Source organism: Polypterus senegalus, chromosome 3 (genome assembly GCF_016835505.1).
Source record: "Polypterus senegalus isolate Bchr_013 chromosome 3, ASM1683550v1, whole genome shotgun sequence".
NCBI classification, from domain to species: domain Eukaryota; kingdom Metazoa; phylum Chordata; class Cladistia; order Polypteriformes; family Polypteridae; genus Polypterus; species Polypterus senegalus.
This window is the reverse complement of record NC_053156.1, coordinates 55,927,947-56,053,919: the sequence shown is the minus strand read 5'-3', so window position 1 is coordinate 56,053,919 and position 125,973 is coordinate 55,927,947. Positions and strand designations below refer to the sequence as shown.

The following is a 125,973-nucleotide window of genomic DNA, read 5'->3' as shown; positions in this document are numbered from 1 at the left end:
GTTGTTTGCCTGCCTATGGTAAAGTCATCCCTGATGGAGGATCACAGGAATCATGGGAAAGAGGGTCCTTTCATGGATTGCAGCACTGTTTCAGCCGTGGAATGGCAAAATGGGGGAGGCAGCTTGATGGATGAGGTCTCCAGGACTCTAAAAATATCCAAATCTTATTATGTGATATCATCTACTGTTAAATTCTGCTACTTCTAAAATTTTTATTTTATGCTGTATTGAGGATTTGTTCTGTTCTGTGTATTGTATTGTATTGACCTCCTTCTTTTGACAACCACTGCACGCCCAACCTACCTGGAAAGGGGTCTCTCTTTGAACTGCCTTTCCGAGGTTTCTTCCATTTTCCCTACGAGGTTTTTTGGGAGTTTTTCCTTGTCTTCTCAGAGAGTCAAGGCTGGGGGGCTGTTAAGAGGCAGGGCCTGTTAAAGCCCATTGCGGCACTTCCTGTGTGATTTTGGGATATACAAAAATTGTATTGTATTGTATTGTACTTCCGGGTCAGGGACTATAAAAGACTGTATGGAACACCAGAGCGTTTAGCTGAGCTGGGTGCAACGCGTCTGGGAGTGTGGAGGATTGTATTGTTATTGATTATTATAGTGTTTATGAGTATTGTGGAGAGTAGGGTGCTTTGTGGACTTTTGGACTTTTACCTGGTGTCTGGAGTCAAGTCTGAGGGTTCAAGGGAGCGACAGCACCCCCATCTGTCACTATATATATATCTATACTAATAAAAGGCAAAGCCCTCACTGACTGACTGACTCACTGACTCACTCACTGACTCATCACTAATTCTCCAAGTTCCTGTGTAGGTAGAAGGCTGAAATTTGGCAGGCTCATTCCTTACAGCTTCCTTACAAAAGTTGGGCAGGTTTCATTTCGAAATTCTATGCGTAATGGTCATAACTGGAAGGTATTTTTCTCCATTAACTGTAATGGAGTAGAGCTGCAAAGACGTAGGGGGCGGAGTTTCGTGTGACATCATCACGCTTCCCACGTAATCACGTGAACTGACTGTCAACGCAGTACATAGAAAACCAGGAAGAGCTCCAAAAAGCGCTGAAGAAAACATGCATTATATAATTGAGAAAGCAGCGAAACAATAAAAAGTGAGCGAGTGAAATATACAACCATATTCATGAGTGCTGCTACTTCAGAAACAAAGCATGGTATAAACCTAAAGTTTAAATTAAGTTCATTGACAGGCTGCCGCTGGCATTTTTCATGTCCACGGGTAATGCGGGATACAAATTTAATGAGAGGACGCAGGATATAAACGAGAGTTTTGATCACTTTGTAACTAAGTTAAAATTGCAGGTGAGGGGCTGTGCTTATGCAAATTCGAGACTGTGTTTGTGGGGATTGACAGTTAAGGCGGGTGGCGGAGTCACGTCATCATCTCCCCTCCCATTCACCTCATTTCGCTCTGAGCTGAGCTCCGCAGCTAACACAGTGTAATACGGAAGCGAGTTTGTGATGCTGCCACCAAATACTCACAGAAAAATCCACAAGTTAATACACACGCTGTCTCTACAGTTTCTCAATACTGAATCCTCCAGGCACTATTTACAAAAGGTTACACTGACAATCGTGTTACGTTATTTTTAAAATGTTTCCTTTTCTTAGCACAAGCACAGCTGAGAAGCTTCGATGTATGTGCTCCATGACGCGTTAAAAAATCACGCATTCAATCACACTTTGCATTACAAACAAAGGGGAACTTCTGTCAATGCATGATTTTTTGGTACACCGATTACATTGATCAGCGCTTCCCGATTTATTTTACCCTTGCACCCCCTTGGTTTGAGAAGAAGTATGAAAAAATATGAGGTTAACACAGAAAAACAGATCACCAATTGAAGCTTTATGAATAATCGATTCGCCATCAATAATTGTTTTGGTAAAGCCATACTCAGTGTAATCCTCCTTCCATTTTAAAATTTTTCCGCCACTAGCCATGATTAAATGACTGGTAAAAAAGTAAGAGCGAAGCGAGGGTGACTTATTCAGGTAGGCAGGCGACAGCTTAATAGCTCAAATTTGGATATAAGTGGGTTCTGTTTAGTCGCCAGAAATATCTTTGTTAGGAATGGAAGTTGAATTTAGTCTTTAAATTTCTATGGTAAAGAAAAAGTTATGCAATGTTGACTAAATTTAACTATATAAAGTCAAAACCTTTATATATAAAGTCATTCCCGAATATATAAAGTCAAAACTTGAATATATAAAGTCAAAACTTGTTTCGGAATATATAAAGTCAGAGCTGGAATATATAAAGTGAGCGCTGCAATATATAAAGTCAAAACTTCAATATATAAAGTCAGCGTCGGAATATACAAAGTCAGCGCTGGAATATCCATCCATTTCCCAACCCATTGAATCCAACCACAGGGTCACGAGGATCTACTGGAGCCATTCCCAACCAACACTGGGCGCAAGGCAGGAACCAATCCTGGGCAGGGCACATGCATCATTTTCAAAACATTAACCGAACAGTGTTTTTTTAATTTATTTTTCTGAATACGTTTTTGTTAACTTAGTTCAGTTCAGAGTCGTTTCAATCAATAGATTTTGACTTTCACTTTATATATTCAGGAGTGAGTTTATATACTCCGATGTTGACTTTATATAATCAGGAATGACTTTATAAATTCCGACGCTGACTTTATATATTCAGATTTTGACTTTATATATTCCAGCGCTGACTTTATATATTCCAGCGATGACTTTATATATTCAACTTTTGACTTTATATATTCAGAAACAAGTTTGACTTTATATATACCGACGCTGACTTTAAATATTCAAGTTTTGACTTTACATATTCGGGAATGACTTTATATATTCAAGTTTTGACTTTATATATATACGCCACACTCATGACAATGACAAAACAATTACATTGTCAATCATGTTACGTTATTATTAAAATGTTTCCTTTTCTTTTTACTTCTCCGCTGCCAAGCGCGGGTATTTTGCTATATATATATTGTCACGCATGCGCGAATAGGAGGCAGCGGATGGACCTTAAAACACATCGAAAGACGTTCGCCGGCAGGGAGTGGCGGGTACTAACCTTTCTCCTTTGTTTTCCAGAACTAAAGACGCTCCGCCATAGGACCTTTCCCGCAGTACGTCCACTTCCGCCCTTCCTCCGCCATCTTCCCTGATGTCAGCAGTCCCGTCATCTCTCACGCCTCCTTTCCAGCATTCCTCCACTTCCGGCTCCTCCCCTATAAAATGGCCGCCGACGCCTAGAATGGCGTCGCGCGTATGAACTGTTTGTTTATACTTTTGACCTGATTTTTTGAGTTTCTGAATTGTGGATTGTAGACAATATACGGGGCCGGAAAACCCCAAACCTTTTTGCTGCCTCATATTGAGTCTTTTACATTGGCGTAGTCGACAGGATAATTGTCCGAAAGAGATGACTGAAGGACAGGACTTGAACACAGTACTTCAGGGGATGATTGCACAGATCGTCGCCCTACAACAGGCTCAAGCCGCTACCAACAGGGAGTTGGAGCAAATGAGGACCCAGTTGGCCAAGGCCCGGAGAGTAAGACCTGATCCACCTCGTCCAGACAGAGGCCGACGATGTAGAGTCGTACATCGGCATTTTTGAACGGACAGCCACCCGGAACGAGTGGCAGCGGTCCGAGTGGGTGTCTATTATCGCGCCCTACCTGAAGGGACCCGCGCAGCGCGCCTATTACGATCTCCCTGAGGAGGAGGCCGCGAATTATGACCTCCTGAAACAGGAGATCCTGGCACGCTACGGCATAACGCCGGGCCAGCAGAAGGCTGAATGGAGGTCCTGGCAGTTTGACCCAGAGAAGCCAGCCCAAGCGCAGGCCTTCGACTTTTGGGGAAAATGGGGCGGTGGCTACGGCCCGAAGGTCCCCAAGCCAGGAAGGTAGTGGAGCAGGTGGCCTGTGAGGGCCTAGTTAACGCCCTACCTAGCTCCCTCGCCCAGCAGGTCCGGCGCCACCCATACAAGGACCCACCCCGAGCCCTCTCGACGCTCTGCGGAAGCGCCACTGAAACCCAAGAGAAACCGGCCTCTCCGCGCTGTTACAAGTGCGGGGAGACCGGTTACCTACTGCCGACCTGTCCCCTCAACACAGCAACGGAGCTGATGGACTGCACTTGGGCCTCCAAAGAAAGGTACTGTACTCCGTCGCACCCGCTGGCAACTCCAAACACGGGAGTGGTGTTGTTGAATGGGCACTCGGTGGTGGCTTTGTTTGAGTCCGGCAGCAACATTACCATTGTTGCTCGCCATTACGTATTACCGCGACAGTGGCTTACGCAGCATTTGCAAGTCACATTTGTGCATGGGGAGACCAAGTCTTACCGTTCCGCCCGGTGCTTCATTACATGGAAGGGGCAGGTTTCCAATTTGATGGTCGCGGTATTGCCCGAACTCCCCTATCCAGTAATCTTGGGACAAGACTGGTCGCAAACAACCTGCGGTAAGATGAACACCACTCCCAAAGCCCCCCTAGGTCTAGCTATGAGGGGACGAGGCACCCTTCCCGCGGTCTCCACGCCATGCTCGGTGGCAAGCCAAGATGGCGCAGGCACGTCGGGGGAAGTTTCTCGGGCAACAGACTCTGACCCGGAAGTATCCGCCGGGGAAGGGACAAGCCAGGGAACGCTCCCGCAGAACCGCTCACAAGACCCACTGAGCAATTTGGACCATCAATTTCAGTCCACGCCTACCTCATTTAAAAGGGAGCAGTGGAATGACAATTCCCTGTGGTTTGCCCGGAATGTGGTTGTTCTTCCAGGCAGCTCACAAGCTGACGGTTCCATGCCACGCGAGCCCTTCTTTGTACTGGAGAATGATCTGTTGTATCGGGTAGCAACCCACGAGGGTGAGGTACGGAAATTGCTGCTAGTGCTGCATACCTTCCGGCAGGAGGTGTGTGAATTAGCACACGCTCACCTCCTAGGCGCCCATCTCGGGCTCGAGAAGACACTGGAGAGAATCAAACTCTGCTTTTACTGGCCCGGGATTAATGAGGAGGTCCGGCGCTTCTGTCAGTCCTGCCCATAGTATCAGATTCGCCAGATTCCCAGGAGGGACGGGGTTCTCTCGTCCCTATTCCCCTTATAGACATTCCATTTGACAGAATAGGGGTCGACCTAGTAGGACCCCTCGAACCCTCAAACTGTGGCTACAAGTACATATTGGTCATGGTTGATTATGCAACCTAATACCCAGAGGCGGTTCCCCTGCGCTCCGCTAACACAAAAAATATCGCATGGGAATTAGTCAACTTATTTTCAACAGTGGGTATCCCCAAAGAAGTCCTCACGGACCAGGGTACTCCCTTCACCTCGGATACGTTCAGGGAGGTTGCCAAATTACTCCAGATAAAGCACCTAAAGACGTCTGTCTACCACCCTCAAACAGACGGGCTGGTAGAACGTTTTAACCAGGCGCTTAAACAGATGCTTCGCAAGGTAGTCAGTGCCGATGGCAGGAATTGGGACCAGCTCCTACCGCTCGTGCTTTTTGCCTACCGGGAGGTGCCCCAGGCCTCTACGGGTTTCTCCCCCTTTGAATTATTGTATGGGCGACAACCCCGGGGACTTTTAGACATACTAAAAGAGGGCTGGGAGGCAGAGGCCCTTCCCTCCTCCAATATACTGGAGTATGTCGCGCAACTGCGTGACAGGCTCGCTAAAATCAGGCCTATCCTAAAAGACCATGTGACTCGTGTGCAGGCAGCGCAGGCCCGGTGTTACAACCGCAACTCCGTCCTCTGAGAGTTCCGCCCGGGGGATCGAGTGATGGTGCTCGTTCCCACCTCCCAGTCTAAGCTGCTAGCTCATTGGCTGGGGCCATACGAGGTTAAGGAAAGAAAGGGGCTCGTCGACTATTTGGTTCTCCAGCCTAATCGTCGACCAAGCGAGAGGATCTACCATGTCAACTTGCTAAAACTGTGGAAGGACAGGGAAGAGTCTCCCGACACCCGTAGGTCCCTCTCCCTATTCGCCGGCACATCTGCCTTTAACCTCGGGGACGAGCTGACACCCTTACAGCGACGTGAGATGACCCAGGCCATCCACGCCATCCCTGAAGTGGTGAGTGAGTCACCAGGCTGGACCGCCCTGATTGCGCATGATATAGTAACGGACCCCGGAGTAATCGCCCGGGAGAGGCCCTATAGACTCCCGGAGGCGAAATGCGCCGAAGTGGAACTGGAGGTGCAACGAATGTTGGATATGGACATCATTGAGGAAAGTCATAGCCCCTGGTCCAGCCCTATCGTCCTAGTTTCCAAGCCGGACGGCTCCTGGAGGTTTTGCAATGACTTTAGACGTCTAAACCAGGTCTCCAAGTTCGATGCCTACCTGATGCCCTGCATTGACGACTTACTCGAGCGGCTGGGTGCAGCCCAATACTTGACTACCCTTGACATGAAGAAAGGGTATTGGCAAATTCCTTTAATGGCATCCGCGAAAGAGAAAACGGCCTTTAGCACCCCTAGCGGACATTGGCAGTACAAGGTCCTCCCATTTGGGCTGCATGGGGCCCCAGCGACCTTTCAACGTCTGGTGAATAGAGTGTTGAAGCCCCACCAGTCCTATAGTGCTGCCTACCTGGATGACGTTGTCATCTATTCCGGCACCTGGGAGGAACATCTATTGCAGGTCTCGGCTGTCCTTGCGACACTGGCTAAGGCCGGCCTCCGTATCAACCCCCGTAAGTGTTTCTTTGGCTTAAAGGAGGCCAAGTATTTAGGCTACCTTGTGGGACGACGACAGGTGAGACCCCAATGTTCCAATGTTAAAGACATCCTGGAATGCCCCCGTCCCAGTACCAAGAGACAGGTGCAGGCTTTCTTGGGGCTGGCCGAGTACTACCGCCGGTTCGTACCCCGTTTCTCCGAGAAGGCAGCACCCTTGACTGACTTAACAAAGAAAGGCGCTTCCCTGCATGTGGTATGGAACGACAAGGCGGAACACGCATTCAATGACTTAAAAAAGGCCCTAACGTCGGCACCTGTATTAAGGACCCCTGACTTTGGGTTACCATTTATTCTCCAGACCGATGCTTCGGACACAGGCCTGGGCGCCGTGTTGAGCCAAAGCAGTGATGGTGTCGAACACCCCGTGATGTACCTGAGCCGGAAACTGCTGGACCGGGAGACCCGGTACGCGGCGGTGGAGAAGGAAGCCGTGGCCATTAAGTGGGCCGTGACTTATCTCCGGTACTACCTGTTGGGACGCGAATTCACTCTAGTGACTGACCACGCTGCGCTGCAGTGGATGTCCCTTCATAAAGAGTCGAACCCGCGGGTCACAAGGTGGTTTCTGGATTTACCACCCTATAAGTTCACGGTCACTTATCGCCGCGGTGGCCTTCAGGCCAACGCTGATGCCCTCTCTCGTATTCATGATCTCTCGGTTCGGTCTGCCCATCCTGACGGTCTCGGACTAAGGGGGGGGGGTCGTGTCACGCATGCGCGAATAGGAGGCCGCGGATGGACCTTAAAACACATTGAAATACGTTCGCTGGCAGGGTGTGGCGGGGTACTAACCTTTCTCCTTTGTTTTCCAGAACTAAAGACGCTCCGCCATAGGTTCTTTCCCGCAGTACGTCCACTTCCGCCCTTCCTCCGCCATCTTCTCTGACGTCAGCAGTCCCTTCATCCCTCACGCCTCCTTCCAAGCATACCTCCACTTCCGGCTCCTCCCCTATAAAATGGCCGCCGACGCTTATGAACTGTTTGTTTATACTTTTGACCTGATTTTTTGAGTTTCTGAATTCTGGATTGTAGACAATACACGGGGCCGGAAAACCCCAAACCTTTTTTGCTGCCTCATATTGAGCCTTTTACAATATATATATATATATATATATATATATATATATATGAGAACAACACTCATATCAATGACAAAACAATTACATTAACAATCATGTTACGTTATTTTTTAAATTTTTCCCTTTCTTTTTCATAACTTCTTTAACATACTACTTCTCCGCTGCGAAGCGCGGGTATTCTGCTAGTATATATATAAATTTGAAATCTTCGGTTCATCATGCAGGGTGTTTGTACGCTTTCAAATTGGTAAAAGGATGGTTCCTCAGTGTAGAGGAGAGTTGGTGACTTGCACAGAGTGACTGGCATTCTGAATCAAAAGGATTATCACAGTTTGGCTATTATAGCAGCAAAATGTAGCTACTCTGATGAATCAAAAATTTGAATTAAATTCTGGAAATATAATGATTCATTGACTTTATCTTTTATTTGCCACTGTTTATTTGATTTATGTCTTGATTTCAATAAACATTAAGACATTAAACTGTGTGCATTTCCATAAAATTGAAAAAAACTGAGGTGTTCTAAAACTTTTGACCAGTAGTAAATATATATACACTGTACGGTTCAATGCAAAAATTTGAACACCCTTAACTAAATTGCATATTTTGTTGATATTTGAATCAAAAAAATAGTAAACACAACTTCAAAGGCAAACAAACTAAAGCAATGGCATTTTTATGAAAATGCAAATGTGTTATTTGCAAATGTTTGGGTATCTTTTCACTTTTAAGGTATCAGAACCTTTTAGGTGTTAGTCTGATCAAGAATTATCATGAGGAATTGTCAGCTGATGACAGTTTCAGAGCCTAGGAAATTCTTTGACTCCTCAAACATTGTGCACCACTCTTCTAAGCAAGTGACTGCCTACAAAGCAGACTATACAAAGATATGAAAGAACTTCCAGGAAGCAATTTCCACAGAATGAAAAGTCATTAAGGAACGGCAGTTATGGGGAGCCATGGAGGTCAAGACAAGATCTGGAAGACCAAGGAAAATGACAGACATAAGAGCTTCTAAACTGTTAAATAAAGTAAAGCAAAACCCCTACATGTCTGCAAGAGATCAGCAGGGAGGTTTAGCTAAGAAAATAAGTGGTGGTGCTCTGCTTTACTGTGCCCCATTGTTTACACGATCAGGGCCTTCATGGAAGAGGCATTTTAGAAGTTCTGTGAACAGATGAAGTTAAAATCAAACTCATTGGCCACAATCACAGAAAGTTTTTTCCCCTACAGTGTGCATTTAATTCTAAAAGCATGCACTTTGGATGTTGTCACAATCACAGAATGTTGTGCAGTTCTGGCCACCATGCTACAAAAAAGACATAGCAGCACTGGAAACTGTGCAGAGGAGAGCAACCAAGTACATCCTAGGAGTCAAGGACGAACATGTCCTACATTGACAGTTTCAGAGAGTTAAACCTGTTTAGTCTGAAGCAGAGGAGACTGTGTGGGGACCTAATCCAGGTCTTCAAAATTCCATAAAACAAAACCAGGAAGCACTTCTTTACTCAGAGAGTTGTGGAATTCTAGAACAAACTACTGCATGAAAACATGTCAAAGCAGAGACCGTGATAACTTTTAAGAAATATCTGTGTGAGATATTGGGGCAGCTTAACCATTAGCTAAACAAACATGCTTGATGGGCCAATTGGTCTCCTCTTATTTGTCAGATTTCTTATGTTCTATTAAACATACCAGTCCTCCAAAGCTGCGCATGTTAGGTTACCTGGCAATTCTAAATTGGCCTTGTGTGAATATGAATGTGAAATGTGCTCTGTGAGGTGTCACACATGTGCAATTAGGAGGAAGCTCCTAATTACCGCCAGGCCATCGGTTGGCAGGGTGTGCTAAACCTACTTCTGTTGTTTCTGCAGGCCAAATACGGGAAAACATATCTGATTTAACATTGATGATGTCACTTCTGGCGCCAAGACTGATGTCACTTCTGGTTCTGGCGCCTAGAACAACGTCACTTCCGGTTCCGGCCATAGATGACATCACTTCTGGTTTTTGCTTTTAAAGCTACCATCTTTTCACCAATCAAGTCAGTTCAGTTTTGGAACCGCACCAGTACACTTCAGTGCTTTATTCAGTACCCTTTTGCAGCCAGGGACAATATACGGGAGGCTGCCCTAAACCTTTTTCGTGTGTTGAGACTGATTCTTTTATAAAGGGGATTGTTCCTTTCTTGGGCCTGATGCTATCAGGATAGGCTCTAGCTGTTGTAACCCTGCTTTCAGTGTCAAGTTATGTCAAACATCAAAAGAAAAGGCTATTTGCATTAAATCTGTTAACAGGAGTCTTGTACTGTTATCACCAAGGGGTTTACAACTTATGTTCTGTAAAAGCAAAGGGAAAATCATCATTATACTGTTTTAAATAGGATGGGTGAGCGGAAAGAGCACCTACATGAGCTCAGTGTTTTCAGGTTCTAAATTCTGCCCTTTTTTGCTGTTACAATTCAAGATAGTCGGTGTCCTTCTTGTTTTCCGTCTTAAACCAGTGTCACATTACATGACTTCTACTCAGAGTGGATGTCAATTTCCATGACAGACTTGCTGATCTTGTTGCCTGAGGATGTCAAATTATACGACTAAGAATTGCAAGGGATGACAAATTACAAGAGTCCTTGATGACTTTTTTTCCAGCATAGCTTAAAACCTTAAAATATTGCGAGGTCCCCTCTTTTTTTCTGACATACAATGTTGGTGCTATACAAATGCTTTCTGTGTACAACGAGTTCAGCTGTAATCTCAGCCCTGTTCGGTCATACTAAATAAAACAGGGACATCAGATAGGCGAGCCTCTCTTGGGTTTGAGAGGTCCAAAACATGCACTTCCCTTTTCCTTGTGGCAGCATTACATACATTGCACTTCTAGCTAAGTACTTATTTGTTGACAGCTTTTGCATACACACAAAGCCCAACCATAAAGTAGCAGATTGGCCACACTGACTTGCTGGGGATATCAGAATACACAACTTCCTGACTTGGTTAGATTTTTATAAATGAAGTTTGTGACTGAAAATCAGTGGAAAAATCATGTAGTGTGACATGTCCTTTAGTCATGACCCTCTCCAAACAGCCAGGCAGAACTGACTCTATATATAACTTTTATGGTGGCTCTCTGCTCTGCATTAAACGGTGTACATTCCTGCTAGGCACATTCTTGGTAGTGTTAAAAAATCTAATGACAAATGGTCTAAAAACATTGCTTGTGTGGAGTATTTCTCTCGTCGAACACTGCATCCTATTTATATGTTCAGAAATACACTGCATGACAGTGTAGTGGCTGGCTATAGAAAACTGGGTTCAAATCATAACCTGCATGTAATTTGTACAGTCCCCCTGTGTTTCTGGCTAAATTTCAAAGTATTATGTGAACTGGTGATGTGTGAGCACCCATGTGTGTGTGGGAGTGTGACCCAAGATTGGTGGGCAGTGCACCCTTTTTCAGTACTGATATCTGCTTTTGTTCTAATAGCTGCTGGGTGTGGCAGACAGCCAGGATCCTTATCTGGATGAGATGCCTGTGTTCTGGAAGGACAGGGGGAGAGGACTTGTACAGGCATTATCTCCCTTGGAGCACTAGATCGCAGCTCTCCATGGGTTCCTGTGGTGCCCTGGATTCCAACAGGGCTTCATAGAAGTTGGAGTTTGGCACAGCCCTGTTAGGTTCTGTAGGTGCCATTGGGGGTACTGCAGGGAATGTGGAGCCCTACTTTGTCAGGTTTCTGCCTCACCCGGAAGTGCTTCCATTCCATGCTAAAGGGCCACCTGAAGTACCGCTGGGTGCTAGATAAAAGAAGCCAACTGCCACTGCTCCAGGAGCCAGAGTTGCAAGGAAGAGGTACAAAGCTTGCTGGTGAAGGGGTGGAGACGGAAGGACAGAGATGGAGGAAGAGAGAGAAAGACTGAGAAAGAAAATGCGTGTGCTTTATTATTGCTGGTGCTGTGGGAAACAAGACAGAAAGCGTTTTCCACAACAAAATAAAAGCCTTGTGTGTTACAGAGACTTCTGCCTGTGTCTGTTAGGTTTTTGGAGCTGGTGCACCCCCTGCAGCCCTCATGTGATAGGCTCCAGCTTCCCATGCCCTTAGAAATGGACTTAGCAAGTTTGGTAGATGGATGAGCCAATGGATACAAAGCGTGGCACAAACATTTCAAATGCTAGGGAAAGAAAACTTGCATGTAGTGCATGTTACCATAATTGGGCAGTTTTTATTGCCATATATGGATTACAGTTTGCTGCTGGCTGTCTTAAAATGTAGTTATTCTAATGCTATGCTGTTGTTTTGTTTGTAACCAGGCAATGAAACGTTTTGTTCTCAGCTCCACTCAGCACTTCTGCTTTTGCTTCCTGCAAATCTTGTCATCTTAATGCTTTTTTTTCAAGCTTTGCAGAATTTGCTTAGGTTTCTGTTTTTTCTATGTACGCTTTTGCTTTATGGCTGTGCATTTTTCACTGATTTTACTGCTTTGTACTGTGATTGGTGCTTTACGCCACATATAACAATACACAATAAATCATGCCGTTAGGGCATCAACTATTGCACAATATAAAAAAAAAATATTCATGTAGTGTGGAATAATGCTGGGTAACTACTATTTTATCTAAAGACAATTATTAAATATCATACAGTTATTAAAATAACACTATTACCAAAGGGACCTGCAAACTAAATGCAACTGGAGTAAATGACCACCAGCTACAAGTTTAAAATACTACTAAGAACACGGAGATGAGCTTTAAGATGTTTATCTGGTAGCAGTTTCTTCTGGCATATTAGGAAGAGTTGAAGCTACCTTGGCAGCACTTTTGCAAGGGAAAAATTAACCTCACATGGGAGGCCAATCTATATGAGCAAATGTTCATGCGCCCATACACCATCACTCCAGCTGGGCGCAATTTAGGGTGGTCATTGAATACAGCATTCACGTCTTTTAGTGATGGGATGAAACAACAACAACCACATGTGCAAAAAGAGTACATTCCATACTTGAAGTGCAGGTAATAGAATAATTAAAACATATTTCTTGTCTCTTACGCTACATGTTCCTTCACCACCTTTCCTTTGTATTTGTGTGCTTCCGAACATCTCTTCCCTGGCACTCCATTTCTCCAGCGCATTCCTGTAAAGCTTGTTTCTCAGACACTGTCATTATTTTTATGGCAGCTTTCTAACCTCCTGTCCGGTTTTATACTTGTTGTCTTTGAAGGCGACTCTCTCAGCGTGCTTCATGTGCCTTTCCTCCTCCTTATGCGTCTTGTACTCTCACTTCCTTTGCATTGTGTCACTAAAGCCAAACTGACTAATCATACCAAAGCCAAACGGACCAATCAGACTGCTCAGAGGGACTGGACACACAGACCTTAATGTTTTATTATATAGTTGATTCCTGCTAAGAATAATAAATGATAATCTATAGTTTAGTCAGTTGTAACAATTATAGGTCTGTTAAAAAAAAAAAATGAATTACTGAATGAAGTACATAATAGATTGTTAAATATAAAAGAAACTCAGTATAACTCAAATACCACTACAGGTGGAATCAATTAAGTTTAAAAAATATAAGAAAATATATATATAACTGTATCCAATTAGTTATGTAAAAATATTCTTATTAAAGAAACAGTAAATACAATTACACATTTATGTGCAATTCGATGTCCCAATACCTCTCTTTTTAACTGTGTTTATTACACCCTTATTAAAGGTCAACTAAAATGTGCCACCATACTATTTATAAATTCAATTAAATTTTACCAGTTAACACGCATGAGTCTGCACTCCATCTTATATACAGTCCACAAATCGCTGCAGGCCTTAGTCAGAGCTTGTGAACGGAAAGACCCAAAACTGTAGTGGCTGATTCACCTGCCTACTGCAAGCAGTACAACAAAATATGCACATTCAGTTTCGATAGTACTCAAAGAGCAATGAGTATTCCTTTAGATTAGATTAGATTAGATTAGATTAGGATAGGATAGGACAGGACAAATAGATAGATCTTTTCTTGTCCCAATAGGAAAACCAATCAAGATTTTCATCAACAGCAAACAAGTTCGAAGCTGAGCTTTGAGTGAATGGCAGATAGACAGCTTCAATTGTCTCCAGCTATATTGAAAACTGCATTAGGCAGGATTGGACAGCATGAGGAAAAACCACACTCCATAGTGGTCCTAGACAGTTTCCTGACCAACTTATGAGTTATTAGGCACTGAAATCCATCTCAACAAAATGGTAAAACTCTTCATCGATCAAATCTTCTACTGCTGAAATTAAACTGATGTTCTTGAAAATGTTGCTCTTATATCCCTTGGTTCATATAGTATTTCACTCTACTTATGCCCTACTTTTTACCAGAATGAGTGACTATCTTATGATGTACTGATTTACCAGTGGAAATAATGGATGGACAGCTACGGACATGCTAAGGACACTAAGGTTAGGCTTTGTGCTACACATTGACTGAAGTGCATCTCAGGCAAATGTTTAAAGTAAACCTAGTAAAAATGCTGAAATAAGTAAACATGTTGTTTGTTGAAGATTATATTTAAACTACTTTATTTACATTATTTTAACTATGATTGGACAGAGGGTCTGGAGGCTTATGTGAATGAGAAACATAAGATATGAGCACATTACAATTAAAGCTGACACATGTGACCCAGACTTTGAAATGCTGATTGAATGTGTCCACTTTACTGATTATGAGGGGTTTGCATCCTCTAGAAATGATTCACTCTGATGGCAAGATTCTAACGATAAGTCATTCTGAACAAACGTCTAACAGCTTTCTCCTTTCACATTCAAAAGTTAATGCCTTCAAATGTGCATCGACCATCTTATTGTCACATAAAAATCTGTTATTGACAGCAGCAATTCTTCACTATCCAAACCAGAAGTTCTTACCTATTTGATTGTGCATTGCTTTATGTATGTTACTGCAGAGGTTGTTACACATTTAAGCAGGGCAGACAATCAATCTCACATGAAAAAAAAAAAAAACAGCTGCAGAGGAAGCATTCCCACCATCGCAATATATTTAATGATATACTGTACTGAACCTGATATGATTTGCTGCTCTGAACATGCAAAGTGATCTCCTATTTTGCATTGTAAGATGTTTGTGTGAGTAATATATAATATTCAAGTAATTCAATTGGTTTCCGAATCGTATTTGGAAATCATGTAAGTCACATTATCGCAAAAAAAAAAAAAAAAACAAACTATAGAGTTACGCAACATTTGACCTTGAGTGTCACATTTTTCAAAACCAGTTTCCTGCACTTTACTGACTTCTCTTGAAGTCAAGTACAGCCATGGCAAATAAGCAAACTGTTTTTTTTTCTAGACACAATTCCCCACTTCTTTACAAATGCTAAAACAGGAGAAAGCTTTTACAAGCAGAACACAGAGATACAATGTATTTATGTGGTGTAGAACTACTGTATCAAATGTACATTTTCTTTTACTTTGATTAAAAAGTAAAATAGAATATATTGAATTTTCTAACATTTATACACAGTTTTAAGTTCAAATTTACTAAAACAAATGCTTAACTATGATGCAAATCACTTTCAGCTTTATCTACCCTAAGCTGCACGAGCATCTGCAGTTGTCCGAGTTCAATGTAAGGCTTGGCCATGGGGTGCTCACAAGATTTTGGAGGCATTCAGCTCAAGGACATGCCAACAACCTGACCTAGCAATGCTATATTGCTAAGGTGTAAATGTATGGTGATTGCACTCTCCTTGTCTACAAATATGCTGGTCAAATCAGGAAATGTTGAGTGCCAGGGACCCCACGCCAAATCTAGAATTCATCAACCACCCATAAGGGCTTTTATGGATGACCTGATTATCACAACAACTTTGTTTCTGGCCATGAAAGTCTCACTTCTTGGATCCACATGAAATTCAAGCCAATTAAATCAAGGTACTTGTTCATGAGGAGGGAGAAGTGACTTAAGTTCCATTTCGGAGGCATCCAGATTCCCTCTATAATAGAGGATGGACAAGGTCTTTGATTGCTCATTAAACGATTCATCTGCATGACAGGCAACCAGCAATGATGTAGAGCAGGGGTTCTCAACATCAGTCCTGGGGACCCCCTATCGCTGCAGGTTTTTGTTCCAACCAGCTTCTGTTTTTAATTGAACTCCTGGGCTAATTAAGTGAACTGATATTTCCCAAGTTCTGTGTTTAAGGAACAATATATTAATTAGAAAACTAAGTTTGCTAAAAAAAAAAAAAAAATGTACCAAGCAGTTATATAACAATAATGTATTTTTTTTTCTTTTTAAAAGTATTTTCATCTTAATTTTCATTCTACTTTTCAAGGTGTTCTAATTGTTTAATTAATCCATTATTTACTAATTAGTGGGTCTGACTCTAAAGTAGTTGCAGCCTTTGATTATTCAGTGTTGTTTGCCTGAGTGTCCGATATGTTCGTTTTAAATTGCCATTATTAAGATACAATGAAGGGGGGAAAACTGCAAAGAGAAAGGGTAAAGTATAATGAAATCAACAAAAGAAAGTTAAGCGTTTAAATCTAGAGCAAAAGCAGAAATATTTATAAATGTTTTATAAATGTAAAAATAATGCTGCTATGCTTTTCTGAATGTTGAATAAAAGAAAAAAAAAAAAGCAGCTAATTAAATGAGATCAGTGCTATAAGGTGTTGTCACTGATTAGGAATCTGGTTGGAACAAAAACCTGCAGCCACAGGGGGTCCCCAGGACCGATGTTAAGAACCCCTGATTTAGAGGGATGTTTGACCAGAGCAGACAAATCTTGGGAGCCAAGAAAAGTTAATGGGTTGGATATACTGTATGTATCATGGAATCCCACCTTGACTACTATGACCAATGTTAGTCTACTAAGATTCCAGTAACTAAAGTCAAGAGCCTTCAGAAAATTATCAAACTCTTTCTTTGCAGGGGGTTAGGTTACCATGGAGCTACTGTACACGGGAACAGGCATTGGATCCGCAGATTTTGTGGGCAGATCTTTGGATAGCCAAACAATAGCAAATACGACTACTGGTTCAGTAGGTCTATAATGTTCTCCCCAGCCCATGTAACATCTACTGCTGGGGAATGCCAGAAACACCAGCCTGCCTGTCCTTTATGCCATAAAAGAGGAACCCTAGAGCACACCCAAACTGCTGCCTGAAGGCCCTGGCAGAAGGGCATTACCACTAGTATTTGGACCAGGTGCTGAAGCTCATTGGGGATGCCATATGTATAGGAATTGTCAAAAAAAAAAAAAAAAAAGTTCCACCCAAAAAAACATGTCAGCATGTTTGTGAAGGGTGTGGAGAGGCTACAACTACAGAAAAAAAACCTGGTGAGATATCACAGCTCAAGATTGGAAGTTCTTGGTCAACTGGGGTAGGCTGTTCAGGTTCCTAGTTGCCATAATAGTAGTCACCCTTGGTCAGATATTGCCCTGATGTCTGCAACAAAGCGAGTGGGCATGCTGGAACTGACTGTCCACTGTGAGGAACAAATGGAGGAGGTAAATGAAAGGAAGAGGACAACCAATGAGGATTGGACAGTGAATGCAAAATAAATGATTGGCTTGCTCAATGTAGAAGGGCTGTAGAGGCTTTGCTATATTGGACCCTCAAGCACCTTGGCATCAAAAGCCTGCACATGATGAAGGCCATTAACAGCATTGCGGAGACAGTAGAAAAGGGTTCTAGATAGCTCTGGATCAGAAGAGGCAATCCATGGACCACAAAGCTTCTTGGACAAAGGATAGGGATTGATCACCCTGGTCGGTTTACCTAGGTGAGAGTGTATAATGGTTAAAGAACTGAAACACCCAATGACTCTAGGTTTCATCACTGAGGATATGTCCAAAGTGCATCAAGAGAAGTAAGTGATATGCTATGCCTTGGACAGACAGCAGTTCACGTCATTTAGGCATATGCTCCTCAAGTGGGCAGTGAAGGAAGAGAAGATGATTTCTGGTCACAAATGGATGAAGAGCTTAGAACATTACATGAGGGTGAGAAAGGTGATTGTTGGTGGTGATCTAAATGGGCCCAGGGGAAAGAGTAGAGAGATGATAGAGAGGGTACACGAAGGGTGGTGAGTAGAAGTGAAAAATGGGGAAGGGGAGAGGATGGTAGATTTTGCCATGGCACCTGATTTGGTAATTGTTAACACATTTTTTGAAAATAAAGTAAATTAGCTTGTGACTTACAGTACTGGAGAAAGGGAAAGATGCACAGACTTGCTAATGTGAAGAACTGTAAGGTCATAAATGGGGAAAGTCTGACAGTGTAGCATAAAGCTGTGGTGACTGACTGGGAGATCAGAGTCAGCAAGATAATAAAACCAAAACCAGCAGCTCCAAGGAAGGGCTTTAAAACATGTTTGGAGAGAAGTTTTAAAATGCAGTGCAGGCATATTAGTTTGGAGGAATGGTGGGAGAAGAACAATAAAGTATTGATAGGAGGTGAAGAGGTGATAGGTAGGTCTACAGGAAGGAGACCACCTGGGGACAAAGAGACATGGTAGTGGAACAGAATGGTGCAAGATGTGAAGGAAGGCTAAAAGGAGGCAAAGAAGAAATGATACCAATCAGGGAGGGATGGAAGATAAATAAACGTATAGGTAGACAAAGAAGGAGGCAAATATGGTAGTGGCAAAACTAAGGCACAAGCTTTGGAAGAGGTGTGTAAAAACTGGAAACAAAAGAGGAATAAGGAATGATTTTTAAAATAGTGAAGGCTAGGAAACAAGGCTGGCCAGAATTTTAGTCAGATAAAGCAGATGAAAGATAAGCAAGGTGTGGTCTTGAGTGAGCACGATAGGGGCAAGAATAGATGGAGGAAGTAAAGGAGGCACTGAAAAGGATGGAAAAGCAACAGGACCAGATGGTGTGAAAGAGTTTAGGAGAAGGAGTAGATGTGTTGTGGGATCTAATGCAGAAGATATATGAACAGGAGATAATACCTGAAGATTGGAGGAACAGTGTGAACATACCCATTTATAAAGAGAAGGGAGATATTCAGGATTGTTGAAAATACGGCGAGATAAAGTTGATGTCACACACAATGGATTTGGGAAGGGGGTTATAGAGAAAAGGTTTACTGAAGAGACCACCATAGAGAAGGAACAGTTTAGTTTTATGCCAGGGAGAGAAACAACGTGTGCAGTCTTTATACTTTGAGAAAGCTCATAGAGAAGCATTGAGAAAAACAAAGGTTTGCTTATGGTGTTTATTGGTTTGGGGAAGGCTTATGATGGATTGAAGTGTCAAGAGGTGTGCAGGTGTATGACAGAGAAAGGAGTACCAGGGAAGTCTGTAAGGACTATCCAGAATATGTATGAGGGAGTGAGGACTGGGTTAAAAGCAGTGTTGGGCTAGCAGACAAGATCCAAGTTAGAGTAGGTCTGTACAAAGCATCTTCTTTAAGCCCTTACGTCTTTCATCTGGTTATGGATGTGTTGAGCCATGGGATAACAGACTAATCTCCCCATTGCATGTTCTGTGTAGCACCAGAAAAGCTGTGTGAATGGAACAATTTGAAGAAGGTATCAAGAGTATTGTGTGATTGAGGAATTAAGGTTAAAGGTAAGGAAGGAGAAGAAGTTAGAAGTAGGAGACACAAGAATGTTGAGATGGATGTGTGGAGTTACAAAAAAATGACAGCAAAAGTGCAGCAAAAGTGGGAGATACGTCTAAGAAAGTACAGGAATGTAGATTGGTACAGATGGTAGTGTGATGAGGACAGACAATAAATAAGTGGGCAAAAGAGTGATAGGAATGGAAATACAAGGGAAGGAAAGAGTGACAGAGGCCAAAATAGATCTGGGTGGACAAAGTAAAAAAATCTGAAGGAAAAGGGCATAACTGGGAAGGAGATGCAGGACTGAACTGTTTGGTAAAGGTTGATCAAGTATGTCAACCCCACGTAAAAAGTGGGAAAAGATGAAGAGGAAGAAGAACCAGCATCAAGAAATGTATGTTAGTACTGGAGTATATCGTCATACTATCAAGGACAGCTTGAAGGAAAATATGGTTCCAGCACCTTTGCGTCTACAAATGTGAGGCAGTTTGGTCTTTGGAAAAAGAATGCATTGAATGACACTTTTCAATAAGTTTTAACTTACAGCAGTAGAAACAGTATTGTCACACGTACAGAGGACAGTGAAATTCTTACTTGCATACCCAATGAAGAACATGCAACATCAGAAATCCACAGTATATAAAAAAAGTCTACACACCTTCATAGAAATTTAAGCTTTTATTGATGTTAAGGCTGGTATTAACATAAATACTGCCACACTTTTTCACTTTTTAGTAATACCTTGTAACCAAGATAGCTTAAATAATAGCTAATGTGTCACTTTAGGAGAAAAAAAATATATGAATATCTTAAATCTAAATGTAGGATTACTGGATGAGCTTCCATTGCATCACAGGGCACCCTTAAGCACTTCAAATCCAGCAAGACAACAGCACTAACTAGTGTATTATCATGCCCTACTGAAAGACATTTTTGTTAATATCTTGCTATGATTAAAAAGTTTCACTTATCTTCAACAGCATGCTGACCAATGTTTTGAAAAAAGTAACCACTGAAGATCTAAGTATTAGCCACATAATGAAAGTTTATTTGAAATTTTGTATGGTAAAATGTAGGCAGTAGTGGTACTGGCATTAATATAATCATTACTTTGTGTGAGAGATGAATTAAAGCAAGTGAACAGATGCCAGATGCTTTGCTGCTTGATAACTGGATTGGTGCTGGTAACAAGGATGTCAAATGTATGACACACTATATTAAAGAAACTCAAAAAGTATCGACCCTGCATGAACCTGTGATTAAATTCAGCTCCTACAGAATTTTCCTGACATGTATTTTTTTAATACTGCATAATGAACAAATGAAACTGACTATGTAAAAGCTTGTGATTAGGAAGCATTCACACTTGGAGCTTGCAGCAAATTCTTTACTGAAGGCAACAAAACTGACAGCAATTTGAGAACTACACATTTTTTCAATGTTCAGCCAAAGTTACATTTCCTGTAAATGCCACCAAGAGTTTACACTTGAGAACTTTTTATATCTGTTGCCATCTCCTGGTCCAAGTTCAGCATCCACAGGACAATGACACCATAAAGCACTCTTGTTATTTTCTCATAAGTATTAAGAGGTTGAACAGGAGCTTTCAGGAAACAGAATGTACACTTGAGCCAAACAGAAGGGTTAATACAGAAAACAAGTTTAATCTGTACTCAATCAAGGTTTACAGTAACATAATATTGTGTGCATTCTGTCACACCGGTGGTGTGATGCTTGAGGTTATACAGAGAAGGTCTATCCATCAAAACTGACCCAAACACTATACTACCAAAAGAACAGCACTCAAAGAGAACACAGAATCCAGGTCTTAATAAATAAACAAATAAATTACAAATCAACAAATCACATTAAAAGAACATTCAAATCATGATGATAAGCATTGATCCCAAATGATTCACGCAAATAAAGTGCAGAATGGAAATAAAGTGTGATGGATAAGGCCACATAAAATAAATTGCTGAATGACACTGCTGTGAATTTTGTGTGGATGAATGAGGCCAGTCCGAAAGAGGAGCAACAAAATAGCATCTTTTCGGAGGCTAATGTTCCTTGTTTTGCCTCACTGCTCCTTACAACTGATTTCAGGGGTAATCCTAACCATCCACATTTGCCCTATAAAGTAATCTGTGACATCTCAAACCCTGGTTTAATGCACAGTTACAAACATCCTTGTTAATTCTAGTATTAAAGAAGAACAACTGTTTCCAGGATATACTACATTGCAACCCAATTTTTTTTAATTGAAAAATCTTCTTCACCCATAACATGGTTTAACTGTTAGGTTTGGTAAGTTCTCTTTGTTGTTAATAGTGCAAGTCCAGAGAACAGTACTATATTTTTCCAGTTGTTAAGCTGTTATCACGATCAGTAAATGTAAAAATCTGGCATTTACCAATTAACAAGTTAACAGTATTTATTTGATCCCTAATATGTGAAGTGCCTGCCCATCACAAAATATGAAATAAAGCCAGTTTGTGAAAAGATTCAACCAAGTTAATCTAGTACAAATAATCAATGGCCTAGCAGGTATAGGGCAGAACACAGTTAAATAATACAGTAATAAATTTAAATATGCTGATCAGCAAATGTCTTCATTAGTATAAAAACAAAAGTAAAAGAAAAAAAAAAAAACACCTCTCAAACTCATAAGACCGTTGAACTTTCAGAAATGCCCAGATATAAATGCCGCAAGTTTTGGTCTCAGTAATAGGATGTTTTATGGTGTTTTGCAAACAAGATTTGATTTTTCTAGGAATGACTGTTCACAAAAACTCTCTGGGACTGCATTATGAAAGGCAGTGGGGTTCTAAAAACCTTCAGACTAACTATTCTTCATGGCTTGTTCCCAAAGAGATGGCTAATATTAAGAAAACAATGGTGATAAAAATAAAAATGACACATTTTGGTTCCTGTGTTGTTTTACAATATTGTCCTAAATTGACAGCAACGGAAAATACATAAAAATGTCAACTGTTACTATTTCTACCAAATCTTACACTACATTCGTATTCATAAAGCATCACGACTATATCATAGGAATATTACACAAGAAATTGCCATTTTTGTACACGCCGTTGAAGGCCATTTGCATGACATATGAATTTTAAAAACAAGCCTCCTATAGTGCATTGCCAAATCCAAGTAAGCAGCAGAACTGTAAGCAATGCAGATAGACATTTGAGCTTTGCTTAATATCAACTCACAGGTAGTTGTATTATTTTAAATATTAACAATTTACTTAATTGTTAGGTCATACAATCATTGATTGAAATCTGATAATCTCATTTCATATTAGATATAACCTTGAGATTTTAATAAATCTACTAATTACCAAACATATCAGGATCTGATTAAGAACTTGTCTAAATAGAATGGTCTACGTGCTTATTTACTTAACATTATACAATTGTGACCTAATCTTTAACTGAAGGCTTTTATGGTTTTGGGGTGGGATGGGGAGGTTTATACCAAAAGAATAACCTAAAAATATTTACCAGTGAGAATACAGAAGTGCAACATGTCTTCAGTATCTTAACTCTTCTAGCTGCTGTTGTTTGTAACAGGACGGTCTTTGATGGCTCCTGCAGCATACAGCATATCAGCACCACATTGTGGAAAGTAAAACCTGTTAAGAAGTCATGATTATGGTGGGTCACATATCTGCCTGTGAAAACTGCTGTTGGATGTTTTCTTTAAATTAAAACCTTATCAAAAAGCAAAAGAAAAAAGTTTTACTGGGAATGTCTGCCATTACCTAACTTTCCTAAATCATCCCACTTTTGTATTAATGCCACTTTCAGCATATATTTAATGTGCATATATATTTATATCTTCCACTTGGGAATTATTAAGGAAAGCAAACAATGGTACTGTAGCATAGAGATAAGAAAAGACTGGTTTCATTCACCTTACACAAAAGGGAAAAAAAATCTGTGCCTAGCAGGCTTAGAGATCTGAAAACAAAGGAGCTTTTAGAAAGAAGCAAGGGTATAGCCCAAGAAAGACCCAATCAGGTGCAGATCAATATAGAGCCAGGGATTCACTGGAAGCAAGAAATTCAACCAAGCTGCGAGCAGGGCAGGAACACAAGTCACACTGCTGGCAATGTTAAACATCTTTAAAATACTGTGCCAAGAGATTAGTCAAAAATAGTATCCTATTAAAAAAGGACAGACGTCTGGGACATTTTAAACAGAAATGGATTAAGAATCTGCTCCAAAACAACCCAATGAATGAGACAATGAACCGGTGGAGACATACACAGGTAAACAATGGGGTAGAAAAAGGAATAATTCGCATAATTTTCACTGAAAAGGGGAGGCTGACTGCCATTGTCATGTTGTCACCCCACAATATCCCTGCTGGCTTTCACTTCTTATTCTTTAACTGGTTGGCAAGCCAATCTAGGCCTTCATAAAGACCATCTCCGCTTGTGGCACATGTGGCTTGAATGTACCAGTTCCGGTGGCGCAGGGAGTGCAAACCTAACTTGTCTGTAATTTCTGCAGCATTCATAGCATTAGGGAGGTCCTGGAAAACAGAAAAGGGTAGTTGTGTCAAAGACATTTGAAAAGTATAACAACAATAAATGACAATACTATCTATAAGGTATTAGTTTTCCTATGTGCATCTATTCTACAGATGATAACTGTACAGTTTCTTTTTTATGGTTTTGAATACCACCTGTAATAAACTACTTAAAAGGAGAGTATTTTTCAACGGCCATGTTATATGTCTTTAAACGGTTATGCTGGTGGTTCACACACTAGAACTGACAATCTAAGAACTTTGAACATGGCCTCAATTATAGAACATAAGAAAACTGTACCATTTTTATTTTAAGTCATACTGGAGAACACCTGTCAGTAAAATAAAATGTACCCATTAATAAACGTCATACTAATATTATTGTACAGTTCACAATCTGAGTGAAACTGATTCTTATTTTGTTTTAATAGTATGACATACATTTCAAATATTAGTGAATAATGCATTGGATTTCTAACAGCACCAAGAAAAACATCTTTCTAATAGCACATTTACTGTAAACAAAGTAAACAGGAGATGGATAATAGCTGCATTCAATGCTGTATTGTAAAGCACCTTGTGATGGTAGACTCTACTGAAGGATAGATTTGACATTTTTCAAGAATAAGCTGTTTTTTATAATCACCCCATACATTCATTTGTCATTGGAAATTGCTTTCTTTTTTTGTCTTTTGTTTGTTTATTAAAAGAGTAAAACAACAATGCACAAATACGTAAATTAAAATGAAGTAACCCAAGCCCCTTTGGGTAAGTTTTCACAGAGTTTTGACAGATAAGCAGTCATTTTAAGTTTACACACACACACACAAACAACCTGGAATCGTCAATTCATCTAACCTGCATTAGGGATAAGGGAATTGATAAACTGACAACTCATACACACGAGTACAACAAAAAAAGGCATGATATTTAAATCTAGGATGCTGACCTGTGAAGCAGCATCATTTCCATACTGATCTACATAAGAGCCACTCATGTACAGTTGTCAAGTTGCTGGTACACAACATTTCAGAGCTAAATTTATACAGCTTTATTTTTCACCACATTAAAACTTTAGACACATGCTTGATTTTGTGATATTTTATTTTAATTGTTTGAAAACTCCCCTCATAATGTCACTGCTAACATAAAAGGAAATATTAACATATCCTTAACTTGGGATTGGGGAAGTGCCAAGAATCAATCATCATTGTCGTCAATTTAGTTTTACAGCTAGTTTTCAAATTAACTTGGGCTGGCCAATTTACCCCAAAATTATTCTTCTCCACTGACTTCTATCATGCGTATCAGCAACTTTACACTGTATTTTCTTCTCATTTCAAATATCAAACTTTTTTTGGCCTTGCTCTAAGCCTGTTACCATCCACTGATAGGTCAAAGATTTCACTTCACCCAATTGACAGCATCCTTTCAGTTAACATAACCATATCACATAAGGCAGCACTCTGCAAGATGACACTCAAAGTTTTCAGATTCATTCTGCCCTGTAGATCTACATTCTTCAATCTATCAGTAACACATCACACATCCATCTTGTCATGCACATCTTAGTTCTCTCTAACTTGTTCAGGAGTTAAGATTTTAAAGAATTAGTGACCAAATATATTACTTAAAATTCTCTTATACCTCAGTAATATGAAAGGGATGTTTTCTGAAATAAAAACCTTTTGCTTCCTCCAAATGAAAATAAGTAAGTTTTAAAGATTTTTCCATGTTTGGACTGGTGCCCCTTAGAACTCACAAGAACGTGCTAATTTTTTTTTTTTTTTATTTATAAAATGTTTCACTTAAGAATATATTTTTCCTTGGCAAATTAATGTATACCATGAAAGTGGAAAAATAACTCTGACTTAAAGATACCAAACTTACCTTTAATTAGCAGTATTACCTTAAAAGGTTGGGCTTCAGTTATAGTGCTGTGAATCAGATGTATCTGAAGTATAATGTAACTACATATCTGTATACAGTATTTTTTTAACATGGGGTTAATAATATTAGTTCGTTGGAGTTCCTTAATCTTAAATATGCTACATATTGATACATGGCAACATGGTAGCCATACATACATACATATATACATACATACATGGCAGCAAACTCTGTACCATAGGTCCCCAACCTTGGTCCTGGAGCACCCCCAGTGGCTGCAGGTTTTCATTCTAACCCTTTTCTTAATTAGTGAACTGTTTTTGCTTCTAATTAACTTCCTTTGAATTAATTTAATTGACTTGCTCTTGAAGACTCAGACCCAGTAATTGTTTCTTTTTCCTTAATTAGCAGCCAAACAATAATGAGATACGAAATGAACCAAAACATGACCAACATTGTCAATCATACAATATCTGAAAATAAAGAAAGCTGAGGTTTTGGGAATGCTCATCTGCTCAGGTTCCCAAAACATTTTAACACTGCTCTTAGAAAAGAGAAAATCAACAATTTTGGAAATATATGCCATTGAACAATGAGAGCAAAAACAAGCCATGGAATTAAAGAACAGGTTTAATTAACAACAAGAATCAGAGCCTAATTAAGCCACTGGTTGGAGTGAAATTGGTTGGAGTTTTAAGCCTTGACTTAGATGGTCTTCTGTTGGCTCACTCACTTCACATTTCATTTCTTTTTGAGTTCTATTTAAGGAATGAAATGAAGCAATTCAGAGGGACAATGAAGACATTCAGGGGAAGAAATCTTAAAAAACAAGTCAATTGAAATTAATTCAAAAGAAGTTAATTAGCAGCAAAAAAAGTGAACTAATTGAGAAAAAAGAGTGTGTGAACCTTCAACCATCGCTGATAAAATAACAAGTCCATTGAAGAGCAAAGCAAGGTGTAGTCACTGGTATGCTAAGAAATGCTGAAGGTGCAAGTAGAACATAAAATAGGTTACAATACCAGTTTACTAAAAAACAATGCAACATCAACATACTTTTTATTCCATCTGCGGGTGGCACTTGTACTGAGTGAGCATTTAAACTTACCCAGAGATGCCATCTCCCCAGCTTGTGTTGCGCACCCAGGGCTTGCAGTGGGTCAGTACATTGTACTGGCACTTCTTTGTTTTTGCTTTGTGAACTAGAGCATATCTGTACATCACAGTCTAACTTCCAAGGGGACATCACAGTTTTTCACAATATGGTATGCATTTCACCATCAAAAACTGCCCCTCTATCCCCGACCCACTCTGTTCGCCAAACTATTTGTATATATGCACTCTCAACAATCTGAGGACACCACTGGCATACTTCATTGAAATTTGATGTATTTTAAACATCATTGCATTGAGTAAGAAGAAGCAGAAAGAATTGAGAGTACTGCCTGTGTCCAAGGACAAAACTTGCTGACCATGTCTTTGAACTTTGGTCCTTTCCAGTTCACTTATGGTAGTGGCCTCCATTAACATAAAGCAGCAGCTCTATGTTTCTGTGCAATTCCTTTTCAGCATTAAGCAAAATAAAAGGATGCCATCCCTAAGAACAGCCTAGTCACTACTGTATTATTATCAGCAAATATCGACAAATAAACAAAAACGGGTCGGCTAATATTCTTTTTCTATAATATCAATCAAATCAGTCATTTTTAATATTTTGGGTAACTTAAAAATTTTTAACCTGTAAATATTGATATTGGGGCGGCACGGTGGCGCAGTGGTAGCACTGCTGCCTCGCAGTTAGGAGACCCGGGTTCGCTTCTTGGGTCCTCCCTGCGTGGAGTTTACATGTTCTCCCTGTGTCTGCGTGGGTTTCCTCTGGGCACTCCGGTTTCCTCCCACAGTCCGAAGACATGCAGGTTAGGTGGATTGGAAATTCTAAATTGGCCTTGGTGTTTGTGTGTGTCATGAGGTGGGTTGGCACCCTGCCCAGGATTGGTTGCTGCCTTGTGCCCTGTGTTGGCTGGGATTTTTTCCAGCAGACCCCCATGACCCTGTATTCAGATTTAGCGGGTTGGAAAATGGATGGATGGATATTGATATTGAAATGTCCTTTCTTAGCAGATATCTATGTATCATCCTGCCAAATCTCAGCTTTTTAACTAACTAGGAAATAGTGTTTTTGTTGGCGAGTGAGTAAGTCAGTCTACTTTGCATTACCTATGCATAAATGGTACCATATCAAAAAAAATTAGTTGATAGTTATTCACTACCTCTTTCACTAAAAGACAGTTGTGTAGCTACCAGGGTTACAATATATATGTTTATGTTTATCTATTGACCATATCAGAGTAAATGTCATTTTTACAGGGTACTTCTTTAATTACAGTATTGACTACAGCTGAGCACCTCTGACTGTACAGAACACTATAGTACCTGTTTATTAGCGAAAACAAGCAGGACTGCATCTCTTAGCTCATCTTCTGCCAACATCCTCATCAGCTCTTCTCTGGCTTCATTGACTCGTTCCCGATCATTGCTGTCCACGACAAATATCAGTCCTAACACAAGAGACATGCTTATTAACACAAAAACAGGAGGCTGAATACTTTTTCTCCCTACACACAATGACTAGCATAAACTAAAACACACACATATTGAACCTGCTTCAACAACATAATCTGTGTTATGATCTGAAGGCTTGCAATCTTGTGTATGAAACAGTGCTTCCTACCTTCTACCTTTAATAATACCCTTTTCTGTTCTTGAGTATATGGTTCACTGCTTAGCTGAAAGACTTCTCTTAAGTCAATGATGAAAATTCTGGAGAATGTAGATAAGGACTCCAACCAGAACCAATGACTGGAATTTAAAAAGAAGGAATCTTATACTGACAAGAGGCTTTGATTACTACTAGTAAACCCTAGGTTTGTTTTCACAATTTGAAGGTTTTTGTACCATATCATATTCAGATAACCTGTACTATATGGCAATAAGGATCAAAATTTATATATATCTCCTAGTTTGTGATACTGAAAATAGTGAAAGCTGGGTAGGATGGAAAAGAAAGAGGCATTGTTTTACCAATTTTCCATAAATAGTGAGGAAATGCCCATTAAAGAAAGAAAGTAGCAATTTACTGTTAACTTAATCCAAAATTCAGCATGTGTAGCAGTGAGGTCTATGTGCTTAACCATCCAAATAGCAAACCCACATGCAAAACTGTTTATGTGAGGCCCACTATACCATAGCAAAGCCTATGTGCATATTACCCATGCTTCAGGTGTTCATATTCTTAGTTATTCATGCAATATGTACTTACAGTATATATTTTGGGATATATGGATAGAACTGGTTATGGAAGCAGCTGATTACAGCTTACTTGTATTTGAAAAAGAAAACTAAAGTTGATGATACAGATTAAAATATTAAAAAGCAATGGTTCAATAAATTAAATGTTTATAAATTTTGCACTTTTTCTTAAAATTTGACTACAGCAACAATTCAAAAGTAAAATGTCATACTTCTTAGAAAATCCTACTGTTACCCTTACGATGTGGAACAACATGCATTAGTACTACATGACCTATGATTGGATCCAACAGCAGATCTTCTTGCATGGTAATGGTGTAATAAACAAATTAAAGGCTACCTGAGTGTTGCATTCTTGGCTGGTGATCAATCTCCCAAAACATACAGATGTTTAGCACTGCAAGTTTTATTGGAGATATTGTTGTCACCATCACCAACCAAAATATACACTGGGCAAACATAAAAATCACACTATCATTTGTTCAGAAAATCTACAGGGGACCCTCATTGCCCAACCCATCCTCCATTTGTTACATATATTATCTTGTAACATATATTAAAACATATATAAAAATGTCCAATGTGAAGAAAGGTGGATTAAAGGAAGGAAATCTTTGTCTACCTCTCCACTGCACCACATCTTGAAATGATATAGCTTTCACATCTATATAGTTGTTCGAAATTAAGTTATTAAAAGAAATGAAAGGAAATTACTTCTATTTGATTGTCTTTTTTAGAAAGACTAAGTATCTAAATGTTGCAGAAATTAAGCAAACTGTGTGACAGACACTCGAGACTTTTCATTAGTCACACCATGCCACTATTGTAATGTCTCTCTCAATATCTACTGTATATCCCAGTGTTTATGTAAAATAAAATGTTTTATCGAACCTGAGGGTTGCAGTGAAGTGTGTATGCCTGATGAGCCCAAATAAGGGCGAAACACGTGTCGCATACTTTTTGCATTATTTGATAGTAAACTACGTAACATTCTATGATCTGCTTCTCACAACTGGGAGGGCCCGTGGTGGATGTTTGCAGACTGGAAGACCAACCAGATGCGTTACCTGGTAGAGAACCAACCATACAATTAGACTCAGACTACAAATGCTATGATAGTTAGTTAGTTAGTTAGTTAGATAGATAAGATAGATAAGATAGAATAATTGTAAGGGTAAACCACTAAAAATATTCATCACATGTTTAGTTTTTAGTTATTGTAACACCCTTAGGCCTTAAATCATCCTTCACATTACCTTGAGTGTTTTGGAAATAGTGTCTCCACAATGGGCGAATTTTGTCCTGGCCACCAACATCCCATACTGTAAAGCTGATATTCTTGTATTCAACAGTTTCCACATTAAAGCCTGTAGAACAAACACAGATAGATATCATACTGTTGAACTTTCAGAAATATTAGAAATGTCACTTCAAGTGGCTCATCTAGCCTACTCATCTATTTATCATTAGCCTTTAATTTTATCCTACAATCACCATTTTAAACTAAACATTACTATTTTCATAATTCTGCAGAAATAATTGTCTGTGTCTGCTAACTATGGATAAAAAAACTTTTCATTTTGTTATACACAAGAAATATTTAGCGTGCTAGAGCCAACACATATATCAGTGTAGAACTACACACTAGTTCTTGTCTTCCAATGGTGGTAACCATAGTTGAGTGTCTCCTATTCTTCTGCTTTTAAAAAAAGTCATCAAGTACAAGAAAAATATTTGCCTTTTCTGTTTTCTCTCCATTACTGCAAAGTTTTCCAAGTAAAAATTTTCAGCTCTAATTTAATATTAGTTAGAGAACAGCTGAGTGTACAGCACATTATTACTACTTTCACTTTATTGAATGGACAAAGTTAAGTAATACCAAACTGGCATTGTGTATACTGTATGCTGAATATAGGAAGCAGGTATACATGTTTTTTTAATCAAATGATTGTTAATTATGTGTACCATAATTTGTTTGTTACAATGGGAGTGGATTTGTTCACTTCCATTTCATCCTCTATTGCTCATACCTGGCATTCTAAACTACATGGATGGGCAGAGTAGCTTACAGAATACTAAGCCACAACAGTGTGTAGGGGAATTCGATGCCATTCCACTTACATGTTCTAATCCACAGTATCAACAAGTAAATTTACTCCTGAGCCGAAAGAGAAGAGTAGGAATTTCAGCTGGAGGTGCTTGAACTATTTAATAATTTGTTGCTACTTTAGCACTGCTTTAACAATCTAAAGACTTTAATAATATAAAAAAGTGTATAATCAACATTGTGAAGGATGGCCCTTGTTTAAGTACTTGTTCCAGTTTACTTCTAATTTCAAAACAACTGTGGAAGTGCAGATATATTTGACTACTACTTGCAAATTCATACTGATGTTCCTACATCAGCACACAATTTTTGTTTTGAACATTAGCTGCTACTTTTTGTCAATGTAGAAAGATTCAGGATTCATTTTCCTCCTACTCTTACAAAAAGGTGTGCAGGTTAGGGTAACAAAACTCTAAATTGGCCCCGGTATGAATGACAGAGATGGGGTTTGTGGCCGTGTTTTAGCAGATCCTGTGAGGGAGTGGCATGCTATCCACTGGAGTAAGCAGACTGAAAATGTTACATTAAAACTACAATACACAAATACACCTTGAGGTAAGCAACAGTTCTAAAAAAACCTTATGTAACTAGAATTTCATGTTAAGCAGAAAGTGAACCACCCTTTATATATTCATCACACCCTACAAGCTTTGCCTACGCGAGTTAAATACTGTACAGTACATTATTATATCAGAGAAGATGTTTTAAGATGTTATTTCTGTTACTTATTGAAAAACCTGAAAAGTATTAAATAAATCCTCAATGGCGTAGTTACCTGGAGTGTTAAAATCCAGAAGTCTGTTTGACCATCAACATTAAGTGACTCCATGAGAACCCTAACTACAAAGAGGACTATTTCATTTATGTTAGGTAGAATGTCCAGAGGGGACTGGGCGGTCCCGTGGCCTAGAACCCTTGCAGACTTTATTTTTTTTCTCCAGCCGTCTGGAGTTTTTCTTTCTGTTTTTTCTGTCCACCCTGGCCATCCGACCTTACTCCTTTTCAATGTTAACTAATGTTATCTTATTTTAATTTCTTATTTTGTCTTTTATTTTTCTTTTCTTCAGTATGTAAAGCACTTTGAGCTACTTTTTGTGTGAAAATGTGCTATATAAATAAATGTTGTTGTTTTAGTAGTGGTTGACAATGGGCTTAGATGCTAGATGAAGCAAGAGATATTGCAAGAAGCAATATCTCATACAGTACAGGCCAAAAGTTTGGACACACCACCTCATTCAATGTGTTTTCTTTATTTTAATGACCATTTACAGCACTCCATCACTCTCCTTTTTGGTCAAATAGCCCTTACACAGCCTGGAGGTGTGTTTGGGGTCATTGTCCTGTTGAAAAATAAATGATCGTCCAACTAACCTGACTTTTGCACAACACAACTGCTGGTCCCAATCCCATTGATAAAGCAAGAAATTCCACTAAATAACCCTGATAAGGCACACCTGTGAAGTGAAAACCATTTCAGGTGACTACCTGTTGAAGCTCATCGAGAGAATGCCAAGAGTGTGCAAAGCAGTAATCAGAGCAAAGGGTGGCTATTTTGAAGAAACTAGAATATAAAACATGTTTTCAGTTATATTACCTTTTTTTGTTAAGTACATAACTCCACATGTGTTCATTCATAGTTTTGATGCCTTTAGTGAGAATCTACCAATGTAAATGGTCATGAAAATAAAGAAAACACATTGAATGAGGAGGTGTGTCCAAACTTTTGGCCTGTACTGTATATATTTCTCTTCTGGTTCATCCTGCTTCCTCTTCAAACCCAGTCCCCCCCACACACAGCCCACATGGCATTTCTCGATTCCTGTTCCTCCTCTTCCAAACCCTTCTCCACGCAGCCTGCAGCCTCCCATACACCCCCACGCCGCTTTTCTCGATTCCTATTCCTCCTTCAGACTATCACGTTCCCCGTTCTCTCTCATGACCCCATTGGTGTCACATCACCGCCCTATATCTAGCCTGACCGCTTAACCTTTCACTCCGGCCATGTGTGTGCCTGGAAGTCTTTTCCGTAGCCTGTTACAGGAAATTACTCTCTCAGCCATTGGCATTGGTTTCGCTCCTTGCTATTTTCGTTATACTGCGATGGGTGTTTCCTAAGCCTTTGTTAATAAATGAACAACAGTATCCTTTCTGTTGACGGGTTTTTGTACAACGTCATCTGTATTCTGGGATCCGGCAACTTCCTGTTCCTATCAGTGAGTTATTTCTTGACAAAAACGGTTGACGAAGGCAATGCACTCTCACTACGACATAGGGCAAACTGATCGCCATCCAAAATTCTGAAACAATCTTCATTCCCAGAATCTCTATCCTCCCTTCCGACACCAATCTCCCTTTTAAATTTAAATGCACACAATTCCCACTTAGACTCGCCTTCTCCCTGACTATCAACAAGTCCCAAGGACAAACGTTTGCAAAGATTTACGTTAATCTACAACAGCCAGTCTTCATCCACGGTCAGTTGTACGTGGCTTTTTCTAGGGTTAGATCCTTCGACTTCTCCAGCAAAACACCTTTTCAGAATTGCAAATTTTTACTTATAATCTCATACTTATTTGCACAAGTATGAGATTATACAAGTCACATATTACACATGCGGAGGTGAACCTGTAAGTTTTACTGATTTCAAGTAGATTAAAAATACATTATGTATATATATTTTAAACATGTAAAACAATGTCAACACGATTTACAATTTCTCTACTAATAACATAAGTTCAAAAAGAATGAAAATAACAAATATGTCATTGGGAAAAGAATAAAAAAGATTTAACTTCAACCACAACATCCTTATGAACACTTTCCAAAACAGTAAAACCTGTAATTTCATACTTTAATTACAGGTGATTTTGTACAACATAACTATTTGCAAAACTATTTAAATTTTAACGAGACTTTTGACCAGCTCTATGAACTGTGAATCTATTCAGAGTAGTTACTGCCCATCTGAAGACACAATAATATTCTGCAGTTAGTGTACTGCAAAATCTTTTTGATGCCCTCCAAATTAACAGTTCACAGATGGTACATAAACTGATGGAGAATCCAGGCACACTGCATCTAAAGGGTTTGGGGTTAAATTTCCTTGTGATAAGTAGGTATGTGGGAGTTAAACAAGATTTAGTTGCAAAACGGAAAACTTGTTGAAATGAGTTGTTTACTGTTGATATATTCACCATTTTGATTCACAAAACAAGAATCTGAATCTGTGACAGGTGGAGAAAGAATTGTAATCCCACACATTAAAAAAACACACTTGATTGCATCAAAAAGCAAAAAAAAATCCTCTTCTCAATAGATTAAAACTAAGTCCCAAACTCTATCAGTAACTAACTGTATTTAATAGCGTTGTTTTTATAATCAGCTTTAATATTCAGAGTTCAGGCTTGTCAAATGCAACATGAAATGGAGCAGAGTTTAGAGGGCTAAGCTTAATTTTAAGTGAAAGAAAAGAAAAATAAGGGGCAAGGGTGGATGCACACAAAAATATTTGAATGGAATACATCTTTTTCAACAATACAATTTGGGGAAGGAGCCTGTTGCATAGATGGGACAATCTGTACATCAGACAGCACTGTTGCCACACATAGCTTGAAGTTCAGTTTACTCCTAGCTTTGAATAGCAAAGAGGAGTTTTAATCTGTGAATGTGTGCTGTTACTGAGGAGTTACCAAGTTCTTCCTCTTTTATACTGGGCTTTAACTATTCCTTGTAATTGTAATCAACAATTCAAAAATGTGTGTATTGTCACAAAGTCAATCTATCCTGCTTCTTAATGCACTCAAAACAATTTTGGCTTAAGAATTCATTCAAACATCTTCAGTAACCAATAAATTGTTGTTAACAAATACAAGTACATGATTTAAGAAATCAATCAACCAGTTTTCTTCCTGAAGTCTAAATTAAGCTGTACAGTGAAAACTACACTGTCACGACCATGTGGTGGGACACCCCCTGCTACTGGTTACAGATATGTCATGGCAGCCTAAAAGCAAAATAGCTCTAACCTCCTTCTTGTAACAGTGAGTACTTGGACAATGTCACTGTGCAGAAAACTAGAAAGACCCTATTATGTTTGTTCTTTTAGACAAGCTAGATGCTGCTTCAAATTGTTTCAGAAAACGGCATTTTATAAAAAAATATTTGCAGATCCTAAAGAAAAACATGCTGCCTTGATTTACTTGGATCAAAGAAATTCATTTTCCTTTGCTGTGTAAAGATTAGAAATGAAAGCATATATCTACAGTCATTTCTCCTCCCTGTCTGAGTAAATCATTGGAAGTGTGCTAGAAGGGTGAAATTTATCTATGCTGGAGGAGAAGTATTTACAGGTACACTGAATTGTCTTTTTCACCAGACCAGACTAAACCTTGTAAAGCATATTAAAGCATTCCTTAAGAAGGTGGGCCACTGTTTGTTAACAAACATAAGACTGTATCATGTACAATCTGTTTTTCAAAATGTTAATGCTGATGTCCATCTAAGTCCAGTCATAAACAATTTGAAATCTTTATTTTTTAATGTCTGTAACAAAGATGACCAAATAGTACTTCTATAAAATTTCCAAAAATCAAAAACCAAACACATTAACAATTTAATTTTGCTTTTTAAGTTTTAGTCCCTTCAAAATCATAGTCTTCACAGAATATGTAATACAAAAAAGAAAAGTCTATGTAAATGAGGGAAGTGAAACTGAAATTAAACTACAGTAGTGCATAAGAGAATATTTCCAACTTATAGACCGAGTGTCAGTAAAAGCCAGCATTCCAACTAAAACACAGAGAGACATGGCCTCAACATACAGCTTAATCTATTACAGCTTATTGTGTTTATTTTGTATTTTTGGTATTTGTTACACTGTTTATATTGAGTAACTATTTTTTTTTTTTTTACTTTTGCATTAACCATTTCCTTATAGAATTACATAGATTGTGGATATTAATTCCTTTATTTAGAAAAGTATGGTCTGTCTTGCTTTAAACAAGAATTTCATTGGAAAAACAGAATAAATTTGCTAAATTTTAAAATAAAACTGTGTATTTGTAAGTACACACTAAATGTTATTTTGTGTTTTAAAAAAATGTAAGTTTGTAAAACATTTCTTTGTGATAAAATTTGAAACATGAGGAGTGAATAAATAAATGGATTCACTGAAAAAAAGAAAAGGAGGTAAATCCTAATCATCTCAAAAGTATTTCAGTATATCTGTCTGACTGATGTGGCTTGTTCAATGATCCATATTAAAAACTGAATGAGTTGGGCACCTGTTTTAGCATTCTACCATTCTGAGACAAAACATTGTGTGTAAAATGAACAGGCACCCCATCTCTGACTGGCAGAAAGGGAACATGGTTCATTAAAAAAAAAACTCAGGGCACAGACAGTATTTGATCAAACAGAAAGCATGTGGTATAGTGGGTCTGCGGCTCAAAAAGAGTGACCATTTTAATTAATACATAAATAATGAATGTGCTCGCGTTGGGGAGTGGAGCAGGTGCGAGTGATCTGCCGGGAAGACACCCCGTCTCCAGGTTGGTGTGAGGCGGTCAGCCGTCTGTCCGTTGCCTTGCCGGCATGTGCGGGCAGTCTGCCTGCCTTATTATTAGTCCAGGGCGGCAATCAGGCGATCACACCTGCAACCACTCCCCCAGCCTATAAAGAGTAATCTGAGTCAAAAAAAGGAAAAATGAAACAAAGGAATAATGATCGGAGAGAAAGGCAGGAGCAGTGATGAGCCGGAGCTTAGGAAAGAAGCAGGCGGACGGAAATTGTGCTTCCGGAGGTAGCGCGTAGCCGGCGCTCAGAAGGGGGCACGAGGGTCACTCTTGCTGTTTAAACAAAGAAGTCTGCTTTGTACATTGCAATTCAAGATTGCATCAAGTGATTTTTGATTAAAGTCACTCATATACATGTAGAACTATTTTGGCATATACCTGCTTGGCATGATAAAAAACTTAAGTGTATAGCAATGTGCCATGTTGCCTGAAAATGTCTAAAAACAATATAAGCAGAGAATCCAGAGTAATAGCACAAACAAGGATTTTTGCTACAAATGCCTTTCTAGCACATGAGCTGGCTCTCTTTTTTACTCAAAAAATCTTGCCAGTTTTTGAATTATCACTATTTCTACTACCTGGTATTTCAGATATTCTAAAATCAGTATTGATTCTCCAATCAATCAACTGCTGATCTCAATCAGCTGATATTCACTAGAAAAGACTTGAACAGTAAATTCTCATTCACAAGAAACTTTTTTCAGCATCGGCATCTGGAAGCTTTACAGTAATTTAGTTGCAGTGCTCCTTAGGTCGAGCTATTGTGGTAGTTGAGCTAGTGCATGTATAGTGGAACTTCAGTTCACGAACATCTCAGAACATGTACAAATCGGTTTACGACCAAGAAGTTCGCCAAACTTTTACATCTGTTCACGACCACAGACTCGGTATACAAACAAGCCAGTTTCCCTTTTGGTTTGTGCGTGCCGATGATTTCCGCACGTGTTCACTCTCTCCCTGTGCATTCTCTGTGCAGAGAGAGAGAGAGAGAGAGAGAGAGAGAGAGAGAGAGAGAGAGAGAGAGAGAGAGAGAGAGAGAGAGAGAGAGAGAGAGAGAGAGAGAGCGCGCTGGACGGATAAGGCTTGTTTTTAAAGAGACAGATCCGAGCATTGTTTTAACCTTGTTGTATTTAATGAAGACCTTTTTTCTACTGGAATTTAACCTCCACTTCTGTTTACAGCGATCGGTTCGTAGCGTGCATTGTTGCAGTGTTACTTTTCTTGGTGATTGATTAAATTAAGGATTTTTCAATAGTTAATTTTTCCCCCCCTGTGCTTAAATCTCATTTAAAAAAAGGTGGTTTTAGCGAGCGGTTCGCAGCACTGAAGCGCAAACTCTTGCAGTGTTATAGTTTTCTCTGTTGTTCAAGGTTTTTTCAGTGTTATTCAATGTTTTTACATTTAGTTTACTATTACGCTGTGCATTCTATGGTATAATTAACTATATTTGTGCTTAAAAATCTTAAAAAAAATATATTTACATACAGTTCTTACGGTCTGGAATGGATTAATTGTATTTACATACAATCCTATGGGGGAAATTACTTCGGTTCACGATCAAATCGGTTTACGACCAGAGTTTTGGAACAAATTATGGTCGTGAACCGAGGTTCCACTGTATATCTCTTTTTGCTGCAAACTTCATGTAAAGAAAATATAGCAAGTCAGACTTTAATAGAGAGAAAGAAGACCGGAATATCAGCTTTTACAGTAAAATAACTGGAGTAATAATCTGAGAACAACAAATTGGAGGAGTCAACCTGTTCAAACAGACAAAAGAAAGAAATCTACATTAATTAATCCAGAACTTTTTTATTCTGTCCTTGTATTAAAACGGACACTGCTTGACAAAGTTTGGACAAGTGAATGAGCTATAGTTAAGGACAGCAGTTCACATTTTCAATGAAAAAAAGAAAACATAAGGAAGAATTTGAAATTATGCCTTAGTAAACAATACAGAAATTTAAATGTGTTGTTGATAAACATTTTATGAACATTTGCCCTAAAATGACCCATTTCATGAAATTAATCCAGTTTTCAGTTCATACACGGATGTGTTAAATAGTGGAAAGGAACACAAGAGATTAGAGTTAGATTTGTGGCTGATTTTGAAGGACTGTACTGTGGTGTTCACTATTTGTTCACATGTGTCATACAGTGTAAGTTTTGGTAAGAAACAAGAATTGCATAATAAAATGGTAGTTCATATTTATAATTACACCTCAAGAATTATGAATGTCTAGCTAGTACACTGTTGAAAAAAACCCTAATATTGTAAATGTATATGTTAACAGCAAAAAATCTGTACTGCAATTAATGATTAAAATCTACATGTACATGTATATTAATTTTAACGCAGAGTTTAACTGCCAATATTAATTAACTGAATCTGTGTGTCAGAATATGTATATATTTTTGCTAGACAACTAGTAAAAACTACTTTTTTTAAAATAAGCTTTGTTTCACAAAAGTACTTCAGAGAAGAAATAAAACAATGTGCCAGTTTGTAATTATGAGATGCATTTCATTTCCTTTTTTGCCATATTATAGATAAATATTTTCTGTACATATTTTATTTGTTACAAATGTGTGTATTTTAAGGGACTTTTATTTATTTTTGTGTTTATATGGTCACTGAACAATAAGGCTACAGAACTGCATTTTGTTAATAAAAAATGAACAGTTAACACCTATAATCTAGTTCAATTATAAAAACACTATTTGTATAAGCCTGTGTACTTATAGAAACCACGGATTCTGGCACTTCAATCAATCAATCTTATCGGTTGTGTATTAATGGTTCCTCATCGGTTTCGTTTTTCCGACAAACTTGCCTCCATTGTCTGTCAATGATTAACCACGTTTTTCTCTCCTCTGAGATTTCATTTTGCCAATGTGCTCACCTCGCTTGCGTATGAGCGGCAGCAGTTTCACTTTGGCGAAAGAGTCGCTTTCTTTGCACTTCATGCTGTAGTCTCACACAGGCTGCCCTGCACTTCCGGGCCGGACAGGCAGACACACACACTTCCACTCGTAGACTATATACAAGATTAACACTTTAATGTACAACATAATGCTTCTATGCAAATGGTTATGCAGACACTTAGTGTAAAAAGAAGAAGAAAAAAAAAAATCACAATCAGTGTCAGAATTGGCCAATTCAGTAACATGAAATTGGTGATTGGCATCAGCCCAAAAAAACCCTGAATGGACAGCACATTCCTAAAAATCAGTTAACAGTTCTGTTTGTAATTTTAAAATAGCACACCATTTGTGTTTGAAAATACTGTATGTGATTTGGTCAAATAACATAAAACCTGACAAGACCTTACTCAATAGGAGTACAGCAGATTTGCCCCTGGTCAATATGTTGTTAAAATGAAAATACAAACCATGCAGTTAAACAATAGCGACAGCAGAGTTGCAGACTACTGGAATATTATGTACTTATGCAACAGAAGTTATTATTCTCCTAGGCCTGCCCTGAAGTGTCAATAAGAATTAAACTGCTTTGTGACAGCATCATTCATGGCTGGAAAACAAAGCTTATTTTATAGCTGTATCTTGGTTTGATAATATGAGTAACCCATTTTAATTTACAAACATGGTTAAAATATTTTTAAATACCCTTTGATTTCTCTTGTAATTCTGTGTCAACAGTGAAAAGTTTCAGATCTCAAATTTCTTCACACTGTGCTATCATTCATCACATTTTCTCTATTTATATTATGGTGTAGTCTGATAAAGACATGTTTAGTTCTGTTTCCATTCTCTGCAAATAAATAATCAGATACCAATATGAGCTCATATGCCCATGTCTGGCATGACGTCATACTGACGTTTCTTGCACATGCCTCCAGTTGCACCCTCATATTCATCATGCATGCAGCTGACAAAACCGGTCATCTCATCTGAGGACTTCAGTGGGGATCACTGCATAAGTTAAACTAACACCAATTAAAGATGATCATTTTCAAGCACTTTTCACAACCTCTCACATTCTAATTTCAAGGTTAGAGAAAGGCCAGGGAATGATGCATGTGTCTTTACGGTCAAAACTGAATTAATGTGGCTCTGGTATGGTAGTCAGAAAATTACATTTTATTAATTCACAGCAAGTGATTAATACTAGCTAAGACGTGTGTCTCTTGCATCGATTATCATGCAATTCTGTTTATATTTCATGTTTGTGTTTACAAATAGTCTCTTATATACTATTTAAGACTATGGCTGTATAGCTTCATCAAGTAGGTCTGAGCCTGCTACCTGCAGTTAGGATTTCACTTTAATTTCATTATGATCATTCAACCACTGTACCCCAAAAAAAAAAAGTAAATCCTTAATGCACTTAAGCTGTGCTCAAAATCAGATAATGTCAATATATATGAGTAATCTGCCAGGGATGTTAACATGTAACCCCAATAGTAAGGGTTTTTGTAAATTTTAGGTAGCACTGGTGGCAGCATAGTGGGGGCAACTAGTCAAAGCTGGTACCAGACTCCTAGGTTTTATGTTGATTGTAGCCTGCATGGAATCTGTATTTTTTCCCCAATGTCTGTAAGCTGACTGCCCAACATGTACAGGTTAGGTTTATGACAAGGTGAAACTGGCCTAGTCTATTTATGATTGCCTGGCACCCTCAACATGGTTGTCTTCCACCTTGTGCACGCTACAAGATATTAATTTGAGTTAGTTTTATTTTAGTCAGTACAGTCATTCCCATCTGTAGGCACAAGTATTTATAAACCATTTAGTAAAGATATTCACTCATTTTTAGGGGAATATCTGTGTATGGGCGGCGCAGTGGATGATCCACATAATTGTATGCTGCAACTCTTCGGGTCATTAGATCATGAATGTGTTCTAAGGGTGTTAATTTAGCAGGCGGAATTTTTTCTTCTATTACTGCTTCTACTACACTAGCCCTTTCCAGCAAACAGTTGAACTAGTAGAGAATGAAACTGAAATTTACATCACCAGTTTCCACCTTACCAAAATGAAATGCACCACATCCATAAGCACTGCATCGCAAAGTAGTAAACATATTAGACTGCATTTACTTTTGGCATGAATAATATTCCATATTTTTACAGCCTACTATTTTTGCACCTCAAAAGTTAAACACTTAATAGGTAGTTATGCATGACTAATATGAGATATGGTAGTTAAGCGCCGCCATGAGTGGTAGCCTTTCCTGCAGCTCCGTGTATGATTTTATCTTTCTACCTTTTGCTCTCTCTCTGATCACTCCTACCACTTTCTTTTATGTGGACTCGTTTCCTGGACACTTTTTACTACTTGGACATGGATTTTTACACACCGAGACTCGTCTATTCAGGTAGTCAACTTCTAGCACCAAGAACAAAAGCCCATGCCGGTGTGGTTCCCTATTTACCCGACGAGGTAAGATGGCGGTATCGTGGCGGCAGAGCCGGCGCCAAGCTAAAGGCTAAGCGGCTAGTGAGGAAGTGGCGATACAAGCCTTCGGTGCCTTCTGTGATCCTGGGAAAAGTGAACTCAGTACCAAATAAGATTGACGAACTGGCTACGCTGGTAAAAAATGTCAGGACCTACAGAGAATGCAGCTTGTTCTGTTTTTGTGAAACATGGCTAACAACTAGCATCCCAGATGCCAACGTGGAGCTACCCAGGTTTAGCACAATTAGAGCAGACAGAGACGTAAATACCTGCGGGAAGCGAAAAAGAGGAGGACTCGCTCTCTATGTAAACGCAAGGTGGTGCAACCCTGGACATGTTAATGTCAAAATCTCCACTTGCTGCAGGGACATCGAACTGTTGGCCGTATGTCTGCATCCCTATTACTTGCCCAGAGAGTTTGGACACATCATTGTTGTTACTGTTTACATCCCTCCTCGCGTGGACGTGGAGATAGCGTGTGACATCATCCATTCCACTGTTGCTAAACTACAAACACAGCACCCCGAGGTGCTTGTGCTAATCTCTTGAGATTTTAAGCATGTGATGCTAGACAAAACATTACCTGCTTTCTCCCAGTATGTGGATTGTAACACCCAGGGAAATAGGATTATTGACCAACTTGTGCAAACGTTAAGGACGCATACAGTGCCACCCCACTGCCTGCGCTTGGGAAAGCAGATCATAACCTGATTCTGCTTCAGCCTCACTACAAACTAAGAGTGAGGGAGCTACCTACAACCACACGCTCATTCAGAAAGTGGCCCCCTGAGACAGAGCAGGCTCTGAGAGACTGCTTTGGAACTACGGACTGGGATATCCTGCAGGGATCATATAGCGAGAACATTGAGGAGGTTGTTAACTGCACTATTGACTAAATCAACTTCTGTATGGACATTGTAGTTCCAGTATGAACAGTACGCTGCTATGCTAACAACAAGCCATGGATTACAAGTGACATCAAGGGCCTTTTGAACCATAAGAAAAGGGCTTTTAAATGCGGTAATCAACATGAGCTCAAGCACGTGCAGAAGGAACTCTGAGTCCACCTCAGGGCGGCGAAGGAGCAGTACAAGAGAAAACTGGAGCAAAAGTTGCAGAATAACAGCATGAAGGAAGTGTGGGACGGGATGAAGATCATCACTGGCTGTAGCTCGAAGCGGGGTGCCTCCATCAAGAGAGAAAGGGAGAAAGCAAACCTGATTAACAACGGTTTTAGCAGGTTTGATCACCATAACCCACTCTCACCTCAGAGTACTGCATCCTCCGCCCATCCTTCTGCTGATACCAGAATAAGAGAGTATTTCCCCCCCACCTACAATTACAGCAGCCCAGGTAAGCAGAGAGCTGAGGAGAATTCGTGCCAGCAAAGCAGTAGGTCCAGATGGAGTATTGCCACGACTGTTGAATGCCTGTGCGTTGGAGCTGGGGAGTCCTCTACAACGCATCTTCAACCTGAGCCTGGAACAGGGGAGATTCCCAAAGCTTTGGAAAACATCTTGCATCACCCCAGTCCCAAAGGTATCACGTCCTGGTGAGCTGAATGACTTCTGGCCTGTCGCCCTGACATCACATGTGATAAAGACCATGGATCAGCTGCTGCTTCACCACCTGAGGCCACAGGTCCGCTACACCCTCAAACTGCTGCAGTTTGCATCCCAGGAGAAGGTGGGAGTGGAGGATGCCATCATCTACATGCTACACCGATCCCTCTCACACTTGGACAGAGGCAGTGGTGCAGTAAGAATTATGTTTCTGGACTTCTCTAGTGCCTTCAACACCATCCAACCTCTGCTCCTTAGGGACAAGCTGACAGAGATGGGAGCAGATTCATACCTTGTGGCATGGATCGTGAACTATCTTACATACAGACCTCAGTATGTGCGTCTCAGGAACTGCAGGTCTGACATTGTGGTCAGCAGCACAGAAGCACTGTAGAGGACTGTGCTTTCTCCAGTCCTGTTCAGCCTATGTACATCGGACTTCCAATACAACTCGGAGTCCTGCCACGTGCAAAGGTTCGCGGACGACACTGCTATCGTGGGCTGTATCAGGAGTGGGAAGGAGGAGGAGTATAGGAACCTAATCAAGGACTTTGTTAAATGGTGCAACTCAAACCACCTACAACTGAACACCAGCAAAACCAAGTAGCTGATGGTGGTTTTTAGGAGGCCCAGGCCCCTCATGGACCCCGTGATCATCAGAGGTTACTGTGTACAGAGAGTGCAGACCTATAAATACCTGGGAGTGCAGCTGGATGATAAATTGGACTGGACTGCCAATACTGATGCTCGAAGGCTGGCGTCCTTCAACATCTGCAATAAGACGCTGCAGATGTACTATCAGATGGTTGTGGTGAACGCCCTCTTCTGGTGTGCTGGGGAAGCAGCATAAAGAACAGGGATGCCACATGCCTTTACAAACTGGTGAGGAAGGCAGGTTCTATTGTAGGCACGGAGCTGAACAGTTTGACATCTGTGGCGGAGCGACGGACGCTGAGCAGGCTCCTGCCAATCATAGAGAATCCACTGCATCCACTGAACAGTATCATCTCCAGACAGAGGAGCGGCGTCAGTGACAGACTGCTGTCACTGTCCTGCTCCACTGACAGACTGAGGAGATTGTTTCTCCCCCACACTATGCAACTCTTCAATTCCACCCTGGGAGGTAAACGTTAACATTATTATACAATGTTATTGACTGTTATACCTGCCTTTGCACTCTCCACCTTAGATTTTTTTTAACTTGCACTGCATTTTTATTTGATTAATATTGTTTTTATCAGTATGCTGCTGCGGGAGTATGTGAATTTCCCCTTGGGGATTAATAAAGTATCTATCTAATATTGAGAACAATTGAATCAGTGAACAGTGTTTCAAAAAATAAATAAATGAAAAATTTTATATAACTAATGCTTTATATAAATTGGTGCAGAAAGTTTAGGTAATGCATGCACAAATGATAAACACTCTTTTCCTTCCTCATCTGTCATTATGTATGAATCACTATACATATACAAGACAGAATTTCCTTCCTGACTAGAAAAACGATAGGGGACAAAATTCTTAGCAGGTCACAAACTATAATGGTATGGCTCAGCATTGTAAAAAGAACTACATTATAACAAGCATGGTGGAGACATGTTATTTATTAAATCAGAATAAACATATAGCACAGTATTATATGCTTTGAACAATATTCTTCTTTCAGCTGCTTTCCTCTTGCCTGGCAGCTCTATCCTTAGCATCCTTTTCGCAATATATCCAGCATCTCTCCTCTACACATGTCCAAACCAACGCAATCTGCCCTCTCTGACTTTGTCTCCAAACTGTCCAACCTGAGCTGACCCTCTAATGTACTCATTTCTAATCCTGTCCATCCCTGCCACATCCCATGCAAATCTTAGCATCTTTAACTCTGCGACCTTCAGCTCTGTCTCCTGTGGTCAGTGCCACTGTCTCCAACCCATATAACATAGCTGGTCTCACTACCATCCTGTAGACCTTCCCTTTCACTCTTACTGATACCTGTCCAATGTGGAGATAAACTTAGTTATTTAGTAGAGAGTTCATAAATGTGCTAATGGTGAAATAGTAAGTAGATATAAAATGACAATTTTGAACAAAATGTGTGTTGTCGTGTACAATTAAAATTAAAACCAATCCGCTTTTAGCTTTTTTTTCTTTGCTATAATATACTTGACTCAAATATAAAAGACTCAAAAAATACTAGGTACAACAAATAGGTCATGTATATTTCAGTTAAAAGCAAATACTCAGAGGAATATGTAACAGGCAGTTAAGCCTGAGAGAATTAATTAAGCTCTTAGTTTCATTTTTCTAACATTAACAAGGAGGGCTTATAATATAAATATTTTAAAAATTCTATCTTTAAAACACAGGCCCATTAACCATTTCCTTCTAGTTCAATTTTTCCTGAATATTAGGTGGACAGTACTGTAGTGCAGTGGTTAATGCAGCTGATGTCCGTAACCTGGGGACTACCTGTATTAGTTTAGCGGGTGTGCACACTAATGCAACCAAGTTTTTGTACGACCTTTTTTAATCACTAATTTCTGATTTGTTTTCATTTTCTTTGTATAGATTACAATTTTGCAATAAAGGTGGAATAAGTTCTGACAAGATTTCTCTTGGTTTCATTTTTTTGTCAAACATGCCATTTGGGAAAGGGTGTGTAGACTTTTTATGGCTACTGTATTCTAGTTTTTCCTCCTAGATCTCAAACACTTGTGCATTAGAAATTAAATTGCAACATTAAACTGACAAAAGGACTAGGGCTAGCACCATGTCAACAGTTGGTTCCTGCCTTGCACCTGATAGGACCAGGATAAAGACTGGGCCTACACTGATCTTAATTTGTATTAATTAAGCTTGAGAATGTTATAGTACAGTATTACTGTGAAGAACAGTGTCTCAAGTGACACATTACCTTGTTCTACATCTGAAACTGAACAGATCCTTTGGCGAAAATGAAAAGTGTGAAATTATTTTAGGGAGCATTTTGATTAAAAGGGATATGATGTTTACTGCAAATTGTGTAGTACCATGCTGACATACAAAAGTAATGTGTTACTACATATAAAAGAAGCTTGACTAACTGCAAGGATATAACTGCAGGAACCTATAATGGTGCCAACACTGGCAAGGAAAACAGATGACTGAAATTAAAAAATAAATAAATCACATTGTGTGTGTAAAATGATAGAACTACAGTAGGCAGGTTTTGAATCAAAATAGTGGAAAATAGAACAATTTCAATTGCTGATCAAACACATTGAACAAGGGATTCACAATCTATACAGTGGCACTGCCACTACCTGTACAGAAATACATTTTATACAGGGTAGACTACAGCTGAAAACCCTGTCAGCCACAACCAAAAGGGTTGCTCTTCTAGACTGTGGTTATTCATGATAACACACAACCCTATGAACCAGGCCATGGTTCATAGTGCTAGTAGACCATAATTTAAAATACCTTAATTTGAGAAATCTACCTTAACTGTAGGATACCTTAGCATATCTGTAACATCACAGTTTTCACAGTGGTTATACCCAGCTGTCAAGAGTGGTGATCCGGGTTTTTGGACTGATACCGATCACCAATATATTGTTGCTGAATCAGCTGATTCCAATACTGATTGATTTTTTTCCTTTTTCGGTTTAAAAAACTTTTACACTACACTCCTACACAACTTACAACTAATTCTTTCACACAGAATGTTGAAATATATATATTTTCATACTGTTCTTGCCATGCAAGCAACATAAAACTTCAAAAAACCCCACAGAAGAGAACTGTCATGGGACTTGAAATGAAAGGTAAGGACCTCATCAAATAACCACTGACAGATTTGGATCCAGGGTGAAAGACAAACCATCATGTGTGCACTCAGATTTTATAAAACATATACACAAACTTTATTTAGTGAAGCTTTGTATCGATGGCACTTAAAACAGGTAAGTGTTTCAACTACAGCAGATCACAGTTCACCTGCCCGACCTCCAAAGCCCATAAAAAATATTTCCTGTTAACAGTGGAAATCAAACAATTTTAAACATATAAAACAAGTGAAGGCCTGAGGATGCATGTCAGTCCTATTTTAGAGCACTATGGCAGAGCCAGAGTTCAATGCTATATCATTAACATTTAGAAATTTGAACAGCTGTAAATTTAAAGAGTATGCTCAGTCAAATAAAAAAAAAAAAGAAGTATTTTTTTTTAACTTATGTGAGTATATCAAGATGATTTAAACAGTATCTTTAGATAAAAGTTATGTAATTGGAAATTTTGATTTTGCAGTAATATTCAAACAAAAGTTAACAGTTACGGTATTTTCATCTGTGGAAAAAGTGTGTAAAGCCCTGGGTCTAATAGCTACTATCACCCACTTTGGCATAAACAACCTCAAGTAGGTGCATTCTAAAACGTTCTACCAGTCTTTGACATTGACTTGCAGAAGGTTCTTCCACTCCTCCATGCAGAATTCTCTCAACTAAGTGATGTCTATCTATCTATCTGTTCTTCCACTCCTCCATGCAGAATTCTCTCAACTAAGTGATGTCTATCTATCTATCTATCTATCTGTTTGAGGGATGCCTTGCATTTGCTGCTCATCTCAATGGGCCTTAGCTGGCCATTCCAGAACCCTCCATTTCATTCTTTTCAGCCATTCCTTGGTGGATTTAGTGGAATGTTTAGGGTTATTGTTATGTTGCAAGGTCCACTCTCAGTTGAGCTTCAATATTCTGACAGATGGTCTCACATTACCCTCTTGTACAATGAAGAGTTTACAGTAGATTCTAAGATGGTAGACTGCCCAGGACCTGATTTAGCAAAGCAGCCCCAAGCCATAACATTTACAACCCCATACTTTACAGCTGGTATTAGGTTCTCCCAGTTAAATGCTTCATTTGGTTTTCACCAAACATGTCCTCCAGTACTGTGGCCATTTAACACTGTTGAGCAGATGAAGCAAACTTTTAAATGTTTGTGTGGATTCAAGCATAAAAATATGTATTTACCAAAAACAGAAAAATGTATATGCCAAGGAAAAATCTGGCTTACTCACATTTGTATGCAATTTACCCTTCATTCATCACAATTATCTCGTAAATGTGCATACGTGAACGCGCTTCGAACCCTGTCCTGGTTTCCACCCTGAAACAACCATATGATAAACAACCTTGGATATATGCATTCACAATACAAGTACTGCAGAACTTCACTGGCTGGTGGAGCAGCCTTCCACGTAATGAATCCTGACAATGTCACCTAAATTTGATAAGTCCTATGCACTTCACAACTGAACATGCACAGCGTTATTAGTGCCTCCCTCCTGTGCTTTTGTGTGGGGTTTATTGGGGGGTACAAACTATCACCTGGCACATCTAATGATTCCTGTATAGTGTGGACTATATGAAAAACTGAGGTTTCGGCCAATTACCTTACCAGCGAGCCGGCCAGCATGTACAACACTATCAGCAAATTGGCCTAAAATGCTACTATGCCTCAAAATAAATGAACCATGGGGTTGACCCAGGCCACCGAGCCACAATGCTTATCAGTCTCATCTTGGAATTACAGGTAACTTTTGAAATTAAGGACTGACACTGTTTATAGTTAACCAAGGCAGCTTTTTTTCTCGCTAGGTACCCTTAAAGCAATATGAGTGCTGTAAAGCGCTCCAATTGCATTAGGAGAACCAGGCACTGTTGTAAAACTGCATTATGTTTTATGTACAATATGAACACCCACATCATAAGAAAACTGAACACAGGGCCTCATCAGTCACTTAATATCTTCTAGCACAACAAGCATAAAGGATTGAAGCTTGGCGGATATATTCCTGCCCTGTCTGCCAAGTCCTTGAGAAATGACAACAGGTAGCTGATATATACGGACTAAAGGACAAAATAGTTCTTAAGTGCAAATATGCAGAATTGGCCCTCTTATGAGGAAACTAAAAAACAGTCTATAAGTCATGTTCATCATTTTGAGGTTTTTCATGTCAACGCACATTATAGTAACGGTGTGGTGATATGAATTATTATACCCACAAGTCGTTTTGCTCGTTTGACTACATTTCCCAACTTAATCAAGAGGGTAATCATTTTCCACTTTCTCCAAAACGTTGTGTGCGCATAGGTCAAATTTGCTATAAATATACACTGTGGTGTATGGCCGGCCGTTCACCCCGGCCAATACCCTCAAGCTGCCAGGTGGAGCTCTCCCTGCAGCATGGAAGTGGCCCGAAGACCAGCAGGGCATCATTGACATTGGAGTCTTTATACAGAGCCCTGCTGGATACCGTGGGGGCCACTAGATGACACTGCAGGGAGGAACGACGTTTACTTGCCTTACGCCCCGGAAGTACGTCCGAGTCACATGGACAAGGGGAATGACGTGCTTCCGGGGTAAAGAAAAGGACTTTTGATCTGACCCGGAAGTGACAGAAGATCACATGGACTGGGGATTGGAACACTTCTGGGTCAGGGACTATAAAAGGATTGTGGGAGCTCCCAGACGGCGAGTTGAGCTGGGTGGAAGGGTGGCAACGCGTCTGGGAGTGGAGGAATTGTTTATTGTATTGGTAGTGATTTATTTAATGAGTATTGTGGAGGAGAGGGTGCTTTGTGCACTGTTGATTAATAAAAAGTCATACTTTTGGACTTTTATCTGGTGTCTGGCATCCTGGACAAGGGTTCAAGGGAGCGATAGCGCCCCCTATCTGTCACAATGCAAGTTCTCCCGTCAAGTTTTCTTTCATACATATGATCCCTGGTCTTTACCTAAGTGTTCATGGGCAAACTTTAGTTTTGCCTGGTGTTCTTTCTGAGCAGCAAAGTTTTCCTCCTGACACACCTCCAATGCGTCACTTCTTTCTAATGGTAGATTTATATACTTTTGACATCAACTCAGAAAAATTACACAAAACAAAGACAAACATTAACTAAGGAGTGGCACAGCAGAAATGATTTTCACTTGAATACCTGTTCCATATTGCATCAATTTTGTAAGAGAGTTAAGACTTTATTCAGTTACAAAAATCACAGTTTTCATGCAAACTGAACAAAAAGGTTAACATTTAGTATTTTTTTATTTTACTATTAATTGAACAATAGTTTTCCAGAAGTGGCAAAGAACCTTGATGATTAAATTTAAAGATGAAGAAAAAAGAAGAAATAACCACACAAGTAAACCATTGAAGAAAAATTCAGTGACACTGAATAGCATACAACCAACTAACAATGCAGACACTAAGCACTAGTATAATGATGTATCCTGTCTTGGGGCTGGTTCAAGTCTTGTGTTCACTGATGCCAGGACTTACTGTGACCCTGAACAGACTGATGCTGGTTTATAAGGGATATACACAAATGGACAGAAACATAAAAACCTCTCATTAGTCTTGCCCATTTAGCTGTACTGATACTAATATGGATCAAGCAGTAGTTAATTGTGCAAATTGTAAAACATGTCACAGAGCCAAAATAAAATTAAATCATTGGTAAAGAAGCAGAACCCACTAGTGAGTGGCAATATTCCTGTCTGTAAATATTTTAAATACAAAAACAATTTTGGCAGGTACCACTCCTTTTTGCATAGACTAGGAGGAATGATCAAGATGTTTTCTGCCTAAACATGAAAGGCTTACTCTACAGTACTGATTTTCTGAGTGCCCCAAAGATTATCTCCCGCATACTAGAATTACAAGTTTCAAGAATATCTTTCTTATAGTATACAAGTCTTTTTTCAAAACTAAGTCAGCATGGATGCCAAAAAACAACCAAATGAAGAATCGCTCTATTAGTGAATGGATGACTGCAGAATTCCCTTGAAACTGGCCCAAGTTTCTGGGTCCCTTAAATTAACAATAGAAGAAAAGGTTGTCACCATGGAGCACACTGTAAAGAAAAATTAAAACATGAACTTACATGAGGTAGCAGACAGCACAGGTATTAATGAAAGGTCTGAATCCAGGTTTCACAAGCAACTAAAAATTAGTTAGGTCTGTGCAGGCTGGACGCCCAAACAGTTCACACCATAAATGCAGAATTGCTGCATCCAATATTCCAAAGAGAACCTTGAGCTAATGAATTCAGATTGAGAGTAATTCAAGTCGCATTTCATAAATGGGAATGATGCATGGATACATCACTATGACCCAGAGACCAAATAAACTATTGAAAGTACGGAAGGATGGCAATTCAGTAACCTTGAAAAATTCAGCGTTCAAGCCAGCATTGGTAAGATAGTGTCCAGTTTTCTTAGGATGTTGAGAAAGTAATTTAAATTACATGCCTCAAAATGCCTGAATACCTAATGCTTCTTATGCTGATTTGCTTTGCCATTTATTTGTCCCACCTCATAGTTCATGGATTACAAAGGCTGCTCTGCAAAACTGTGAATATGAAGAGATCCCACAGTCACCTGATTCTGTAAATCTGACATTTATGATTACTACTGGTTACCCAGTCTGAAGGATTATTATCTCTGTTGGATGCACTATGCCAATGATAAATACGTCAAGCCAGCTACAAAATAGTGGCGGTACAAGGAAAGCAATGTTATAAAAATTTTATCAGTGTCCATGAGGAGTGTTTTGGGGAAAAAAAAAAACTTTTTTGGTTTTAATAAGTGCAAAAAACATTTTGATCATCTATTATACAGAAATGATAGATGCAAAGATTAAGGTTTGGGCCACAGTTGTTTGAAAATTACAAGTCTGCACATCTTATTTCTGCTAACAAACTGTAAATAGCTTTTAAAATTTCAGACACTGATAGTATGCTATGTAGGGAATCCATTCCCGGGCTCCCGGATTCCCAGACGTTTTTCATTCCCGCATCCCCGGGAATGAAACTGCTGTAATTCCTGACATCTGTCAGACAACACCTTTGAACGGCAACTTGAAATTGCAATGCGTCAGTCTGTTGCATCTGCATTATCTGTGCCAAGAAACTTGCCATCACAGAATGATGACAAGAAACTGGATGCATCAGTAAAAGCTGAAATAACTGTGTTTCAGTGCAACGGCAAGCACGGGCGTTGTTTAGAACAAGTGTATCAGTATCTGATGACTGTGCCGCCTACTTCAGTGGAGGCAGAGCGTGCTTTCTCAGCGGCTGGCGAACTCTGCATGAAGTACGCTCTCGCCTGGACGACCGCACGCTGGACACGTTGTGCTTTCAACGCTCTTATTACCGCAACTAACTAGATCAGTGGTGCCCAATACGTCGATTGTGATTGACCGGTAGATCTGAAAGGTAGTGCAGGTAGATTGTGTTGCATTCAAAAAAATTTTTTTTTTTTTTAAATGTTAGTATATCATATATTCTCCCTATGGCATTTGCCACTTGACTGACATACAGGGCAGCCAGTCTGAGATCTCTTTTCTTCTAACACACTGGTCATCCTACATGCACCCATACAATCAGATTGTGATTTAGACTATGAATGCCATGAATGTAATTACCCAAATCTACATGCTGTCAAATAAATGAACCACAACCCGTGGCTTCGCCTCTGATGCTGACGTCCGAGGTTCAAAGCTCGAGAGGGGGTGCAGTGAGTGTATACGCCCGATGAGCCAAGAATTAGGGCGAAACACGTGTCGCGTATACTCTTTGCATTATTTGACAGTAAAACTATGCAACATTCTTCGCAAATGAAGAGGGCACCGTGGCGGATATTTGCCATCTTGCAGACCAGCCACAAGCATTACCTGGTAGGTAACCACCCATACAATCAGACTGAGTCAGATTACGAATGCCGTGAATGTAATTACCCTGATCTACATGTTGTCAAATAAATGAACCACACACCATGGCGCAATGTAGCTAGATAATTTCGACCTGGTCAGTACCTCATAAATCGAAAAAGTGTGGGAACCCCAGAACTAGATACATGTACTTATATGACAGCATGAACTGCTTGTAGATAAGGTTAGTCTTTTATTGGTGTCAACATATTGTAGTAGTTTTATTAAAAATAAGTGTTGGTCGTTCTAAAACTGTTCACATGTGAGATGCCCATGCATGGTGTCATCCCCGGGAGCCCGGGATTCCCGGGAATGACATGCAGGATTCCCAAATTCCCGGGAATGGATTCCCTAATGCTATGTATAGAAGCTACTCTTCAGTGTAAAATATTGCAAACCAATAGTGTACAGTCTATTACAATGTATTTAAATACTGGGACAAACTAAAATTATGTTACAATGAAAAAATGAAGTGAGAAGAATTGCTGTACAAAACATTCTTTTATACTTTTTTACAACAAAGTAATATTGTATATTTTTTATATTAAATACACAAGTCAAACTATAAAGATGGACAGATAACTTAAATGATGTTTGTCACTTTAATGAAGCATTGCTTTGATTAGTTAGTTTTCATTACAATCAAGCCCTAAACCACTAAGTAATATTGACTATCAAGTGCTGCTTGTTTCAATACAGGGCCACAAATGGTAAGAACCTTTCATGATAACCCTTTTTTCCCCAATGATTGGTAAACGTCATTAAAGTATTAGTTTGCTTCATTGGTATTTTGAGGTGTGTTTTGGATCATTATTTTGTTGTAGGTCCCATCCTCTTTTAAACTTCAACTTATTTACAGATGGTGTAATGTTTGCTTAAAGAATTTGCTGGTATTTATTTGAATTCATTTTTCCCTCTACCAATGACATGTTTCCTATGCCACTGACTGCAACATAAGCCCAAAACATTGAGCCTATCGATTCTCCTCTTGGCTTAATAGTTACAGACATGTTCTTTTCCTGGAATTTTGCACCCTTTCCTCTGCAAACATACCTTTGCACATTGTGGCTAAAAAGTTCTATTTTGAATTCATCAGTCCATAGGACTCATTTCCAAAATGCATCAGGCTTGTTTAGGAGGTACATTTTGTGGATAGGACGCAGAAAAGGTTTTCTTCTGCTGATTCTACCATGAAGGTCATACTTGTTCAGGTGTTGCTGCACAGTAGAACAGTGCACCACCACTCCAGAGTCTTCTAAATCTTCCTGAAGGTCTTTTGCAGTCAAGCGGGGGTTTTTATTTGATTTTCTAGCAATCCAATGAGCAGTTCTTTCAGAAAGGTTTCATAGTCTCCCAGACCTCAAACTTGACCTCTACCATTTCTATTAACTGTTATTTCTTAACATGAGGAGCTGAGGAAACAGCTACCTGAAAATGCTTTGCTATCTTCTTGTAGACTTCTCCTGCTTTGTGAGCATCAATTATTTTACTTTTTAGAGTGCTAGGCAGCTGCTTAGAGAATCCCATGGCTGGGACAAGATTTGAGGAGTCAAAGACTTTATATAGCTTTGCAATATGCATCACATGGGGTTTCCTAATGAAGACTGTGAACAAGCCAAAGCCAAAGCCATAGCCCTAAGGAGCTAATTAGGGTCAGAGACCATGGGAAAAGTTATCTGGGACCTCAAATATCTTGGGTGCCCAAACTTTTGCATGGTGCTCCTTTCCTTGTACAGTTGTACAAAACAAAAATAGTACACTAATTTTGCATAAAATGTTGAAAATAACTGTCATTTTTAACTTATGCCCTTTGGTAATCAGTTCATCTTCTACTCACTTAACTATTCACAGTAACACACATTTTAAGCATGGGTGCCCAAAGTTTTGCTTGACACTGTATATACAGTTCCGTGCAAATTTTGGACACCCTGACCAAGTTAACATATTTTGGTGACATCTGAAATAATAAAAAAATACAAGCTTGCCAGCAAACTAAATAAAACAATGGTATTTTATAAAAGGTACAGTTATGATTTCTTTTATGAACTATAAAAAATATAAAAGTTTGAGCACACATTTAGTTTTAAGGTCTTAGAGCTTGTTAGGTTGTTAAGTCAGGTCAAGATTTGTCACAAGGAATTATCAACTGATGACAATATGGGAGCCCAATACATTTTTTGACTCTTCAAACATTATGCAACACGCAACAACCCTGGGCTCTTTTAAGCAACTGACTGAGGATCACAAAATTATGAATTACCCATTTGAACATATTTTCTATTTGTGCATTGCTCTGATTTTCAAAACTACTTCTTTAACAGTATTTTAACAAAAAAGAACCTGCATTTTTCACATTGCAAGTATGGATGATTGATTTGACATGTGAATTATTCCACAAGAGTAACATGAGGTTTTCTTCATAGACATTTTTGATATTGTTTGCTGTTGTCCAGCATTGGTCTCCATAGATGTCCATTCTTTTAGAAGCCTGTTATCACTGTTCTCAAGGAAAACATGAGATTAAAAGAATTTCCTGGCCATCACTACAAATCACCTGGGCTGAGTAACATATAAAAAAATTGAACTTTTTGGGACGAGTATTTCTTTTAAATGTTATTCTGTAGATTTAAGAAAAATGCTGCTATGTTCCCTATATTTACTGCTGAAAATATAGGTGATCTGGATTATATTTTATCAGTCTAACTGAAAAATCTCAAATTGCTCTACACTTTGCAGGATTGGGTCAAGTAATTTGACTTTATTTAAAAATGTAGTTTCTAGTTTGCCAAAGAAATTTCCACTTCTGGACATCTCCATGGCATGCTTGTTAATTTTTTAGTTACATTTTAATTTTTCTCTAGTACCAGACAAGTTTCTCTAAAAGTTCAAATTAATTTAAAATTCCATAATCATGTCAACTTGAAGTGTATTACCTATTTTTCTAAATTGACAATGGCTGGGCATAATTCTGTATAACTTTACACACTGAATAGCAAACATAATTGTAAAGTAAGAACCAGAATTATGATTGGGGGTGGTCCGATCAGTTTTTTAGGGCCAATACCATTCATGAGTTCACGTTAATAGAACTGTCCGATTCCAATTTGTTTTCTTCCTCTTTTAATTAATTTATTTTTTTAACACTAAACTCCTACATAATAACCCATATACAAATCTTATTCTCTATATTAAACTGGTATTTTTAGCATTAAACTGCAGACCACAGGTGTTACCTGCTTATTTTTCTTAAAAAAATGAAAATCTGTAGGCTTAAAGCTCAGTGACCATAAAGATGCTAAAATTAATAAAATCATTTTAAAACATACTTTTTATACTAATACAAACATGTACAAAATATTTATCCATAATACACATACCATAAAAGAAAAAAAATCTTGTCAAAATTACAAGCAGCAGTTCTAATAAAATGTTTGTCTTTATCAAGAAGGTACACGGCTAACATGCTTAACAACTTTAACAAATCCTAGTTAATTCATGGGATGATCAACCCAGAAATGACATGGGGGTATGTTTGTGAAAGATGTCAATGTTTGTACAAGACAATGTTAATGTTTGACAACTTTGAATATAAAACGGACTCATCTGGCTCCTAAAGTTAAAAAGCCCACTGTTGACTATGCAGCATGGACAAATTTTTCTTAATCTGTTCTTTCTGATTAAAAACGTGAGCTGCTGTACTAAACACAAGCTCGACAAGGAGTCATCATATCAATTAAAGGATAAAATGAAAAGGTCAGAACTAATTCTGTTTTAATTCCTGACAAAGAAGTACATCTTTCTTTCTTACACTCTGCCAATCCTCTCCATGCACAGCATGACTCTTCATATTCATATTTCTCCTTTTATTACTTAACTTTCTTTAGTGTAAAACCCAATATTCCTTTGTTCATTCTCTCCAAAAGTCTGACTCAACTGTCTGTTTACAGGAAGCTCTGCAACAAAATGACATTTTCAATTCCTCAACTATTGTAATACCTCACATAAAAGAGCACTACAACTAAATTACTATAAAGCTTGGAAAAGCAGGTTCTAAAATATTGTGTTTGTCTGAGATCACCTAATTTACAGTTCACCAACTGAGCCTCTTGGGGTGAAAACTGTCTGATCTCGATCAGCAAACGATTGATTGGTACATCATTAATTAAGACTACTTAAATCTCTGCTCATGGATACTAGGCATGGGTTTGAATTATCAGTAAATCAATGATCAATTTATTTCATCAGCTCTGAACTCATATTAAAAAACTGACGGCTCCTACTGTCTTTTGAAATATATTGAGTTTGCTATACTTTGTAGTCAAGTGTTAATAAAAACACTTGAAAGAACCCATATCCAACAAACAAGGTAGAGGCCTTCCATAAAACATGGTGCTTTATTTGATCCAACACCACTTACATAATGTGCTTTGGAAAACTCTCTCACTTTCAGCTTACTGATGCTCAGTTAACATGTTTTGAAAGGCTTTTCCACATTGTCCTTATATTATATATAAAAAGCAGGCTTTTAGAGTGGTTATTCAGGAGCTCACCGCACAACATGCTACTATCACCATAAATCTGTCAAGGGGGGCCCTAATTGTTCATACATACATTTTTCAGGAAGAACCCATGTTCAATTTCTATATTTCATGTTTTAAGTCTGAAAGTTTACTTTTAAGTAATATATTTAATTCATATAATCTTTTGATTATATCCAGAGGGGACTGGGCAGTCTAATGGTCTGGAACCCCTACAGATTTTATTTTTTTCTCCAGCCGTCTGGAGTTTTTTTTGTTTTTTCTGTCCACCCTGGCTATTGGACCTTACTCTTATTCTATGTTAATTAATGTTGACTTATTTTTTTTTCTTATTGTGTCTTTTATTTTTCTATTCTTTATTATGTAAAGCACTTTGAGCTACTGTTTGTATGAAAATGTGCTATATAAATAAATGTTGTTGTTGTTGTACGAATTCCAGAATTACATTTTTAAAAGACACTTTTAATTCAATTTCAAGAACATAAAACATTTAGCCATTTAGGCAAGTCTTTTTTAATGAAGTCATTGCTCATGTTGGCGCCATTCAGCCTCTGAAGCAGGAGGGCTAGCATAAGAAGTTCTCAACAATGCAGGCCACTAACTTGAATACAAATTGATAAACAAGCCTATCTGTTTTAATAGCCTGGTTTACACACGCAGGCTATCCCAGGAAAGTACAGGTACATTTCTGACACAAGAAAATGTTTAATTTTTGTACAAAAACACTGAGCGAATCAGTGCGTTTACATGAGCTTTAATAACCCAATTAGTAGGAGGTTTCCATGACCATAATCTCAACCCTACAGGCTACCAATGTACTTTTTTCAAAGAGACATATAAAGACAAAGATTTGTACTTATCCATCAATTTCAGAACTTTCAGGATTCACTCCACTACTGCAGAATGATTAGTTACCGACCGAGGAAGTCACTTGATTTTCTTTACTTGCATGGATCAAATCCTAGTTAATTCTCGGAACGATCAACCCAGAAATTATCTGGGGGTCCATTTGTGAACAATGTCAATGTCTGTAGAAGACAATGATGTTAATCTTGGATACTGATTTTTGCCTTGAGTAGTAGATATCATTCACCAATCATAAAGGTTTCACACTGCATGTCTAAAATATTAAATGATGAAGTAATATGGCAAGCTGAGCAAAAACTGAGAACACATGACTGCAATTCTGTTATAACCCTAGTTAAATTCTTAACATAATGTATGTGACTGCCACAAGGTTTAAGGTCACCTGTGCTAGCTAGCACTGTAATAACAGTCTTCAATACGTAATCCTGTAAACAAAGCAATGACAATATCGCCTTGAGAGGAGCATGAACATTAGCTACACAAGTTAAAGAAGCTCATCTAGCTTTGTGACATGAGTGTCCTCTGTGTGGTAGGGTTGTGATGTTCCAGGTTAGAGACTCACCAGTTTTCCTAATAAAGATGCTGGCAAATATTGTCTTGCAAAAATAAATATCCTCATTGGAACCCTCACTCTACTTAACTTTGGCTGAAACTAGGCTGTCGTTTGACTGCAGTAGAATTTTATTCTCTTCAGTTTCTTGTGTTTTTATCTTCAGCACAATGATTGATTAAAAAAGATCTGTAATTATGTTTTTGTGAGGTACTAAATAAATAAATCTCTCAAGTTCCACGAATACCTGGGATTGAAAGTCGGCTTAACTCATTAAAGGCACACAGTGAGGGAAAACAGATCTTGACATTTCATTTCATTTAACCTGTGTATTTAATGTGCTTAAACTACTGTACACACTGGGCAAACAATCAATATCTAATTAACTAGATTTTCAAAGCAGGTAAAAAAAGGTTTTATTGTTTAAGAATTATTACGTTTTTAACTAACTTGATGGTTTTCTCCTATTGGTTAAATATTTGACATTCTTGTAATGATTTCCATTATTATTTCCTTTTTTTGGTTGATGATAAAAACTGAAAAAGATGGCTCTACTATAAATTAATATTAATTGGCACAACATAGAATTATCCTACTGTCAATGTGCATACAGAATCCACTATATTTCACTTAAGTGTTCACATTTTATTCCTCCCCGCCACGCTGAACTTAAGCTAGACTAGTGTGTTATTTATACAACTTAAATATGTCGCTCCCTCCTAATATCACTCTAAACAAATAAAACTATTAAATTGACTTTGAGCTTGCTAATATTACTGGCTACTCTTACTACAAAATAACTACTTACTTCCTCCTTTTTTGCAGGTTGCCAAAATTAATTTTACACTATTACTGCAGAACCAAGCATTTTGCAGATATGAATTGGTAGGCCTATCGACTAAACTGAAAAATGGAAAATATCAAATATATAAAAAGATTTCCAAAAGGCATTATAGCTGATATTAAAATTCAAAAATGTAGGAAACATATTATGGTAGGCATTCATTTACAAAAACATTCAAAAAGAGAACACTAGAAAGATCAGCATTCTGGCTCTCTTTACTTCTTCACCATATGGCTGCATTTATACAGTGCTGGCCCACATAATCTTTCTTTCCAACAGCAGCAAGAAAAACAGTTGATGTAATTTATTATTTAACAAACCCCTTTTTTAACTGTGAAATGTGATACATGGCTCAGCACACACACACACAAGATATCAGGTCATCAGAACCTCATCTGACAAAAGGCACACATCACATTTTGTCAGGCTTGAAACAGACAACACCACTCTTGTCCTGCAGTATTATCTAGAGCAGTTTACAACTTAAAATAATACCCTCTGTCTCTCTAAAAGTAGAAGAACTGATTCCTTTGAGCTGTAATGTCAAGATTTTCTGATAAGTGTAAAGATCATTATTTCCATTCTAGAAAATAATCCAGGAAATACCCATACTGAGCTTATCAGTAAGTTTAAAAGTTCCCGGTACTGTTAATAAGGCCAAATTAAAAACCTAAATGTGCATTTTTTTTTAAAATAAATGTCTAAAACAGCAGGCATTATTAACCATATTTCCATTAAACTTGTATCCGCTAAGAACGGCAACTACTTGCAAAAGTAGTACAGTTTGGTTTCATTAATAAATTCATTAACTTTGATGAGCTTTAGAATGAATAAATTTTTCTTGGGTCTTCTCTACAAATTCTATCTATCTTGGTATCATTTTATTTTTTTCAGGCAAACTGACATACTTAAGGTATTTAAAACAAAGGCAAAATGCAGCATTCTGTTTCTCTTTTTGCTCCTAGTTAGAATAACAAGTGAAACCAGAAAGACAACCTACAGCACAAGAATTCTGAGAGGGTAAACCTTGCAGTAGCACAAAGTTAATCAATGCAAAGGAAAAGCTTAGTGTTTTTTCTGTCTTGCTGTGAAAGTCACGATCTTCACACCCTCAACCCCCCCAAAAACACTGCCTACAGCTTGCTTCAGCACAGAGAATCCATGAGCCATCTGATTTGAGAAGCTGAACAATACTAGGACATAGAGAAACAACTGAACTTCCAGCTAGAACTATACCTTAAGACAACCATTCCTTGTCTTCTGTTTCTTTGATCTGCAGACTTTAAGTCTCTATGGGACTTTTGTTCAAATTAAAAAAATGGCACAGTAAGAATAGGGATGACTAAAGAACAACTTTGAAATGGGGATTCCATATTGTCAGTCACATTAAACTAGATGCTCATGAAAACAAAATGTTACAAAAAAATGAGTTCTTACCAATAGTCGGAATAGTGGTAACTATCTCCCCCAGCTTTAATTTGTAAAGGATGGTTGTCTTGCCAGCAGCATCCAACCCAACCATCAAAATCCTCATCTCTTTCTTTCCAATAAGACTCTTCAGCAGGTTCCCAAAAATGTTACCCATGGTACCTCACTTTTGTTATCTATTGTAGAGGAATTCAGCCTGATAATGATTTCACAAATGGGTGGGAAAATCTGAAAAGAAAAAACAGAATGATCAGTTTTAAAAATCATCTTCCTCAATGGCAAGTGAGCACTAACATTTCTTCTATGTTTAGGACATCACAAAAAGAAGTGTCGCCAAAGATCAAAATGTTCCAAAATGAAAGCTGTTAATTAAAATTGAACTTATGTTTCATATACGAGAAAAAAAAACCAATGAATTCACATGCAATCTTTAACATCATTAGATTGAATAAACTTTATTAATCCCAAGGGGAAATTTAGAAAAATTACATTCTTCACACATTTAACCTTGGTTAGCCAGTTGTCCCCACATTTTTTCTCTACACCCTCTGTGGGCCTGGACACCCTTTAAGTGAGACCTGTTTTAACATATCATCTGACTCCTCCTCCAAGTGCATGTTTTTCATCTTTCCTCTTGCTGTCGTTTTCTGCACTTACATCCTGGTGCACCACTCCACCCAATCATCCTCTTCCTTTCACTAAAACCACCTTAGTTTCTCCAACTATCACTTCCACACAAAGGCTTTCTGTTAATTTGGCATTCAGTTTTCTCCCATTCCATGACACTCCACACCTCCATTTGATTATTCGCCTCTTTCCTGTGTAGCTTCATGTTCTAATTTCATCAGCCATGTCTTACTCCCACAGACTATACTGCTACTCACGTAACTTCACTTATCCCATCAAAGGCAGAGAAACCCCTTTGGAAGTCAAAATGGGAGGCAGCTCCTGGAAATTCTTCCACAAGTCTTACACTCACTGTCACTGCTGTGCCACATCTTCACTTATGTCACCTGACTAGCACAACGTCCCCTACATTCTTGAAAACAACTCCTTTGGTGATACCTGAATTTACATTTCTGAAGCATTTTCCAAAAATGCCACCTATAAACTACTGTTAAATTTTTTGTGCACCCACTTCTGACAATGTGTGCAATGGACTGAGTTTCTCCCAGCACCTTTACTACATGACCATGCACTCCACCTCTTCGATGCCTTTGCCCCTTCGTTCTACAATAATCATCTTGGTCTTTCCTGGATTACTATGAAACATTTTCCTTTGCAGTGCTTTTTCATTTCAAACTTTACTCCTTTAATTCTGTATCACATTTTGCAATATGAGATCAACAGCATGATAAAACTCCCATGGCAATCCATCAAACACTTCTGTGGTCACCAACCTCCATTAATGTCAGATCCAGAACAGATCCCTGGTGCATTCCCAACTTGACTATCTACATCTGCTCTGTCAACAATTATTTATGCTTCATCATATGTCCAGATCAACACAGACACTAACCACTCATACACATGTAACTTTCTCAATGCATACCTCACCATCATCCTATCAAACATTTTCTCCAGGTCTTCAACTGTATAATACATCTTTTCTCCTTTTACCGGATGCCTTTCCTGCATTTGCCTCACGACATTCATATATACTGTTCCTTTCCAAGCCAGGAAACCTAACTGCATTTCACTAAGTCATACCCGATTCCTAATTCCTTTCTCTAGCATTTTTTCAACCATCTTCATATTTCATTGCTTAATAAAATACATATTATGAAATATAAATAAATACAGTAACACATACATTTACATATGTATGGGTAATGCAGCTGCCTCATAGCTCTAGCAGACTATGCTTGAATACAGATCTGGTCATAGTGTGCATCAGTGCTTGTTTTCCTCTGGCAAATATGGATTTTTTTTTCCCATATTCCAAAGGCATGTTGGCCATGTGTAAGAGTGCAAGCATGTGTATTGTCTGCAGTTGACTTATGCCACATTCGAGGCTGAACTGTGGCTAATGTAGCTAAGATAGGCAAACTGTGACCCAAAAATTGGATCAAGCGAACACAGAAAAAAAAAAAGTTCAAAAATATATGCAGAGAGTAATATCCAGGTGCATTTAGGAACTTATTTGACTGTTCTGAAAACTGGAGCATATTTTAATATATACTTCATTAAAGAGTCAGTTATCACCTCTTGGTTTATTAAATAAAGCCATATTCAAAAATAAGTGACAATAGAATGTAATCACATGTGCTAGATAAAAAAGATGTTTTTTAATAGCACTCTGCAATATTATGTAGTTAAAAACTGATCCCAAATAGCCTAGCTAGCAGTGGCTGAAATAATTTTCATAGAAAACAGATGCCCACTTAAATATACAAATAGCACCAGGTACAAACTACTGCTACTACATGTGCATAATTCTGCAGAAGTTTAATTTACAGTAGCAGCTGACAGACGAGTAAAAGAAGAAAATAAACAAGTTGACATATGTAATCTAACTCGAAGCAAATTTGAAATGATACACTAATCCGAAATTGTACATAGTGTTTGTCTGTTTTAAGGTACATACTGTATGCTTGGATCTTTTCCAGCAATTTTCAACAAGAGTCATGAAAATCTCAAAAATGTATACAGTGTCCTCTAATTAGGATAACATAACAAAAATTAAACTTTCCAAACAAACTTCTTAGAAGAAAAAGCATGCCAAATTTCAACAACATTGATACCAGGGAGCACAGTTGTTTCATTCAGAGAAACACGACGATGACAGTAGGCGCCTTTTGCATTATATGTGAAAGCACCTAAGAAGGACAGATAAAATGAGGGTGAACAATGTATACACAGTGTCTTCATATGCTGTCCACAAAATTATACCATGCCTTATTCCATGAAGTTAAAAGTTTTTCATTTTTTTAATTCTACTAACTCCCAGAAACAGCTTTTCACATTTCATTTGAAAAAAAAAAAAACCAGCATTAAAACATTGTGCCAATTGGCACTGCTGTTAGACAATGAACTATTTCACCAATATCTTTAAATCTTAACAATGTCTTTCTTCCACTACACTATACAGGTTTGCCATTTAGTTATAGAGTTTGCATGACCTCCGTGTGTGTGTGGGTTTGCTTCAGATGCTTTGCGGACCAAAGACATGCAGGTTAGGTGGATATGAGATGCTACATTGATGCCTAATATGTGTGTGTTAGTTCACCCTGTGCTGGACTGGCACCCTGTCCAGGGATTGTTCCTGACTTACATACACAATGCTTACTGAGATGAGCTATAGCTCCCTCATGACCCTGCTCTGAATAAGCAGGTTTGGAAAATGGATGACTTCTCTCATGCTTCTAAGTATATCACTTAGCTTGAACTGTTGAGACTTCTCTAAAAGAGATTACATAGACAAATGCTATTGAAGGAAGCATACTTGTTCTATGAATTTTGAAGAAATACCTGTGCGCATGTTTCACCAAATAAATCACTTATAGATTCCAGCCTGAAATGATGTGGCTGCACTCATCCCACATTAAAGGTTACTTCTCCTTTCTCCTCTATGTGAGGCTGCTTGAGCGAGAGTGTGTGGGTGGATCTTCCCACAGTGAGCACCCCCACCCATTTAAGAAACAACACACAAGCAAAAAGATATGCCATAGCCACCTCCTGTGCCAGGCAAGCAAAAAGGATGCTTGCTTTCCAATGCCTACTGCATTAATTTTTCAGGAAACATATGTGTCCCTAACCTCAATATCAGTTTAGATAATTAATTCAATTTTACTACACAAAAAAGTATTAATGTTTCAATTAATATCTGCAAGGTGAGATACTGCTTCACTTTTTTACCTTTTTGTCTGAATGTTTAAGTGGTCATGTGGTGCAGAACAATGGTATGAGTTTAACAATTACAGCAGAACTTTCATGATTGGTCGATATCCTGCAGAAAACCTAAACAAATATATTCCCAAAGACTGGTATTCACATTTACCAATTATGATAAACCTTATTTATGAGATACAAAGCAAACTGTAGAGTACGGTGCTTCTGCAATGCATATTTGTTTGAACAACTTCAAAAAGTATGTTACTATGCAGTTTAATATTTACTATTAATACTGTACTAAATAAAACCAAACAAAAATTAACTGCTTTTCTCTATAGGGGACTGCGCAATTTCGTAAATTACAACAACAAAATTGTATATGCATTGTAACATTGCAGCTACATATTGTAAATGCTGCATGTATTTAGACACACTTAACACAATGGAAAATAATATTAAAGTATATCAAAGCAAAAATGTATGTGTATTTAAATATACATATTACACCAATCCTAATCATCTTCTATTTACTAGCATGTGTAAAGAAAAAGCCACACGATAACTTTGTACATTTGCTTGTTCAACCAATCCACGAGTTGAGAAACAATGGTGCAGAACATTATGCCAGTCCACTGTCCTAATACAATATAGTGAAACTTAGAATAATAATTAAACAATGAAACAAAAGTCAACAAGCATAAATGACTAACAATATCAAGCTAAAAGAAATTATAGAAAGGTGTGACAAAAAAGAAGAAACACAAAACATAAAAATCAAGTAAAAGTTAAAAACATTTTTGAAACAAACAAATAAAATGCGAACACAAAGCCTTCAATAATAACTCAATCAGATCTAGGAAAAAGGGTTTGAATAATGACCCAATCACTGGCTGTGTGGAGTTTGCACTTGCTCACTACGTCTTCATGGCTCTTACTCCAAGCACTATGGTTTTCTTTCCTTATACCAAAAATGTGAAATTTAGATTAACTTGAGACTGCAACTGTGCTGTGAGTGCTAGTGTTTATGCAAGAATGTGCCTTACAATGGACTATTACATCATCCAGGCTTAGTTTCTACTTTCACTCAGTGTTGCCAACATTCCAAAACAGGATTAAGTGGTTTGGTGGTTTTTGGGATGCACCAACCTGCTTAGAAGTTGCCATAGCAAAGGCACCACTATGAAAGCACAAGGCAGGTAGCAGAAAGGTCCCACACATGCTATCTGCTGCATCCCCTGTAAGGACATTCAGCAGGGGTAGCAACATGAGAAAGTGAGCAAGCTAAGGCCTTTCCCTAAACTTCGAAGGGAGCAATCTTCTGCAAAGGTTGCAAATATTTTACTTAAAGTATTCCTGCAAAACTAGTCCTGCCCTGTGCTACCCTTATGCCAAGCATCTGTGAAACTGAAGAACACAAAAGTCATAATTCAAGTCCTCTCTAAATATGTAACTATTTCTGTACTGTACATAACACAGTGTACATTACTGAGATCACACTTTATGTTAGGGTTTTTTAGATGCTATAAATGGCAGACAACAGAACAATGCTTTCTCTGCTGATGTCCATATTCTATTTCCTATTAATTACAATTCAGGAATATGGAAATCCAAATCCTGTTCTCAGTACAAGGCATGACAAAACCCTTCATTCTCACATACTCACCTCCATTTATTATTAAATGGCCAATGTAAACTGACCAGTCAATTCAAAATACAGGTTTTTGGGACAGAAGACAGAAACCCATGGAGGCAAGATGAAAATATGCAAACTCCAAACAGACAATGACTGGGGGTAGGATTTATATCAAGGACACTGATTTCAAAATGTGGCAGCACTATCTACTGTGCCATCATACCAACCACTGCTGAATCCTTCTAATTCCTTTCAGACTGAGAATTGGGGCCTGAAACCCTGGGGACATCCCTCTAATGGCCTGATGTGTTCCTACACAACTGGGCCCCAGCTCACATTTAAAGGTGCAGGTAACTTCCAAGTAGTTATTCTTTCCTAAATAAGAATGTTTTGAATTTGAAAACCGAAGAAACCCAAGCCAAACTGTTTTCAAAGAAAAGCTTGAAATTAGACTTGTCAAAGTGCAGTAATTGGTCAAAATTATAAATTACTATTTAGAATAATCAAACAACTGATTTGACAATATTCAAAATGTCTAATGACAAGAAAGAATTGTAACTGAAGCCCTAGTAAAAGATGTCACAAAGTATTTTAAAAGTATTCACTAATCCATTCATTTTCATAACTTCCTTCTTCTAATAATTGGCCAAGAAACTGATACCTATCCTGACAGAAATGAGTTCAGGGCACAAATTAATATGAAGTCGTTTTGCAGGACAAATACCACACTATCCAATTTAGTCTCAATTCTAGCTAACAACTTTACTTTAAAATCCACATTTAAAAGAATGACTCTCTGGCCAGGATTTTGCAGTTAAGACTCTACAATTCAAGTCATTGTATTTTTAAATTACACAAATCTTTATGTAAATTGTTAGGCAAAGCATGCATCAGTTACTTTTTCTCACAAAACCACACTGTACACTTCAAGAACATTTGACATTGCATAGCCCAGTATTAATTTAGCCTTGCATGCATGTGTAAGTGTAAGAAGAAGCTAAACAGGTCAAGTAAAAAGATTTTGGAACAGTAACATTTAATATTTGTAAAATTCCAATTTTCTTAATGACATCTTCTGAATATATTATGTGTAACCTGTTCAGTACTGTATATTTAGACATTTAAATTAAAATAAAATTTAATATTACGAAATGTGATATATTGGGTGTGGTTAGTGTTGCAGTATCACAGTTTCACTCCAAAACACTGAGATGGAATACTGGCCAAGTGTTTGTTCCTGCATCGGAGCTCCAGGAGACTGGGTTTTAAAATCCTCCCCAGTGCCTATCTGTAACAAGTTTACTGTGCTTTGTGCCTGCCTGAGTTTTTCTCAGGGTACTTCAGATTCAATTCCCTCATCTCAAAGGCATGCATGTTACACTGACTGGCAACACTAAAGTGACATGATATTTGTGGGGCTTGAGACTTGTGTGAATGTGTTTTGTGTTTAATGTCCTTGGGTGGTTCCTATCTAGTACCAAATTTATTGGGTAAAGCTCTTACTGTTTATTTGTTTTTTCCAAATATGGATTATGTATGTTTATCACAAAAACATATTTGTATCCTTCAAAGCACAGTACTTCATAATATTTTCTTACTAAGCTAAACTGTGTGTTTCAGCACTGTACGCTCAAAAATGTGTTGCACTATTAAAGAGTATGGCAATAATACATTCTGCAAACAGTGTGCATTTACTTAGTACACTGTATGCTTTCATCATTCTTTTAAAAAAAATGCAGTTGCGTAAATTTACGAAGATCATTTTCGTTTGTTCTCTGTACACCAAAATCTATGAGAGTTGTAATTAATATTTATGTTTTATCGCCGGGATTTGCCCTGTAAACAACCATCTGTCTGTCCCGATCCCATACTGCAGATAACCCACAGTATAAAGAAGGGGAAGGGAGGGTTAAGAAGATTTGAAGGGGGTGGTTATTGTCCAAATTATACGAGCTCATCATACATCAATTCCCACTAAAAGCTCTATCTTCCATCTCGCCCAGATGGATGACTCGCGAGCCCGCTGTTCCTGGTTTCCCAAACCGAGAGCGGACACTGCGTATTTTGTTGCAGTCGTTTGAAGGAAAGCTGGCATTTGTAATTTTGTTAACACAAGGCGGCTGACATCATCAGCATACGGCTAGCAGCCGCTAATTATTCCTATTCACACCTCTGATCACCAGACAACCAGGAATAAATGTAAGCAAAAACCGTGAAAGGAAAGGCACGCAGTAAGAGACACCATGATGGGTAATCTCCATTTTAAATTTTTATGTCTTCGAAAATAAACGTACCACTTCGCCCATATGCTGGTTTCCACACCTCCACCCCACTGTCACCAAAACCAACCCGCACAGCGTCTCATTCCGGAGCGAGCAAGCTACACCGCAACAGGACGGAATCCGGGGGGAAATAATTTAAGACATACAAAATGCAGTATATTAACTTTATGGCCAAAAACACACGATCCTTCTTATTTGAACTGATCTAACAACACTTCTTTTTTATGCGTTTAATACATGTTTTTAGATCGATATTTCAGCCCATTGCAGCGACGTTTCACTCACCTCCAACGACAACAGCCTAGAGAAAAGGGGGCGGGGTGAACAGTTATCGCGAGAATCTGAATAGGCTCGCGAGAGGTGGACGCGGGGAGGTACGATATTGATGCGGGCGCGGTTGGCATGACAACTAGCTTGCAGAGCGCGCTCTGCGAGGTTTGTGGATGACAGCTGTTTAATGAACATGCTGAGGGTTTCAACAATGAAAATGTATTTCTTAAGAAATTAAAATAGTAAGCAGCAAGTAGTGTTGCCATATCAGGCGTTAAAGTTCAGAATCGATGTTAGGCGAGCGTGCTTCTTGTTGTTATATATCTCTTGTGCCCGGTACATATCCGATCAAGATCTACCATTCTACATTTCTGACTTAATTTAGTTTAATGCAATATGTAGGATTATATGCAGTTTTCTTAAAACCATACAGTTTGACATTTCAGAGAATTCTTACCTGCGAAAGAACACAATAACTGGGACTTTATTTATCCCAAGCAGTGCAGGTAAATCCTTAGTTAACATAGGCGGCTGCCTAGGGCGCAAAGTATGAAAGTTAAGGGGCGCTCAGGCATAATACTCTTCGTTTAGAACACTAAGGGGCGCCGTTTTTGTAATTCAAGGGCAGTGTGCTCTGGAGATTGAGATGGGCATCCCTAACCGGTCATCGGAGCCAAATAACAGTGAGTGCGCTCCATGGACACAGAGTGGCGCCATTATAAATGTCCTCCATCTCGTCCGGTGTACTTTTCTCAATTGGACGCTCATATTTAAACTCAAGGGGCGCATCCTAACGACCCCGCATAGGGCTCGATGCCGGAACTGATCCCGACAGGGAAATTGTGCCTTTTTACAGACGCTTAAGATATTCGATAACAAGTAAAAAACAATCCCGATCAAACACGCACACAAGAATTAGAAGGAGCACTTTACTGTTATTGATAAGATCAAGTAGCATACTTGCACACTTGAAACACATCTCACATTAAAACACTTTGCAAACACTTGGGTTTATCCTGCGTCAACACATAAGCGTTTTAAGGTTGCTTATAGTTATTGATATGTCATCATCAGTATTAGCTTGCAAAATCTCTCATTTGGGGTTAGCAGGAAGCAGCATATGTGATGTATTTTATGTTTAGATATCACAGGAATGATCCCAGGGTCAATTTAAGTAAAAATGACTTAATTGTGTTGTCAAAGTAGACGATTCAGCACAGACTTATAATGAAGAATGCTGCGGAGGGGTAAGCAGCCACTTGGCTAACGTCTCCAGGACTGTGACTGGATCTGACTTGTGTTTTGACTTTGTCTTAAAAATGACTGTAGACCTCTCAAAGCTTTATTTTGTCCAGGAATGCTTCAGACTGGAGTTTCTGTTTTCCTCTTCCACATTGTCAACTAACGATAGTTCAATGATAATGACAAAAATGTTTACCTTTTAGTCGTTCGGTCTGGAACTGCTTTGTTTTACTACGTGTTTAAACAAAAATGTAATTTTATGTGTAAGTATTATGTAATTGCATTTTACCTGATAACCTGTTAAATCAGTCTGGGCATGTACTCTTTAAAAAGTGCTTTACAACCATAAAGTGAATTAAATTATTGGAAAATTCATTTAGTTTATTTGTGGGACAGAGTTTCAAAAATGTCTGACAAAAGAATGAAATAGCTGTGCTTTATCATTTAACATTTCTCAAAGTGGTCCTTAACTTCATGTTATTTTTCTCCTGCATTAGAGGATTATGTTACTCTAACTGCTAAAAAGGGTTTATAATGCAGAGGGATTTGCACTATCCACAAAAAATAGATAAGGCTTTGTTAAAGAGTAGTGTGTATATTGCTGTTGACTGTTGTTTTAAACATGCTGTTACAGTTTATCTTGGGCATGCCATGTTTCCAAAAACAAAGATCAGTGCCCGTATTTATCACACATCTCAGAATTACTCCTAGGAATTGCGTTTAAAGTCTGACTAAGATAAGACTTTGTTCTACCTCAGAGTATGACGTGAAAGCTATCTATGAACTTTCCTACACAGGGCTTGTGCCACCATTAAGTCAAATTAGACTTTTGCCCTAGGCGCTGATCATAACTGGACCCAGTTCAAACTCTGTTATTAAAAACATAAAGGCATAACAAATTTTTACAAAAAATAGGAAAACTGGTTCATCAAGCTTCTTTGGTTAGATAATATCCGTCTATCTATTTTTTGAGCCTGCTTAATCTAATTTTGAGCTAATGGGAGATAAAGCTTGCCCTAGGAACACTAGCAAGGTTGCGGTGAGCTAACAGATACTGTAAATTAAACATCAATTTACAAATACCCCTTTTAAAAATTATGTCAGTATATTTCCTAGTTTCCTACAGACTTTTTCAGGTATCTCCAATAAAATAAGCTGGTAAGCATAATCAAACGTAAAATGATATAACCTTGTCAATGAAATACAATACATTCCAGGCTTTTGGTGGGCCAGAGTCTATTCTTTGAACACAGGTCTTGGACAAGGCACTTGTCAGTTACAGAGGTACTTACTTGATAAGTTTTTACTTGTGATTTAGATGGTATACTTCAAATATAATGAAGCTAATCATGTCTCGCTGTATGTTCTGAATATTTCCTTTTTGACGAGCCCTTTCACAAGCTATTATTTCTGACAACAGTCAACAAAATTCTCAAACAAATTCAGTAGGCTGAATCATAGGTTGCAGCAAGAGCTGGCATCACCTTTTCCATGTTTAAATATTTTAAATTTTACAGAAATAATGTACTGTAAAGTGCACATTCTCCAAGTGTGTCATGGCATCTACTAAGGATGTTATTTGTTCTTTTTGTGAAAATGTAAAGTTATGAAGACCTCATCAAAGATCTCCTATATACATCTGTTTAATGGCAAACGTTGGTAAGTGTGATTCATCACATTTGAGGTCACAGTGTGACACATGCATTTTCTCAAGCTTTGCAATTACAGATGGGCGGCATTTACACTCTCATCACTTGTCTATATTTTATTATGACTAATACTACTGCCACCTACTATTTAATCTTCAGAGTTGCACTGTAACATGCTCTAGTCTTCTTTGTAAATTGCCTTGTAATTCTGAATATTGTTAAATATACTGCATAAAAATAAAGACTCGTTCCATATTAGTTCTGGGATTAATGCTGGCTTGGTAAATTTTGTTTAAGTGTGAGACAAGGCTTAGTAACAAGTGGCATTTTTTACTATTCACTTTAGTAGCACACATGTGCCATCCTCAAATACCATATTATGGGGGGCAAAGACAAAGAAATGCTATATAAGGAACAGGCAAGAAAAATCAGGCTGTAATTTGTGAGAGAAGATATCAGTGTTTTGTGATGACATCTTGCAAGTACTTGCCTGTTCCCCTGGATTGTTGCAATTCCAGCAACTTTTTCTTTGCAAAATCCCTTTTGGGTGAATTGGGTGCACATCATATTGCCCTTATCACAAAGGGCATTAGTATATACAAGGAAAAAATGCCTAATAACAGGAAAAGTCCACTTTTTCACTGACAGACATTCAAAACAACATGCTACATCAGTCCTCATGATTATAAACCTGTCCAATTAGACCTAAATAAAATGTTTTTGAAAGAAGAATATGAGTGCTGACTGGTTGATATGAGTGGGGTATAGTCAGAATAGTGTGTAAAATGTCATCTTATAATAGCATACATTTGAAGTGTTACAGTGCCACAAGAGAGAAAAAGTCAAAGTGGATAGCCATTTAAAACATAGAGGGAGAATTTCTAGGATGGTTGCAATACCAGCAAGTTCAAGTACTTAGTACAGTTCTGATTATGCTGTTGGGCTGTCACCACTCCTATAGGTGTCCAGTGCTGCAGAAAAGAAATACAACAGATATGAAATGGTGTCCTGTAGGGTTATATTCGAAGGGCTGTTTGGAACATAGTGTGTGCAGCAATAGGCTACTAATGGTGGTGTCCAAATTACCCCCATAATTAAAATACAGTAAATACAATGGAGTTTTGCCTAAAGAATGCACAGGGATCCTTTTTTGGTCAGCAGCAACACTATTTTTTAACTAGAACATAAAACATTTTTTGTTGAGAGCAGTTGATTTAGCCTGACATAATTCTTTAATTCCTTTGTACCGGTCGTGTTGATGAAAATGTTTAGTCACAATATAAAGGTCCTGAAGGTGTAACTTTTATCTATTAAAGTAGAAAACTGTGCAATATATCCAATGTGTACCCCATATCTTTATGTTAGAGTAACAGCAGACATCAACCTAAATTATTTCTTTCAAAATTTCATATATGTCTGTCATATTGCTCCCTACCCTTCATTCAGTGAAGAAAAAAGATTAATGTTTTGCACTTTTTTCTCATAAGCTACAGTACTGGAATAAGTCTAGAAATTCTTATCTGGAATTTGTGTAGTACTTCAATGTAAACATGTCATACAATGTTCAAAACTGTGCACAGAGTAATGGATGTGGGCAATCTGCCTAGCATCCATTTGGCCATTTTTAATTGCTTCTATACAATACCTGGTTGTGGACAGAGGCAAGTTCACACAGTCATTTTTGACACACATGACATACACCTAAATATGCACAACTGTATAATAAGTAACATTTTTTACTTTGTATTTGCACAACTTTACATTCAACTTCATTTGGCACATAGCAACTTAAAACTGTCCCTCTGTGGTGAGTTTGCTGAATCAAGGGTTTATGCAAACTTGCTACATTTAGTGCCATCTGTACATTTAACTAACCTGACTGTTACATTCATTGTACAGTCAAACTGCCTGAGCAAGCATGCAAGGTGACTAGCTAACATTGGTACCATGACACCTGTTATTCTGGTCATATGCAATTGAAAAATTAGGCTCATATTTTGCTGTTGTTCATATCATTTCCAAGCGTAAATCTGGTAGTTATTAACCTCAAGGGGGGAAAACTGAAACTCATTGCTGAAATATTTCTGATACCAGGAGCCCCTAGACCAGTCCAAGCACAACTGGCAATGACAAGCATTCAATAACTGATGTGATGGATAAATAGAGTTCCACATCTGTTAGCTATTAACTCTTGGTCTCAGGTGTTTCTTGGGAATCCATTGAGGGTATCACACTACATCCTGGTAGTAATATGAAAGTGTTTGTGTAAGAGTTCTGACAACCTGTCACACAATCCACATGTTTGCCTATGAAGTAACTTCACCTCCATGCATCAATTATCATTATTCCCACAATAACATCCAATGCATGTTTCATGAAATTTAAAAATGTATACAGTTTCAAAATGATTTAATTGTATGGGTGATGTGATTTATGATCATAGAATGATTTAATAGCAGTTAAAGAGTACCAAGGTCACTGTGATCAAACCCTGACTGAGTATGGTGTCAGTCAAGTCAGTTTTGGTGAGATGGACCACTGCTTCTGGATACAACAATTTTTCCTGACATTTATATTTAATGACTACTGTCTCTGAGCACTTTGTGGTACATGTAGTCCTGACCTGGTAATTTATTTGTTTTCAGTCTGTTTAATATTTGTAACACATTACTTTTTATCATTTCCAAATCTTTTAAAAATACATTCTAATCTTTTCGTAAATATTATTTCCAAATCTTATCTTATCTTATCTTATAATGATTTTATAATAATCCAGTGTGACTGTAAGTGCTCTTTCATATCTTTAGCAAAGTCAGAAGTTTTCCCTTCTTTTTAGTAATTCTGATGTGTATTTGAGGGGTACTGTTGTTGTTGTTTGTTATATTGTTTATATTGGCTCTGGTGATGGTAATTGTCCTCTGAAACAGGGATTGGTGCTGTTGCTTAATGTCTTCTCTTCTCATCCTTCTGCAGAACAGAACACTGACATTCATGTTTAATGTCACTTCCATTTTCTGCCCTCCTGGACCCGGCTCTTCCTGCCTGGATCCCATATAACCTGTAATAATATCTATCTATCTATCTATCTATCTATCTATCTATCTATCTATCTATCTATCTATCTATCTATCTATCTATCTATCTATCAACTTCAGGCCATTTTAAACATTCTGACCCAAATCACATACTTAGAACATATTTGATCATAACGTCCCATGGGGCTAATAAATGTTGTTACTCCACATCGAAGGCTTTTTAGTCAGTAACCAGCCGCAGATCCAATAAACTATTGCATTGCCACGAACATAATGCCAATCAATCTGTCTTTTTTACATTTCACACATGCACTATCATATGACATTTTACAAAACAGATAGTTACATTTCTGTTCAAGACATAGACTTCAGCATAATAAAAGACCTTAATCTTGGGTTTTAGTGATCACTAGAGTCCATGCTCTATCACTGGTGAGTGTTTATTGCACATAGTCTGTTCCAGTCAATTCATTAAATAGCTGTCTAATTATTTTTATTTTATGCTTCTATTTATTGATTTTACAAACAATTGGAATATATTTATGTATGCATATGTGTTTACAGTGTCTGCTTTGGTTTAAGATTATATATATGTGTATGAACTTTTTTTTGTGTGTTCACTGACAATAGAGAACTTCCATGTGTTTCATATTAGTTTTCAATGTTTAGATCCAGCAGGTGGCACCAGAGCCCAAGCTTTGACATTTTTTTCTTTTCTGCATCAAAATTTAGCATTTGCCTAAAATCCAAGTTTGTGTTTTGTTATAAGTAATTAAGGAAATTACAATAAAATATCTTCATACAGGAAACATTTTTTATACTTTATTTTATTTTGAAGGTAAAACAAAGGAATTTGAGAAATGTATCATTATAAAGGAATAAAATAATAGGAAGCTGAAAACATGCTATGCAAAGTGTTTGGCAAAACAGTGTAATTCCTTTATAAGGGGTTTATGACAACCAAATATATGTAAATTTAATTTCCTAATTTCATATTATTTAAGGTTATTCGGGGACTGAGGATACCTTGACAGTTTTATGTTTCATGCATATGAAAGCAGTCTTAAAATTTTAAAATTCACATTTCAGTTGCTCTGAACCACAACTCACAGTGTGATCTTGAGTAGGCCCCCCATCTACTTGTGCTTCAACAGCAGGAAAATGTATGTAAACGTTTGTATTATGGATCGTGCATGGTATTTGCTATAAGACAGTACTGTAAAAGTATTTTTTTATTGTTATATAGTACAGTACTGGTCAAAAGTTTTAGAAAATCTTAGCTTTTCCAGTTTTTATTAACATTTAAGCAGTTCAAGTCCAGTGAATAACCAAAACTAGAACAAATGTAAGAAGTAAACTTCCAGAGGTCAAAAAAAAAAAACTTTAGGTTACTAAAAACTGATACTGTAAAATGAAATGAAAAATAATGTCATTTTCAGAGTTATACATTAAGATCTTTTTCTGGGAAGAAGTAATAGGTTAACAACTTACAGCTTTTCAGAATCAATAAATGTTAATTATGGCTTGAAGTTTGATGCAAACAATTCATACAAGTGTCCCACCTTTGTTGATTACTTACAAACCCTTTTTTTTTTTTAAATTTTGTTAATTTTATTGCAATCATTCCGTACAAATCAATACATTTTTACAAAAAGTAAAATTAAGAACAAGTCGATCCCCACCCCTGAGAGACAGAGCAAGGCAAACGGCGTAAAATTTAAGGCTTGTAAACATACCTAAATTAATAAGTTTGATAAGCCAATAGAGATATAAATGCAGAAGACAAAAAAAATACAAATAATAAATACTTCCTCTGTGCTTTAAGAGCTTATTTTAAAATATCACTTATTAGATCCTGACAAGTTTTGAAAAAAGTCTGTACAGATCCTCTAACTGAGTATTTGATTTTTTTCAATTTCAAATAGTATAAAACATTGGTTTCCCACTGACTTAAAAGAGGAGAGTTTGGGTTCTTCCAGTTTAGCAGAATACGTCTGTGTGCCAAAAGTGTAGTGAATGCAATCACAGTTTATTTGTCTTTCTCCACTTTAAGCCCCACTGGAAGAACCCCAAACACAGCTGTTAATGGGTTAGGAGGGATTGTGAGTCCAAGGCTGTCTGAAAGGTAATTAAATTTTTTTGTCCAGAATAATGCTAATTTGGTGCAGGCCCAGAACATGTGCCCCAGTGAGGCTGGGACTTGATTGCAGCGTTCGCAGGTTAGATCATGCCCTGGAAACATTTTGGAGAGTTTTAGTCGAGACAGATGTGCTCGATATATAATTTTGAGTTGAATAATTGTATGCTTTGTGCATATGGAGCTCGAGCTCGAATTCTCTGCATTGCTACTTTCCACTCCTTTTCTGATATATTAATTGAGAGATCTTTTTCCCAGTGTCCTCTTGGATCTTTGAAAGGGAGGGGCTGTAAAATAATTTTATATATTGCAGAGATGGTGTCTGAGTCCTTGAGATTGAGCAATATTTTTTCCAGCATGGATAAGGGTGCAAGATGAGGAAAATCGGGAAGGTTCTGTTTAACAAAGTTCCTAATTTGAAGATAGTGAAAGAAATGTGTAGCTGGAATGTTAAATTTGGAATGTAATTGTTCATAGGATGCAAAGACGTTGTCTATATAAAGATCTCTAAGCAAGTTCATCCCAAAGTTTTTTCCAGATATTAAAAACTGCATATGTTCGCGAAGGTTGAAAGAGGTGGTTCTCTTGCAAAGGTGCCACAGATAAAAGCTTCTCCATCTTAAATGCTTTCTACATTGGTTCCATATTCTAAGTGAGTGAAGCACAATTTGGTTATTAGTATATTGCCGATAACTTGTGTTTATTGGGGCACAGAGCAGGGAATATAAAGAAGTACTGCAGGATTTTACTTCTATTGCGGACCAAGCCTGTGTATGTTCTTCTATTTGTGTCCAGGTTTTTATCGCCTGTATATTTGCTGCCCAGTAATAAAACTGGAAGTTAGGTAGAGCCATGCCGCCTTCTGCCTTTTGTCTTTGTAGGGTCCCTCTTTGGATACGTGGATGTTTTGAGTTCCAAATAAATGAGGTTATTGTTGAATATAATTGCTTAAAAATGATTTATTGATGTATATTGGGATGTTTTGAAATAAAAAGAGAAGCTTAGGAAGAATATTAATCTTAACAGTGTTAATTCTTCCAGCAAGAGTGAGATGAAGAGATGACCGTCTATGCAAGTCTTGCTTAATATTTTCCATGCAGACGGCGAAATTTTGTTGATAAAGAGCTTTATGTTTACTTGTGATGTTTACCCCGAGGTACTTAAACTGCAATGATAAAAGGTAGGGTATCTAATCTAATATTATATGCTTGAGAATTCACTGGAAAGAGTAAACTTTTATTCAGATTAATTCTAAGACCAGAGATCTTTTGAAATTCTGTGAGTGCTGTTAAGACTGCAGGCACAGAATTTTTTGAGTCTGATATATACAGTACCATATCATCTGCATATAATGAAATTTTCAGTTCCAGTCCTTCTTTGATAATCCCCTTTATCTGATCAGTATTTCGACAGATTACTTACAAACTCTGTCTTCATAAAAGCAGTGTTGGAAAAAATAAACTGTGTTTCTACACCATCTGAAGCATTATGTGAACATTGAAAATAGACAGAACATTATTTTCCTTAAATGTGTAGGTCTTCTATTTAGAAATTGTCAAAGAAAGCCAAGGTGCAAGTGATTGTAGTTTCCATACCATCAAAATGAATGTGAAAACTGGAGGAAACTGTGACAGGAACAGGTCTAGCAAACCCAAAGCCACAACAGAATCCGCAGACAAGTTTTCTGACTTGCATTTTCATCCTGCCAGTTGAGCCATTGACAATGTCACACTTCCTGACTTCAAAATGGGCTACTCTTTGCCCAAAAAGGATTTTTAGTTATTAGATAGTAACTACTTTCAGATGTACCCTGGGAATCATTTCTGGGGTCCCAAATATCTATAGAGTTTCCCCTTGTGGTCCCAGTTGATCCTGCAATTCTGTGCATGCATTAAGGTGGGTTTGGCTACTAAGTTAACTGATATGAAAGTTGGAGCATTTTCCATTTTTATTTACTTTATTTAACAATCAGTTATCACATTTTTGTTTTTAAAAATTTTTGTAACAATGAAATATTTTGTATTTCTAAATTTCACTTACCTAAAGTGACAGGAGCCCAACATCTGACTCACTTGCCTTGGACAACAGATGATTAAAAAAGGAAAACTTACAAAACATAAAAGTTCAAGCAACTGCTCTCCAGCTAAAACTGAAACAGTAAACTAATTGGTAATTTTGTTGCACAGAATGTTTCTCCATTTTAAGACAGATGAGTTCTGAAATTTGGCAATGTTTTTCAAAGGGAGATTTTGAAATTTCAGAAATTTGTGCAGTGCGGCTGTTTGCGATATCTCAATGAAATAAAGATGCTATATTTCAACAAAATTGGTCCAAAAGGTGCCAAGTTATTTCATGCAGACAGACAGACAGATATGACTACTGCAATAGGTGCTCCCGCATTATATGCGAACATACCTGAAAAGGAGAGAGAAACAAAAGACAGTGCTTTGCTGAAAATTATACCTGAAATTTGCCGATTATTTTGAAATAAAGCAAAATAATGATTTGAACAAGAAGTCTAAATAAGCCACAGATATTGCAGTTGAGATGAATGAGATTGACTTTGCAGATTATAAGAAAAAACTAATTTCACCACTTCTAGCAACTTTAGCAACAGCAGGCAATCCAATTCTGATGAGTCACACCGACAAAGACATAAACAACAATGTGGAAGACAAAGAGGGCACTGTAGAAGATAACAATGCTAAAATTGAATAAACAAGTTCATATTACAACTTTTACCAGTTTTTAATTTTTTTTTTGACGGACTTTACTGTAACAGCCTATTTTTACCGATGGTGCTTGTTGTAGTTGAAATTTCCTCTGCACTAGTGCTTGTCTACATCTACATCTTGTAGTATAAATGTAAATTACCAGCATTTCTCTTCTGGACTCACCTCTAGTCTTTTATTTTATTTGCAGTAAATATGCAAACCCAACATATTCAGTTACAGATTACACTTTTGCCAGTGACATCAGCCTTTAAAAAATATTTTGTTCATATTTGCTACCTGCACTATTGGTAAAAGTTAAATTTCCACAGATGTGATGTTGGACTCATCAATTAGTTTCTTACCTTCATTGTAATTTACTAATGAACAAAAAAAAAAGAAGTTCACATTGGATTTTTTTCCACTTTAATCCCTGCACCTCATTTATTATTGAAATATGTGAAATTTCATAATGCTTGAGTATATTTGTGTGTCTAGTGGGAGTCTCTTCAGTGAGAGGAGTGAGGTGGGGGGGACCTTTTTACCTTTGATACCCTTAGGCAGGTTGAGGTCCTTATTTGGCCTTCCGTCATATACATAAATCATCTACACTCAATACAAACTAGTTTAGTGAAAGGTAAACATTATTAAAATGGGAGTACAGTAAAGCAATAATGGGCTGTCATAATGACTAAAGACTTTTGGCTCACTCCAGTTGTGATGAAGTGCTTTGAGAAACTGGTGCTAGAACACATTAAACAATCTCACCCTTAATGTCAGAAAAGCCAAGGAGGTGGTGATTGACTTCAGAAAGCAGAAGGAACACAACACTGCCATCAACATTAGAGGGGATGTTGTTCCATGAGTGAACAGCTTTAAATTTAAAAAATTAAAAAATTAAAATTATGTTTTTGCTGGTTATGATGTCTGCAAGCTGGAAGGGGTGTTTGTAACTACAGCCTTTTTATTTAATCCACGGCTTCTCCACTGTTTTATTGTTCATTTATTATGATTATAGTTATTGTGTAGGTATTTTAGACTTACTTTACATTGCTCAGGTACCCATTTCCTTTATCATTCCAACCGTACCCCTATTAACATGTCTATCGAGGTGATCATCATCGATCAAAGAACTGTCACTTACTGAGTAGTTTCCATGCCCGGAGATGGCACCTACCTTTTCCATTCTCTTTGTTATATATTGCACGGCCATATCAGGCTCACTCTTGATATCCGGAAGAACATTGTGTCTTATGTATTGAATGACTGGGACAGGTTCAAGGTGTGGACTGATGACGGTACAGGAGATAATTATTCTACACAGGAGCACTAGAATAGTGAAATGCTTAAGCCCTTCACCTATGCATCTGCATGTGAGTTGACGGCTGCCGGTGAATTGTTCGGTTGTCACTTTCAAGTGTACCGAAATGGCCAAAATTTTACACCTTTTGACAACCGCCAATGCCTCTTAAACATCTTAGATTGACAGGTGACGATTTCAGTAGTGGACACTTTGATGTTTATGAATGTTTAAACTCTCAAAAGTTGGATGTAAAGTTATCGATGAAACCGGTTGTATACTTACAACGCTTGACAGATGCCGAATGTCTCTTCAACACAAGTCCTACAAATACTGTCGTAATTGAAACAAACCATGAAACTCAAACCGATTATGACAGCAGCAATCCAAGCTGTGAGATTTGAAACTGCTCAAGAGTAAGCTCAACACACAGCTTGGTCATATTTCAACCGGAGGGCCGAACTCACAATGTGGTATACAAAGAGATCCTTAACAAATAATTTTTGGTATATTTTCCCTCAGTTTAAAAAGGTTTAAGTCTCTTCTTAATAAAAATTTTAAGGCAGTACTTCGGCGCTGCAAAGCGCGGGTATTGTGCTAGTATATATATATATATATATATATATATATATATATATATATATATATATATATATATATATATATATATATTGTTATTGAAACGGTATGACAACCCTGAACCACCCACCGGATTTAGCTCCGTGTGATTTCTTTTTGTTCCCACGGATGAAAAAAGACTTGAAAGGAAGGCGTTTTGCTGACGTCGAAGAAGTAAAACAAGAAATGACCAGAGCATTAATGGGCATTAGTTCAGACGAATTTAAAAAATGTTTCGAACAATGGAACAAACGGTAAGATAAGTGTATTTCCGCCATTGGAGAGTGCTTTGGAGGAGACTAATTGTAGTTTGTACAGAAAATTAAATTAAACATGTTTTAAAAATATTTCCAGGTGCGATCAGCTCCCCAGCTCACTATACTGTATATATATATATATATATATATATATATATATATATATATATATATATATATATATATATATATACACTAGCCATGTGCGCCCAACTATGTTGCGCATGTTAAAGTTGTCTGTGAAGGGCTCCCTGTTTAAATGCGGCTGCCAGTCGTGAACTGGGCCCTTCGTCGCACAGCATTATGATTTTTTATAAGGGAAACAAAATTACAAAAGAAAACTCTTAGATATTGATTTGATAGGAATGGCCTACTCGGAATTACTGTCTGAATCGTAATTATGTGGTGGTGTAGGAGCATTTCTGCTTCTGTCCGTTCACAGTCAGTCTTGTTTTCACGATGCTGTTGTTTCCTCTCATGATCTCTTCTCAACCTTTCTCCAATCTCGCTGGTTGCTTTTTGGCAATCCAAAGAGTAAGGCAATATACACAGAGCAATGGTTATAAAAGGGGGACACATAGGTATCCAGGCTCTTTAAAGTATAAATAGGGATCACTTCACTAACATGTGAGCAAGCCACGGTACAATTGTGAGACACGCAGCACTCGCCGGCTACAACGTAACAATAATAATTTCCGGAACGTGCTTTTACATTGTCATTCATTTTACCCACTGTATTTTTTTCATTCATATGTTACGTAGGCACGTGCCGTTTATCTTTGGCAATCTCATTCTCTAACCAGGCCTCAGGAGCTAACCAGTGTAACACTGTCCACCACCCCTTTCATTATTCCAGCACATTGTTGACATCCGTGAGTAACAACAACGTACTAAACTGGAAGGTGGTCTACGCATGCGTGGAATTCGCGGACAAACAAGGTCTAAATGAAGATCTCTTTAGTTAATTTAAAGCACAACAATTTGTTTAGTTTGAATGTCTGTGTTTTGAGGTGTGACTGAAGTACTACAGTCTTCAGTAGTATAAGCCTGGAGGAGATTCTTAATGTAATGCCTATGTTTTAGCTGTCTCTCTACTGCCATCTAGTGCTTCTTCTTCTAATTCATTCGCGGACAAACAAAGATCACGATCCAAATGAAGATTATATATATATATATATAATTTTTTTTATTACCTGGTAAATCACAATCACAATTCTTCCACCTCTCCTCTAAGCAAGTCTTGTCTTCCTCCTCCCAAATCTGACTGCTTGGCTAAGGCAGAGTGGCTGCTTTTCAACCCAAACCTGGGAATACTTCTGGAGCATAGGATTGCCAACTGGAAGCACTTCCAGGTCTAGCCAAACCTCTCCATAACAAGGGACTCTGCCGCCAGCAGCTCCCCCTAGCAGCACCTGGGGACCCTAATAGGGCTGCTCAGCAAAACTACAACTTCCATGCGGCCCTGCGCGTGTCCAAACGGGAGTCATACCAGAGGGCTATTACCACCCAGTGTACTAGGGGAACATGTAGCCCTGGGAGGCAGTCTGCTTCTGTCCTTCCCTTATAATGGCCTCCTGACCAAGAAAGGTACCACTAACCAACCCAGTTGGAATGCCTCTCCATCCATCTTCTTCCTTTATCACAGCTTCCCAACCAGGTAAGGAATCATCCAAAGTCCTGTCATTTTTCTGTAATAGTTTTTTTATGCACACTTCTACTACATGAAAAGGAGCTTCCCATGTAGGGACCACAACTCTTTTTATGACTTTTATTTATTTCACATATAAAAATACTGTATCTATACAGTGTCTGAAGTGGAAAGAAATTACTGCTGGTTGCTCTGTTTGTCAGTGTCTTGGTCCTACTCTAGATTTGTTACAAATTTAACACAATCTCTTATTCAAGCAGGTGGTTAGTGGATAGGTTTAGTCGCCCCCAGAATTTTGGATGTGATGATACATGTACATTAGATCAGAGCAGGAGGTGCTGGTACACAAACACAGCAAAAATTGGAATAAATGCCATACGGGTGCATACCAGTCCACTTTAAACCCTGAATGTATGTATATGCCTTTATTGTATACTTTTTTGTGTATGTGTTTGTAGGTATTGTATTATTTCAACTGCATACATTTAATAATCAAACTAAATAGACTGAAAGACTGCCTTTATATTGTATTAAACTGGTAGATATCAAAATGCCATTTTAGGTGGAAACAGTCATATAAACCACTGCATTTATATAAGTAAAGTTATATGAATGAAGACCTGCTGTGAGCTCAGCATGTCTGCTTCACAGGAAATCCTAGCTATCAACAGTTTAATAGACTTTAAGTGCATTTTTACATGGTATAACACTGGCATAGATTATATCAAAATGAAATCTTCTGAACAGCATGACAACAGCTGTGGTCAGTCTGCTGCTCATTCAACCCACCACACATTCAACAATTTCAGATCAATCCTGCAGTAATAAGATCACATACTTCTCAGTCTCAGCCTCATTATGCCCCACATAGGACAGTCAACAGTATGACTGTGCATATCTCACATCTGATCATAATTTATGATGTTGCTTCAGTTTTGTTACCTATGCATCTACTTCTTGAAGAATAAATGTGAATTGTCTTTATTTATTATTTATAACACATTTATTATTGATAACATTTATTTATTATTTATACTTACATTTTTATGTTATTGTACATTTATATTTTAGTAAATGCATTTTTATTTATTTATAATATTTGGTTTCAGTAGACAATTTCAAGACTTTTTCTCATTTTAGCATGCTTTTCCTTTTGATCCAAATTCAGCCAGATCTTTTGGAATATATTGTATAAGCCAATTATTTTGGGAAACATTTTTGAATAACCCAAAGTATTTCAGGACCCAAGAGCCAAAAGTTACAGGCTTTATATGGCTGATACAGAGCTTTTCTCAGCTATTTCATCACTAAACTCCTATCAGCTGACACTTCAGAGATACCCTGGCTTTCCAGAAGACCTGCAAGCATTTCTTTGAATTATCCCACCACGGAAGATCCAGTTGCATGTGTGCCTGATAGTACGACAGCCCAGAATAGGCATTGGCAGAGGCCAAATGGGCCAAGGCCATAAAGTGCCCATCTGGCAAACACAGTCACCCCTGCTGGGTAATAGATATAGGAGAGGCAGCCTCCAAGGGACTACCAGGTTGTCACTTTGTTGGAATTCAATCAATCAATCAACATTTATTTATATAGCACATATTCATACAAAAAAATGTAGCTCAAAGTGCTTTACAAAATGAATAGAAAATAGAAGACACAATAAAAAATAAACATAAGTCAACATTAATTAACATAGAATAAGAGTAAGGTCCGATGGCCAGGGTGGACAGAAAAACAAAAAACTCCAAAGCTGGAGAAAAAATAAAATCTGTAGGGGTTCCAGACCAAGAGACCGCCCAGTCCCCTCTGGGCATTCTACCTAACATAAATCATCATATTTTCATGGAAGGACCTGATGATGATGGTCACGTAGACTTCTGGCTTTCAGTCCATCATTGTTGGAGCATCATGATGCTTTGAGTAGGTGGTGGGCGCAGGCCGCCACCACAAAGAAACCGGAAAAAGAAACAGAAGAGAGAGTAGGGGTCAGTACGGATTTTAGAGCCACCATGAATAGTTATTATGAAGAATTGAACATACAGAGTATCAGGATTATGTTAAAGTGAAGTTATAAAAGGCCATGTTAAAGTAATGTGTTTTCAGCAGTGTTTTAAATTGCTCTACTGTATTTGCCTGGCGAATTCCTATTGGCAGGCTATTCCAGATTTTAGGTGCATAGCAGCAGAAGGCTGCCTCACCACTTCTTTTAAGTTTAGCTTTTGGAATTATAAGGAGACACTCATTTGAAGATCTAAGGTTACGATTTGGAATATAACGTGTCAGGCATTCCGATATATAAGATGGAGCAGATTATTTAAGGCTTTATAAACCATAAGCAGTATTTTAAAGTCAATCCTGAATGACACAGGCAACCAGTGTAGTGACATCAAAACTGGAGAAATGTGTTCGGATTTTCTTTTCCCAGTTAGGATTCTAGCAGCTGCATTCTGCACTCGTTGCAAATGATTTATGTCTTTTTGGGTAGTCCTGAGAGGAGTGCGTTACAGTAATCTAGTCTACTGAAAACAAAAGCGTGAATTAATTTCTCAGCATCTTTCAATGATATAAGAGGTCTAACTTTAGCTATGTTTCTTAAATGAAAAATGCTGTCCTAGTGGTCTGATGAATATGCGATTTAAAATTCAGATTACAGTCAACGGTTACCCCTAAATTTTTACTTCCGTCTTAACTTTTAATCCTAGTGCATTAAGTTTATTTCTGATAACCTCGCTGAATCCATTATTGCCAATTACCAAAATTTCAGTTTTCTCTTTATTTAGTTTGAGAAAATTACTATTCATCCATTCAGAAATACCAGTAAGACATTGTGTTAGTGTATCGAAAGAGTCGGAGTCATCAGGTGCTATAGATAAGTACAGCTGTGTGTCATCAGCATAGCTGTGGTAGCTCACGTTGTAACCTGAGATAATCTGACCTAACGGAAGCATATAGATTGAGAATAACAGCGGACCCAGGATAGAGCCTTGTGGAACACCATATCGGATATCATGTGTCTTTGAGATTTGATTACCACAACTCACAAAGAATTTTCTCCCTGCCAGGTAGGATTCAAACCAATTTAAGACACTGCCAGAGAGGCCCACCCATTGACTAAGGCGATTTCTAAGAATATTATGATCAATGGTGTCAAATGCAGCACTCAGATCTAAGAGGATGAGAACAGATAAATGGCCTCTGTCTGCATTTACCCGCAAGTCATTTACTACTTTAACAAGTGCAGTTTCTGTACTGTGATTTGTTCTGAAGCCTGACTGAAAAGTATCAAGAATAGCATGTTTATTGAGGTGGTCATTTAACTGCATAATGACTGCCTTCTCTAAAATTTTACTTAAGAAGGGCAGGTTAGAAATGGGTCTAAAATTTTCAAAGGCAGAGGGGTCAAGATTATGTTTCTTAAGAAGGGGTTTAACTACAGCAGTCTTAAGACAGTCTGGAAAGACCCCCGTATCTAATGACGAATTTACTATGTCCAGAATATTGTCAATTAGAACGCCTGATATTTCTTTGAAAAACCTGGTTGGTATTGGGTCAAGGACGCAGGTGGAGGATTTCAGTTGAGAGATTATACTATGTAATTCAGGTAAATCTATCCTGGTGAAAGCATTTAATTTGTTTATAACGGAGTACCGGGGCTTTGGAGGTTCTGCAGTGTTCGGGAGATATACTATGTTATCTCTAATATCATTAATTTTTTGAGTGAAAAATACAGCAATGTTCTCACAGGTTTCACTGGAAGTATTCTGGGGGCATTCCTTTGTGTTCCCTGGGTTTAACAGACGGTCAATTGTTGAAAATAAGACTCTGGGATTACTAGCATTGTTATTTATAATATTAGAGAAATAGCAGCGCCTCTCAAGACGGACAGTGTTATTGTATTGAATTTTCTACAAGAAAGGGATATACTGAGAACTACTAGAAAAGCAGCCAAGAAACTCAGTTACACAGTGAGAGAAGTTTCACCTTGGTCCACTAGCTCTGCTCAACAAACCACCTTCATCCCCTGACTAGTCCCCTGATGAGTCCCTATTTCCTCTGTAAAGTTCAGTCTGCCTCCCAAAAAGCCCTTTTAGCTACTGTGTTCATAATGTCTTTTGTGTGAGTGGAACAACTGCCAGGGATGGAGCACAGAGGGCTGAGGGGTTGAATGGTCCAACCTGAAGACAATCCGAAGGAATAAATAAGCATGGGTGGGAAGAGGTTCCTAGGAAACACCATTGGGTGCCTCCAGTGAAGGGAGTAATACAAGCCTTTAACAAAAGGATACTGCACTTAAAAGGAGAAGAAGTACTTGTCACTGGCACTGAGCCACACCCAATGCTCTGCATTCTTGGTGCCTTGGTCTTAGTGAATTTTGTACTTTTAACAAACAGAGCCACCTAGAACATTAGTCTTGGCTCAGATGTTACAACGTTTTGGTAGTGTAGTGCAATAGACCTGTCGGAACCCCAGCTCTATCATTTCTCCCTCCTCTTAGAAGAGCATCTTGACATCATCACTATTACTAGTGAGGACTAAACCAGGGCTGAATTTGTCTTGCTTGCCTTTAACACTGGCATTGCCCTGATCTGCCTGCACCTGCTGCCGGCGAAGCATCAAATAGTAGAAAAGAGGTCAGAGAGAGGGTCATGTCAGGTGTGGCTGAGCCTTTCCTAAGCTGTCGGGGGGGGCAGCACCAACAGTCCTCATCAGAAAGAAAGATGACAGCTAGTGGTTTGCGTGGGTTATAGATGGTTGAATGCTATAACACAGCAAGATCACACCTGTTGCCATGGCTGTATTTACAGTACCATCAAGGTGACTCAGATGTGCACTCTAGGGCCTTGCTTTGAAAGGGACCTTAACATGTCCAAGAAAAAAGGCACAATAACAGGAGAAATCAAAGTTTTTACCACTCACAGCAACCCACTGTACAACATCTAAACAACTCAACCTATCCCTGAGACCTAAATAAAAAGGTTTGGAAAGAGAAATAAGAGCAGATGGGGCATAATCAGAACAGGTGTCTAATACGCCACTTTTATAAGATTGTATATTTAATGTGTGACTGTACAGGCAAAGAGAAAAAGACAAACGGGATGTTCAATCAAAACAAGGACCAAGTGGTACAGTGAAAAGAAAAACTAAAAAGTCTGAATTAACATAAGTTGCCTTAATTTGGGGTGTTCTTAAGAAATGTAAAGACTTATACTTCATGGAGCAGAAGTGCATAATAAACAAGAGCAACTGCATAAGATATTTGAAAAAATGAAAACCTGTGCTTTACTTTAAATGTTAAACACCTATGCTTGGTTGATGTGGTATGCACAACTTCATGTCCTTCTGATAAGGAAGCATTGATAAGTAAAATTAAGCCCAGTATTGATATGTAGTAAATAAATGGGTTCTAATTAAGAAATTGGTTGAAGTGAAAACTTGCAGCCACTGTGGACCTGCAGAACTGTAATTGAGGGCCTCTAATCTGCAATGTAACTAAAATTTGTCTTTGATGAATGAAAGCACTAACAAGGCATATCTATATATATAATTCACTAAATCGCCCGACCATGGGATACGCACGACAGAGCCCGGCCCACCAACTCTAACCCTCCTCCCGCGTCATGGGATACGCACGAAAGAGCCCCGCCCACCAACTCTAACCCTTCTCCCGCGTCATGGGATATGCACAACAGAGCCCCACCCGCCAATTCTAATCCTCCTTCCATGTCCACCCTTGCTCTCGAGACATGCGTACTGCCTGCTCATGTGCCCTCACGCCTTAATAGTCTTACTCACACTGGCATGCCTCCGCATAAACTCAAAGTTAAAATTGGTTCAGTCGTCATACTTCTCAGAAACCTCCTGCCAGCAAGAGGTCTCTGTAATGGCACTAGACTTTTTGTTACCAGCATTCACTGCAATTTACTGGAGTGTAAAACTATCATGACTGCTACCTCACAAACTGTCCTTATTCCCTGGATTTCAATGACCCCATCAGATTCAAATTTGCCTTTTACTTTTACACGCAGACAATTTCCTGTTGGATTGGCCTTTGCAGGGCCAAACTTTCAAAAAGATATGCCTGTATCTGCCAAAACCAGTTTTCAGTCACGGACAATTGTATGTTGCTCTCTCCAGAGTTCCATCTTTTCATTCACTCACAGTCGTAGCTTCAAACCCACCCCATTTGGACAACTGTGTCTTTCAGGAAGTCTTCACCCATCAATGAATAATTATGCGGCATAAGCTATGCCGCGGGTTGGCTAGTAGTTAAATACAAAGTTTCATTATCACCATGGACTGAGATCTAATTAGGAAACTGGCTGGAATGAAAACCTGTAGCCACTCCGACCCTCCAGTACTGTGATTGAGGACCCTTGGTCTATAGTGACAAAAAGAGAGGGGACATCTTGCATAGGGGTGGCACAGTGGTAGCGCTGCTGCCTCGCAGTTAGGAGACCCGGGTTCGGGTTTCAATCATCCTTTCTGCAGAAGGGGAAGAAGAGAGATCGTAAGTACACAGTGACACCTCCTGTCTTGGAGGCAGATTGCTGTTACCAAAGCCTTCACGCTGTTTCTCATGTGCATGTGTGACACACTGTACTTATCTTTTGCTACCATGTTTAAAGCCTGTGGTATTTTTTTCTTTAGTTCTTACATGATAGGAAATCTTCCTTTCAGCCTCAGTTCTAACTTCGGAAAAACAAAGAGAAGTCACAGCGAGCGAGATCTGGTGAATACAAAGGTGAACAGCAACAACCACATTGCTTTGGGTCAAAAACTCTTTGACAACATGGTGTGAACACGTGTGCTCTTATGGTGCAAATGCAATTTTTCATGCATTACTTCTCTGGACTTTTTTCCTGATGCTTTCCTGTTAATGTTGCTCATGAATAGTCTGTCCATGGGAACAAGTCAGTCAATGTCAAAAAATAAGATCATCATTGTCTCTTGGAAATTTGACATTGTGGTTTAGAGAAAAAAAGCCAAAATCACAAACCCAATTGTAGAATAAACAACAGAAATGTGCACTTAATTAGTTCATCATGATGCTGCTTGGCATTGTAGATTTGTAGGCATGTGCTACTTAGACAGACTTAGAGAGTCTTGTGCAGTGTAGAAAAACCCTAAGCTAGCCTTAAATGTTCCTCTTGTTTTCTCTCCAACTCTAATGAAGCTGATGGTCTACTTTAGGGGCTTTATCCTTTCGCAGCTGGTGAAGGCTCTACTGATGCTTTGCGTAGTTGTCTAAAGGACCTGGTTGTGCTGCCAGCAACATTGGTCTTCTCCCAGAGCCTTTGGGCAACAACTCAAGATATGTTCTAGGGTCCACTTTCTTCCAAACAGAGAGCATACCTTTGTATCAACCAAACCCCAGGAGTGCAGATTGGACGGGCTGGGAAGGACATCATAGAGAGCCATGTTCCAAAAATCTGATACTGTGTGACACTGACAATCAGAGGTCTGCTCACAAGCTCTTCTTTTCCACTGCTTGCTCCTATCTAGACCAGACACCTTGCTGTCTCATTCCTACCACTTTACTGGACCTCTCCTTCTCCACTGCTGCTCTCACCTCATTCAGGTCTAGGTACCTCCAACTCTTTCCCCCTGGCCTTGTCATAAAAGGGTGTTGTGACTGATCCTAGCCCAGCTCTTCATCTGGCTACTGCTCCCACCAGGGCTTTATGGTATAGCTATGACTCTGCTTGCTCCACTGCATGCTCTGCTCCCCACTTCACATCGGTCCTCACTGATACCCCTGCCCCAGAAACTTTAGGGTTATTAGACTCTCAGAACTGCAGCACCTCTCTTGCTAATAAAACCTTAAACCTCTCTTTGAAGGATCTGAAGGGACGTCTTAGTTTGCAGGTGTTTCTATAAGGGGTAATGCCTCTCAAGCTCTTCAGTACACTTAGCCATTTCCTCAGGTAGCAGCTAACTTTCTTTTCTGGCTCTGAAATTGTTGATATAGGAAATTCATAGAGGATCAAAGGACAGAGGATCTTTGGTAAAATCTCATGCTGGTATGTCCACACCTTGGATTTTCCTAGAAGTCCAGTCTTGCCTGAAGTCATATTGGACACAATTCCCCTGCTTTATGCTCAGGGTAATGCAGTGTCCTGTATGTTACTTTATTAGTTGTCATTTACAATTGGAAAGAAGAAAATTGGCAATTGGTTAATGTAGATATTTTATAAAATATGGCAGCCTTTCACTTTCAGCCTCCAAAAGAAGAGCGGTCTTATTTTTTTCATGCTCTGATTCTAAGGGGAAAAAGAATAAAGATGAGAGGAGGATGTCTGGGAGGGAGTCAGTGCTCTGTATTTCAAATAATTTTGGACACTTTGTTGTTTTTTAATACATTTTTTTTTCAGTACCAGCCTGTAACAATATAATGCTTTGTAATGCTGCCAGCCTCTGTCAGGAAGTCTTTATATTGAAAAGGGTGTGTCTGTTAAGATGTGTACCTTCACAAGGCTCCATAAATCACCTAGACAGATCACAGAGGGGCTTGATGAGGTTCACATGCCCAGAGCCTTGCCTCACACCCAATGTAAGGTAAATACGCATAGGTGGTAAGGGTGGGTTTGCTGCAGGGACTTTTTCCCTTTAAAGCTTTCACTAAAGGGATATTCAGTAGCTCATTAAATTTTATGTTTAAGCCTTGACTGGACTGATCTTCATGTGCCCTGATCTGCAGTGGTGCAATCAATCAATCAATCGTACAAAGTGTCTTTCATTAAAAATACTACAACAAAGTAGTCTTTTTAATGCTTTAGAACTTGTTGTGCTGACAAATAGCCTGGTTTTCCTTTTCACATATTACTAATGTAATATCTTATTAAATGGTTTTGGTTAGCATGGGCATGGATGAAACAAATTATAGAAAACAAACAAGTTCTTTCTTAGTACCTTTAATCATAGAGAGCCTCAGAGAAGCCATCTCACTAGCTAGCCATCTGTCTTTCTCAGTCTTGGCCAATCAAAATTATGATACTGGTCAAGGCTTCACAGAGATAAAAATCAATTAACAATTTCTTTATCAACCTAAATGAACAAAGCAAAAATGAACTTTAGATAACACAATTGGAGTTATCAAAACATAACACAAAATTACTGTACCCTCCATTTTTAATATTACACTCAGTCACTATATAGAAAAATGCAATCATACAGTGGGATGCAAAAGTTTGGGAAACCTTGTTAATAGTCATTATTTTCCTGTATAAATCGTTGGTTGTTACGATAAAAGTTAAATATATCATATAGGAGACACACACAGTGATATTTGAGAAATGAAATGAAGTTTATTGGATTTACAGAAAGTGTGCAATAATTGTTCAAACAAAATCAGGCAGGTGCATAAATTTGGGCACCATTGTCATTTTATTGATTCCAAAACTTTTAGAACTAATTATTGGAACTCAAATTGGCTTGGTAAGCTCAGTGACCCCTCACCTACATACACAGGTGAATCCTATAATGAGAAAGAGTATTTAAGGGGGTCAATTGTAAGTTTCCCTCCTCCTTTAATTTTCTCTAAAGAGTAGCAACATGGGGCTCACAAAACAACTCTCAAATGACCTGAAGACAAAGATTGTTCACCATCTTGGTTTAGGGAAGGATACAGAAAACTGTCCCAGAGATTTAAGCTGTCTGTTTCCACAGTTAGGAACATATTGAGGAAATGGAAGACCACAGGCTCAGTTCAAGTTAAGGCTCGAAGTGGCAGACCAAGAAAGATTTTGGATAGACAGAAGCGAATGGTGAGAACAGTCAGAGTCAACCCACAGACCAGCACCAAAGACCTACAACATCATCTTGCAACAGATGGAGTCACTGTGCATCGTTCAACCATTTGGCGCACTTTACACAAGGAGATGCTGTATGCGAGAGTAATGCAGAGGAAACCTTTTCTCCGCCCACAGCACAAACAGAGCCACTTGATTTATGCTCAAGCACATTTGGACAAGCCAGCTTCATTTTGGAATAAGGTGCTGTGGACTGATGAAACTAAAATTGAGTTATTTGGGCATAACAAGGGGCGTTATGCATGGAGGAAAAAGAACACAGCATTCCAAGAAAAACCTGCTACCTACAGTAAAATATGGTGGTGGTTCCATCATGCTGTGGGGCTGTGTGGCCAGTGCAGGGACTGGGAATCTTGTCAAAGTTGAGGGACGCATGGATTCCACTCAGTATCAGCAGATTCTGGAGACCAATGTCCAGGAATCAGTGACAAAGCTGAAGCTGCGCCAGGGCTGGATCTTTCAACAAGACAACGACCCGAAACACTGCTCAAAATCCACTAAGGCATTCATGCAGAGGAACAAGTACAATGTTCTGGAATGGCCATCTCAGTCCCCAGACCTGAATATAATTGAAAATCTGTGGTGTGAGTTAAAGAGAGCTGTCCATGCTCGGAAGCCATCAAACCTGAATGAACTAGAGATGCTTTGTAAAGAGGAATGGTCCAAAATACCTTCAACCACAATCCAGACTCTCATTGGAACCTACAGGAAGCGTTTAGAGGCTGTAATTTCTGCAAAAGGTGGATCTACTAAATATTGATTTCATTTCTTTTTTGTGGTGCCCAAATTTATGCACCTACCTGATTTTGTTTGAACAATTATTGCACACTTTCTGTAAATCCAATAAACTTCATTTCACTTCTCAAATATCACTGTGTGTGTCTCCTATATGATATATTTAACTGACATTTTTTATCGTAACAACCCTACAATTTATACAGGAAAATAATGACTATTAACAAGGTTGCCCAAACTTTTGCATCCCACTTTATGTGATTTACAGGCTTAGGTGGATTTGTGGAAGATAAAATTGAATGTAAGTAAATATATAGGGTGGTCCAGATCTATTTATGCAATTTTCATTATGCTATAACTTATTAAGTTTATTACATAGAAAATCACCCGAAAAATCCCGGACCATCGAGAAGTGTGCGAAATGATGACATGAAGAATCGCCTTCGTGCTGAACTGGAATCGTCCCCACATAAATCAAAGTCATCCAGACGATCTGGATCTGAATATTTAGATCTGCCATAATCTTGCTAGAGTTGATGCTGAAGCTGTTCACATTGCTTTTTCACATTTTCACCATAATAAAAGGTTGTCTATCCAGTAAAAAATAAAATTGTTGTTTGTCTGTGGACTGATCCATTTCAAAATTTATATATATACTAGCAAAATACCCGCGCTTCGTGAAGTACTACCTTCAAGTTTTTATTAAGAAATTAAACCTTTTTAAACTGAGGGAAAATATAACAATAATTATTTGTTAAGCATCTCTTTGTGTACCACATTGTCAGTTCGACCCTCCGGGTGTAATATGACCAAGCTGTGCGCTGAGCTTACTCTTGAGCATGCAACGTACAGTTGGCCATGTGAAAAGTAATCTTGTCTCAAATCTCACAGCTTGGATTGCTGCTGTCATAATCGGTTTGAGTTTCATGGTTTGTTTCAATTGCTACAGTATTTGTAGGACTTGTGTTGAAGAGACATTCGGCATCTGTCAAGCGTTGTAAGTATACAACCGGTTTCATCGATAACTTTACGTCCAGCTTTTGAGAGTTTAAACATTCATAAACATCAAAGTGTCCACTACTGAAATCGTCACCTGCCAATCTAAGATGTTTAAGAGGCATTGGCAGTTGTCAAAAGGTGTAAAATATTTGGCCATTTCGGTACACTTGAAAGTGACAACCGAACAATTCACCGGCAGCCATCAACTCACATGCAGATGCAGGGCTTAAGCATTTCACTCTTATAGTGCTCCTGTGTAGAATAATTATCTCCTGTACCGTCATCAGTCCACACCTTGAACCTGTCCCAGTCATTCAATACATAAGACACAATGTTCCTCCGGATATCAAGAGTGAGCCTGATATGGCCGTGCAATATGTAACAAAGAGAATGGAAAAGACAGGCTCCATCTCCGGGCATGGAAACCACTCGGTAAGTGACAGTTCTTTGATCGATGGTGATCACCTCGATAGACATGTTAATGGGGGTACGGTTGGAATGATAAAGGAAATGAGTACCTGAACAATGTAAAGTAAGTAAGTAAGTCTAAAATACCTACACAATAACTATAATCGTAATAAATGAACAATAAAACAGCGGAGAACCCGTGGATTAAATAAAAAGTCTGTAGTTATCAATAGGGAGACGTGAATCCCGTGGCGAAGCAAGGAAGGGAATGTAGAGACTGGAGCGACGGACGGCCTTATATAGGCAGGCAGCCAACAACGTGGGAGGCGTTGGGATGGGGGACCCAACGCCGCCTCACACAGTGACCGAGCTGCAGGCTATGGACGTATATATGTACGTAAGTAGGATTCAGTTAGCGTTGGGAACCCGCGTACCAAATTTCTTGAAGATGGGCCCATAAGTAACAAAGACCGTTGAAAAGTTCAATATGGCGGCTGACAGTGGCATCATACCACCGAAATAAGTACCAAATTTCAGCCTTCTACCTACACGGGAAGTTGGAGAATATGGCGGCCGACAGTGGCATCATACCACTGAAATAAGTACGTACATCGGTTTTGGTTAGCGCAGAGAAGCCACCTACCAAATTTCGTGAAGATGTGGCCATAAATAAGAAAGTTCAACATGGCGAACGTTGTGAACCATTATGACCGTTACACGTAGAATTTCGAAATGAAACCTGCTTAACTTTTGTACGTAAGCTGTAAGGAATGAGTCTACCAAATTTCAGCCTTCTACCTACACGGGAAGTTGGAGAATTAGTGACGTTGGAAAGATCAATATGGCGGCTGATAGTGGCGTCATACCACCAAAATAAGTATGTACATTGGTTTCAGTTAGCCAGGGAAACCGCCTACCAAATTTCGTGAAGATGGGGCCATGAATAAGAAAGTTCAACATGGCGGACGTTGTTGACCATTATGACCGTTACGCGTAGAATTTCGAAATGAAACCCGCTTAACTTTTGTAAGTAAGCTGTAAGGAATGAGCCTGCCAAATTTCAGCCTTCTACCTACACGGGAAGTTGGAGAATTAGTGACACTAGAAAGTTCAATATGGCGGCCGACAGTGGCGTCATACCACCGAAATAAGTACGTACATCAGTTTTGGTTAGCACAGGGTGTGGTAATGCGCAGGTCGCGTTTTACCAAATTTAAGTATATAGCAGCATTTATATTCGCTATAAGAAAGTGCACTTACCATTGGTGTGTTCAGGGCTGTCGCTGAACGCGGGCCGTCTAGCGGGTGAGCGCTGTGAGACGCTGGGTGTTGGACACACGTGGGGCGGTATAATGGCCAGTACAGGCTCCGCCGCATGTGTTCATTTTACGCCCGGTGTCCTCGCAGCCTGCCTAGTGCAGGCGGTTTAAAGTGCGGCGCGCCTAAAAGAGAAAGCCGGCATTTGATTGATTGAGTCAGAGATGGGGATCCCATAATGTCAAAAATGGTTTACTTACTGGATCAGCAACGGTCGTGCTTGAGCTCAGCATAGCCGCTGGCTGTACCGAGGGCTTATACGCCGCGACCCGCAGGAGTTTGGTTTTAAATACATAGTTGCTCGGGCGTCGCGCGCGTGGCGTGATTGCGCTACCGTCTACCGGGATAGGTGCATGAGGTAGACATGTTGGCAGATTGGCTGGACAATCTTGCCGGTTATATTTAAAGAGTTACCGGCCAACAGGGGTCGTCAGTGGACCTAAGAGCGAGGTAGGAATAAGCACTGCTGAGCTATTTGTAGGAGCAGTTGTAATTTTGGCGGCTTTTGCATATATTCTTTTGTATATATTCTTTTTGTATATAGAGTTATATATCTCCTAGTGATTATTTTTGGTGGAGGTATATATACTTATTTGGTGCTGGGATAGTTTTTGATTTTGGGTTTGGTGCAATTGTTTTATTTTTGTATATACACACACTTGTTTTTGTGCATATTTCTTTCCTGCTGGAGGAACGTCTTGAACCAGGGATAAAAGAAGACAACCTTCATTATTGGAGCGTGTGTGTGTAGTTTTTGTAGGAGTGCACTGTTTTTGTAAATACACCATATTTTTCCTTTTTGTTTGTTTTTATTTCTTTTTGAAGAGTCAGGGTTGAAGGACTGTGTCTCAAAGCCCACCTGACACTACTACATTTTTTTTGTGTACAGCACTCTTGTAAATAAATTTGCACCATTCACCCTCCAATTTTTGTCTGTGTCTCATCTCTCCATTTGATCCCGTTCGGTTCATGAACTATCAGATGTCCAGAATGTAGGCTGGGGCCACTTCCCACTCCACTGGATATCACACAGGGAAGCCACCTACCAAATTACGTGAAGATGGGGTCAGCCTTCTACCTACACGGGAAGTTGGAAAATTAGTGATGTTGGAAAGTTCAATATGGTGGCCGACAGTGGCGTCATACCATAGAAATAAGTACGTACATCGGTTTCGGTTAGCGCAGGGAAGCCGCCTACCAAATTTCGTGAAGATGGGGCCATAAATAAAAAAGTTCAACATGGTGGACGTTGTCGACCGTTATTGACCGTTATGACCGCTACGTGTAGAATTTCGAAATTAAACCTGCTTAACTTTTGTAAGTAAGCTGTAAGGAATAAGCCTGCCAAATTTCAGCCTTCTACCTATACGGGAAGTTGGAGAATTAGTGATGAGTGAGTGAGTGAGTGAGTCAGTCAGTCAGTCAGTGAGGGCTTTGCCTTTTATTAGTATAGATATACAGTGCATCCGGTAAGTATTCACAGCGCATCACTTTTTCCACATTTTGTTATTTTACAGCCTTATTCCAATATGGATTAAGCTCATTTTCTTCCTCAGAATACACACAACACCCCATAATGACAACATGAAAAATGTGTACTTGAGGTTTTTGCAAATTTATTAAAAATAAAAAAATTGAGAAATCACATGTACATAAGCATTTACAGCCTTTGCTCAATACTTTGTCGATGCACCTTTGGCAGCAATTACAGCCTCAAGTCTTTTTGAATATGATGCCACAAGCTTGGCACATCAATCCTTGGCCAGTTTCACCCATTCCTCTTTGCAGCACCTCTCAAGCTCCATCAGGTTGGATGGGAAGTGTCGGTGCATAGCCATTTTAAGATCTCTCCAGAGATGTTCAATTGGATTCAAGTCTGGGTTGTGGCTGGGCCACTCAAGGATATTCACAGAGTTGTCCTGAAGCCACTCCTTTGATATCTTGGCTGTGTGCTTAGGGTCGTTGTCCTGTTGAAAGATGAAACGTTGCCCGAGTCTGAGGTCAAGAGCGCTCTGGAGCAGGATTTCATCCGGGATGTCTCTGTACATTGCTGCGGTCATCTTTCCCTTTATCCTGACTAGTCTCCCAGTTCCTGCCGTTGAAAAACATCCCCACAGCATGATGCTGCCACCACCATGCTTCACTGTAGGGATGGTATTGGCCTGGTGATGAGCAGTGCCTGGTTTCCTCCAAACGTGACGCCTGGCATTCACACCAAAGATTTCAATCTTTGTCTCATCAGATCAGAGAATTTTGTTTCTCATGGTCTGAGAGTCCTTCAGGTGCCTTTTGGCAAACTCCAGGCGGGGCCATGTGCCTTTTACTAAGGAGTGGCTTCTGTCTGGCCACTCTACCATACAGGCCTGATTGGTGGATTGATGCAGAGATGGTTGTCCTTCTGGAAGGTTCTCCTCTTTCCACAGAGGACCTCTGGAGCTCTGACAGAGTGACCATCGGGTTCTTGGTCACCTCCCTGACAAAGGCCCATTTTCCCACGATCGCTCAGTTTAGATGGCCGGCCAGCTATAGGAAGAGTCCTGGTGATTTCGAACTTCTTCCACTTACGGATGATGGAGGCCACTGTGCTCACTGGGACCTTGAAAGCAGCAGAAATTTTTCTGTAACCTTCTCCAGATTTGTGCCTCGAGATAATCCTGTCTCAGAGGTCTACAGACAATTCCTTTGACTTCATGCTTGGTTTGTGCTCTGACATGAACTGTCAACTTTGGGACCTTATATAGACAGGTGTGTGCCTTTCCAAATCATGTCCAATCAACTGAATTTACCACAGGTGGACTCCAATTAAGCTGCAGAAACATCTCAAGGATGATCAGGGGAAACAGGATGCACCTGACCTCAATTTTGAGCTTCATGGCAAAGGCTCTGAATACTTATGTACATGTGCTTTCTCAGTTTTTTTATTTTTAATAAATTTGCAAAAACCTCAAGTAAACTTTTTTGACATTGTCAGTATGGAGTGTTGAATTCTGAGGAAAAAATGAATTTAATCCATTTTGGAATATATATATTGCCACAGACGACTGGGGTTCTGACCCGGCAGGGACGCCTAAAGGACCGGAAGATCACAAGAATAGCTTCTAGGCCACGAGGCAGCAACCGCCTTGGAGCAGGAGAGGACCACGGGAGATGAACAACGAGCTTCTGGCCTGGGACCCGTGGCCATGCCAGGGGGTGCCTCAAGCCTCGTAGGACTTAGAAATAGTTACTTCCACCACACTCGGCAAGATGGCGGAGAAACCTGCCAGGGACACCCGGAATGCTTCCGGGGCAAAGGGCAGCACTTCCGCCACACCAGGAAGTGCTGACGGAAGAACGTCATCAGACACGTGGAGCACATTCGGGCAGGAATAAAAGGCACTGTCTTCCAGCAATCTGGGAGCCAGAGTCAGTAGTGGGAGTAGGTAGCCAGGAGGAGACAGGCAGCCAAGGATTGAGAGAGGAAGGACTTTATTGGGGGGTTATTGCTTTGTGCATGGAGTGTTGGTGTTTGGGACTTTACTCCTGTGATATCTGATGAATAATAAACGTGTGACTTTTATAAAGATGTGGTTTCCAACTGGTGGTGTCCGTGCAAGTCTCACTATATATAGGGTAGATGGGTCGACTTGAACAAGCCTGCAAAACTATTGGAGCCAAAAAAACTCTGCTTTTAGTCCTGGGCATGATAGAAACTACTATGAAGGAGGTTGAAAAATTGGCAAGACTCCCAATAAATGCAGTACACCAATATCTTTGGCATCTTGGTATAAGAGCAGTATCTGGCATTGATTTGGCCATACAGGTAGGTCAGTCTTGCATTGTGCAGAAAGACGGGACGTTGTGCAAAATAGACCCTGATAAAGTTGAAGAAACCACCTAGCACTTGGTTCAACAGATGAGTTTAAAACTTTAGAGAATTTTCTGAGGGCATAGCCTCAAGTCTCATAGGTATTTACTCAGAGTAGCTAGGTCTGACATGGAAAAGAAATAAAGACACAGTGTGAAGGAACTCTGGATGATGTGATTGGGTGTTGATTAGCATGTGTTCCCACAAAACTAGAGAAGAGGAGGAATAAACAGAACCCCAGTACTCTAAAGGCTACAGGGACAATGAATAGCCCTCTTTAATCGCTAGAGAGTCTCAAATCATTCAAAGGCCATATGAGAAAATGGGTGGTCGGTTAAATTTGAAAGACTCACCCAGCAAACTAGAGGTGGCTAATCTGATGCACCAGTCTGACCCATGTGAGTTAGTGTCCCTTCCCATGACACGTACGTCAGGGGACAACATGCCCAAAAAGGGTGCCACACAAATGAATAAAGAACAAGAGGGGGTGGAGTGTATCCAGTTTTCCCCTTGATTTACTGTTTTCTATGTCAATTGTGGATACACTGATGGAGACTCTGTCTTACACGTCATTCCAATGGATCGGAGCCACTCCTGTGGCGACATTGGCCATGGAGTGCTACCAATAATAGTTTGTGTTCTTTTTGCAGAGGTTGGGCCATGGCATTGAACTTCAAATGACCGCCTCTGCACTGTACTTTCCTCCTTGCCTGACAAGATGCTGTGCCCTATATAGCTCTGCTGTGTGGGGGGATATTTAAGTGCAATTCAAGATGGATGGGCTTCTCGACTGTGAAAGAGAAAGGATACTTTCCTGAAAAGTAGCCCCAGATGGATGGATGGAAATTCCAGCCGAGAGATAGGAAGGTTCCTTGCCCAGAAGGGTAACCCCAGGGAGATGGACAGGCATCCTGACCTGATGTTTTAACAGTACCTTTCCTGGCCTGCAAGGGGTGCTTCAGCTTCCCAAACTCATCACAGACAGATGCAGACACAAGTCTACCACAACACCCAGGCTTTATTTGGCTGCGGGTAACTCTTCTCAAATCATTTCCCACAGCAAAGCACAGTACACAGCTCCAAAGCACCGTAACAAGAAGCAGCAATAAAACCATGCTGCACATTGTCTTCTCTTTCTCTTTCTGTGTCTCTTCCTGCTCCTCCAGCTAGCTTCGTCCCTCTTCCCCCCAACTTTGGTTCCTACAGCAGTGGAAGCTGGCTTCTTTTATGTAGTACCTGGGCAGCATCCCTGGAACCAAAAAGGGATGAGCCACCAAACTCCATGTCCCAGCGTGCCTTGTGGGAATCCAAGGTCCTGTAACAACACAGGGGGACTGCCATCTAGTAATCCTGAGGAGATAATGCCCTGAGCACGCTCTCTCCCCCAGTCTTTCCATCACAAAGATGTCCCATATATATATATATATATATATATATATATATATATATATATATATATATATATATATATATATATATTGTCGTAGTAGGGGGCGCTATCGCTCCCTTGAACCCTCAGGTACCATGCCAAAACACTAGGTAAAAGTGCAATAATTCTTTTATTATATTAATTATGTGCACTAAGCACTCTCCACTCCACACTATACTCGCAAATAAACACGATATATATATTCAAGGCATTCGTAGTCTGAATCACAATGGTGTCTCGTACTCTTTGCATTATTTGACAGTAAAACTATTTCAACCATATATATATAGTAGAAGTAGTCCAAATACTTCAATAAGGAAAGACATATCTCTGGTGTCCATTCCCAGTTAGCTGAGTGAGGCTGTAAAATCAATAGTGTCCCAGCACGGCTCTCTAAGGCAGAGTTCTATCACTTGTTACTTTTTTCCTGGATTCCTTTTCTTCAGCATGGAGAGCCAGAGTGAACTGTGCCAGCATATAAATACAGTGTGATGATCCTCACTCTATTTTCACATTTTATTTTCTGATTTTTTTTTTCCTTTTAGTCTAATTATATAGTTTAATTTTCTTGTAATGTGCTAATAAGAGTAAAATAAACTGGAAAAAAATGAATGTATTTACTATGTACGTGTTATGCTGGACTCTTCCCTGGCCGGGTCTTTGGGAGCCGTCAGAGGGTGCAGCAGGACGAAGGTCCTGGAAGTGCTTCTGCTGGGCTAAACCACAGTATTGAAAGTACTCCCTGATCTGACATAAAAGCGAGCCATCCGGCCTCCTCCCGAGAGTCAGAGATGGAAAGCAGAAGGCAAAGCTCACTTGGAGGAGGAGAAGAGGAGGATTGTATATTGAAAGGCTGTGGTTTGGCCTGTAATTAGGTATTTTGTGGAAATAAAAATAAAAAAAACTTTATTTTGCACCTGAGACTGTTGAGTATGGTGTGTCTAGGCTTTTGGGACTCAGTGGCCTCCTCTGTCTTTTACAACTATGAAGTTTATCAAGTTTAGTTCATTTAATCAATTTTTTTGGAGTATGTTAATTTTTTACATGCAAATCTCATCTTTTCTAAAGCCCACATTAAATTTTTACACTCTCAGCCCTTGATGAGTACTTCAGGCTTTTACAGTAGCTTGTCACTGCAAATACTTCTCATGTTAAAGCTTGGCAGAGGTATTATGGTGTTTCAAAAACAAAGCTGTGTCTCTTAAAGTCTTAGGATTTTTATCTGCTATCTTTTGTATCATTTTCCAATCGTTTCTGGCTTTTGTTACTATCCTTAAACATTTTCACTTAATTAATATAACATGCATATTCAAACACACTGTAGACAGCAGTGAAGATAAATAATATTCAGTGTGTCATTGGAGTCTATGAATTCTATAAGCTTTGAAGTTACATACATAGCTTGTTTTCGAAATATTATTTTTTATCTGTATATACAATACTGGTCAAAAGTTTTAGAATACCTCAGTGTTTCCAGTTTTACTTTAAATGTATTAAGTTGAAATGCAATGAATAGCCCAAAAAGGTGAAAGGTAAGCAGTAAACTGTCAGGGGTTTTAAATTTAAAGATTAAGTTAGCAAAAAACTGAAAAAAGGAAATTTCAGAATATTACAAATGGGCCTTCTTCAGGGAACAACTGATAGGTTATAACCAACAGATGTTCTGCAGCAATTAAAGTAAATTAAGCTGTGCAAGTTGAAGCAAACAATTTGCACAGATGTCCGAACTTCTGTTGATTACCTAAAAGCCCTCTGTCTGTTGTCACAAGAATGACGAAAAAACATTATAAAGGTTTGGGGCAGCTACCCGTTTAATATATCCTGGCAGCAAAAAGGTACTTTTCAAGAGATGTTTACAAGACAGAGTCCAAAACAGAACTGATTATATGAAGCCAAGATGACAACTTTAAAGGCAAGGGTAGGAAATGACATCATCGGGGCCGAAGGGGAAGTGACATCATCAAATGCCAGGGCCGGAAGTGACATCGTCAGAGGCTTCGGAACAGAAAGTGACATCATTGGAAGTGTCGGAACCCTGTGGGATTTCCCGAGAATAGTCTGCAAGGGATTGAGAGGGACAGTTAGAGCACCCCACCACCACCTGGTTGGACGTGGAATTGCCATTATTCAGGCCCTTTAGTTGACTCCTACTCGCACATGTTGCACAGTTGGAAAGACTGTGTTACTACACCCTTTCAAGTACTACTTGGACAATATTCCGGTGATAATGGCAAGAAAACAGCAATTAACAAATGAAATGAGACAGAGCATTGTTACTCTTAGAAGTGCAGGCCTTTCATTTAGAGAAAGTGCGAACAAAAATTAAAGTGTCAATGAATATGGTGACCTACATAATCCAAAGGAAACTGGGAAATGGAAGAAACTGTGATCAGAAGAGACTTGGGAGACCCAAAGTCACAACACAATCAAAATGGCAAATACATTCACCTTGTTATTCAATGGAGGTCTCCTGGCAGAGCCTGATCTGTACTTTATGCTGAAAAACATTCCTTAAAGCAAGGTAAATGTGATATTATTTTTCTTAAATCATTGCCTATCATTATAGACACTTTTGTATTCCTGATACCGCATTGCTGTGTTTCATTACAGTGAAAGACTGGAAGCATGCACTGATATAGCGTGTTGCCGCAACCACCACACAATGAACCACCTCAGGATCCCAGATTAGGAGAGTTCACTTTTTATTATAGAATAATTACTTTTAGGGATGTTTCAACTTGTTTGACAGTAACTTTTGCATTGTTAGTTTCATGAGAAGGACATCTAATGTCTTTATATAGTAATGGACAGGATGTGAAGGTGTTGGGAAACTTCAAGCTCTTTAGCACCCCCATTTCTAGCTGTCTGCTATGGAGGATCTACACATTCATTTCAGACAAATGGCATCATCAAGGACTGTTCTTTCTGAGAAAGTTAAAGATTTTCAGAGTACCATAAGAAGCAATGATCTTCACTGAAATTATTGCTGTGTTTTATCCTTTTCTCATAGAGCAGCTTAAAGAGATTATTGTGCACTGGTTTTTTTACATCATATAATGCCACCTTCCCTCTGTGTATGTACTCTTCAGCACTGACAAGAAAATATTAAAGATTCTATCTTGCATTTCCTCTGTTTACATTTCTTTCATTTGATAAACACTTGTATCAAGACCATTACACCAAGTTTCATAACAGCTCACAAGCTCTGAGATGCATTTACTTAGCTTGTTGATCTTGGAATCTCTTCTACTACATGGCGTTTTATTGTTTTTTATTTGCAGTACAATTTGTAGCTGGCGCAAATTTGCAAATGTTTTGTTAAGTTGACTGGTTGGGGCTGTTAAGGATTGATGATTTCTGTTTTACTCAGGGTGAATTTCTTCTTCGTCTTTCGGCTGATCCTCTTAGGGGTGGCCACAGTGGATCATCTTCTTCCATATCCTCCTGTCTTCTGCATATTGCTCTATTACACCCACCACCTGCATGTCCTCTCTTATCACATTCATAAATGTTCTCTTAGGCCTTCCTCTTTTCCTCTTCCCTGGCAGCTCTATCCTTAGCATCTTTTCCCAATATACCCAGCATCTCTCCTCTGCACATGTTCAAACCAACACAATCTCACCTCTCTGACTTTGTCTCCCAACCGTCCAACTTGAGCTGACCCTCTAACGTACTCATTTCTAATCCTGTCCATCCTCGTTACACCCAATGCAAATCTTAACATCTTTAACTCGGCTACTTCCAGCTCTGTCTCTTGCTCTCTGGTCAGCAGCACCATCTCCAACCCATATAACATAGCTGGTCTCACTACCGTCATGTAGACCTTCCCTTTCACTCTTGCTGATACCCATCTGTCACAACTTACTCCTGACACTCTTCTCCACCCATTCCACCCTTCCTACACTCTCTTTTTCACTTCTCTTCCACAATCCCCGTTACTCTGAATTGTTGATCCCAAGTGCTGTATTTAAACTCATCCATCGTCACCAACTCTACTCCCTGCATCCTCACCATTCCTCTGACTTGCCTCTCATTCACACACATGTATTCTGTCTTGTTCTTACTGACCTTCATTCCTCTCCTCTCTAGATCAAACCTCCAACTCTCCACGGTCTCCTCAACCTGCTCCCTACTCTCGCTACAGATCACAATGTCATCAGCAAACATCACAGTCCATGGGGACACCTGTCTAATCTTGTCTGTCAACCTGTCCATCACCATTGCAAATAAGAATGGGCTCAGAGCCGATCCCTGATGTAATCCCACCTCCACCTTGAATGCATCCGTCGCTCCTACCGCAGACCTCACCACTGTCACACTTCCCTCGTACGTATCCTATACAGCTCTTATGTACTTCTCTGCCACTCCCGACTTCCTCATACAATACCACAACTCCTCTCGAGGCACCCTGTCATTTGCTTTCTCCAGGTCCACAAAGACGCAATATAGCTCCTTCTGGCCTTCTCTATACGTCTCCATCAACACCCTCAGAGCAAACATTGCATCTATGGTGCTCTTTCCTGGCATGAAACTAAACTGCTGCACACTAATCATCACCTCCCTTCTTAACCTAGCTTCCACTTCTCTTTCCCATAACTTCATGCTGTGGTTCATCCATTTTATCCCCCCTGTAGTTACTACAGCTCTGCACATCCCCCTTATTTTTAAAAATCAGTACCAGTACACTTCTTCTCCACTCCTCAGGCATCCTCTCACTTTCCAAGATTCCATTACACAATCTGGTTAAAAATTCCACTGCTATCTCTCCTAAACACCTCCATGCTTCCACAGGTATAACATCTGGACCAACTGCTTTTCCTTTCTTCATTCTATTTATAGCTGTCCTTACTTCCTCCTTGCTAATCTGTTGCACGTTCTGATTTACTATCTCCATATCTTCCAAATTTCTCTCTCTCTCTTATTCTCTTCATTCATCAGCCTCTCAAAGTACACTTTCCATCTGCTCAACACACTCCCCTCGCTTGTGAGTACATTTCCATCTTTATTCTTTACCATCCTAACCTGCTGCACATCTTTCCCAACTCAGTCCCTCCATTTAGCCAATTGGTATAGGTCATTTTCTCCCTTCTTGGTGAATCTTCTTCTTTTGGCTGCTCCCGTTAGGGGTCGCCACAGCGGATCATCTTCTGCATATTGATTTGGCAAGATTTTAAACCGGATGCCCTTCCTGACGTAACCCTCCCCATTTATTCAGGCTTAGAACTGGCACAAAGAAACACACTGATTTGTGCGTCCCCTGTGGCTGGGTTCCATCCTTAGTGAATATTTGTACTAATTATGTCAGATTCACCAAAACAATGGCTAGCTCTGGCTGCCTTATGGATCTACTTGTAGTTTCTAGTGAAGTGGGTAACACGTGATAAATGTATAAGGATCACAACTTTCTGTTCTTTTCCTAGATTTAGCATCTTAATAAGAAAATACCAATGACTTTCGACCAGTTTTAAACTATTCTCAGCTGGCTGCAGTAGTTCATACTGTCACTAGTGTGTGACAATTTCAGTGGGTGACCATTAAAAAGTGCACTTTATGCTTTTAGATTTTTTCATTTCTTTGAAATGCATAGATTACAAAATGCACTCTTTCAAAAACTATCATCAGTACATCCATTAAAGTTACTTCCCTGATTCAAAATATGGCATCAGCTTTAGAAACACACAAAATAATTGTATTCTTCTAAACATCAGTGTCCGGGAGATGAAGGAAGCTGACATTCACTGCATCTGGATTTGCATGAATATAATAGTAAAAACTACAGAAAAAACACTTAATTTGAAAAAATAATTAATATAAGCCATTTAATTTATGGTCATCTTTTTTGAGGCATCTTTTAGTGACATGAAAAACATGGCCAGTGTATAATTGATCAACTGGTAAGTCATCACACTATACTGTACCATTGTAAGATGCAAAAGCTCATGCAAAGATTTCTCTTTCTAGTATATGGTTCTATAATTGTTTATGATGATAAAAAATTTGAAAACCGTAGACATGCATGTCTGTCATGTTAGCATTTCATGTAAGGCATTAAAGATTTCATTTCCCTTTCCCCTGTTACTATGGTTTTGATTTTAAATGTTACACAGCGGCTATTCAACACGTTATTAGAACAAAGCCAAACTCTAAGTGGAACCACACAAACTGTTCTTAACACCAGGTAGTATTTTTTAGCAGCCAAAAAGTTAGACTGGCAAATAGACGCAAAAGGAGCAGGCAAATATTTAGTCTTTTTTAACAAGCTGAGGTTAGGAAACCATAAGAAGCAAACCAAAGCCAATTATCAACACTCACAAGTCAAAACAAAAGTTAAAGTCAAATAAATAAGCAAATCATGTGCCTAGTAATGGATGCCAAGCAACATGGCTATGACTATTACAAGATACCACAGAATTTTGGGGACTCTGGAGAAAACCCATCCAAAGTGGTATTGTGGTGACATCATGTGATAAATAAACAAGCAATATTAAAAAATGCTTCAAAATTTCCAAAACAGAAATAAACTCTCCATTTAAAATAATAGTAATGCCTTTTATTTATATAACACCTTTCCATGCTCAAAGTGCTTCACAAATATTCAGATGGGCAAAAAAAGACTAAAAACACAGAAAATGATTAAACGCTGTATGTAACAATGGATAGGAACTAATGTCAGACATTAAAAACCAAACACAACATTCTTAAATTAGAAATGCAAAATACAGAAATACACATTTCTAAACAAACTATGAACAAATATAATTAGCGTCAGCTAATATATAATACTAGGCTGACCCGCCTTTAAAGGCGACCGACTTTTAAGTTGACCACTTCTTAAGGCAATTCAATATGTAGATCAATTTGATATTTTATACAAACTCATTAATTTGGTTATATTGCATTTGAGCGGTATTACTTTAATACTCACAGTTTCTGTTATTTTTGTGATGAAATTTAAACTTTTTTTCTATATTGAGGTCGCCCTTTTGAACCCCCCTGATATTTATTACACGGTGAGGCATTTGTACTCCATAAACATTAATTATTTCCAGAGACATAATGAGAACGATGGGAGCACCAGAACCTCTGCTCACATCATGTCGCTTCGTACCGCAAGCTGCAAGTAGTAAGTCTGTGATAAGCGGAATACTGCTACGCTTTCCACTCACGGGACGGAAGGACAATCCCGACCGCTTTTATATAGTAAGAAAGAAGAAGAAGATATCGCACAGTCTGGAGTAGAAAATCATCTTTTACCTGGAAAAACGAAACTACAAATCCCATCGTGCATTGCAAAATGGACGGGGCGTGTGTGAAACTCCGCGCCTGCGTAGCACTCACAGGACAGAAGGACAATCCCGACCGCTTTTATATAGAAGGATTATTATAAAGCCAGCAGCACTGTGAGGATTATGTTTTTTGATTTCTCCAGCACCTTCAGTACAGCCAGCCACCCCTTTTAATGGGTAAACTCAAATATATGCAGGTGGATGAGCCTATGGTGTCCTGAGTAATGGACTATCTATCAGGCAGACCACAGTTTGTGAGACTCAAGGACTGTGATTCTGATGTAGATGTGAGCAACACTGGAGCACCATAAGGAACAGTCCTGTCACCTTTTCTCTTCACTCTGTACACCTCAGACTATAAATATAACACCAGGCCATGTCACTTGCAGAAATTCTCAGATGATTCTGTACTTATGGGGTATATTGATAAGGGGGATGAGACAGAGTATAGGGGTCAGGTGGAAAGCTTTGTTTCTTGGTGCAAAAAGAATTGTCTGCAAGTTAACATCAGCAAAGCCAAGGAACTGATTATTGACTTTTTCTGGACCAAAGAGTTTCTATATCACTATTCAGGGTTTGGTTGCAAAAGTGGTCCAATCCTATAAGTACTTGGGAGTTCATATCAATGACAGGTTTCAGAACACAGAGGAAATATATAAGAAATGGCAGAGCAGACTACATTTTCCATTGGAGACTGCATTCCTTTAATGTGGGAAGTGACATCCTTCATATCTTCAACAACTCTGTGATGGCCAGTGTGATTACCATGCCGTGGTGTGCTGGGGCCACATGCATAATGCCATGCATAGAATTCACACTATAACATGGCGTAAGCACAAAAGCGGAAATGTTCGTAGGCACAAAAAAATCTAGATGCATAAATCTGTGCGAACGCCAACTTCCACGTTCTTCCGCTACATAAATCCCAGTCGGTGTGAAAAGTAACGCATGTGCATGTGCCTGCTGTCCCGCCCCATCTCCTCCCAGAATTATGCCTATTTGAATATGCAAATCAATATAAATAACCCTTAAGCTCAGCCTTCTGTGAAAAGACAATGGCAGAAGTATAGGGGAAAATAGAAGAATTTCATCGAATACTAAGTGGAGGCAAGGAAAAACATACTATTTTTTGATTTAAACAGTGGTATAAACAACAAAAGGAAGTTGATCGAGTGACATAGTGTGTCAGAGAAACTTGAAGCTCAAGTTCACAAAGTTGCACAGTGCCTGAAATACAAAAGGAGTTGTCAGATATCAAAATCGCCATGAAAAGGAAAGTCGTAGCCCACCGTCTGAGTGTCATATGAAAGCTTATTAGGGTACAGAGAAAAAAAAATAGGCACACAGTGGGAAAAAAGCATGAAATGTAACTTTAATCTTGAAATTTCCACTTTAATCACGTAGTTTATTTTGTCATTAAAGTAGAACATTATAAACTTCATCTTAAAACCGTTTAATTTACTAGTTTCTCAAATCCCATCGTAACTTAAGTATCATGTTAAATGCTTTGTTTTGTATTTGATCTTCTATGTCCTCTATGTGTGTGAATCACTACATGCTTCCGGGTTTTCTCTTCCTCCGACAGGACACAGAACCCTTTACATTCGTAATATTACAGCTCTCTGAATAATTAAAATACTGAGATGTAAACTTGATATTATTTTCATGATGATAGGAGTTAAAGCATGTTATTAAACATGGAAACACGGTGGCGCAGTGATTGTTCATATCTCACGCAAGATGCTTGCTGTGCCATGCACGACCTTTGATTAAATAATTTATTGCAGCAGTATAGTTTCTTTCAAACATAATAACCTCCAATTCCTGTCCTTACTTTTCTTTCTCCAAATGCCCAATCGCCACACAATCAGCTCTGTAATAGACATTAAGTCATCTGTAAGCTTACAACAACGATTCTTCAAAACTTTTAACGAACATTGAAATATCTTCGTAGTACATGTTTCATTATTTTATCTTTCCAGTGTCGTGGCACCACCAGCAAGAATACAGCGCGAGGCAGGAACAATCCGTGAATGGATTGCGGCACCGTGTCCTCACAAGTTTAATTATTAACAAAATAGATTATTTAAATGAAGTTAAAGTTTTATCTGTATAATATAATAACCATATTTTGCTGCATTTCATCTTAAAAATAATATCGTCATTATATGTAAATACGCGCTTTATAAAGTGGCTCAGGTTGAGCAATATTATAACTGTATCGCAAGTTTACAGGGAGGTGATTGTACTAATAAGTACAAACAGTTCTACAAGGAGCACTTGATTGAGTGCGTTTAGTGTTCTTGGGATGAAACTGTTTCTGAACCGCGAGGTCCGTACAGGAAAGGCTCTGAAGTGTTTTCCGTATGAGAGCACTCAGATACAGTGATATAAATACTTTGAGTGGTGCAGTGAGAGTAATATGGAAAACGATGATCCACTGTGGCAACCCCTAACGGGACCAGCTGAAAGAAAAAGAAGAAGGTGCAGTGAGAGTAACAACACTAAAGCAGCTATGGTATTTGGAATACTTTGGCTATTCCCTGGACCATTATATTGTTACAAGCTAATTACAATCAGATGCCTTAAACTAATAAACAATATGCGGTTAATTGTAGTGTATTTGATAAAGCCGTGGATTTAAAAAAAAAAAGGGAAACCACACTGAAACAGTAGCACTGCTTTGACGCTGGGTGCCGCAGTTTGCAAAACCGAGCAGAGAACTTGTATACAGCAGGGTATGAGCTACCATGAAAATGTGCGTGGCTTTACGCCAAGTTTAGGTTTTATACATTGCGATTTGAACGTGGAAATGTTCGTACGCAACATTTTTGTGCATACGCACCATTTATACATGAGGCCCCTGGTCTGGTAACATCACTTCAAGAGAGGCCCACTGAATTAAAAGGGCAGGCTGTTCTTGACTATTCTTTTCATGTTCAATGCAGATCTAAAAGTTGCAGCCAGATCACCAACCAGACCTGAGCTGCTAGCCTCCGAAAAGAAAAGAGACCAGATGGAGTTGCCTCAGAGAGAGACACAAACTATTTTCATATAAGCCTAATACACAGAGATTGCAGCTGGTAATGAATTCAAACAGCATGAACGATTTACTGTTGATGAACTGTGTGTTAAGGAGTGTTGATCAGAAACAAGCCTTAGAGGAGCCTCTCCCACCTAATCAGAAAACACAAGTCATGCTGTGTGAAATGACATTTTCTCGTGCCAACTGAATTTTGAAGCAGCATTGACCCAGCTGGCAAATCCTTTCCCACATAAACTATATCTGTCCACTTGTGCTGATCTAATGCCATTAGTTTTTTCTGCACAGACAAGCAAAACAAATAACATAATTTGTCTTTTTAATATAGTATAGCCATCTCAACTTATCAAACTACTGTAGCTGAAAAGAATGGAAAAGGGTATCATCTCCAAAACTTTTACCTGATAAAGCATGGTTGTTCTTCCAGCAGCAGTGGGTTCATGTTCCTCCTGTTCTTGTGTCTGGGTTTATGTTCCATCTACCAAACAGTCCAGGCATAGATACTGGTCTAGTGCTAGCTAATTGAGTAACATTCACTTTCTCTTTCCTGTTGGTGAGAATGAAAATGCTGCTGAAGTGGTCAACTCAGCAACAACAAGAGTTTCACTGACAGCTACCTTTTAGATCTCAAACCTACTATTTTTTTTAGCAGTTGATGGATTTGTAAAGAAATGTATTCTGTGCTTTTGTGCTGCCATGTTTTAGGTTAAATGGCCTCTGCGCAAAGTAAATATGCTAACAGTATGCATAGTTTGCAATTCAATTCAATACTATTTATTGGCTCAGGGAATGCTGCAGCACTCTCAGCCTTCATTCTTCACAGGATCTTGGCTTTGGTTTTACTGATGTATTGATTAATGAAACTTCAACAAAAATTGCCTAACCTTTGCCACTAAATTATTAGAGGTTTAAAAGAAGTCTGACATATTATTCTCTGGTCATTCTCTGGCAGTATTCTTTGATCCATTCAACAACCTGCTTATGCAGTTCAGCACTAGGCAGCACAAAGTATAAGTTAGCAACCAGTCTAGATGGGCTGCCAGTATGCCACTGGACCTTAAAGCACAAAGTGGCCTGCTTCAGTTCTCATCTCTGCCTCTCAGTGTAACACTGAGCAAGTCACGCCACCTTCCTGTGCATGTAAAACTTTGGAATGTAGGAGGAAGACACCCACAGGCATCAGGAGAACTTTTTAAATTCCCTACAGGCAATTTCCAGGCCTATATCTGAACCCAGAAATCTGGAGCTATGAAACACATTTTATTCAGCAAGTAGCATCTTACATGTCAGGATAACATCTTTGGCAGACGCATTCCTCAGATGTTGTCCATTTCTCAGATTTAAAGCTTCATTCCATCAAGATCTCAGTATTACCAACTCACTTTCATGCATTCTTTGTTTATGACCTTTTTGCCTGGATGATATGAATGAAACTCTGCATCGTGCCAAGGACTTCTTACAGTGTTCAATTGTTTTTATTTGCAAATATCAAGTCAGAGGTAGTGCATATTATTTATTTTATGACAGGAAAGAATACAGAATAGACAAGTACAATGTGGGGAATGTATTGTACCAGGGTGGCATCACAGGTGGGCTTTAGCAGGGCCAGGTCTCCCACTAAGTTTTGTTTTCAATGCCTTCAAAAAATATATCTGGTTCATCTATATGAGGTCAAGTTGATATTTTGTGAAAACCTTTTAAAATATAGCAAAATACCTAACAATGAAAGCAACAATCTACCATTTCTTTTGAGTGATTAAGATTTCCATCTATGTGAGTAGCCTGCTACATGGCTGATGTGTAAGTTTACATGCATATATAATTGTAGGCTAAGTATAATTGTTACCTGAACACTCGCTCATAGCATGTTAGCAACTTCCAGATAAACGGTTGATTCACAAAGTGTTCAGGCTGCTTCACTTTCTTCACATTTTGTTATGTTGCAGCCTTGTGCTAAAATCATTTAAATTAATTTTCTCCACATCAAGCTCAATACACAAGGTTGATAAAACAAAAACACAATTTTAGAATTTTTTGCAAATGTATTGAAAATAAAAAAAAAACCCTGAAATATCACATTGATACAGGTTTTCAGACTCTTTCCTCAGTGCTTCATTAAAACACCTTTGGCTGTAAGTACAGCATAGAGTCTTCCTGGATATGACCTGACAAGCTTCACACACCTGGATTTGTAGATTTTCTATCATACTTCTCTGCGGATCCTCACAAGCTTTGTTATGTTGGAGGGAGACCATCCAACCCAGACCATGGAAACAGCCATCATGAAAAATCTCCTCTATCCCCTCAAGGAGGCGCTGTTTTTGTCCACTTTTAGCCACCGTGTTGTGCTAAGAAGCACCTCTGGGGGTCTTTTCTGCCCACTGCTATCAAGCAATTCAATACTTCCTGCTGATGTACTCATTAAGTTTAATTTTTATTTATTTACTAGGGAACTTTGCCTCCTGCTCACTTTACCCACAATCTGGGGCACACTATACGCCAGCCACTTTGTGTCACTGCCGCTCGTATTGTGAAGGGGGAGGCTGAACGCACATTAAGGAGATGTGGTCATATCAGCTGCTGGCTTGCTGCTGCTGCTGCCGAGCTGCATGTTCTGCTTGTTGCGCTGCACGTCGATCATTTAAAAGCCTGTACAGCAGCTGTCCTTTTTGTCTGACTACCTTGTCTCATGGGACGTTGAAGTGTCTCTGGGAAAATCACATATTTTCTCCTTCCAAGCCTTCCAAGATTTTTATTTTTTAATAGAAAGATTTATTTATTGATAGATTGATTGACTGTATTATCTGTCCTATAAGTCTGTATCCAGTTTTTTATGTGTCTGCTGCTATATGCATCTGAATTTCCCCATGGGATTAATACAGTTTATCTAATCTAATCTAATCTAATCTAATGTAATCTATTTTCAGATCTATCCAGAGATGTTTGATGGGTTCAGAGTTCTCTGGAACAGGTTTCTGTGGATATCTTTGTACTTTGCTTCATTCAGCTTTCTCTCAACCCTTTCTATTATACAGTTAATGAGTGGTGCCTGGTTTCCTCCAAGCATAATGCCAGTCTTGGTTTCATCAAACACATATAATCTTGTTCCTTGCCAAGTAAGAGTTCATTAGGTGCCCTTCTTGAAATCCTAAGTGGCTTTCCATGTGTCTTATACTGAGGAGAGGCTTCTAACTGGCCCAGTTCGGTGGAGTGTTGGGTTGAAGGTTGTCAACACAGAATCTGGCCATTGGGTTCATGGTCACCCTTCTCCCACAATTGCTCAATTTGGTTGGGAGGCCAGCTCTAGGAGGAGTCATTAGTGTTCCAAACTTCTTCTTGGGAACCTTAAGTGCTGCAGGAATATTGTTTAGCCTTCCCTAGATCTGTGTTTTGATACAATTCTGTCTTTAAGAGATGCAGATAATTAGTTAGCCCTCATGACTTGGTTTTTGTTTTGATGGACACTGTGAACTTTGAGACTATATATGGACAGGTGCCTGCCTTTCCTAATTATATGCAATTAATTGAATTGAGCACAGGTGGACTCACACGAGGTGTAGAAATATGGCAATGCTGACCAATAGAAAAGTCCCTATTTCAAGTGTCACAGCAAAAGGTTTAAATACTTGTGCCAATGTGATATTTCAGGTTTTATACATAATACATTTGAAAAAATGTTTGAAATACAGTTTTCAGTTGCCATTCTGGGTATTCTTGATATGGGAAAAATAATTAGAATTATTTTAACATAAGGCTAGAACCTAAAAAAATGTCATAAAAGCGAATACTTCCTGAATCCACTGTAAATTTGGATGTAAGAAATTTTCTAAAGTTTAGTGATGATTGAAACAATTAAATTTGCAGTGAAACTTGTTCTATCACCATCAAAAGAGAAAATCACAAAACAGCTTTTGCTTCAGGTGAAAATCTGAGCCACTGACACAAGGAGAAAGGTGTTTAGTTCTGTCTGGAAACATTTACATTCATTTTTTCCCCATGTGTCTGCCTGTCATTTACTATTTGCATAGAAATCTCTAGTGAAAACAAAAGATCACAGGACTCATTTCCTGTCATGTGTAGACATTTTGTTGAGCTGCTGGCCATGTTCTGGTACTATTCACTAAGATAATGACAGTCTTGGCAATGACAACTTTAAAGATGCATTGGAGACAGACAAAAGCTGCATTTTAGGTTGTTTTCATGAGGAAGACATGCAACAAGCCTCCTTTTAAAAACATAGGAGACTCCTCTGCAGTGATGAAAAAGATTTTACTGGCATGCAACAGATAATATGCATTGCAAAGCTGCAGAAAAAAAACACTGGTAGACACAAAGTGTAACCGAGGCTTTAGGGAGTGGTATTCATTGTTTACCCCCCAAAAAACAAAACCTTAAAACCTCCAAAAAACTAAATTCTGTATTTCTAAATTGTGAATTCACCAGTGAAAATCATTTCAGTGCCTGTTTTGTGAATCGAAATGTAAGTTTCACTCATACCTGCTAACACTTCTGCTTCATGTAAAGAGACCACAGAAGCCCCTCAGTTGATCGAATACCCATTGAATTCATATTCATTGTGGGTTCACATTTGCATTGAAAAGCAAAAAGTATTAACCCAGCTATAAATTCAGACAAGTATGGCATTCAATTGTCTGTATTTTCTATCAAAACAGAGATTGACTTGAATACAATACAGCATTTTGTTTTCCATGTTGGAAATTTTACTCATTGACATGGGATGATGCAGTTTTTCCCATAAAAAGATATTGCCATTACTGAAATACAGTGAAAAAATATATATGTAATTAATTTATATCACTTTGCAGCAATCTGTTTCCTCCAAAAACATAAAACATGCAAGACAATGTGGAAGGAGTCCAAAAAGCAAAGAGACACAAGAATACAGATTTCCACTATAGTTAACTCATATCAGCAGACACTTAATAAATGCTACATTTCTCCGTAGCTTGCAATATTGAGTTTTTTAAATTCTGAATTAAATTCCATAGGGGCATTTCATGCCAGTCTTGCTAGTGTGACTTTAATTGAAGAAGCAGGTAGCATTGGGCTCTCTTTATCATAGCACTTTGCACTTGTAGGACTTATCTCACTCAGATCCGTTCTCGAGAAGGACCTCACTTGTGAATTCAAAATTGAATGGAAGGAGAAATTATTCCATCCATCCATTATCCAACCTGCTATATCCTAACACAGGATCACGGGGGTCTGCTGGAGCCAATCCCAGCCAACACAGGGCACAAGGCAGGAACAAACTCCGGGCAGGGCGCCAGCCCACCGCAGGGCACACACACACCCACACATCAGTCACACACCAGGGACAATTTAAGATCTGCATGTCTTTGGACTGTGGGAGCAAACCAGAGCACCCAGAAGAAACCCACGCAGATACGGGGAGACAATGCAAACTCCATGCAGGGAGGACCTAGGAAGCAAACCCAGGTCTCCTTACTGTGAGGCAGCAGCACCACCACTGCGCCACTGTCATAAAAGGAGAAATGAATTATTTTAAATAATGACTTTATGTTCATATACTTCTGAATGCAATCAGTGCCACCCTTTAACCAAACGGAGTCCCTAAGTGTAATCTTCTGCCCTCACATTCTGAATCCTCTACATCAGTATTTCTTAATAACAGCTATAATTTGAACAATAAATATACATAATTAAATAATAAACAAAGAAGCACACATCACAGATGTAACTATAACGTCAAATGCAAATATTTTTTAAAAAACAATCAAAATTTGAGGGTTTCTTCATTGTCTTTGTTGCATATCACAACAGCACATGTCTGCATTTTCTGAAGGGCAAAGTCATCTATTAGGTCCTCTTATGATGGCTTCTGTGCAAGGTCTGAGCTGATGCAGATGATAGCCAAGCAGCTTATACATTCTTGTGCCATGGATGAGCTCATGAGATCAAGTATGTTATGATGAGTTTAAGTTTTGAAAAACTAGTAAATGAAAGGGTTACTGCAATCCAGTGGACAACCCATAGATTTGGACTTCAATGGTGTCAAACCAATTGATTTGTTTTCTTTATAATAATAATAATAATAATAATAATAATAATAATAATAATAATAATAATAATAATGGTCCAGGGTATCGATGTGCTGTTAGTCTTTGTTCCTTGATATAGCCAACAGTATCACTTGTGACATTACGCAAAAGCAACAAAAACAACAATTTTAACTCTACTACTACCACTACTACTAATAAAAATATCAATAATCATATTAATATAAAATACTTATTCTTCTTCTTTCGGCTGCTCCCATTAGGGGTTACCACAGCGGATCATCTTCTTCCATATCTTTCTGTCCTCTGCGTCTTGTTCTGTTACACCCATCACATGCATGTCCTCTCTCACCACATCCATAAACCTCATCTTAGGTCTTCCTCTTTACCTCTTGCCTGGCACCTCTATCCTTAATATCATTTTCCCAATATACCCAGCATCTCTCCTCTGCACATGTACTAATACTAATAAATGTCAGATGATTGTAGTATAAATGCATCTTATCTGGAAGGTCCAACTTATGTTGATGTATTGTGGTGGCCTAATCTAAACAATGAAGACAAAAGAACAAGCTAAGCAACTCCATGACAAGGTGATTGAAAGCATTGATCGGGAGACAGAGACAAGAAATTATTTAACTCACTGAATATCCCTTGAAGTCCAATTATATCAGTCATTAGGAAATGGGAAGAGTATGACAGAACAGTAAATCTGCCTAGAACTGGCCATCAAGAGACCTATGAGAACTCTAAAGAAGTTACAAGTTGCAGTGGCTGAGATTGGAGAGACTATGCAGACAAGAACTGTGCCTGCGTGCTTTACCAGCCAACTCTTTACAGAGAGTGACAAACAGAAAAAAAACTCACTTAACATCTCAGGTAGAGTTTGCCAGGAGGCACACAGGAGACTCTGAGGTCAGCTGGATAAAGGTTCTATGGTCTGATGAGACTAAAATTGAGCTATTTGGTCTTCAGACTAAACACCATTTTTGGCATAAGCCAAACACTATACATTATCAAAAACACATCGTTCTCACCGTGAAGTATTGTGGTGGTAACGTCATGATGTGGTGATGCATTACTGCAGCAGGTCCAGAAACTCAGTAAGGGTGGAGGGTGAAATAAATGCACAAAGATACAGGAAAACCCTGGAGAAAAACCTGATGCAGTCTGAAAGAAACCTGCACCTTGGGAGAAGATTTGTTTCCCAGCTAGGCAGTAACTCTAAGCCAAGGTACACAAGAATGGCTGAAAAACTGCAATGTTAATGTTCTGGAGTAGACAAGTCTGAGTCCAGATCTCAATCCAGTTGAGAATTTGTGGCTGGACTTGACAAAGGAAGTTCTCTCGTGATCGCCATGTAACCTGACAGAGCTTGAGCAGCTTTGCAAAACAGAATGGGAAAAATGTCAGTGTCCAGATGTACAAAGCTAAGTAAGCACACAGGCTCAAGGCTGTCATGGCTGCTAAACGGGCATCTACTAATTTTGTCTAATTGTAAATACTTATGCAATCAATTATTATTTTGTATTATATATGTAATTAATTTAGATCACTTTGCAGTAATCTGTTTTCACTTTGACATTAAAGAGTCTTTTTCTGCTGATCAATGTAATTGTATAATAATAAAATGTGAAAACTTCCGGAGGCGGTGAATAATTTTTTTATAGGCACTATAAATAGCCCCAAGGTCACTGTTCTTCCATTGCTTAGAAACATAGTTCTTTAAGCATGATCTTGTTTTTGCCTTCAATCCTTATACGTTTTGCATTTTTCTGACAATAGTAATGTGTTATATTCGGATTCCATTTCCTTCTTCTTTTGAACAGCTTTTTTCAAAGATCTTTGACTGTCACAGTTTAGCCATATAAAATAATACCAGTCAATTTTCTTATCTTTCACTGCTTGCATTTTAGACCTGAAGTCAGATAGACTTCAGATCTCCTCAGTCTGTCAGTGGAGCAGGACAGTGACAGCAGTGTGTCACTGAAGCAGCTCCTCTGTCTGGAGATGATCCTGTTCAGCAGATGCTGTGGATTCTCCATGATTGACAGGAGCCTGCTCAGCGCCGTCGCTCTGCCACAGATGTCAAACTGTCCAGCTCCATACCTACAATAGAGCCTGCCTTCCTCACCAGTTTGTCCAGGCGTGAGGCGTCCCTCTTCTTTATGCTGCCTCCCCAGCACACCACCGCATAGAAGAGGGCGCTCGCTACAACCGTCTGATAGAACATCTGTAGCATCTTATTGCAGATGTTAAAAGAGGCCAGCCTTCTAAGGAAGTATAGTCGGCTCTGTCCTCTCTTGCACAGAGCATCAGTATTGGCAGTCCAGTCCAATTTATCATCCAGCTGCACTCCCAGGTATTTATAGATCTGTACCCTCTGCTCACAGTCTCCTCTGATGATCACAGGGTCCATGAGGGGCCTGGGCCTCCTAAAATCCACCACCAGTTCCTTGGTCTTGCTGGCGTTCAGGTGTAAGTGGTTTGAGTTGCACCATTTAACAAAGTCCTTGATTAGGTTCCAATACTCCTCCTCCTGCCCACTCCTAAAACAGCCTACACTATAGCAGTGTCGTCCTTTGCACGTGGCAGGACTCCGAGTTGTATTGGAAGTCCAATGTACAGTATATAGGCTGAACAGGACCGGAGAAAGCACAGTCCCCTGCGGTGCTCCTGTGCTACTGTCCACAATGTCAGACCTGCAGTTCCTGAGACGCACATACTGAGGTCTGTCTGTAAGATAGTCCATGATCCATGCCACCAGGTATGAATCTACTCCCATCTCTGTCAGCTTGTCCCTGAGGAGCAGAGGTTGGATGGTGTTGAAGGCGCTAGAGAAGTCCAGCAACATAATTCTTACTGCACCACTGCCTCTATCCAAGTGGGAGAGGGATTGTGTAGCATGTAGATGATGGCATCCTCTGCTCCCACCTTCTCCTGATATGCGAACTGCAGAAGGTCAAGGGCGTGGCAGGCCTGGGGCCTCAGGTGGTGAAGCAGCAGCCGCTCCATGGTCTTCATCACATGTGATGACAGGGCGACTGGCCTGAAGTCATTCAGCTCATCAGGACATGATTCCTTTGGGACTGTGGTGATGCAAGATGTTTTCCAAAGCCTCAGGACTCTCCCCTGTTCCAGGCACAGGTTGAAGATGCGCTGTAGAGGACTCCCCAGCTCCAACACACAGGCTTTCAGCAGTTGTGGTGATACTCCATCTGGACCCACTGCTTTGCTGGCATGAAGTCTCCTCAGCCCTCTGCTCACCTGTGCTGCTGTAATTGTGGGTGGGTATGTCTATCCTATGCTGGTATCAGCAGAAGGATGGTTGGAGGATGCAGTACTCCGAGGTGAGAGTGGGTTAGGGTGGTCAAACCTGTTAAAGAAGTTGTTCATCAGGTTTGCTTTCTCCACGTCTCTCTCAATGGTGGCACCCCGCTTCAAGCTGCAGCCAGTGATGATCTTCATCCCATCCCACACTTTCTTCATGCTATTATTCTGCAACTTCTGCTCCAGCTTTCTCCTGTACTGCTCCTTCACCGCCCTGAGCTGGACTCGGAGTTCCTTCTGCACGTGTTTCAGCTCATTCTGATCACTGCCTTTAAAAGCCCTTTTCTTCTGGTTGAAAAGGCCCATGATGTCACTTGTAATCCATGGCTTGTTGTTCGCATAGCAGCATACTGTTCTTACTGGAACTACAATGTCCATACAGAAGTTGATATAATCAGTTATGCAGTCAACAGCCTCTTCAATGTTCTCACTATGTGACCCCTGCAGTCCGTAGTTCCAAAGCAGTCTCTCAGAGCCTGCTCTGCCTCAGGGGACCACTTCCTGAATGAGAGTGTGGTTGTAGGAAGGTTGTAGTCAGTACTCATTTGTGATATTTGGTGGTTCTTTATCCCAAAAACCAGCATTGAGGTAACATTGAAACCTAGCAGCGAGTTTGGGTTTAAACATCTAAATAAAAGAGTATAAAAGGTTTGCCATGCAATGGCTCGTGTAGTTGGCAAAAATACAGTAAATTAATGCAACAGCAATGCACTCTTTTATTTTGCAGTGCAGTACAAGTTTCTCAGATTTTCTATAATATCTTTGCCAATTTTTCCTAATATTCTCTCCCCTAAGGATGGCTTTGCTGTTCAGTGCTTCTGCAAATCTTTTGAGCAAAACAGCTTCTGTCTGCTATTCTTACATGTGTCAGCAAGCTGTGTGTGGATATGCAGATGTTGATATCATTCCAAAATGTACACAGTCATTCTTTATTTTAATTATGCATATTATTCAGTGATTTAAAGCTAAGTGGGAAAGATACCTAGAGGGCACTGTGACCTGCTATAGACTAGGGTTGATTTCCTCTCGTAGAAAAATCTTTTTATATTATTCCATAAAGAATGCCCTATCTGGTCTCAAAATCTCTGAGTTGGGTTAGTCCAATACTCAAAAATCATTTCTTTTATTTATACACATGAGCAGCTTTTATGGCAAACAATGTTTCAAGTTACTTAATCTCAAAGAGGTGCAACAGCATTTGTGTTTATTACATAGTGAATATAAGACACATATGGGTGCAAATGAAGAAGAAGTCTGGAGCTACCACCAAAACAAAAAACACTACACAATCCAGTAACGACAGAAGTTATTAAACAAATGTATTAAATAAAAATGACTGAAGAATCCAGGAAGGATTAAACAGAAGGAACACACTTATAAAGGTATTTGAAAACTATGTCCTTCTTGACCTAACTAAACAGTGAAGGCTAGCTAGGCACCTTAAAAGACCCCTTCTCACTTCCCTGCCTTCCTTCAGCACACTTACTAGCCAGGCAAGTCTTTGCCAGCAGTCTTCTCACAAGTCCAAGCTCAACGAGACTGAATGGATGAAGGCCCTTAAGAGGCTTGTCCGTTACTTACACTGCCACCTATGAATACGAGGAAGTCTAGCTGGGTCCTTCTGGGTCCCTCAGAATCTCCCATGAGCCAATGCGGGTGTTTTATTTAGAGCCATCATTAGAAGCCTGGGGTTCTTCTGCCTCTTCAGTGCAACCTCCCCAACCTTAAATATCTTAACTCGATCAAATGGCCTGGTAATGTACCCCTTTCAGGGTGTGTACTGTCTTTCCTATCTTTTATCGACATATTCCTACTCACGCTGGATACAAAAGGAAGAGCTAAGGGTATAACAACAAAAGAGACATATTTATTCAGCTTGGATTAGTAATGCAGAGCCTATTAATGCAATCTACAGTTCTACTCTGGATAAGAGGCAATATGAACAAGAGTTTCTTTGCCTTGGTGCTACAGACATGTAAAACAGCTGAAGTTGTGCAATCCTTTGAAAAAATCTTTTAATTCCTGTGGTTTTATAAAGTATTAAAAAATCCACCCGCTGGCCTTTTACTGCAGGCTTGAATCTCAAATGAACTAAACACATTACTAAAATAGTTATACTGATTAGAAACAGGATTTTCTTTTATACACATGGGGCTATAAAGTTAATGCTTTTGGATTGGGGACAGCGTTTACTCTGCCTAAATGCCAGATTTGGTGGAATTGTTGGTGGTGATGGTGGTAGTTGCTGCGGAAGAGTCATGAGAAAGATCGTGGTAAGGATCCTTTTCTTTTGCCAAGCATGAATCAATCATTTATTACAAATGAGATTAAGTAACAAAGAGCTTTAAGTAATAAGGAATTTTCATCATTATTAAGGGTTTTACTAAAAAAAAAAAAAGTAGGAAATCTGCTACCTTGGCATCCCGTGCATCTCATTCATATGGCTCAGGCGATCAGCATAGAAGAAAGACAGAATAACAGACTCAGGAATTTGCCAAAGAAGAATGAACAACAATTGACAATTCAATAATATCCTTATGCTTTGTTAAAATGTTTGCAAAGAATACAGTGTGACCAAGTGCAACCCATTAAACAAAGAAAGAAATAAAGTTGAAACCAATCTGTGAATCTGGCACTTTATTTAGGGAGGCTTTTCCCAGCCTATACTATAGCACTTCAATGGAGGCTCTGTCTCTATTGAGGTCCTGGTTCCTAATGAATGCCTCCTTCCAGGGACTACCCTTTTGATGGCATTCCAGGCCAAAGGGGTGGAGCCTTCTTTGGGCCTTGTGGGCAGGGCTTGACAGAACTGAATTGGAGAGAGAAGAAGTCATTAAGGCCAATGCCTCCTCCCAAGGTGGTACTCCTTATCATTCCAGAGTTTGGAAGGTGGTCTCCAGGCGCATACAGTATGTGTGACAACAATTAATAAAAAGCAAGAACAAATATTAAAAAGAAAAAGATAGAATGAGACAAATGTGGATCTAGAATTCTGTTTCTGAATCCTGCATCTGATCATTTTCTGTATGGAGTTTTCACATTTTTTCTGTGTCACTCGTATGCTGTTTTTTGTCCCACATCCCAAAGACCTGTATGATAGTTTACATTTCTTTTTTTAAACATTTTATTGAATTTATTAAAATCAAACAACATTCCACAAAAGCAAGTCAAATTTTACAAAACTAGGTTCAACATTTCTAAATTGGCCCTGCGTGTCTGGGCTCTACAATTAATGTATGCACCATTTAGGATTGTTTCCTGCTTTGTATCTGATTTCCTTCGATATTTTTATTAC

At 39.0% G+C, this 125,973-nt stretch overlaps 1 protein-coding gene across 1 annotated transcript; it reads right to left on the bottom strand.

The window, feature by feature from the left end:
• Window positions 1-21,080: 21,080 nt before the first annotated feature.
• LOC120525167 (ADP-ribosylation factor 3) lies at window positions 21,081-69,920 on the bottom strand. The gene is made up of 5 exons (XM_039747244.1): window positions 69,850-69,920; window positions 61,825-62,043; window positions 30,446-30,556; window positions 28,314-28,438; window positions 21,081-23,993 (listed from the first exon to the last, which is right to left on the bottom strand). The coding sequence occupies exons 2-5, from the start codon at window positions 61,970-61,972 to the stop codon at window positions 23,832-23,834; spliced, it is 546 nt and encodes a 181-aa protein (XP_039603178.1). The 5' UTR covers window positions 61,973-62,043; window positions 69,850-69,920; the 3' UTR covers window positions 21,081-23,831.
• Window positions 69,921-125,973: the final 56,053 nt, after the last annotated feature.

Bases quoted from the DNA above. Each gene is read 5' to 3' on its own strand.
- LOC120525167 (XM_039747244.1), bottom strand. From the start codon at position 61,972: ATGGGTAACATTTTTGGGAACCTGCTGAAGAGTCTTATTGGAAAGAAA. The intron at 28,439-30,445 runs GTAATGTGAAGG...CTCTTGTGTTAG, and splicing joins CTATTTCCAAAACACTCAAG to GACTGATATTTGTCGTGGAC. The intron at 23,994-28,313 runs GTACTATAGTGT...TCTGTTTTCCAG, and splicing joins TTGTTTTCGCTAATAAACAG to GACCTCCCTAATGCTATGAA.